The 144,179-nt window shown below is 39.2% G+C and overlaps 1 protein-coding gene across 1 annotated transcript; it reads right to left on the bottom strand.

The window, feature by feature from the left end:
* Positions 1-6,922: 6,922 nt before the first annotated feature.
* LRRN2 (leucine rich repeat neuronal 2) lies at positions 6,923-77,320 on the bottom strand. Its single transcript, XM_070748891.1, has 2 exons — positions 77,193-77,320; positions 6,923-10,440 (listed from the first exon to the last, which is right to left on the bottom strand). The coding sequence occupies exon 2, from the start codon at positions 10,195-10,197 to the stop codon at positions 8,047-8,049; it is 2,151 nt and encodes a 716-aa protein (XP_070604992.1). The 5' UTR covers positions 10,198-10,440; positions 77,193-77,320; the 3' UTR covers positions 6,923-8,046.
* Between the last annotated feature and the right edge of the window lie 66,859 nt (positions 77,321-144,179).

Genomic DNA, 144,179 nt, shown 5'->3' on the forward strand with positions numbered 1-144,179 from the left:
AGGAGATTCCTAGAGAGGCCCCATGGAGGCTTCTCCCTGCCTTTTCCGGTTACAGTTTCGGAGGCTCAGGTTTGTAAGTGGAAAATGGTTCTTGAGAAGAGGCAAAAAAATCTTGAACATCTTATCATAAGTAGAGGTGATCTTAGGTAGAGGTACCACTGTAATTTGATATCTCAAGATACAGTAGCCTTGTCAAAAACATGAACCCGTTTTCATAAACATCCTTGCACTTTCTAGTTCCACCCTTAATTTAAGATGCATGTTGGCATTTGTTTTTGCTGAAATGCCCATTCATTGTGTACCAAGTTCACTGAAGTCTGCAAAGATTTTTTTTTTAAAAAAACCAGGGTTATCACAGTGGTAGGCTGTAACCTGAAGGCCAGAACCGTATGTGACCCGAATCCTCTTTTTGTAAATATTGGAGACGTCCACCCCACACCATTAAAACTGTTAAAAATGAAGGCAGCTTTCTATTTTAGATGGTAAATGAAAACTGCGACATACATTCTAAAATAAGTAGACAGAGTTAAAAGAACTCTCAGTTGCTTCCTACAACTGCACACATGCACACACAAACCCCCCCCCCCTCATTGCAGCCTTTTGATGGTCTGCTCACTAGATGAGTGCATTCAGGAATTAAATTTGCCTTGAAGTAGGAAAAAAATGAAGTAGAAATCCTATTTCTTGATATAGAGATATAGGGACACAGGGCTAGGGATGCATGTTTCAAGATGTCTGGTAGTTTCTAGTATTATAACCTTTACTGACAAAAATGGAAAAGGTTTAACCTACCTATACATTTTGGATGTATTTGATCCATCAAATTGAAAGCCTACCTCTTGAGCTGAATTAATAATTTTGGACAAAGTTTGAGCAAAGCAATATAATTTTGGGCATCCAGTTCACCAAAACTGACAGTTGGGGAAGATAAGAGAAATAATGGTAACATCTTCAGATAATTCTTCGGAGAGGGGCGGCATACAAATCCAAATAATAAATAAATAAATAATTACTTAAGGTGGCTTGGAATAATGGAGACACCCAAGAAAGGGTTGAAGGTTCTCCCTATTACTGTACCATAGGTCAGTGATGGCGAACCTTTTTTTCCTCGGGTGCCAAAAGATCGTGTGTGTGCACTCCCATAATTCAATGCTTGGGGAGGGTGAAAAGAGCATTCCCCCCACCCAGAGGTCCTCTGGAGGTTGGAAACAGCCTGTTTCCCAACTTCTGGTGGACCCAGTAGGTTCATGTTTTGCCCTCTCCAGGCTCCAAAGGTTTCCCTGGAGCTGGGGGGGGGGAATAAAAACTCCCTCCTCCATCCCCCCGGAGGTTCTCTGGAAGCCAAAAATCAGCTGGTTGGCACACACATGCATGTTGGAACAGAGCTAGGGCAACAGCTCATGTGCCAGCATATATGGCTCCAAGTGCCATCTGTGGCACCCATGCCATAGGTTCGCCATCACTGCCATAGGTCAACACCTGTCCCTCCCTCCCTCTCTTCCTCCACCCCTCCCCTATCCTAAAGAATAGTTTCCTAATATTCTAATGCAGGGAAAGCAATTGTCTAAAAGTACTTTGCAGGCAACAATTTAACAAGAAAGATACCCACATCATAAGCAATCAGATGTATTTGTAGCAATTATTGTGTGGTTGCTACTCCTCAAAGCCACATATTTTGTGGCTGTTACTATTTTTTGCCTGTTTTGGCCTTTCTATGAGAAGGACTCTTATTTCAAGGCAGACTTACCTCCTAGGTTTGTCATCTATATTTTTGTCAGTGGATTGGAACAAAACTGTTGCTAGCACCGAACTTTATGTGCCATGATAAGTAATGAATTACTGATGATTATCTTGTTATGCTTTGGCTCAATACATGTTAATGTTTATGGAAAAAAGATATATCCATCTCTACAATACACACATGCATACAGATACACCTACCCAGAAGAGGTGGGTTCTTCCTGGTTTGGACTGGTTCGCCTGAACTGGTTCGCTGCTGGTAATGTCACAAAGACATTTATTTATTAATTTGACTTTTATGCCTCCCAATCCGAATGGGACATCACAGAACTGAATGGAACATCATACTGTCAGTGCCGGTTCATGGATGTCACCAATCTAAGTCCACAGAGAGGGGTGGCATACAAATCCAATAAATAAATAAACAATAAATAATTTTGGGGGGAATTTTTTTTCTGGGATTTTTTTCTTCTGTGCATGCGCAGAAGTCATGTTTCAGCACTGAGCATGCATTGCTGTCTTATCAGCTTTTGGTGGGACATGTTTGGGATTTTTTGGGCAATGTGTGCATGCATACCCATAATGCGCAGCCATGCAGCACGGGAGGAAGTGAATCCGCAACAAGGCAACCCACCCCTGCTACCCACACTTGCAATGATTGTCATACTATTTCTGACTTTTCAATAAGTCTTTAACTAGTGCAGATAGAAATGGACTGGGCCTGAGATACTGGATTGATCTTCATTTGTTCACAACGTTCATAACTTGTTGCATTTATATGTTCACTCTTACTATTCTGTCAGGGATGGTTAAATTGCTTAATTATACTTTCTACATGAATTCTTGTCTGTTTTGTTCCCTTCATCTCCTCTGCTATATTCTCAGTGTTCAACTTCTCACTGATGTATGTTTCAGAGCCTAATGTACCAATGAACTAAGAAGGGTATCAGGAAACCTGGAAAATCTGAGGCATGAAATAGATTTTTTTTTTTTAAATATTTGGGAAAGTTTTTTTAGAGAGATGCTCTAAGGCAGAGGTGTCAAACTGATGGCCTGTGGGCTAGATGCATCACATGCAGGCCATGCCCACCTCAGCTTTGCGAAGGGGAAAATCATCATGAAACCTCTTGTGATGCCAACATGATGCTGTGGGTTTGACACCCGTGCTCTAAGTCAGAGGTCTCCAACCTTGGCAACTTTACGACTTGTGGACTTCAATTCCCAGAATTCCTCAGCCAGCAAAGCTTTGCTGGCTGAGGAACTCTGGGAATTGAAGTCCACAAGTCTTAAAGTTGCCAAGGTTGGAGACCCCTGTTCTAAGGCATCTAATATTTTAAAACGGTGTTGCCAAAATTGGAAACTTTTAAGATGTGTAGACTTCAGCCGGTTGGGGAATTCTTGGAATTAAAGTCCCCGCATCATAAAAGTTGCCAAGTTTGAAAAACACTTCTGTAAGAGCCGGGGTGGCGCAGCAGGTAGGTAGAGTGCTGTACGGCAGGCCACTGAAGCTGACTGCAGATCTGAAGGTCAGCTGTTCAAATCTCATCACCGGCTCAAGGTTGACTCAGCCTTCCATCCTTCCGAGGTGGGTAAAATGAGGACCTGGATTGTGGGGGCAATATGCTGGCTCTGTTAAAAAGTGCTATTGCTAACCTGTTGTAAGCCGCCCTGAGTCTAAGGAGAAGGGCGACATAAAAATGGAATAAATAAATAAATAAAATAAATAAATAAATAAAATAAAATAAATAAATGTGTTTGCTCCAGTAGGCTCCAGAAGGTGATTGCTGAGGGAGATGGAGGCATAAAACGCCTTGGGAAAAGGATAAGGCTTAGTCATTGGAATAACAAACAGAAGCCCTTTCACGTTCCAAAAAGAAAAAAGAACACACATTGTTGTGGTTAGCTCTGGCCCAGCTCCTGCCCCAAGGACTGTGGATGTGGGGGAGACATCCACATGCTGCAGGCCTGTTTTGCCCCCGGTGGAATCTGAAGATGACCAAGAAGACATGAGTGACAGGGAGGAGGAGAGTGAGGCAGACAGCTCAGAAGGAGATCAATTATCTAGCTCCTCCTTGGATTCAGAACAAGAGTTAATGATACAGCCACGCATGCGTAGAGCGATGCATAGGCAACAACAACTGAGAGATTATTATCAAAGAAAATGAGGCCACCTGTGGTTGGGTGGGGCTGTGGTAATTAGTGAGACTGCTATAAATAGCAGCCCGTGGGTTTGGCCATTGTGGAGGATTATCTGATCGTTGTGTTTCGTGACTGCTTTACTGACTTTGACCTTTTGTGTGCTGATTTTTCCCCGCTTTGAAACTAAACCAGGGCAAAGTGTGTTTCACTTTGTGAAAGAAGAAGGACTGTGAATTGCCTCACAGCTGCAAGATAAGTATCACAAAACTGATAGGGGACTTGTACAAATTACCAGTTTGTTTGGAGACGAGTGCTCTTTGCTATACCAAAAGAGGGCTTGGTTTAAGTGAATTTTCATTATAAAGAACATTGTTTTGAATTTTCAAATGTGTGTGTGTCTGAAATTTGTACCTGTGAATTTTTGGGAGGAGTCTACCCGAGAGCCCGACAGAACAACACATATTTGTTGTATCCCATACCAAGTGTTTTTAAATACCACATATTGCAATGTTTTGCTCCCACTGGAAAGCTATGCAGTAAGGGCTACCCATAACCCTTGTTGGATAATACCATAGGATGACAAGAGGTTAAAGGAGGAAGAGTTTATATATGGGCAGGCAGAAATAACAAGGGTATTTTAATAGATTCAGCTTCAACACAGCTAGCTTGGGATTATTCTGTTTCCTGCATCTTATTAGCTCTGAAGAAAAGCAAAGTCTGTAGCGGCAGGGTCACTTCTAAGTGTCCCTGTGTTGCTTAAAGGGTAATAGAGTTACAGTCTTGGATGCACATTAAATGGAATGACAATCACACTGTTTCCCTCCCTAGCTCTACGTCTCAGGACAGTGTTTTAGAAATGCCTTCCTTAACACACTATACAAAGGAGGGTGGCAATCTCAGCATTCAAGTCAATATCATTGGTCACATACAAAACTCAGTCATTGGTCCACTGCCAAACTCAGAAGTCCTGTTGCTGCTGCTTCTCTTTAGCTGCACGCTCTTGAGTGTTGAGTAATGACAGGAATAATCAGTTTTGATTATCCTCTTCTTGTAGGTGTTGGTGAAAATTTGGCAGAAGGCAGGACCAAGTAACCAGTTGGTTGGTGGCTTGGATCCATGTGAAGGCTTGACTCCATAATGGAGCACAATCTGCAAATAGCTTGTGCTATTTGCATTCCTTTTGATGGGCATTTGCGGTTGAGTGCTTATTTGCTTGTAAACCCATTAATGTAAACGCAGACATTATTTCCCTTCTTGTTAATTCCCTTCAATCCATGGTGAGCATTCCAAAGGGGGAGGATGGGGGGGGGAAATGGCGTTGCCCCACAAAATTGACTTCTTTGCGAGTTGAATTCTGGAGTCCATCCTTGCTATGTGGATTCATTGCAGAAGATTAAGGAAGGACCCCTGGTGCTTTGAACATATTCAGGAAGGTTTTCTCAAACCTTTGTTGCCATCCTGGTGTTTTTGTTCTTTGGTATTTATCCTAAAAATTATAAGTATCAACACACAAGTTAGTGGCAACATATGTGGACTAGCAAAATCAATGGGCAGTAATGGTTCTGAGAATGCACCTGATTTGCCGGGAGCTCTGCAGCCTGACCAAAATATACTCTTACTGTTGTTTCAAAGGATCTCAAAAACCTGGCTCTTCTTCTAGGCCTTGGGTGAGCCTGAATAAAGGCCCTTTCCCATCTGCCTTCCCCCATCCAACCCCCGCCTGATCTTTGTCACTGTTGTTTCTTTTTCTTTAGTTTTTTTGTTGTGCTGAAATTTTCTATCAGTTCATAAGCTGTGCCTTTATTGGGTATCGGGTAGATACATCCATACACGTTTGTGTATGTGTAAAATTATATATAATTATACACACCTACTTTGTGTGTATGTGTGTGTATGTGTAATTATATATGGCATATTATAATAAAAATAATATATATTATCTATGAGTGCCATACCAAAAAATCTTGGGTGGCATTGATAAAATATGCAGATTGACAACATTTCCTTCTGTTAATTACAAAAGGTTTAGATCCACACATATACCAATACATTACAACATCCTAAGTTCTTGGGAAGAACTTGATATAAAGGCCAACACCAGATAAAGAATTGGAAGCTGTGATTTCACATTTTTGTGCTGCTGGTGCTGATAATGATAATGTTGGAGTTCCTGGACATCTGGTGGGCATACGGACCACAAGACTCAGGACTATTTGTTGGCTAAGCAACCAAGGGCCAGAAAGCAGGAAGAAAAGTTGTTTTCTCAAATACTTCTCACGTCAAATATACAAAGTCTGAAAACAAAATAATGATCTGTTATTAAAAATCAAATCTAGCAAAGACATTTTTTAAAAAACTGGAGTTACCTAGGTGTGAGATGTGTGGTTATATAAATGTATTTAATAAATAATAAATAAATACCTCTAACACCATTGCACAACAACATCTGCCTATCCTAAGTCTTTCAGAAAGACTTGACAGGCACATAAAAATATCAACCTAGTCTAAACATCTGCTAATTGTGCAATCAATCAGTAGTAATAACTGCTCCTCTTGCTGATGCTGAGCCCCTCTTTCTTACTGGAACTGACATAGAAGTTCTCTTTGTTAGGACTGAATGACTTTTCAAACAGGATTCTACTTGAGTTTCGGAACCCATTCTCCAAAAGATGACTGGAGAAAGAACAAAAACTATATTTGATTAAAATATAATTGAAATCAAAACGTTTCAATGTAACTAATGGGATTACTTTATTAGTTCTATTCTATTGTTCTATATGCACATTTAAGGATGCTTTCATCCATCGGATCAAAAGTAAGTTTAGTAATAATGTTCTGAAAGACTAAAAGAATCGCACACCACACTTTGCAGGGTGGAGGTACACAAGAGATTTTGTGTGTGTGTGCAAAAAGGCCACCCTATCCCAGATCACCCATCAGCAGAAGTCCCTTACACACCCTCCTTCCCTGCTGTCACCAATCATGGCTGGATTTGTGGGTTATCTAGGAAGAGCTTTGGGGAAAACACATAACTGCAGAAATGTTTTATTTGCAATTTTAATTGGCTTATCAGAGACAAAGAAATGATGACAAGAGTTAGAAAAGGGAATATTCACCCTCCCTCTTTTTCTCAACCACTCCGCCCGTGTCTTCTCCTGGGATGTTTTCAGCTACGCCGCATGGAAATCAGCCACTTTAAAACAAAGAGATTTTCATTCTTTGAAATCAATCTTACATCAACTATTATTCCCTCCCCTCCTTATCATTCTGCCCACCCTGTAGTTGAAGCGATGCTGACTTGGCATAAAGCCTTTTCCATATGGTAGATTGGCATATAAAGGGCCCCTTCCATCCCTCCCTTCCTCCCCATTTATATTTATATCTATACATATATATATTACAAAAAAAAAAATCTTCACCCCCTCTTCCGTTTGTTTTCAATCGTATTCACAAAAGTTTACAAAATCATATTGAAATTAAGTTCTTGAATGGAAATCCAGTCCATATTGGCTAATTTGACATTGTTAATTGATTCAAAGTTTCACGTCCCCCTCCCACACCCACCCCACCCTTCGATGGTAATTGTTTTTCCTGATTCTCAAGCCTGAGAAAGTTGCCTCTCTTCATATCACATGGGCTTCCTTGGGAAAGTACTGCAGGAGGCAAATGATTCAGGTCACAAGAGTCGCGTTGGATTTGGTCAAGGTTCTCTGCGGTGATACATATCCACATACAGAGAAAGGTATCCCCAAAGGAAAAGGCCTTTTTGTACTTCCAGGGGAGCAGACATGTGCTGAGCACAAAGTATATTGGCAACAGGACTGCCAGGAGTCATTAGCTGCCTGGAAGAGGCAGAGATGGTTTGGAACTTCAAGCTTAAATGCTTCCCAACTCGGGTTGTCTGCCTGTCTTTTCGGCAACTTTTCTTTCAGTAAAAATAGATTCTTTATCTTGGATTAAGAGATAATACGTTTGGCCAAGCCAACTCATGGTTTGGCTGGAAAAGGGACAACTTTTCCTACCCACCTTCCATATTCATGGTTTTCATACTTCAGTATTTTTCCCTTTTCATCTGTATTTGGTAATTTTTAAAGAAATTCACCAGATGTATGTATCCACCCTCCTTGCAGAGGAACAACAACAACAACAACAACAACCCTGCAGCCTTCATGAGTCCAACGATGTTGCTTGTACCTCCATGGCCAGGAGTGTCTCACCCTTTCTCCCTTGATCCCACTGTTTGATAAAAGTTGGATATACTACATGAACGGAAGATGAGGCTGTTTTCCATGGCATGCAGATTCCCTGGCTCCTAGACTGAAATTTGAAAGAACTCAAACCATAGTTGCCTATGAAGCTTATAGATATCACCAATACGCAGAGGAACAATACCATCAAGGCACCCTGCCTGCTTTCCAAGTATTGGTATTGAGCCTCTTTAGTCCTGGCATTGACACAGGCAACCTTGGTCTGCAAATTTGCAAATGCTATATGGAGACAGGCCCAATATTTTGTATCGTGGTGCAATCTTGTGATGTTATACATGTGGGTACCTGTTGGAATACGGGCTACATTTGTTAAATCCAAGCTAGGGTTGAAACTGGACCAAGTGAGATTAGATGAAATGGTGTTCAGATGAGGTTTCCATGAAACCAGGATATTGTATGTCTGGACTTCCTCAATGATCAGCTCTAGTATGTCTTCACTAAAGGGAAAAGAACTGTTGACGATTAGACTGATACTTCTGGTGTCAGCACCGATGAGATTTTGAGCCATACAAGTATAGAGGCCTGCCTCTTTTACTGTGGCCTTGCGAATCTCCAGTGTTCCCTCAGAGTCCACTTTGTACTTTCCATCTTCTGAGAATGGCAATAGCTTAAGACCTGATGGTGTGACCCAGTAGATCTCTGGTTCTGGTTCTGCTAAAGCCCTGCAATGAAGAGCGATGTCTTCTCCATCTACCACATCTAAACGAGAAGGAAAGCTTTTGTCAGAGATGAGGGGCAAGCATCTGTCAGTCATTTCTCTGAAGGGGACATCCCGTATATGTTTTCTTTTTAAGTCTGGAGGTTCAGCACATAATGTGGATTGAGGCTCAATGAAGCGTATATGGTTCTCAGTACTATTGACCCAGCGGATGACACAATCACAATGAAGGGGATTGCTGTGGATGCTTATCTCCTGCAGACTGGGGAGGGACTCTAGGGTTTGCTTATGCAAAGCACTTAGAGCATTGTTGTTGAGCATGAGAGTTTCCATCTGGGGGAGATGATGGAAAGCACTGGGATGGATATAGGACAGTTTAGGGTTGTTGGTCACGTCTAGTTTTGTTAGTTCAGGCAAGTTAATCAAGGCAAATTTGTCAATAGAAACCAGCTCTTCCATATTGTTGAGTCCCAATTCCTTGAGGTGTAGCATGTTTGTGAAGTCACTCTGCTTAATCCTGTGAAGTGGATTTTTGTTCAGATCCAAGAACTTAAGACCAGGAACTTGCTGTAGTGCTCGCTTGGGAACACTAATCAGGTTGTTATCATAGAAAGACAGACTCTCCAGATTTTTTAAGCCTACAAGAGCATAATCTGAAATCTCTCTCAGGTTCATTCCAGCCAGAACCAAACTTCTCAAGTTTGATAAAGCCCTGAAGTTCATATCCAGAATGGCATCTACTTTGTTGCCACCTATCATTAGGATCTCCAGACTGGGTAACACTTGGAACCAGCGATTGTCAATTGTCCTTAAGAAGTTGGAGTTGAGATGGAGTCGAAGGAGATTTCCAAGACCGAAGAAGGCTTGGGGAGAAATCCTGCGTATTTGATTGTGATTAAGATAAAGTTCCTGAAGGCTAGCCAGGTTTGAGAAGCTGTTATCGGGAAGTTCAGCCAGCTGGTTTTCTTCCAAGTGAAGACTCAGCAATTGAGGCATATTCTTCAAGCCAAAGTCCCAAATGTCTGAGAAACTGTTCTGTGATAAATCTAGCTCTGTCAGATTTTTCAGATAGTCCAGTTCACTCTGCTCGACCTTGACAATATTGTTGCTTTGCAAGAGAAGAATCTGTGTCCCCTCTGGCAATCTTTCAGGCACTGTGGAGATAAACAAATCATTGCAGTCAACTGTGGCGGATTCCCTGTACACAGACCTGGGGGTATACCATGGTCTGATCTGGCAGACACACTGCAATGGGCATTTGACCTTCCATGGCACGACAAGGATTGCAGTGGTGGTTGCCATACAGATGAGAAGCAAGTTCAATTGGAAGTGTCTCATTTTCAATGGGCAAGTACAACTTCCATTCAAAGGAAATGCTTTCACAGGGCACATCTGGAATTCAACATGAAGGCAAGTGGAAATAGCAACTCCCTTGCCACACTGACTCCTTCAAGAAACTCTGTGGTTAGTTCTTTGCTAAAGGTAAGAAGCTTCCTCAGCTGAAGAGTTCATAATGGAAATGTCCGTAGTAGTTCCTCTCTCTAATCAGAAGTTTGCCTTTTTCTCTTCCATAAATGATTCATCTCTTCTTTTGCTTGTATCGTTGGGTTTCTACCCCCTTCCTTACAGGTTTAACTGAAAGAGATTGGGAAAAGAGAACTTTATTAGACAAATGGAAATATACACGGAACAATACATGAAAATCAAAACTTATCACCACATTCTGGAGGTAGCATGAAGTTATAACATACATTTAGATTTAGGGTAGAGTTCCAAGTATGATCTTACTAAGGCATTGTAGAGTGATAGTGTTGTGGTTAGCTCTGCCCCAGCTCCTGCCCCAAGGACTGTGGATGTGGGGGAGACATCCACATGCTGCAGGCCTGTTTTTCCCCCGGTGGAATCTGATGATGAGGGCTCCTCTGACCAAGAAGACATGAGTGACAGGGAGGAGGAGAGTGGGGCAGACAGCTCAGAAGGAGATCAATTATCTAGCTCCTCCTTGGATTCAGAACAAGAGTTAATGATACAGCCACGCATGCGGAGAGCAATGCATAGGCAGCAACCACTGAGAGATTATTATCAAAGAAAATGAGGCCACCTGTGGTTGGGTGGGGCTGTGGTAATTAGTGAGGCTGCTATAAATATCAGCCTGTGGGTTTGGCCATTGTGGAGGATTATCTGATCGTTGTGTTTCGTGACTGCTTTACTGACTTTGACCTTTTGTGTGCTGATTTTTCCCTGCTTTGAAACTAAACCAGGGCAAAGTGTGTTTCACTTTGTGAAAGAAGAAGGACTGTGAATTGCTTCACAGCTGCAAGCTAAGTATCACAGAACTGATAAGGGACTTGTACAAATTACCAGTTTGTTCGGAGACCAGTGCTCCAAAAGAGGGCTTGGTTTAAGTGAATTTTCATTATAAAGAACATTGTTTTGAAGTTTCAAACGTGTGTGTGTCTGAAATTTGTACCTGTGAATTTTTGGGAGGATTCTACCAGAGAGCCCGACAGAACAGATAGTAACACTTCTCATGATCTTGATTCTATCCCTCTGTTAATGTAGTCTAGGATTGCGTTGAGTTTTTTGGCAGCTGCAGCACATTGCTGTCTCATAGATCCCTCTCACAGTTACTAATATTGAGCCAGATACCATTCCTGCTATACCTGGGCATTTGGTTTTTCTTGCCTTACTTTTTTCACCACTGGCAGATTCCTTTAATGACCACATGATTCACTTAAGAACTGCAGTGATTCATTAAACAACCATGGCAAAAATTCATAAAATCTGCCATGATTCACTTAACAACCACCTTATTTAGCAACAGAAACTCTGGTCCAAATTATGGCCATAAGTTGAGGGCCACCTGTATTTTAACAGCAGCTTAAGGACAGAAAGGGAAGAATAAATAGTATATCCTATACTGAAAAATATGGAGTTGTTAGTTGAAATTCAATTGTTGTCTTCAGATACACTTCCATAATTACTTTGAATCTCTTACTCTACTTTGGATACAGTTTCTGAGAAGAGACGGAAGAAGAAATGGCTGGAAAATTACTTCTTTCCTATCTGCTAACTGGCATTAGTAGCCTTCACAAGAGACACATTCCAAACACTCCAGGGTGTTTTTAGTTTTACTTGTGAATAAGCTCTAAGACTCATACAGGGATCTGTACTGTCCATTATTTTTTTAACATCTTCTCCTACTGGCAACTGTCCTTGAGGCAGAGAGTTGAACCTAGGAACAATTCCGGGAGGATCCACCCAATAGGAAAAGATCAAGTGACAGATGGGCCACTGGGTCAGCTCTATTATTAGTCAGGCTGAAAGAGCTGCATCCGATGTAGATGTTGAGTATGAATGTCAAGTAAGAAACAGCTGCCATTTCCACTTTGTGCTGCCTAAAGACAGCAATAAAAGGGGTCTATCACTTTCGGTTTGTTTGTTTTTTAGATTTTTATTTATTTATTTATTTATTTATTTTATTTTATTTATTTATTTATTTTGTCCAATACACAATAATACAATTTTATTTTTCATTTTTCCAGCTTACATATCAGTAAACATTTTAAACAGTACTGTGTCATATGTCTCATACAGTTATTTACATTTATTTCTATACATCTCTGTTCTAACCAATTATACCACTTATTCCACACCTCATAAAATTCTGTTTCCTCCTTGCCTTTCATTTCTAATGGGAGTTTATATATCTTGGCACATTTCCAATATCTTATATATAATCATTTCATTGCTTGGTATATTTTCAAGTTTCCAACACTGAGCATAAACAATTCTTGCTGCGATTACTATGTGAAAAATGGTATATTGGAGTTGTTTCTTCATTTTTTTAAAAAATTATTATTCCTAATAAGAATAGTTCAGGTTTAAATTCTATTTGTTCTCCTATTATCTCCTGTAGCCATCTCCTGATCTCTTCCTAATATTTCTTCGCTTTGGGGCACTGCCACCACATGTGATAAAAAGTTCTATCCTTACTTTTACATTGCCAGCAATCGGGTTTCATATTTGCATACATTTTGGCCAATCTCACCAGTGTTAAATGCCACCTATAAAACATTTTATGTTGATTTTCTTTGAATGCAGTCAATAATGTTAATTTACAGTTCTTTTTCCATATTTTTTCCCATTCCTCTAAACATGGTCTTTGTTCCATGCCCATGCAATCATCAAAACCTTTACAATTTCTTCTTCCATTTCTATTTCCAATAAGTATCTATGCACTTTTGTTATAAATTTTTCTTCATTCCCATCAGCATTGTATCTAACTGTTGTGGTATCCTTTGAATTCCATATTCTTCCATATCTTTTCTATATCTTGATTCCTATCTGCTGTAAGTATGACTACCAATCTATGATTATACCCTGTTCTTTTAGTTCTTGATTTGATTTAGGTTTTACCTGGCTATCTAATAATTCTTTACATCTTATAATCTTTTTAAAATCTTTTTTAAATCTACCATTGCCTCCATTGGCAAAACCCAGTTCGGTAATTTTGTACAATATTTCTTTTTAACCTTTCCCCATGTCTATCACTTTCTCTAAATCTAGTTTAAAATTCTCAGAACTAGTGGAGAAAGCTGTTGCATCGTGAGCAGTAAAATGTTAGTAAGTTCTTTACATGGAAATGGAAGAAGTGGAACCTCTATTTTGTCTTTTGCTTCAATCAGCAACATGTTTTTGTTTAACCCTGCTTTGCCAATCCCCAAAAGGATTTCCCATTCCTGGGAAAGATGAGCAAAGAATTCTGGAAGGATAGCAATAGTATATAATGACAGCAAGACCAACCAAGGCAGTAAGATAATTCCATCTGCCCAGCTGGAACAAGTAGGTATCTATGTTGGACAGCAGCAAAAGAAGAACTTGCTGGAGCTGGGTGATCATTTTAGTAACAAGGAACACTAGTAACAAAGAAAACCTCTCCTGTTGTGTAAGAGAAAGCAACGCTAAACTACTTTTGCATTTTACCAAGAAAACCACATGGATAGAAAATATAAAATGAACAACGATGTAATGCCACATGATGGGACCTTTGGGTCAGATGGCACTCAATGTACTACTGAGAAAAGGAGCTAAGGAGCTTTTGGAGTTCTAAATGAGGTTTATGATGCCGGAAGGCTAAAGCTAAAGGCTAAAGCTTCCAGCTGCTGAGGTTGCCATGCAGGAAATGAAAATCCAAAACTGCAAAGTTAGAATTACAGGGATCAGGGAACTTAAGAAGCATGAATACAGATAAGCTCAACACAGTGGAAGGTAAGTGAATCAGCCACACATTGATATCGTAGCAATCCTATGACATCTTCATTTGCTAACAAAGCCTTCCCATCATCAAAACAATATCTTTATATATTACCATCATTTAACAGGTTACCAGAAGTCAAATTGACTATACTGTAAGTGCAAGAAGGTAGAAGAGCTCAGTTATATTAGCAAAGATGTTGCCAGATGTGTTTGTGGAACAGATCACAAAATCATTGCTCTGAACTCCTGAACTTTATTGATAGAAAACCAGAAAAAGTGTGGAATGAAGTTAAAGACATTGTTAAGGATGATTGTGAAAAATAACTCCTGGAGGTCTAGAAATAGAAAAAGCAAACTTTTGCATCAGAATAAATAGTGGAAATTGTCAAGAGAATAAAAGTTAAAGTCAAGAAATATAAATATTTTAGGAAGGAAATTATCAAAGAATTTTACAGAGCTGTTAGAACAAGAAACAATGTTACAATGAGATCAATAAATACATTGATTGTGGAATCTGACTTTGAAAAACAAGGAAAGTCTTCCAAAAGATCTCCAAACCCAGAATGCTCCACTCTCATATTGATATGGTAAAAGCTGCCAATAAAGTAATTAATTTGAAGATAAATCAAAATTGAAAACACTTTTCTGAAATTCTATCCAATATGTATGTCAAATTCCAACATACTTTAGAAGATATTCCATATTTATAAGAAACTTTGGTAATAGAAAATGAGGTTAGATTAGTTGGAAAGATAAGAAACTGAAGAATACCTTTAGAAAAACAGCAAGCAAAAATAAATGAAGAACTAATAGTTCCAAAATATGTTAACAAAATGACTGTGTCTTCCGAAGAAAGCAATCTTAACAAGTATGCAAATTATTGTACAATATTCTTAATTTCATATTCAAGCAAATAAATTCATCCAAAACAGATTAGAGCCCTACAAGGAAAAAGAGATGTCAAATGTTCAACCTGGCTTTAGAAAAACTGAAGAATAAGAGACATTTTAATTACTTTTTTATTTTATTGTATTTATTTATATCCTGCCTTTGTTACTTTTACAAATAACTCAAAGTGGTAAACATATCCATCACACCTTCTTCCTACTGTTTTCTTCACAACAACAATTCTGTGAGTGGGTTGGCCTCAATTCTGAGGTGGGTGAGAGAAAGTGATTAAAAAAAAACATTCCAGTGTTTTCACTTGAATGACACACTCAGTCTATCACATCTTTAACACATGATGCAAAAACCTAGCTCTCTGGAGAAGTCTAAAATGCTGGGGAAAGTGAAGAAAAGAGTAAAATGGGACAACACTTGTATGATGACAATTATAGCAGCGATGAAGGGCCAGGTTGAGAACAGATCATCATGGAGAAAATCTAGGGTAGCAGTCACCAACTTGATGACAAATAATCATAATCAACCTCCCGTCCGCTCTAGGGTTAATACTGACCTTTATTTCTTTGCCCGAAGCACAGCTGATCAGCTCAGCTGTGTTGTGGGCTGAATTGTGATATTAAGCATGCACGAAAGCAAAATTGCCTGAGGGGATACATGTGCGCATGCAAAACGTTGTGATGTGAACTGGTGGCAAAGATAAGTGGTACCCACCCCTGTATCAAGCAAAGGATGCTTCTCTTACAAGCAAATAAATATATCAAAATGAGCTCTATACATAGAAACCAACACATCATGGACAAGCCTGGAAAGTCCTCTTGGATAACTAGTATACTGTGCAAAAATTATTCAGCACATAAACTGAAATAATTTCAATAAAAATAGTAATTTATGTTGTGATTTAATCTGTGTTGGATCGCTTTTATATCTCAAGGGAATGAAGAAATCTTTTTATTTATGTTTTTCCTTTGAAAGAAGAAAATATATTGTTTTCCAGTGTCTTGATAGATTTATGGCAGAGGGAAAAAAAAACTTCATCCAGAGTGGGAAAGAAAATTGAAGGTCCATCACAAAGGATGTGAAAATCAATATAGCAACCCCTTCCTTAATACAATTACTCTGGGAGATATAATAAAAAGCAAAGGCTGGCTAAAAGCCAAGGCATAAATGCATAGGATCAATTTTGGTGCACAGACCACAGCAAGATACTGGCATCTAATCTTTACTTAGATATCCTTTACAAAATGAGTGTTTAAAAAGAAAAAAAACAACTATGTTACCTTGGGAAACCATGCCCCTTATTCATTTAATTTTCCCAAATTGCATCGCAGGTGACAAATCACCGATCAGCAGTATAGAAAATCTAGGAGTCTGAAAGGAAGACTTGACATTGTTACTGTGCCCTGGTTCTCCTTTCCTCCTGAAGACCTCTTCAGCAGGAGACATTAGGCAATTTAACATAGGGGGCTCCAACCTTAGCAGCTTTAAGAGTTGTGGACTTCAAGTTCCAAAATTCCTCAGCCAGCAAAGCTTGAAGTCCACAACTCTAAAAGTTGCCAAGGTTGGAGATCCCTGATTTAGCATGCAGGAGAACCTCCTCCACCTCTTTGTCAAAGTATTTTTTAAGCTAGGCTCACAGGAAAGAAATCTTGGAGATGTAGTTGGGTTTGTAAAGTGAGAGAAAGAAGGGAAAACCATTTAAAGAAAAATGCTTGATAATGCTCAATATATGTAAATTAGTCTGAAAAAAAGTACTGTATGACCATTTTCACAGTATATTGTGAAGATTGAAGTGATTTATACTGCTTAGTGCTTTATGCACTAATTGCACTACAGTGTAAAATAGATGCATTTTGTTTAAGAGCTTTAAGCTGATTTGAGAAATTTAAAAAGCACACCTGGGTTTGTGGTTATCCTGTCAAGTTTTTTAAAAAAATAATTCTCCATCTCTCTCCCCCCCCCACATTATTTTCGTTGCATCAACATGATCTTTCTTTCCTTTCCGTTATCACTTCCTTTTCAGATGTGCTCACAGTAGGGGGTTGATATCGCATTAAAAAAGATGGCTAATGTATCACAGGCATTTTTAAAAGGCTCCTTCTCATCAAGGCTTACTCTGATTGTTTCATTTACCTACCAGTATGATGCTTTGGGAAAAAATTAGTATTATTGAAAGGGGAATCTCGGAAAAAAGTGAGCAGATTGTTGATAATGTACTGCTTTAAAAGGAACACTTTTGAGGAGAGAGAGAACATGTATGGAATGTTAGGTTGCATTAAAAATCAATGTGTAGCTAAACAGATATACTACCGTAATTTATTATTAATCTGCAATAGAGCAACTCCTCCAAGCATTTTCTTTAATAGCAACGGTTGCTAAAATGAAACTTGCCTTAAAATGTCGTATCAAAAATATTGATAAATGCGAAAGGTCCCAGCCATTACACCATAATTTAATTGTTCACTTTGTGGATGCTTCGGTTCTCTCTTTTTTTTTCAAAATTAGAATCGGGTATTATGTTGCACATAAGGAACAAGGCCAACTTGCTACCTGGGATTTTTAAAATCTATTTTCACATGCATGATTATGCTGACGTATGATGTGATGAACATTTTCTAGACACTGTATTTCTTAGGATTCACTTTTGTGCTTCAGACAAAACATGTCATACCACTGACCTCAATAGGAACTATTCTAAAGTAAATATATCTGAGATCAAAACATAATTTGAATGTATGTAGTTGGATTCAGTTCAAGGAGTTTGTTTGTGGAAAACATGGATAAAATAAACAATTCTTCCAATTTAATCTAAAGTTAATTTACTTGGGGTTTTTTTTTTGGTTATTTTGAGTGGTTTTTAAACACATGCTTTTAGGACTTTGATAAATAGAGGTCATGAAGCAAGGACCTTAAAAAGACAATTGTTTTCCTTTAGAAAAGTTAATTGAATAATTCTGTCTGAAGCTAAGTAAAGTGGAAGTTTTCCTAATGCCTCATAAATAGAATTTAATAGCGTTTCCTTGAGATGACTGCATCTCTTTATTTAATCATCCAGCTACTATGAGTCTTGGACCGTTGTATAAAAATCCAAATGCAACCACCAAGATGCTGTAAAAATTCAATCTACCTTCTTTGCAATGGCCTGGATATTCTTATGGTATAATCCTAAATAGTTGACTGAGTGAACAAAATGTTATAACTATAGCGAAATTGTGGGCAGGTAGAACTGGAGGAGCATGTTTGTGAAAAGTTAGAAATAAGGGCACACACACACACACACACATACAATTTATTTAGAAGAAAGCTGATATACTGATGGAAAGGCTGGCTGGGTCTGTTTTTACAATATTCCTTGATCTATTAAATACATTCATTTTCATTCAAAGAGAGGCACTTCATTTGCACTCCCATTTATTGTGAAAAAAACCTCTATCAAAAGCTTTGTTCATCCTATAATTTAACTAGAAGTGCAGTTCATTCCATCATAGTGGAGAAGGCCGTAATAAATTGCAAATCTATGTCTGTTCACTCGGCTGTTCTGGTGATATGGGCAAGCTGAATGCTTCTATTTTCCCCACTTTCTCGAGGCAATTTATCATTATGTTGGACTTGGACCACTCCTCTTCAATCAGAGAACAGTCTCTGTACTATAAATACTTGGCTATTTTACCACTACCTGAATTTAACTCTGCCCAACTTCTCCTCCTGAGAAGTCTACTGCTTATTTCGTTTCTGTTAGGCACAAATCTTAATCTGTCTTCTCTATTACTTTTCCAGACTAGTGGGGAGGATCATTGAAACATCTTAGAAGTCGAGCAAGAGTGAATGGCATCACTTGGTTGAAGAGGAGCAAATCACTTATGTCACAAAAATAAAAAAGGTAAAGGCTGTCCATTATTTCTTTAGTTCTTCCTTTTCTATTTTTTATGTCCCAAAGCCTATGTATATAAGATTATTATACCCACTTGGATATACATTTCTTGCATAAAGGAATCTTAGGAAAAGGCTCAGTGCTTTGCATTTTCTCCATTCTGCCTTAAATTTATTGTTTAAGCAGTTCCAGCAGGGGGAAGAAAACCCAGAAACCAGCAAGGCAGCTTCTATCTTGTTAGTGTGAAAAAAAGAAAAATACATGCTTGACTTTTGAGACAAAGAAATTCTGTCTAAAAGCCTTACAACGTACTAATACAATATTTTGATGTACCTGTCCCATCAAACCTTACCTTTCAATTTTACTACCTATTACTTTTTTGAATGACCATTCAGTGTAAATATAATGAACTACTATGTTTAGCATATCTGGGCTGCAAAAATCCAGACCATTAGTAGATGGGAGCCAAATTAAATCTTTCTATACTCTTCTATTACTAAATACAGTAATCCCTCACTACTTCACGGTTTATCTTTTGCGGATTCGCTACTTCACAGGTTTTCAAAGGGGGCTTAAAATCCATTAAATCCATTGAAAATTTTAAATCCATTAAATATTCATAAAATTCTTCTCCAGTGCTACTGTACTCTATTAAAGAAACTGGTAGGATATCACATGTAGTTCCAGCTGAGAAACATTATAGAATGGCTGTTTAATGCAAAGGGTGGGTTTAAAAGTCCAAATACTAGTTAAATACATAAAAAAAAATATTTCCTCGACTTCACGGAAATTAGTTTTTCACGGGTGGTAGGAAGGTAAAAGGAACCTGCCACTGGAAAAAACTCTTCTGGTGCATCATTTCAGTTATGAAACTGAGAAAGAAAAAAGAAGAAAAGCAGGTTCAAGGCATGGGCAGGTGATAGTCAAGAAACAGAAAAACAGCAAGGTAGGAATCCAGGCCAGGAAGCAAAACCTGCCCAATTGCCAAATGTCACTCTCACATGGCTGAAGGTTAGTTATAACAATAGGATTGAAACTTAGATATTGCTTTAGAGCAGTCTCTGAGTGGTTTATAGTGTCAGAATATTGCATATTGCAATCTGGGTCTTCATTTTACTGACCTCAAAAGAATGGAAGGTTAAGTCAACCTTGAGCCAGCCAGGATCGAACTCCTGGCTGTGGACTCTATTAGCTTGCAGTACTGCATTTAACCACTGCACTACCAGAGCTACTAATTATTTATTTATTTATTTATTAATCACATTTCTATGCCATCCTTCTGGGACTCAGGGCATCTCACAGTAAACAAATACAAAAACATGAAGAAATAGAATATTAAATACTCAGTACTAAAAATACATAAATTAAATTAAATTATATTCTAAATCCCTATATATTAATAAACTAATCACCTACATTCATATCATACTTCACACGTAGCCTGGGATAGATATTAAGATTTCAGTGGCACCAGGCTTGATGACAGAAATGCATTTTCAGAGCCTTACGGATGACTGGGAGGGTTGGGGCAGTACGAATCTCTGGGGGGAGTTGGTTCCAGAGGGCCGGGGCTGCCACAGAGAAGGCTCTTCCCCTAGGTCCATCAGATGGCATTGCCTGGCTGACAAAACCTATACAGGACCTGGAGAAGACCAACTCTGTGAGATCTAACCAGCCACTGGGATACATAGGGCAGAAGACGGTCCTGTAGGTTATGCTTTGGTATCAAGGCCTTCAGAATCAACAGAATCCAAAATGCTGCTGACAGTTCCTCCAATGAAACGCCACAGGTGTCCCTTTCTCACGCCTTTTCTTGTATCTCCTACAATTTCCAAATGCTTTGTCCCTTTAGGGATTGCATATATTGTATTATATCTATCATAATTAATGTTCTTTCTGTGCCAGCTCAGGAAGCTCAAACTACCCAAGGAGCTGCTGATACAGTTCTACAGAGGAATCATCTGCACCTCTATAACTGTCTGGTTTGGTGCTGCAACCCAACAGGACCAACACAGACTTCAGAGGATAATCAGAACTGCAGAAAAAACAATTGCTGCCAACCTGCCTTCCATTGAGGACCTATATACTGCACGAGTCAAAAAGAGGGCGGGGAAAATATTTACTGAACCCACCACATCCTGGACACAAATTGTTTCAACTCCTACCCTCAAAACGTCGCTACAGAGTACTGCACACCAAGACAACTAGACACAAGAACAGTTTTTTCTAAACGCCATCACTCTACTAAACAAATAATTCCCTCAACACTGTCAGACTTTCTACTAAATCTGCACTTCTATTCTACTAGTTTTTCTCATCATTCCTATCACCCATTTCCTCCCATGTTGACTGTATGACTGTAACTTGTTGCTTATATCCTAAGATTTTTATTAATATTGCTTCTTCATTGCTTATTTGATCCCTATGACAATCATTAAGTGTTGTACCACATGATTCTTGACAAATGTATATTTTATTTTATGTACGCTGAGAGCCTATCCACCAAGACAAATTCCTTGTGTGTCCAATCACACGGCCAATAAAATTCTATTCTATTCTATTCTATTATCTGATGAAGACAGCTTTAGCTCACGAAAGCTTCTGCCTTAATAACACTTACCAGCCAAAAAGGTGCTATAGGACTTATTTTGATTTTCTACTTCCCTCCTTCTAGAACACATGCAAGAAAATAAAAGGGAAGGAGGAGATCACTCTGACAGAAAACCTGTTCTGCTGGTGAACAAATAAATAAAGCAAATGCTTCTTTCGATTCTCCAAGAATGTCGAGGCCACAATGTTCTACATCATGCAACAGGTCAGCTTTAATTTGAAGAGTCTGTGAGAAAAGTATTTCAATACCTCTGCATGTAATGCTCAGTAATTGGTTAAAAATGGTGGCAGGAGGCTTGAAAACAGCACAGTCAGAAATACAAAGCTTATGCAGCTAGGCTTGGGAACTTTGCCATTTTAATTATTTCACTGTGCAACGAAGTAAAGTGGGCACAGCACTGTGAGAGAATCAATGGATCTGCTAAGGTCCCAACATTTGCCCAGGGATGCTGTGTGCAATGTGCTAGAACAAGGTCTACCCACAGACATGAATAATTTGCATATTTACCCAGCTGAAGAAAAAAAAAATCCAAGTTAAACTTTGTTACTATAATTTCAGGAACATGCATCAGGTCTCCTTAGGAAAAGGAAATTCTGGTGGTATATTTTATTGAATGTTGAGAAATAATAATAATAATAATAATAATAATAATAATAATAATAATAATAATAATAATAATAATAAATTAATAACAACAACAACAACAACAACAACAACAACAATAATAATAATCACCGCAGACTTGGGGCGGCCCAGAGTAGTTATTTCAGATTTAGAACAAAATTGTAAGAGAATTATTCTTCCTCTCTCCCAAAAAAGTTTGGCGGCTTTAAAAAGTGGGAAGAAAGATACAGTTTCATTTTCTTTAATCCTATTAACTTTTCTGACAGCTTGAGTATTGTGTTTACCATATGTGGAAATATGGCAAAAATATATCTCAAAATATTGGCAGAACCACTTCTCAAGATTACCAAAGTTTTATATTCTGAAAAAAACAATAAACCCAGACTAGAGAATGGAACGAGTCCACGGAGAGGGGCGGCATACAAATCCAATAAATAAAATAAATAAATAAAAATAAACGTTGAGGCTCTTGTTTACATATTTGAATATTTATATAAGATTTAAATAAATCTAGCCTGCATATGGTTTCAAATTTTACTTAACTGTCTAATACAGATACCGTAGTTGTGTTTGTTCATTGATGTGAAGACTATTGGATGTGCCCATAGTACACTAATGTTAGACATATCCCTATTTTACTGTCAGTGTATTAGCACTATCTCAGCAGTAATTTAATAAAACTATAAAGAGCCTGGCATGCCTATTCATTGTCAATTCTTTAGCTTTTCTATTTTTGTGCTTTAATTTTCTTATAAGATGCCCAGAAATTAGAAATTGAATGAATGAATAAATAAATGAAAGAACAAATGACTTTCCAGATATAATCTGGGCAATAGGTTTCCGATATTGGCAAAGGTTGACACTTTTGGTGAATCACTGGCAAAGGTATGATTTTAAAGGAGCTGATTTTATAACTTGTCAAAGGAACAATCAGAATTGTTATAAACATTAGCAAAGTAGGTACAGGTAAATTAGGCAATAGGACAGTAGGACAGGGATGGTAGGCACAATGGAGACAGAATTTACGATTCTGTATTTTTATTTTTTATACACTGTACATTGTTTGATGAAAGCCTAGACTAGTTAATTTATTGTGGGCTGTGTATTTATTGGATAGCTGCATTTCAGAAATTTAGTTTAATATTTATTGATAGTGATGCTTATTGATATTTTATTCCAATTGCTATTCTCCCCATGTATTGACTTCGAATTGTAATATTTTTATTGCTAGATAATTCTTTCTATAGTTTATTTCCTTAATTTCTGTACTATTGAATTAGTTTTAAGATATATTAACCAGTTTGCTATGACTTTTGGAAAGGAAAGGGCAAATTAAATATTACAATGACAAGGAAATATATGGATGGAATTTATATTAAAGATACTTTTTAATAAAATATGTATATGTGAATGAAGGAGTTTCTATTCCTTTAACATCACATTTGGCCATCATTTTCTGAAGTATATTGTAGCTTCATGGTACCTCTACTTACGAACTTAATTTGCTCCGTGACTAGATTCTTAAGTAGAAACGTTTGTAAGAAGAAGCCATTTTTCCCATAGGAATCAATGTAAAAGCAAATAATGTGTGCGATTGGGAAAACCACAGGGAGGGTGGAGGCCATGATTCCTCCCAGGAGATTCCTAGAGAGGCCTCACAAAGGCTTCTCCCCACCTTTTCTGGCCCTGTTTCCTCCCAGGAGATTCCTAGAGAGGCCCCACAGAGGCTTCTCTCTGCCTTTTCCAGTTACAGTTTCAGAGGTTTGTAAGTGGAAAATGTTTCTTGAGAAGAGGCAAAAAAATCTTGAACACTCGGTTCTTACCTAGAAAAGTCCGTAAGTAGAGACGTTCTTAGGTAGAGGTAACACTGTATATGAATAAAGGAGTTTCTATTCCTTTAACATCACAACATTTGGCCATCATTTTATGAATTATACAGTAGCTTCATGGTTTTAGTATATGATATTGTTCCATGCAACTACATTGAACAGGAATTGCAGGTCCAGGGAATTACCTGAACTATGTACCAATTCTCTCTGGAGAGAATAAACTTATTCAGAGATAAAGATGAAAAATCATCAAAACTTTGGGTGGTGGTATCTTACAATCTGCCTTCACTCAGGGTTGCCAGGCTGGGTTGTACGTCTTCCTTTGTAAGGCATAGTGGGGACCTTGGACTCAATCTCTTTCCAATACTGATTGGAATGGGCCCCAGAGAAAGGAAGAAACTCACCAAAACACCGGGCTTCCCATTGTTAATTCTGTGAACCAGTCCGGAAGGATACCAAGATTGATGGTATTGAATATTGCTGAAAGGTCAAGGAGGATCAGGATGGATGCACTATCCTCATATGAATACACTAAAGGTCATTGGAAAGCATGATCGATGCCATTTCAGCACTATTATCCGTAGACTTAATCACCTCCCAAGCTAGATTACTGTAAAATGCTCCACATGGCTGCTCTTGAAGATGATTCAGATGCTTCAGAAGGGCCAGAATGCAGTGGTGCAAGCAGTTTTGGATATTTCACAATATGACCATATCTTACAACTATTCCACAAACTGCAGTGGCTTCCATTGGGCTTGTGGATATAACCCAGAGTGCTATTTATCACCTATGGAGCCCCACATGATTTTGATAAGGCCACAATTAACAAACCACAATGGGAAAAATATTTATTATTTATTAATGTGATTTGTAGGTCATCCAACTCCTTATGGACTCTGAGCAGCTAAAATAGCTTGCTCATTTGGTTGAGTGAGCCATTTTTATTTATTTATTTATTTATTTATTTATTTATTTATTTATTTATTTATTTATTTATTTATTTATTTATTTATTTATTTATTTGATTTGTATGCCGCCCCTCTCCGAAGACTCGGGGCGGCTCACAACATGTAACAACAAATCATAATAAACTAACAATTTTAAAATGTTTAAAGATTTAAAAGACCCCATGTACTAACAGACATACACACACGCATACCATATATAAATTAAACATGCCCAGGGGGAGATGTTTCAATTCCCCCATGCCTGACGACAAAGGTGGGTTTTAAGGAGTTTACGGAAGGCAGGAAGAGTAGGGGCAATCCTAATCTCCGGGGGGAGTTGGTTCCAGAGGGCCGGTGCCGCCACAGAGAAGGCTCTTCCCCTGGGGCCCGCCAACCGACATTGTTTAGTTGACGGGACCCGGAGAAGGCCCACTCTGTGGGACCTAATCGGTCGCTGGGATTCGTGCGGCAGAAGGCGGTCTCGGAGATATTCTGGTCCAATGCCATGAAGGGCTTTAAAGGTCATAACCAACACTTTGAATTGTGACCGGAAATTGATCGGCAGCCAATGCAGACTGCGGAGTGATGGAGAAACATGGGCATACCTAGGTAAGCCCATGACTGATCTCGCAGCTGCATTCTGCACGATCTGAAGTTTCCGAACACTTTTCAAAGGTAGCCCCATGTAGAGAGCATTACAGTAGTCGAACCTCGAGGTGATGAGGGCATGAGTGACTGTGAGCAGTGAGTCCCGGTCCAGATAGGGCCGCAACTGGTGCACCAGGCGGACCTGGGCAAATGCCCCCCTCGCCACAGCTGAGAGATGTTTTTCTAATGTGAGCTGTGGATCGAGGAGGACGCCCAAGTTGCGGACCCTCTCTGAGGGGGTCAATAATTCCCCCCCCAGGGTAATGGACGGACAGATGGGATTGTCCTTGGGAGGCAAAACCCACAGCCACTCCGTCTTATCCGGGTTGAGCTTGAGTCTGTTGACACTCAAGACACTGCAGGTATGGCGGAAGCCATGGAGCTAGCCGTTCCAGGGGAAGGAGGAATCGCTGCTTAGTAGCGATCCCTTCTTCAGGCTCCATGAGCTTAACTCAAAGCACTGGTGATGAGTGTAATTCTGGCCCTGGGCTCAAGTTGTTGCTACTCAATGCCAGGTCGGTGGTAAATAAAGCTCTCCTCATCCAGGATCTGATCCTGGATGAGGAGGCCGACCTGGCTTGTGTGACCGAAACCTGGCTGGGCCCGGAGGGAGGAGTTCCTCTCTCTGAAATTTGCCCAGCTGGGTTTCGGGTATGGCACCAACCTCGACCCCAGGGAAGGGGGGGAGGAGTGGCTATTATAGCCAGGGAGAGTCTTGGCCTGCGTAGGCTCATTGCTCCAGAGGTTGCGGGTTGCGAGTCCCTCCTGGTGAAGTTGGACTTAGGGGTTCAGGTGGGCTTGTTACTCACGTACCTGCCTCCCAGCTGCGTGTCAACAGCCCTGCCTGTGCTGCTCGAGGAGGTGGCCGGGCTGGCGGTGGAGTTCCCCGGACTTATCGTCCTGGGGGACTTCAATCTGCCGTCGCTCGGCGGTTCCTCTGGACTGGCACAGGAGTTCATGGCCACCATGACAGCCATGGACCTGACTCAAGTAGTTCAGGGTCCGACTCACGAGGGTGGGCACGCACCCGATATGATATTCCTCTCTGAGCAACTGAGTAATGATCTGAGATTAAGGGGCTTAGAAGTGCTGCCTTTGTCGTGGTCAGATCATTTCCTACTGCGGCTTAACTTCCTGGCTCCAATCCTTCCCCGCAGGGAGGCGGAATCAATTAGGAGGTTCCGCCCCAGACGCCTGATGGATCCAGAAGGCTTCCAGATGGCGCTTGGGGTTATTCCAGATACACTTGTCCACAGTTCGGCAGAGTCTCTTGCTGAGGCCTGGAACAAGGCTGCAGGGGAGGCTCTTGACCGGATTGCGCCGTTGCGACCTCTCCGCGGCACTAGACCCCGTAGAGCTCCATGGTTCAACGAGGAGCTCCGGGTGTTGAAGCGCCAGAAGAGACGTCTGGAGAAGCGATGGAGGAAGAGTAAGTCCGAATCCGATCGAACACTTGTAAGAGCTCATATTAAGACTTACAAAGTGGCGCTCAAGGCGGCAAGATGCGCGTATCATGCCGCCTTGATTGCATCAGCGGAATCCCGCCCGGCCGCTCTGTTTAGGGTAACCCGCTCCCTTCTTAATCAGAGGGGAGTTGGGGAGCCCTTGCAGAGTAGTGCCGAGGATTTTAACACGTTTTTCGCTGATAAAATCGCCCGGATCCGAGCAGACCTCGACTCCAATTGTGAAACAGAGTCGACTGACAATGAGTCAGTCGAGGTGACTGGGGCTAAACGTCTTTGTCCATCTGTCTGGGAGGAGTTTGACTTGGTGACACCTGATGAAGTGGACAAGGCCATTGGAGCTGTGAGTTCCGCCACCTGTTTACTGGATCCGTGTCCCTCTTGGCTGGTTTCGGCCAGTCGAGGGGTGACACGGAGCTGGGTCCAGGAGATTGTCAATGCCTCCTTGGGGAGGGGGTCCTTTCCGCCACTTTATAAGGAGGCGGTTGTGCGCCCCCTCCTCAAGAAGCCTTCCCTGGACCCAGCCGTGCTTAATAACTACCGTCCAGTCTCCAACCTTCCCTTCATGGGGAAGGTTGTCGAGAAGGTGGTGGCACTTCAACTCCAGCGGTCCTTGGATGAAGCCGATTATCTAGGTCCTCAGCAGTCTGGATTCAGGCCCGGCTACAGCACGGAAACTGCTTTGGTCGCGTTGATGGATGATCTCTGGCGGGCCCGGGACAGGGGCTTGTCCTCTGTCCTGGTGCTCCTTGACCTCTCAGCGGCTTTCGATACCATCGACCATGGTATCCTTCTGCGCCGGCTGGAGGGGTTGGGAGTGGGAGGCACTGTTCTTCAGTGGTTCTCCTCCTACCTCTCCGGTCGGTCGCAGTCGGTGTTAGTGGGGGGTCAGAGGTCGACCCCGAGGTTTCTCCCTTGTGGGGTGCCTCAGGGGTCGGTCCTCTCCCCCCTGCTATTTAATATCTACATGAAACCGCTGGGTGAGATCATCCAAGGGCATGGGGTGAGGTATCATCAATATGCCGATGATACCCAGTTGTACATCTCCACCCCATGTCCAGTCAACGAAGCAGTGGAAGTGATGTGCCGGTGCCTGGAGGCTGTTGGGGCCTGGATGGGTGTCAACAAACTCAAACTCAACCCAGACAAGACGGAGTGGCTGTGGGTCTTGCCTCCCAAGGACAATTCTATCTGTCCGTCCATTACCCTGGGGGGGGAATTATTGACCCCCTCAGAGAGGGTCCGCAACTTGGGCGTCCTCCTCGATCAACAGCTCACATTAGAAAAACACCTTTCAGCTGTGGCGAGGGGGGCATTTGCCCAGGTTCGCCTGGTGCGCCAGTTGCAGCCCTATTTGGACCGGGAGTCATTGCTCACAGTCACTCATGCCCTCATCACCTCGAGGCTCAACTACTGTAACGCTCTCTACATGGGGCTACCTTTGAAAAGTGTTCGGAAACTTCAGATCGTGCAGAATGCAGCTGCGAGAGCAATTATGGGCTTCTCCAAGTATGCCCATATCACTCCAACACTCCGCAGTCTGCATTGGCTGCCGATCAGTTTCCGGTCACAATTCAAAGTGTTGGTTATGACCTATAAAGCCCTTCATGGCACCGGACCAGAATATCTTCGGGACCGCCTCCTGCCGCACGAATCCCAGCGACCGGTTAGGTCCCACAGAGTTGGCCTTCTCCGGGTCCCGTCGACTAAACAATGTCGTCTGGCGGGACCCAGGGGAAGAGCCTTCTCTGTGGGGGCCCTGACCCTCTGGAACCAGCTCCCCCCTGAGATTAGGATTGCCCCCACCCTCCCTGCCTTTCGTAAACTCCTTAAGACCCACCTTTGCCGTCAGGCATGGGGGAACTAAAACACCTCCCCCTTGCCCATGTTGTTTTGTTGATTGATTGACTGTGTGCCTGTTTTTTATATATACTGTTTTTTATGAGATTATTAATTTCAATTGGAATCTGGATGGGTGGGCATTGGATTTGGTATTGTGTACTGTACTGTTTTTTATTATTGTTGTGAGCCGCCCCGAGTTTGCGGAGAGGGGCGGCATATAAATCCAATAAACCTAAACCTAAACCTAAACCCATCCAGGCCCCAACAGCCTCCAGGCACCGGCACATCACTTCCGCCGCTTCGTTGACTTGGCATGGGGTGGAGATGTAGAGCTGGGTATCATCCGCATATTGATGATACCTCACCCCATGTCCTTGGATGATCTCGCCCAGCGGTTTCATGTAGATGTTGAATAGCAGGGGGGAGAGGACCGACCCCTGAGGCACCCCACAAGGGAGAAACCTAGGAGTCGACCTCTGACCCCCCACTAACACCGACTGCGACCGGCCAGAGAGGTAGGAGGAGAACCACTGAAGAACAGTGCCTCCCACCCCCAACCCCTCCAGCCGGCGCAGAAGGATACCATGGTCGATGGTATCGAAAGCCGCTGAGAGGTCAAGGAGCATCAGGACAGAGGATAAACCCCTGTCCCGGGCCCGCCAGAGATCATCCATCAACGCGACCAAAGCGGTTTCCATGCTGTAACCGGGCCTGAAACCCGACTGCTGGGGACCTAGATAATCGGCTTCTTCCAAGGACCGCTGGAGCTGGAGTGCCACCACCTTCTCGACAACCTTCCCCATAAAGGGAAGGTTGGAGACTGGACGATAGTTGTTAAGCACAGCTGGGTCCAGGGAAGGCTTCTTGAGGAGGGGGCGCACGAGCGCTTCTTTATAGAGTGATGGAAAAACTCCCCTCCCCAAGGAAGCGTTGGTAATCTCCTGGGCCCAGCTCCGCGTCACCTCCCTGCTGGCCGAAACCAACCAGGAGGGACACGGATCCAGTAAACAGGTGGCGGAACTCACAGCTCCAATGGCCTTGTCCACTTCATCAGGTGTCACCAGATCAAACTCTTCCCAGACAGGTGGACAAGTACGTGCCCCAGTCACCTCGACTGACTCATTGTCAGTCGACTCTGTTTTACAATTGGAGTCGAGATCGGCCCGGATCCGAGCGACTTTATCAGCGAAAAACGTGTTAAAATCCTCGGCACTACTCTGTAAGGGCTCCCCAACTCCCCCCTGGTTGAGAAGGGAGCGGGTCACCCTAAACAGAGCGGCCGGGTGGGATTCCGCTGATGCAATCAAGGCGGCATGGTACGCGCATCTTGCCGCCTTGAGCGCCACTTTGTAAGTCTTAATAAAAGCTCTTACAAGTGTTCGATCGGATTCAGACCTACTCTTCCTCCATCGCTTCTCTAGACGTCTCTTTTGGCGTTTCAACTCCCGGAGCTCCTCGTTGAACCATGGGGCTCTACGGGGTCTAGCGCCACGGAGAGGTCGCAAAGGCGCAATCCGGTCAAGAGCCCCCGCCGCAGCCCTGTTCCAGGCCTCCGCGAGAGACTCCGCCGAACTGTGGACGAGTGCCTCTGGAATAACCCCAAGCGCCGTCTGAAAGCCCTCTGGGTCCATCAGGCACCTGGGGCGGAACATCTTCATTGGTTCCGCCTCCCTGCGGGGGAGGATTGGAGCCAGGAAGTCAAGCCGTAGTAGAAAATGGTCTGACCATGACAAAGGCAACACTTCTAAGCCCCTTAGTCTCAGACCATTACTCAATTGCTCGGAAAGGAATACCATGTCAGGTGCGTGCCCTCCCTCGTGAGTCGGACCCTGAACTACTTGAGTCAGGTCCACGGCTGTCATGGTGGCCATGAACTCCTGTGCCAACCCAGAGGTTTCGCCGAGTGACGGCAGGTTGAAGTCCCCCAAGACAATGAGTCTGGGGAACTCTACCGCCAACCCGGCTACCTCCTCGAGTAGCACAGGCAGGGCTTTTGACACGCAGCTGGGAGGCAGGTACGTGAGAAATAAGCCCACCTGAACTCCTAAGTCCAACTTCATCAAGAGAGACTCGCAACCCGCAATTTCCGGAGCAATGAGTCTACGCAGGCAAAGGCTCTCCCTGGCTACAATAGCCACTCCTCCCCCCCTCCCCTGGGGTCGAGGTTGATGCCATATCTGAAACCCGGCTGGGCAAATTTCAGAGAGAGGAACACCTCCCTCCGGGCCCAGCCAGGTTTCAGTAATACATGCCAGGTCGGCCTCCTCATCCAGGATCAAATCCCGGATGAGGAGAGCTTTATTAACCACCGACCTGGCATTCAGCAGCAGCAACCTGAGCCCAGGGCCAGAGTTACACTCATCACCAGTACCCAAGATTGGGCTCACAGAGCCAGAACAGGGGACCGTTATTAAGCAACGGTCCCTCGTTCCCCTGGAACGGCTAACTCTGTGGCCCCTGCCATATCTGCCTCTCCCCAGCAACACAGGGATATTCTGACCCCCTGCCACCCCAGAGATCGGTGCCCCTTCCTCTCCTGTCTCCCGAGCGTCAGGTGGGCCAGACATATCATTCACACTACTATCGATACACTCATCCATACCATACCCCCCCCACCCCCACCCATCCAATCATACCGGTCATTCCATTCATAACCACAAGTATGTTTATCCCAGTCATCCATTACTTAGAGCCCCAATTACGTTAAAAAATCAATTAAATTAATAATAGTATAAAATGGCAGTTAACAGCAATTTAAACACTAAAAACATTAAAATATAAATATATAAAATATATGCTAGAATTTCAATTGTGGATTGTTAATTGTGGTCTTATTGATATTAGGTGGTATCCTTTCTCTTTCTACTTCAGGGATGTGATATATTATATAGAGTGGTAGACTTTTGGGGATGTATATCATTTAGACTATTTTGTTACTGTTGTGCCAAGGTGGCGCAGTGGTTAGAGTGCAGTACTGCAGGCTATTTCAGCTAACTGCTAGCTGCAGTTTGGGAGTTCAAATCGCACTGGCTCAAAGTTGACTCAGCCTTCCATCCTTCTGAAGTGGGTAAAACGAAGACCCAGATTGTTGGGAATAATATGCTGATGTAAAAGCACTATGAAGTGGCGTATACCTGTAAGTCTAAGTGCTATTGCTACTGGTTTTAATCTTCTGTAAGCTGCTCAGAGTCGCTATAATTAGATGGGTGATTAGAGACGTCATTTACATAAATAAATAAATAAATAAACAAATCTTGTTTTGTGTTTTATCATATGGAGGATTAGACTGTCAGTATAAATAATAGATTTATTTATTGTTTTATCCCTTTTTAAAATTCAAAAGCGCAACAGTTAAAGAGGGTGAGTCAACAGCTCGCTCCATAATTAATTGATTCTTTTTTCCCTTGTTCAGTCATGTTGATCTGCACAATTCAAAGGATTTTCTGGAGCAGCATGATGGGTTAAGACAATATAATCCATTGTTCAACCCAATTTGTTATGTAGTCAGATCACCGGACTTGGAAGCACTCATCTAAGTGTTTCTGTTAGGCGGAGAGGAAGAGGAAATGAAGGAGAAAAGTGGATTGAATGGGTTAGAAATTTGTGACCAGCTGAAGACCCTATTTCTGAACAGACTCTCCAAAAGAATACTGAAACAGAAAGCACAGTAAATTGGAATAATAACCAGCCCACTATTCAAAAACATTTATTTCTTTTCTATAGTCATGACTGAGGAAGCAAAAACTCTACCTCCTTAAGAAAGACGGTGGCTTTAGTTTTGAACTCATGGGCATGGTAAGCATTTAAAACTACTTGCACTTTATTCTCTCTCAAATTCTACAAGGTACCCCTGCCTGAAAGCAAGTAAGAGAGAATGTACAAATTGTAATAGTGGTTTATTAATTGGATTTGTATGCCGCCCCTCTCCGTGGACTTATTCTTGTTAGTTGCAAAGTTGCCTCTGACCCATTGCAAGCCCATGGACAATGTTCCTCCCGGCCTTCCTGTCTTCTACCATACCCTGAAGTCCATTTAAGTTCATGCCAACTGCTTCAGTGACTCCATCCAGCTTCCTCATTCTTTGTCATCCTGTTCTTCTTTTTCCCTCAATGTTTCCCAGCATTAAGTTCTTCTCCAGTGAGTCCTTCCTTCTCATTAGGTGGTCAAAGTATCTGAGTTTCATCTTCAGCATCTGGCCTTCTAAAGAGCAGTCAGGGTTGATCTCCTTTAGGACTGAATAGTGGTTGTTCAATACCAATAGTATAGGCTCCCTTTTGGCTCTTGCACAAATCAAACCATGCCTAGTAAGATACACATACAGCACTCCCAGCACACCTAACAGTTTCATATTGGATTTTGTTGCCAGACACATTCTTGCTTCTCTTTTTCCTGGTCACTTAGGTTTTGCTTTTGCTACTGCTGTAATATGGAATGAAGTGTACTTGGCTAGCTGGAGACCACTCTCTGGATATTACTTACAGGTGCATACCAAACTTCTCTGTATGGCTGTATCTATATTGGAAAAATCAGGATTTTCCAGGATGGGATTTTTAGGCAGAATTCTTCATCACAAATTGGGATTATCCTGGTCAATGCAAACATGAAAATTCTACCCAAATCAATCCACATTGCTTTCTATTTAGCTCTCTCTAGGAAGAGCCTAGGTTATCAGTTTAAGAGAAAAAGTGCCGGGATACCTCTAACCACTATGTAAACTGAGAATACATGCACTAAAACAAATTCCTTGTGTGTCCAATCACACTTGGCCAATAAAGAATTATATTCTATTTTATGCTTGAAGAGCATTCAGAAGCTACTGCTGGTGCAAAGTGCAGCAGCGAGGATAATTTTGGGCCCGCAAGAATGGCCTCTGTAACACCAGTTTGCTTACAGGCGCACTTCAAGGTGTTGGTGAACACCTTTAAAGCTCCTTCATGACATGTGTTGCACCCTTAGCAACAGCCAGTTGCTAATTTCCAATTGGTCGATTCAGGAAGCAGGAGTATCTCGAGCCCTGATTGGTTGTTGCACCTGACAACTACTATAAAAGAGTGTCAGGCAATTGCTGAGGCGTTATTTTTCTTGCTGTATGAGTTCTGTTGCTTTGCTGTGTTCCGAGTTGCTGCCATTACTATTCTAATAAAGAGTTGTTCCTGTTCTCCTGCTGCTCGTATTTAATAGCATGGGTCCAGGTTACTTAAAAGACCATCTCACCCCATTTGGATTGGCCCAGACCACTCGTGCCAGCAGAGAGGCATGCTGCAAGTCCTGTCAGCCTGATTATTCTGGCTGGTAGGATCCAGGATGAAGGCCTTCTCTGCTGTTGCTGTTGCTCCTGCCCTCTGGAACATCTTACCTTCCCAATGTGAGGTTGACCCAACCTCCCTATCATTTTATAAGGGCCTAAAGATGTGGCTTTGTCTTTCAGCTTGGGGCCCCAGTGGGGGAACAGCACAGTGGAGGTGGTTGATTGTCTAATAACAGATCCCACCTCTCCTGCATTCCACCCCTGACCTCCCTATCTGTCTTTGGTTTTAATGTTTTTATTTTTTTTATTTTTTAATGTTTTAGCTTATATGTAACTATAAGCCACCCAGAAGTTACCCTATGGTAAAATGGATGGCCAATACATTTATAAGTACATACAAACATACATACACACATACACCACACACACACATGCCCACATACATACATACATACAAGTACTAGGCTAATATATTATCTAGCACAATGGTCCACTAGAAAAGTTTGGTGGTCCACAGAAAAAATATCTGCATTTTTATATTGTACTAAATACTATTTATCCTTTTAAAAAAAATGTTAGTGGTCTGTGGGATTTAAAATTATGAATTTAGTGGTCCCTGAGATCTGAAAACTTGGTGATCCCTGATCTAGCATTCCCTTTGCAAATAGTATCAGGTCATTTGTTTCTAGGAAGTTTGCCAACAAACTTTGCGTGCAAAGTTATCTGACCCACTACAATGGATGGTTCTTCTCTTCATGAATTTGTCCACTTCTAAGATGTCTCAATCCTAATTACTTATTTCATGCAAACAGAACTTCACCCCTCAGACTCATATGGTTGCTTATCTGAAGAGGTAACTTGGGGAAAGAGTGGAGAAATGGGGTATTTTCCATTTACAGTTTTTTTCTTGCAATTAGTATTTTCCCAAACTGCCTTTTATCTTATAATGTTTTTTTTAAAGGAAAAGGCTATAAAAATCTGGTTCCAATTATAGAAATTACTAATAAAGAAGATTATATAAGCAAATAGCTTCAGTGGCCTGAAAAATACCAGGGACTATAAATAGATAGATTTGGGGGAGGGAGAGCTGAGTGAAAGATGTTGTAGCTTATCTCCCCCCCACCCCATAAGCTACAACATTTCAGTACTAAAAGAACAGAAGAAACCTCAGCTGACACTGATATCACATTATAGTTCATATTGCAATATGATGTAAATAACATCTAACCAATCCAGGGAAGTTTTCCATACCTGTTGGTCAATGAATACTTCGGCTTCAACCGCAACAACACATGCGCACACAATAGATTCAAACTCAATGTAAACCGCTCGAAACTCCACTGCAGAAAAATATGACTTCAGCAACAAAGTGGCCAATGCATGGAATGCATTACCTGACTCTTTGGTTTCTTCCCCAAACCCCAAAAACTTTAACCTTAGACTGTCTACAGTTGTCCTCCTAAGAGGTCTGTAAGGGGCTTACATAAGCAGACCATCACGCCTACCATCCCTGTCTTACTATCTTATTGTCTAAATTTACCTATACCTACTTGCTTTTGTTTATGTTTATACCATACCTATTATCTTGTACATGTTTCAACAAACAAACAAACAAACAAACAAACAAACAAACAAACAAACAAACAAACAAGCTAACTCTGAGGAGTTTCATTAATCAGGAGGCCTTTTACATGTCCCAACAAACATGTTGGAAAATGCAGCTTCCAGACAAAGGGTTCCTAGAATAGTCTTTCAAAAGACTAAGCACTTATTATGTTTCTGCCTTCAGCGTAGATTTTAAGAGTCCCCCAAAAGGTAAGATGGCTGCTAATGGAAAGCAGTGGAATCCAGAGTGCCTCTAAAATGCTATGAATTATGCAAGGATATCACACATTAAACTCTTACCGCTTTTTTCATGCTAATAGGTATGAAAATGAGCCTTTTTAATAGAATAAGTACTGGGGGAAAAAACAACCAAATATGAGGTAAATTGTACTAAAAAAAACCCTATACCATTTCCTTGACCACATTTTACCTCAGGTTATTCTGATGTATAACTATCATTTCTAGCATCACAAGGATATTAAAATAGTAAAGAATGTTATATGCATCATGTGTTGGAGGAAGGAGAAAGGCACGTGCCTGTATAGAAAACCCATTGAGACTTGTTTTTGCTTCTTGTTCAAACTTCACTGGGATGCTGATAATCTTTCAAGTTACAAAAATCTGTCCTACACAAACGAGAGCCCTGAGTCGGGCAGGATTATTTCCATTGCTAACATAAAACGGGGACAAGAGACATGTTGGTCGTCATTTATTAGTTCCGCAGTCTAGAATAGAGTCTGCCTCATTATTTCTTAATTAGAAGCCAATGAAGCCAGGAGATAGCATGCAAAGTCATTTACTTTTTATTGCGCCGCACCACAGACTGGCTTCAGGGAGAGGAATCAGGGAGCCCCATCTGAACAGGAAGAATCAGAGGAGGCATTTATGAGCCTGTTTTAATGCCTCAACCACTGGGATGTATTGCACCATGGAGGGGAAGAAAATAAACTGAAGAGAGGTAGTGTTCAGTTTGAAGTATTACAGAAGAACTGAGCATTCTTAACATTGATATGAGGGATTAGGAATATCAATCAGCTTCCTCCTCCTCCTCCTTATAGCTTTTCTAGCATGCTATGAAGGTGAATAAATATTCTTGTTTATCTGATTTCAGAACTTCAAAGTATTTAGCGCCACAGTTCATAGTTTTGATATGATTTGTCCGTCCTCTTATCTATCTATCTATCTATCTATCTATCTATCTATCTATCTATCTATCTATCTATCTATCTATCTATCTATCTATCTATCTATCTATCTATCTGATTTGTATGCCGCCCCTCTCCGAAGACTCGGGGCGCTTAACAACAATAAAGAAAACAATGTAACAAATCTAATATTAAAAAGTAATCTAAAAAACCCCCAATTTAAGAGACCAATCATACAAACAAGCACACCATGCATGTATAAATTTTATAAGCCTAGGGGGAAGGGGAAAAAAATTCAATTCCCCCATGCCTGATGACAGAGGTGGGTTTTAAGGAGCTTGTGAAAGGCAAGGAGGGTGGGGGCAACTCTGATATCTGGGGGGAGCTGGTTCCAGAGGGTCGGGGCCGCCACAGAGAAGGCACTTCTCCTGGGTCCCGCCAAATGAATATCCTATTCAGAGGTGGGTTGCTCCCAGTTGGGCCCAGTTCTAAGAACCGATATAGCCGGTGGTGAGAGGCTCCGCCCTCCAGCTCAGGATGCTTCTGTGCATGCACAGAAGTGTTGTGCACGCACACAAACCAATAGCAAAGGGTTGTAGAACCAACTACTGAACCTATGACTTCCTATCCCTGAAGAAAAGATCATGAAATATAAAAAAACCAAACTTCTAGCTCTTGCTTTCCTATAATTGATTATAAGGTTTTTTTTAATGTGATCATCAGCTAATTTCGTCCTAAAGCCATTGCAGATCATGTTTTTCATGAAGCAGCAGGTGAAGCTAGGCAAAATCACATTAGATACCTGCACAATTAGCACAGGAGCCTCTCAGGGCTGTGCGTACTCTCTACTTCTTTTCTCTCTATACACCAATGATTGAATCTCAAAATACTGAAGTTTGCAGTGATTGGTCTCATTCAAGACAACAATGAGTCTGCATACAAACGAGAGTTGAACAACTAGCCTTGTGGTGCAACCAGAGCAATCTTGAACTAAATACTGTACACTAAAAACCGTAATAATGGTGGTGGATTTTAGAAGAAAATCTCCAATACTACCACCTCTTACAATGTTAGATGACACAGCATCAACAGTAGAGTCCTTCAGGTTTCTAGGTTCTATCATGTCTCAAGACATAAAATTGGCAACTAACATCAAAAATACCATTAAAAAAGTACAGCAAAGAATGTTCTTTCTGCTCCAACTCAGAAAGCTCAAACTGCCCAAGGAGCTGCTGATGCACTTCTATAGAGGAATTACTGAGCCTGTCATCTGCATCTCTATAACTGTCTGGTTTGTCTCTGCAGCCAAACAAGACAGGCACAGATTTCAACAGATAATTAGAATTGCAGAAAAAACAATTATTACCAATCTGCCTTCCACTGAGTATATATATATCTACTGCAAAAAGAGGGCTGTGAAAATATCTGCAGACCCCTCACATCCTGGACATAAATTGTTTCAACTCCAACTCTCAAAACAAGGCTATAAAGCACTGCACACCAGAACAAGTAGATGAAAGGATAGCTTTTTCACAAATGCCATCACTTTGCTTAACAACTAATTCCCACAACACTGTCAAAACAATTTATTAAGACTGTATTACTATCATTCTTCTCATCCTTCCTAGTACCCATCTTATCCCACTTATGACTATAACTGTGTTGCTTGTATCTTTCAATTTATATTGCTTTTATTTGTTTCCTAGTACAATTTGATAGCTTATTAGTAACCTTGACTATCACTAAGTGATGCATCTTTTTATTCTTGATGAATGTACATTTTATTCTCCTTATGTACACTGAGAGCATGTATACCACAGATAAATTTCTTGTGTGTCCAATCACACTTGGCCAATAAAGAATTCCGCTCTGTTCTATTCTATTCGCACATCCTGAACTGGTAAAGTGGAGATTTTGTCTGGAGCCTCCTATAACTCAGATTACAGATTTCTGAATCCAGAACATGATTATGGGAGATCCATACTGTTCTGCCGGGCTCTTTGGTAGGAGCCTCCCGAAAATTCAAGGGTACAAATTTCAGACACACACACGTTCGAAAATTCAAAACAATGTTCTTTATCCCAAAATTCAAAATAAATTAAGCACTATTTTTGTATTGCAAAGAACACTCGTCCCAAAACAACCAGGTAGTCTGTACAATTAACCTTAAGCAGTCATTAAGTACTTAGCTAGCAGCTGTGAAGAAACTTCACACCCCTTCTTCTTCCAAGGAAGTGAGACACACACACACACACACATTGCTCTGCTTTGTTTTCAAATGCATGAAAAATCAACAAATAAAGTCCAGAAACCAGCAACACAGGATTCCTGATGAACTGCGATCAGATACTCTTCCACAACGGCCAAACCTACATGCTGCTATTTATAGCAGCAACCCTAATTACTGGAGCTTCAACCAAACACAGGCCGCTCTTATCTCCTGTAATATGTCCTTACTTGGTCTGTTCTACGCATAATTCTGTGCTTGCGTGGATCCAAAACGTCTTCATCCGAATCAATGGAAGATAAGGGAGATTGACTGTCTGGGCTGTGTGCCAAGCCCCCCTCTGCCAAGTCACTCCCACCTTCTTCTTCGTCCGAGGAAACTAAACTCTGAACTGACTCTGTCGGCAATGACACAGGCCTGTGACATGTTGAAGTTTCCCCTGCATCCACCTCCACATTCCCTGGGCCAGGAGCTGGGTCAGAGCCAACCACAACACATACCAAGAGAAAACGCAATATATTTTGGTGGGTGGGATCCAGGAGAAGAGCCTTCTCTGCCATGGCTCCTGTCCTTTGGAACATCATATTCCCTCCCCCCACCTCAGGAGATCTGCATAGACCAGTGGTTCCCAACCTGGGCCCCACACCCTATAGAGGGTTAATTTGATTTTTAACAGGGCAATTGGAATTTTATTTAAACCAAGTTAATGGCCTTTTAGGCTCCCTCCACATGAGTAGGAGTTCGCTTTATGAATAATAAGGATTATATGTCGGGGGGGGGGGGGTTTGCAAGATTTTAGAGATGGTTAGGTGAGGCATGGCCAAAAAAAGTTTGGGAACCACTGGGATAGACCCTTTTGACCCATAAGGGTCTGAAGACCTGGCTCTGCCAGCAGCCCTGAGACTCCAATAGCAGGGTTGTACTCTGGAGATTGTTGGTAGATTGAGAGAAGTCCCCACCTCTCCTCATGGATGGTCTTTGTGCTCCTTTATTTCCACCCCATCTGTTAATGGTAAATTTCAGTATAATTTTGCTTACTGTGATTTTCGTTTTATGTTTTAATGTTTCTGGTTTTAACTATGAATGCATGAAGTATGAATATTTATTATTAGGGATTTTATATTGTATTTTTATAATTGTATTTATTTTTGTCTTTTATTTCTATAAAGGGCCCCGAATCCACTTGGAGAAGGGCAGCCAATAATTAATTAATTAATATTTGTGAGCTGTCCTGAGCTGCCCTACAAGACAGGTAATACATAAATCAAATCAAATCAAACCAAACCAAACCAAATCAAATAATGTTATATATGTTTTATTTTTAATATTAGATTTGTTTCACTGTTATATTATTTCTATTATTGTTGTGAGCCTCCCTGAGTCTTCGGAGAGGGGCGGCATACAAATCTAAATAATAATAATAATAATAATAATAATAATAATAATAATAATAAATGAATTTACTTGTTTTATTTATTTATTGGATTTGTGAGCTGCCCAACTTCTCTCAAACTCTGGGTGGCGTAGAACAATAAAAAATATAAAACACTTTTAAAACCCCTTCTAATAAAAACATTCATACTGCTGGGCTGGAGCTAGAAACTGTTGGTCAATGGTGCCAGGCCTGCCGGGAAAGCCAGGTTTTCAGGGCTTTCCAGAAATCCAGGATGGTGAGGGTGGGGTGGGTCTCCGGAGGTAGTTGTTTCCAGAGAGCTGGAGCCACCACAGAGAAAGTCCCCCCACTGCTTGGCCGACGGGACCTGGAGAAGGCTGACCCTGTGGGCCCTAACCAGTCTCTGGGAAGTGTGAGGCAAAAGACGGTCCCGTAAATAGTCTAGTCCAAGGCCATGTAGAGCTTTATAGGTGATAACCAACACCATAACTTGTGTTCGTAGACTAATAGGCAGCCAGTGCAGTTCGCGGAGTATAGGAGGCACACCCATAACTACTCGCGCAGCTGCATTCTGGATTAAATGCAGTCTCCGAACGCTCTTTAAGAGTAGCTCCATGCAGAAGGCATTGCAGTAGTTGAGCCTTGAGGTGATAAATAAATATCAAAATGTTCAGAATCCTTTTAAAATAAACATATATAAAAACTAAAGTTGAAATATTCTGCTGTACAGTCATCCCCATCACCTAATGAAGCAAAACATGCAGTCAGATTGATGCTGAATTATTCTGGATTGCATCAGTTTAGAAGACTGTGTTTGAATATTTTCTGTGAATACAGAACAAACTATTATATTAAAAAACAGGGATCCCTCCAAGGTAAGCTAACAAGTAGCCCAGCAAGGTTAGGGCCAGCTCAGTCATCAAATAGAAATGGAGAATGATCAACTAAATTAATTCTTCATAATCAGTCATGAAAGCAACTCAGTATGGTCAACCAGGAGTGGGTTCCTCTTGGTTCAGACCAGTTTGTCTGAGCTGGTAGTGACTCACTGGTGACGTCTTGATTACATCACTGAACCAGATTGGCCGGTGCTAGTCCGAGAGTGTTGTCATTTTTAAAAAAAAAATAAAAAATAAATTTATTTTTCTTCTGACCATGTGCAGAAGCCACGTTTCCGGCACTATGCATGCAGTCACTATCTTGCTTTTGGCTTTCTTTTTAAAATTTTATTAAAATTTTATTTTTTTAATTTTATTTTTAATTCCACCCCCCTGAGCATGCATAGAAGCTGAGTTTCTGGCACTGTGCATAGGGTTGCCACCTTGTTTTTGGCTTTATTTTCTTCTTTTTCTTTAATTTTTTTTTTAAAAAAAATTCTTCTGAGCAGGGGCAGAAGCTGTGTTTCTGGTACTGTGCATATTTATTTATTTATTAGATTTGTATGCCACCCCTCTCCGTAGACTTGGGGCGGCTCACAACAATAACAAAGACAATGTAAGAACAAATCTAATAATTTAAAAAACACTAAAACCCCCATTATTAAAAGCAAGCATACACACAAACATACCATGTCTAAACTGCATAGGCCCGGGGGAGATGTCTCAGTTCCCCCATGCCTGACGGCAGAGATGGGTCTTAAGAACTTTACGAAAGGCAAGGAGGGTGGGGGCAACTCTGATCTCTGGGGGGAGCTGGTTCCAGAGGGTCGGGGCCGCCATAGAGAAGGCTCTTCTCCTGGGTCCCGCCAAATGACATTGTTTAGTCGATGGGACCCAGAGAAGGCCAACTCTGTGGGACCTAACCGGTTGCTGGGATTCGTGCGGCAGAAGGCGGTCCCAGAGATATTCTGGTCCAATGCCATGAAGGGCTTTATAGATCATAACCAACACTTTGAATTGTGACCGGAAATTGATTGGCAACCAATGCAGACTGCAGAGTGTTGGTGTAACATGGGCATACCTTGGGAAGCCCATGATTGCTCTCGCAGCTGCATTCTGCACGATCTGAAGTTTCCGAACACTTTTCAAAGGTAGCCCCATGTAGAGAGCATTACAGTAGTCGGACCTCGAGGTGATGAGGGCATGAGTGACTGTGAGCAGTGACTCCCGGTCCAGATAGGGCCGCAACTGGTGCACCAGGCGAACCTGGGCGAACGCCCCCCTCGCCACAGCTGAAAGGTGTTTCTCTAATGTGAGCTGTGGATCAAGGAGGACACCCAAGTTGCGGACCCTCTCTGAGGGGGTCAATAATTCCCCCCCCAGGGTTATGGACGGACAGATGGAATTGTCCCTGGGAGGCAGAACCCACAGCCACTCTGTCTTATCCGGGTTGAGTTTGAGTCTGATGACACCCATCCAGACCCCAACAGCCTCCAGGCACCGGCACATCACTTCCACTTCTTCGTTGACTGGACATGGGGTGGAGATGTATAACTGGGTTATCATCTTGAGGAAGTCAATCAGCAGTGAGGTAAGTTAAAACGGCTCTTTTGGGTCCCCAAAAGTGGCTGAAAAATGCATTTTCCTGTTTTGCAGCCATGAACCATTTTCTATCCTTGCACCCTTCTCCCCCCCCCCTTTTGGTTTTCCTTCCCTCCCTGAAAGCGAGGGGGAGGGAGGAACAAGGATCCGGGAGTGGGAAGGGAAGAGATTGGAAAGAATGAGAACGAGGAGGGCTTCCCGACTCAAGGAAAGCTTGGAGAATTCAGTGTGTGCCTTTTCCCTTGTCTGTTGCGGTGCTTTTATTTCCAAAGCGCCCCCCCCCCTCTTTCCCTAAAAACAGAGCTCTTGATCTGAAGCAGTGGTGTGAAACAAAGGCAAGATTTAAAGGAATCAAAGTTGAACTAGATTGTCAAGGTCAGTGAAAACCATACTAATATTCCAAACTAATGAGTCTTAATGCCTGGTTAAAATGGGTTTCCTTCCATTTGAAGAAGGAAAGCATAGCTCAGATTTTGTTGTTTAGGTATAAATTTTCTTAATGGAGAAATTGTACTTACAACCTATTAACAGAGATAGCTATCTGCCTGCAATCATGTGTATCTATTAGGAGTAAATTCCACCGAAAGAGAGTAGCCTTACTGCCAAGTAAACTTTTTAAAGTTTTACTTCTTCCCTTCCCTTAGGCTTTAAGTAGTTGAGAGATAGGGTATTGAACTGATTAGTATCAGGTGTATTATAGAGAGAAACAAAAACTTCCATAACAACAGATACTTTGTGCTCAGACCAGGTGTGTGTGACAGAAAGAGGGGGGGGGAGAGGGAGAGAGAAGGAGGGAGGGAGAGATATAGAGACAAGCAGAAAGAGGAAGGGAGAAAGAAAGAAAGAAAGAAAGAAAGAAAAAGGAAGGAAGGAAAGAAAGAAGGGAGAAAGAGACAGGAAAGAAAGAAAGAAAGAAAGAACAAGAGGGAGGGAGAGATATAGAGTCAGAAGCAGAAAGAGGAAGGGAGAAAGAAAGAAAGAAAGAAAGAAAGAAAGAAAAAGGAAGGAAGGAAAGAAAGAAGGGAGAAAGAGACAGGAAAGAAAGAAAGAAAGAAAGAAAGAAAGAACAAGAGACAAAGTATCTGTTGTTATGGAAGAGAGAAAGAAAAAGAAGGAGAAAAAAGAGAGGAGAGAGAGAGCGCACGTGTGAAAGAGGAAGGAAGCACCACAAATCCTGGCAGTAGATGTGGCTTCAGAAGACACTTTGAAAAAGCACAGCAATTTAGGGTCATTTCATAGATCATCTAGTTCTAGTCCAACCCCCTGCTGCAGCAGGAAACCTTACATTGTCTGGATTATTTTGATGTCTCTAACAGAAAAGAAAATTGCCAGAAAGAAGGTATTTACTAAGACAAGGCTGTCATGCAGAGGAAGGCAGAGATAGTCCTTGACTTATGACTACAATTGAGCTCTAAATTTTGGTTGCTAAGCAAGAGTGTTGTTAAGTGAGTTTCACCACATTTTACTCAATCCATAACATCTCCTGGCTCTAACAATCATGTGCAAACTAGCAAAGCACATCTGAAGGCATGTGTAATGTTCTAATGTACAGATATTATGGTTAAATGTGTGGCAGAAAGTGGACTTTGGGTATGTTTTTCCAAATGCAGTAAGTGAATTTTAATGTGTATAGTTTTAGAAAAGGTGTGTGTGTGTGTGTGTGTGTGTGTGTGTGTATAGTAGATAATGTATATTTTTGTGTGCCTGTGTAATATGTATGTACTCATAAGGCATATATACATAGGATTAAATAGTATATTTTGGATGTTCAGTAGTAGTAAATATAAACTTATTTAATAACAATAAGTTTATATATCCTATAATGATCATATATTCCAAAAGAACTACACATTTTGTAGAGATGGGAATTAATTGTATCATTCTATTTAAAAATTTCCCATGTATAAGGAACATTTATAGTTTTTTTTTTTTTTACTATTTCACAAATAAACATTAAAATTGCCATAGCCAGCGGTCTCAAGAAATATCTGCCTTTATAATAAGATGAAAAGAGGTGATCTGGAAAACCGTTCAAGGCTCTTCCAGGATGAAATAAACAAGCTATTTAGATCTGAGTATTGGCTCCTGATGCCATTAAAATCAATGGACAGATTACAATAGGAACTGGACAAAGCTCTTTCTTCTTGGCAGCGGTGTTCAGAAAGGATACCTTCTCATTAACTCCCATGTAGTACACACATTTGCTGCTGGTTGTCTGCAATCTGTTGCCACCTCTGTTCAGATTCCAGGTTTTAAGAGTTTTTTATTATGATTTTATTTTATTTTATTATGATTATCTTCTGTCCAAAGGCCTCAGCCTATGGCGCTGCATGCTGGAGTCTGCGAAGGAGAAAAAGCATTTGTGATGTGACTGGAAATTCAATGGCCGAGCCATGTGATTCCTGCCGGAGCTGTAACAGCCTGCTGTTTTTGTTGGTAATGAGCTACTGTCAGCTGAGATACCCGAGCTTCAGGCTGGGCCTGCTTCTGGTGACAATTGCTGAGATGCAGGCCTCGAATGCTTACGGTAAAGGGACAAGAGGGAAGGAGATTTTGGCTCACTAAAGTGGGTTTTGACTCATTATTCCCCAGCACACAGCTTGCAAACCACAGCAGCCCTCTTGTTTCTCTTCTTTCTCTACATCTCCTGTTCCCAACCCGTTACTGTTTCATTCTTCATTCTCCCTACATTTTCTGGGTTTTGATCTTTGATTCACCATGACTACCCAGACATTATCTGATGTCGGTGCTTCACGTCTGGTAGAAATGGCTGGATGGGCACATTTATTTATTAATTATTAGATTTCTATGCCGCCCTTCTCCTCAGACCCAGGGTGGCTCACAACAGAAATACATGCAAAACATATAAAAATCTAAGTCTAAAAACATTCTAAAAATCCTATTTTTAAAATCAGTCGCTCATATTCACTCACTCAATCAAACAAACAAACATAGAGTTCATTTGTTGTGGTTGGCTCTGGCCCAGCTCCTGCCCCAAGGACTGTGGATGTGGGGGAGACATCCACATGCTGCAGGCCTGTTTTGCCCCCGATGGAGTCTGCTGATGAAGGCTCCTCTGACCAAGAAGACATGAGTAAAGGGAAGGAGGAAAGTGTGGCAGACAGCTCAGAAGGAGATCAATTATCTAGCTCCTCCTTGGATTCGGAACAAGAGTTAATGATACAGCCATGCATGTGGAGAGCGATGCATAGACAACAATAACTGAGAGATTATTATCAAAGAAAATGAGGCCACCTGTGGTTGGGTGGGGCTGTGGTAATTAGTGAGGCTACTATAAATAGCAGCCTTTGGGTTTGGCCATTGTGGAGGATTATCTGATCGTTGTGTTTCATGCCTGCTTTGCTGACTTTGATCTTTGTGTGCTGATTTTTCCCCGCTTTGAAACTAAACCAGAGCAAAGTGTGTTTCACTTTGTGAAAGAATAAAGTCTGTGAATTGCCTCACAGCTGCAAGCTAAGTATCACAGAACTGATAAGGGACTTGTACAAATTACCAATTTGTTTGGAGACAAGTGCTCTTTGCTATACAAAGAGAGTGCTTTGTTTATTTGCATTTTTTGGTATAAAGAACATTGTTTTGAATTTTCAAACGTGTGTGTGTCTGAAATTGTATCTGTGCATTTTGGGGGGGATTCTACCAGAGAGCTAGACAGAACATCATTATTCGGCTGGGGTTAGGTGTTAGACTTAATGGCCCCAAACCTGTCATTAAGGTGAGGAGGATAGGGGCAGTACGAATCTCTAGGGGGAGTTGATTCCAGAGGGTTGGGGCCGCCACAAAGAAGGCTCTTCCCCTAGGTCCCGCCAGGTAACATTGTCTAGCTGATGGGACCTGGAGAAGGCCAACTCTGTGGGAACTGACTGGCTGCTGGGATACATGAGGCAGAAGTACGGTCCTGTAAGTATTTGTCTCTACTGTACAGTTACAGAATGATCGATCAGTAATGTCAAACACTGGAAGAAGCCATGTTGCTTGTATCACTTTCTGCAGCTCATCACTTGATGTTTGCTGAGAATGTGGTTGATGGTAATATCCAAACTTTGGAATGTTCTCACTCTAAGAGCCAAGTTTGTTGTCTTTTAGGTGCCTGTTATAAAAGCTCCATCTCTTCACCCTGGCTCTTTCCATTGATCCCATTTTGAATTCCATGCCTGATTCTGGGACCGGGGGGGGGGGCACTGTATTAGATACAGTAAAGGACAGGAAGAATCTTTAGGGCTCTGAAAGCTTAGCTTTACAAGGAAAGACTGGGGGAATAGGGTATTTTATTTTGGAAACAGATGACTGAGAGAAGATAAGGTACTTGAAAAGTGTTGCCATAAGGGGAAATCACACAGAAGGCCAAGACTGTTATGTTCAGCCTGCAGTACTTGATGTGGAACAATTGTCTTAGGCTATAAGAAGGAATTCAGCATTTGAATGTTAGGAAATCTCTGCTAACAGTAAAAGCAGTTAGCCTCCTTTACTGGGTATGTGCAAATATAAGCTGAACAGCCATTTATCAGGGATAATTTAATTTGGATTCCTGCCTGAATGTGGGTTGGTCCCAGTGCCCCTTTCTAGCTCATGATTTTATTTGTTTCCTACATATTATCTGCACATACAAAGGATTATATTCTCTTATTGAAACCATCCAGATGCATACATGTGCACGTACAATGATTTCACAAAATTGCTTTAATGACAAAAAATTACTTAGCCAAAGTATTCATCTCTGCTTCATGAAATAGGCTTAAAAGGAGGGATAACACATCAATTTAATCTCAGTATGTGCCATTGTATCTATGTTGAATTATAAATTTAGCCAGAATAATTTCTGTATCAGAAATATCAAAAGTTTTATTTATTATTATCATTATCAAAAATGAATGACTAAGCTATCCACATATTATTAATTTGCAATGGGTTAATTTTGTTAGTTCACTTGAAATTAAGGACCAAATTAAATTATTTGCCAACCTTATTTAGATATGCCTAGGTTCCAACAGGCTGATAGCCAGGTAATAAGATTAATTTGTTTATGGGGAAAAAACTATCTCTCTTTTTTTTTTTTTTTGCTGAAGGTAACATATTTGTATGGCCAGGCAGATACATTTACTTTGTTGAATGGGGACAATGAGCAAAGGGCACCCCAATAATCTGAAAATAGACAGCGATTCTTGAAGCTCATGTTCTAATCACCTTTGTTCAAAAGTGAAGGTTAGTAATGATGTGGAATGAGTGTGGAGAGGAAAAAGTTTTTGCTTTTCCACATAAAAGTAGCTTTTTTATCTGGGCCAATTACAGTAATAGTTTAGACTCTGCCAGTGAAATAGCACCAGAACAAAAGATGCCTTAAAAAGCTTTCTTGCGTTAATGTGTTTTGATACCATTTCTAAATTAAATGCAGCTGTGGCCCAGCAGACTCCATCTCCACCTTCACCTCTAAATGCCCAAAAGCAGATAAAACAACTAATCCTTCAGAGTAGTACCATTCCTTTGTGTGCAATGAAGCCTGCAAAATATCTTGGGATGATGCTCCCCTAGTTCATTTTTTAGGTATGTTTTTCTGCGACTTTTAAAATCCATAACCATTAAATTGGCTACTAAATCACAGATGCAAGTGAAGATAAAACCAAATCAGTGGTACCCACATTGTGGATTACCACTGAAAGCATTAACTTGCAACCTAAAATTTACTAATCTTGGAACCTTGTTAGCTCATCTGGGAAGGATATTACTCAAACAGAATACAGTGTTCCCTCGATTTTCGCGGGTTCGAACTTCGCGAAAAGTCTATACCACGGTTTTTCAAAAATATTAATTAAAAAATACTTCACAGGTTTTTTCCCTATACCACGGTTTTTCCCACCCGATGACGTCATATGTCATCACCAAACTTTTGTCTGCCATTAATAAATATTTTTTAAAATAAACTTTAATAAATAAACATGGTGAGTAATAATCTGAATGGTTGCTAAGGGAATGGAAAATTGCAATTTAGGGGTTTAAAGTATTAAGGGAAGGTTTGTGATACTGTTCATAGCCAAAAATAGTGTATTTACTTCTGCATCTCTACTTCGCGGAAATTCGACTTTCGCGGGCGGTCTCGGAACGCATTCCCTGCGAAAAGCAAGGGAACACTGTGTTACTACTATGAGTCCTTTTCTACAGATACCATTCCTGTCTTCTGTTAATGGATCCTCCCAGTAAAGGAACATCACAAGAAAGCTTATACCAAATGAGATTACTTATCTATTAGCTCAGTTTTTGTAACAGTTCACCAGGATATCAGACAGTATGAAATCCTAAGTATGGGAGCCAAAGACTGAATGCATCACCTTTTGCATACAAAGCATGTTCTGTACCACTGAGCTATGGTCATGTTGCAGTTTTGTGATTTATGGTACCTATGAAGATATAGCCCTCTTAATATGCAAATTAATGATGAGATGAATTGTTGTTATCTCCATTTTACAGCCAAGAAAATAAGATTAAGTTAGACATGCCTAATTTCATTTTCTGTGTTCATAACCAAGGGGCAATTCATTCTTTTCCATATATCTAATAGCAAAGAATAAAACCAAATGCAAAAATCTTCACACCGTTCTATAATAATAACAACCAGATTGGATAATAATTTCTTACTGTACTAATATTCTGGTAATGTCTGATAATTTCATTTTGTTTAATGCTTCTCCATCCCTCCATCCCAAATGCACTGGTTCCCATTTGTAGAAGATAGGACAATAACGCACAGAATACAAGCATTTTGGAATCAGGTTTTTGTTCACTAAACATTGCTAGGGACATGCATGGGACATAACAAAGACAGGCATATTTTCAATGCAATGTTAACTTAGTGGACTAGGCTGTGAGCTTTCAGACCCCAAATATTCCTACTGACATATGGGCAGCTGCATAATGTACCAGGGGCAGCAACCTGGCAGTAATACAAATGTGAGATGATGAGGGCATGAGTTGACCATTGCCAACACCTCATGTATCAGGAAAGATTGAAACTGGCACACCAGCTGAAGTTGGGCAAAAAGCTCTCCTGGCTCATCTTCTACTGTGGCTTCTAACAGTGCTGTAAATCCAGGAATTTCCTAAATTTCAGAGCAGCAGTTTCTGGTAGATTAAATCACATCAGAGATAAAGTTTATTCTATCTCCATTCAGTCAGTTTCTGTATCAAAAACCACTCCATCCTGTTTGAGTTAAAATCAATCTGATTTTAAAAACTGTCAAAGCTCAAAACACTTGTTTATTTATTTATTTCCTATTAAAAACACTTCCCTCCTGGACCTTATTTAACCCTTTAATATATTTAAATGTTTTGATCATGTCCCCCCTTTTCCTTCTGTCCTCCAGACTATACAGATTGAGTTCATTAAGTCTTTCCTGATACGTTTTATGCTTAAGACCTTCCACCAATCTTGTAGCCCGTCTTTTGACCCGTTCAATTTTGTCAATATCTTTTTGTAGGTGAGGTCTCCAGAACTGAACACAGTATTCCAAATGTGGTCTCACCAGAACTCTATATAGCGGGATCATAATCTCCCTCTTCCTGCTTGTTATACCTCTAGCTATGCAGCCAAGCATCCTACTTGCTTTCCCTACCGCCTGACTGCACTGTTCACCCATTTTGAGTAGAACCCACCTCTGTACAACAGGGTACCATTCAGAGTCCTCCCTTGTGGCATCCCACATTAGGCTGCTTAAGGATTTGGTGTCTCCAAATCCTGAAGTCATAGACTGGAAATATACAGTCAGGAAGAAATGGAATGGAACCACTCCAAATCTTAGTCTTTACACGTAAAAAAGAAAGATACCATTGTCAGTGGTATTCAGAGCAACGGAATAGGATTGTAGTCCCCAAATCAAAGGTCACTAATGAGAGCAACTAACACTATTCCTATCTTGAGCTTGAACTCTGACTGAAAGGAGTCCAGATAGTGCATTTCTTTCACAGTTCTTTGTATCTCACTACCTTCTCAGGAATTGATATTGGTGACTGGACAATTATTCTCTAGTTCTTAATGGCCATCCTGTTAAGGAAACAACTAAACAGGACAATGGCAACTCTGCCTTCCACAATGAAGATAGATATGCCTGTCAATATCAATGAAAAGGTGGCCCTGTTTTCACATCAAGTCAATAAGTAAAACACAGTATTTTGTTAGCTTGGGATACATTTCACTTTTTAGGGTTTGGAGTTTTTAAAGACATTTCTACCCTATAAGGTAATGTACATACTGTTTTTTTCCTGAAACATGTACACTATAATTATGTTTTAAAAAATGTTTTTATATTGAAAATGAGATTTCAAAATTCCAAATCAGCAGGCATGTTTTAATTCACCTGTATCTTTGGAAATCTGAACAAAGTGCTGCTATATAAAAATTAGATGAAATGTATTATTTTTAATTTACTTAAAATATTTTTAAATGATTTTAAATTCATGATAAAAACAAACACTGTAAATAACAGGTTTAGCCTGCTTTTTGTGGAATATGATTGCAAACTCCTAATCCACTGCTAAATCATATCAGTCTGAGTTGCAGATAAAGTTTTCCTGTCATAACAAGAAAAATGTCCTTGGCTCCATTTCTGTAAGTCTGGCTGCTAAGCTGAACTAATCAAGCTGTTATAAAAGGCACAGAACCAATACTGGTAAGGGAGACAGAGACAGAAAAACGACCACATTTCAAAATCAAAATTATTCTGTAGCCAAAGGTATCAGGGCAAGGGGCCAGAATAAGCAACATGGTGGAAGCCATGTCATGATCATTTTGCCAACTTCTCTGTTTTAACATCCACAGTCCACCCCATGTGGCAACAATCATAATTTTTTTGTCTCTGTGGATTATAAAAGAAGCCTTTCTGGGATTTTGCCTCTGAGCAAACTCTCTTATATTGTTTATTATACTTTACAGAATAAGTTTGATTTGGTTCTAATAATTTTCTGCATAAATGCATATATGGCTAAATTACAAAATGGTTTAGAACAAGGGCTCAAGAGCTGGGATGAATTATGTTGATGGATGGAAAAGCTAGGATCCTCTCTCTGAAATAGAAATAGTACTGCCAGGTCAACTGTTCCACAAAGCACGGGGTTTCAGATTTGTTGTTATGAAGGCTCTGTTTGTTACAATAGTCTCAGAATTATGATAAGGGTAAGAAGTTTGAGATTCCAATAAATTTTGCTTCTGCAGAAACCAGTATTATTACCCACATATTGGTTGAAGATTCAAAATCTAAAGAGCCCGAGTGGCTTTTCCTTAAAACATAATGCTTTATACAATGTACAAGTAGAGAACTTACAACAGTTCATTTAGTGTCTACTTGAAATTACAATGCAAAAGGTGATTTATGACAGTTTTTCATACTTATGACCATTGCAGCATCCCCATAGTTGTTTAAAATTTTATTTATTATCAGAGTTGGAAGGGTCCCTGCAGGTCATCTAGTACAACCCCCTGCCTGAGCAGGAGACCCTACACCACCCAAGACAGATGGCAGTCCAATCTCTTATACTACTACTACTACTACTAACAACAACAACAACAGCAAAAACAACAGAGTTGGAAGGGACCTTGGAGGTCTTCTAGTTCAACCCCCTGCTCAGGAAACAATACACTACTTCAGACAGATGGTTATCCAACATCTGCTTAACCAAGTTAAGTTACGTGACCAAAATTCAGATAGTTATGATGGTTCCAGTGTCCTGGGGTCATGTGATCACCTTTTACAACTTTCTGAAAGTCAATGGGAAGCCAGACTCATTTAACAAACACGACACTAACTTACTGTAATAACTTAAAAACTGTAGCGACTCACTAGGAAGAAAGGTTTTAAAATGGGGCAAAATTCCTTAACAACTGTTTCATTAGTCACAAAAATATTGGGCCCAATTGTTGAGTCAAGAGCAAGAGCATTTTGAAAGGAAACAAGTAGTTCCTTCTTATATAAATACTTGTGTTGAATATTGCTATTGTGTGCCAGGAATCAATGACTTCATGGATAGCCACATGATTGATGCCTCAGGGCTAGCCTCAGCTGGGATGCTTTACCAACAATCTATGTGATCTGTCTTTCTTGAGCTTGATCTTAAAAATAACATTTCCATCTATGCTGGGAGTTAATTTGGTCAAAGAAAACTTAAAAGACCTCTTCCATATTTGCTTATGGTAATTTTTATAGCCATTATTTGGGTCACTTTCACCATAAGGATTTTGTGACCTTAGAGAACCCAAATAAACAAATATAATGATCAACAACAGAGGTAACTTCGCATGTTCCATAAAGCTGCTAGAATTATATTAAATTTAAAATTGGAGAGCTGAAATTAGATCCTTTGGTATATTGCTTTTCCTTAAAAGCACAATACTGTATTGCACCATGAAACTGAAGAAAAGTTTGTTTTCTCTGAGCCATTTCCTTTCTAAATTGTCCTTCCTAGAATGGTAGGATAAAACAATAGTATCATATTTTATCTGCCCCCACAAGCCAGTATAATAATAATTTGGGACATATTTCCACTCTTAATCAGAACTGCAGAAAAAACAATTACTGCCATCCTGCCTTCCATTGAGGACCTGTATATTGCATGAGTCAAAAAAGAGGGAGGTGAAAATATTTACTGACCCCTCACATCCTGGACATAAATTATTTCAACTCCTACTCTCAAAATGCCGCTATAGAGCACTGCACACCAAGACGACTAGACATAAGAACATTTTTTTTCTGAACACCATCGCTCTGTAAACAAATAATTCCCTCTCCAGTATCAAACTATTCACTAAGGCTGCATTACTATTACTATCAGTCTTCTCATTTTTCCTATCACCCATCTCCTCCCACTTATGACTGTATGACTGTAAATTGTTGCTTGTATCCTTATGATTTATATTAATATTGATTGTTTCCCGATTGCTTATTTGTACTCTATGACAATCATTAAGTGTTGTACCTCATGATTCTTGACCAATGTATGTTTTCTTTTATTTACACTGAAAACATGTGCACCAATGACAAATTCCTTGTGTATCCAATCACACTTGGCCAATTAAGAATTCTAATCTAATCTAATTTCTAATCTAATATTTTTTTAAAAAAATTCCTCAGTACCTTGACACCTTCCCAAATATTTCTGCTGTTTTTCTCTAAAGACACTGGGAATATTTGGCATCATTTTTTAAGATTTAGAAGGTTTGGAAGACCTTGTAACAGATTACATATTGGCACCTTATATCGCCAGGAACGCTAGAGATTAGAGCTTTTATTTGAATGAAGGATTTTTCTTTGGATATAGCTTTTTTAAATACTCAGGACAAACATTCCATGTGATGTGAAACTATTTGTCTTCACTAAGAAAGGATACATATCAAGTGGGATATTTTTACTTCTACAATTCATTATAGATCATCTGGGACAAAACATACACTATAGGTAGTCCTTGATTTACAACAGTTCATTTAATGACTGTTTAACATTACAGTGCCACTTAAAAAGTGACTTATTTTCACACAACTATTGTGTGAAAGTGACGATCATTTTTTTCATACACTATTGCAGCATTCCCATGGGCATGTGATCAAAATCCAGATGCTTGGCAACTAGTTCATATTTATGGTGATTGTAGTGTCCCAAGGTCATGTGATTATTTTTTGTGACCTTCTGACAAGCAAAATCAATGGGGAAGCCAGATTGAATCACCAGCTGGGTTACTAACTTAACAACTGTTATAACAAGGAAAGTCATATAATGGGACAAAACTCACTAAACAAATGTCCCACTTAACAACATAAATTTTGAGCTCAATTGTGGTTGTAAATTGGGAACTATGTATATTCAATTTTTTTTAAAAAAAATCTTCATCTCATTAATTTATATTTGCAACAGGATTGAATAAAATTAATCCATCCTTTCACTGAGACACAAAGAAACACACCCACACCCACATTCCAGTATATCACAGATCCTTAAATATTTTCATTTTATGGGAAAGGGCATAAGAAATAAGTTTGTTGCTGATCTACTAAAAATCATTTCCACAGCAGATGCATTTTGGCTTTCTACACATGTCTGATTTAGGTAGTCGAAAGGAGCCGCTACTATATAATGATGGTCTGTAGAAAAAAACAACAGCAACACGGCTCATATTCTTATATGCAGCAGGGTACAAGCCAGATAGCAGCTATTATCTACAAACATATAAGACTCACAGAAGGAATAAAAATAGAGCAACCATGATGAGAGACCAGGGGGAATGGGGAGGGGAGGGGGGATGAGTAGGGATAAAGAAGTAGGAAAACAAGAAATTGAAAAAAGAGCAAGGGAGATAGTGGTTAAATGAAAAGAATCTGGAAACCTTTTTTTTTCCTAAATGGGGGGAATGCAACAAGAATGAGAATTGATGAGGTTCACAGAAAGGAAGAGTCCTTCCATCAGCAAGTTTGACAGATGAAGTTGGGAGATAAATCACCCACTGGAAGGAGCCTAGGTTTTCAGTTCCTGTACTGGCTGCTTCTTTCCTTCTGTCGTCTGCCTAATAGCCCAGCTTCAGGAGATAAATGGCTGCATCTGAGTCTCAGGCTACTTTCCCTTCCCCCAATTTTTTCATTTATAGCAAAAAGGGACTGAGAGTTTCCTGACTACAAAAGTGCTGGCTTTTGTAGCAACGTTATTCAGGCTAGATTGAAGGACAGCATTCAAATAAAACACCAGTGGTTTTAATGTCTCCTGAGCAATTTATCGGGAGCGTTATTATTTTAGGAAGGGTGAATTGGATGATTAAAGATAAAAGCATGATAAAAGATAAAAGGGGATTGTAAAGAAGAATAGAATAACAGAGTTGGAAGGGACCTTGGAGGTCTTCTAGTCCAACCCCCTCATTGGGCAGGAAACCTTACACCACTTCAGAAAAATGGTTATCTAGTCTCTTCTTAAAAACTTCCAGTGTTGGGGCATTTTACAACTTGTGGAGGCAAGAAGACATACTCATTGGGATAGAGCTAAGAACACACAGCTGCAAATGGCTGCAAATTGACTTAGTTCACATTCATCTGCCAATTGCCCTCACCGTGAATTTCATTTTACAGCTAAGATCTGCCTTGATGTGCCAATATAATTTTGGCTGCTGGACTGACAGGTATCATACAATATTGTAACAACCATGGTAGGCTGATTCTCACACTGTAGTTTTCCCACATGGGAAAAAATGTGCAATGATGATTCTGAATGATTTGGACTTAATGCCCAAGTGCTAAGGGATTGGGCGGCATAGAAGTGAGTGAGTAAGTAAGTAAGTAAGTAAGTAAGTAAGTAAGTAAGTAAGTAAGTAAGTAAGTAAATAAATAAATGTCAATCAATCAAACAAACAAATGCTCAATCACATGTGCAATAAATAGTTTACATAGAGCTATATTACCAGATATAATTTAAAAATAAAATATACAACTGTGACCCATTTGTTGCACACCACCCAAGATTTGCATGTTTACACAAGTATACTTCTGTCTGAGAAATATATTAAAAGCTTAGCTGCTTTCCTGATCTCCCTAACCGGTAACGATGTTGAAGCAATCATCTAGCTAGCTAGCTAGCTAGCTAACTATCCAGTGGTGGGATTCTGCCGGCTTAACAACCAATTTGGTGATTGTGAGATTTACATGCACAGGCACATTTCACGCGTGCATGCACCTAACGCATGCTGAGCAGGCACGCACATTTTAACAAAAACTTACCTTCTGCATTACTGTTGGGGAAACTTACAAATCTTACCTTCTGCATTACAACTGAGGCACAGCAATCTACTCTGCTGTGCAAATCAGCTGAGAAGATATAGGTCATCAAAGTGCGTGGGCAACCTCACCTCATTGTTGGAGCAAACTGGTTCACTCCAAAATGATCGTTGGAGCATCTAGTTCGCCCAAACTGATTCAAAATAGTAGAATTCCACATCTGCCTGCCTGCCTGCCTGCCTACCTATCTATCTTATCTATCTGTATATCTCATCTATTTTTTAGATCTTTGTTCTGTCAATCTGATAATTATGGAATTTCACGAGTTTCCCCCCCCCCCCTATTTCATGTTAATTAAGCATTCAAACATTTCAAACTGCCCTGTCTTCCAGGCATGCAAAATATTTATCCTATTGATTTAGCATTTCTATTTATGAGGAAATTGAGTCTGGGCTTAAGAATATAACTACTGAATTACACTATTGTAAAGTACTATTGAATTCTACATTATGTCTTCCACAGTCGCCAAATACTTCCAAGAACACCACGAGAAAACATAAACGTAGCCATTTTTCCTACTAGTACGATCTTCCTGCATCAAAACTATCCTTACTTTCATCATACTTTTGTTGTGGTTGGCTCTGGCCCAGTTCCTGCCCCAGGGAATGGGCAGGTGGATGCAGGGGAAAATTCAACATGTCACAGGCCTGTGTTATTGCCGACAGAATCAGTTCAGAGTTTAGTTTCCTTGGACGAAGAAGAAGGTGGGAGTGACTTGGCAGAGGAGGGCTTGGCACACAGCCAAGGCAGTCAATCTCCCTTATCTTCTGTTGATTCAGATGATGACGTTTTGGACCCATGCAAGCACAGAATTATGTGTAGAAGAGATCAAGTAGAACTTATTACAGGAAATAAGGGAGGCCACCTGTGTTTGGGTGGGGCTCCAGTAATTAGGGCTGCTGCTATAAATAGCAGCATGTGGGTTTGGCCGTTGTGGAAGAACATCTGATCGGAGTTCATCAGGAACCTTGTGTTGCTGGACTTTGTTGCTTTTTCACACCTTTGAGACCAAAGCAGAGCAACGGGTGTGTGTGTCTCACTTCGTTGGAAGAAGAAGGGATGTGAAGTTTCTTCACAGCTGCTAGCTAAGTACTTAATGACTGCTTAAGGGAAACTGTGTTTGAGAAGAGTGCTCTTTGCAATTCAAAAAGAGTGCTTTGTTTATTTTGAATTTTGTGATAAAGAACATTGTTTTGAATTTTCAAACATGTGTGTGTCCGAAATTTGTACCCTTGAATTTTCGGGGGAATCCTATCAGAGAGCCCAGCAGAACAACTTTATAGAGAGAAACTCCAATTAATTTCTTTTCTTTGAATTTATCAATGTGTTTTTTGGAACGACTCAATGTTTTTATGTAATAAAAGAATGATCCCAGCCTCTGTATCAATTAGTCCTGTATTATCACTGTAATATAAACTGCTTTTTAAACCATATGCCCAAAATTTGGGCCATTTTGATAGATCATTTCTAAAGTAGAATAACTTTTCTGAGGTATACAAATGTAGCGATATCATTTTCAGTCCAATATCATCATTTTGTATTTTATTAAAACCTCAAGCTTTGGATTTTGTTTTATTTTGTTTTGTTTTGATAACTCTTTAGTTAGTTCAGTTCAGAATTGGGAAGTTTTGTCCCAATGTGGTACTTCTGAATCTGAATGACATTTACCATTTTATCGTCAATTTACTTTGGATAATAGTTTGGATAGTTTTTGCAATTTGTTTAGGCTTTAATAATTCTCAATAATCTGGTGTTCTCTGTAAATTTGGTATTCCATTGCTTGCTACAAGTTCCACATGTTTTATGAATAAATTAAACATAGTTCATGCAAAATCAGATCTGTGGTATATCCGACTATTCCATTACTAACTTCTACTTATTTCTACTTACTGTTTCTTGTTCTTTAATTAGTTATTGATTGTTGTGATTCAGCCTGAGGCTGCTCAGGGACCAGCTGTGTCTCTGCTGGCTCCATGCCCGGAGGAGGATGACAGCGCAGAGGAGGGGGCTGAACAGTCGGACGGGGGAGAGGAAAATCAGGAATGGGATGAAGGAGAACAGCATGAGAGCCCCGGGGGGAGGGCTCTCCCCAGCCAGTAGCTTGGAGTCATTAGGTGATGATGCACAAGCTGTCATTGACATGAGACAGCGACATTCAGAGCAATGAAAGGAGCAGTTAAAGAGATATTTTCACCATTGAAGTAGAAACAGCTGGGTTTGGGTGTGGTACTCATCAGCAGGGTTTAAAAGGTGGCAAGCCCTTTAAGCCATGTGGAGTGTTATCAGCTTGGCATGGCGTTATCCTGTCTTGTTTCTCGGCGTCTCTGTTCCTGGCTTGTGGCCCAGCAGCTTTGGGAAGATCCGTGGGAGGTATAGGTCTGCTATCTACAGCTTTGGCTTGGCAGCAAGAATTCTGTATTGCTGCATGGATTTTTGGCCTTCGTGAATATATCTGAAGATACAGCATTTTCCTGTTTGTAAGGACATTTTCTGTTACCTGTGTTTTTCTTGGATTTTATAAAACTGCCTTTGCCTTTTACCAGTGTGTCTGGATTCTCTTTTTGGGTTGGTATTGGCTTCTGGAGTGGCCCAGACAGAACATTGATTGGCATAGAATGCTTGGAACAGTAATTCCATGCTAGATCTAAAAACTGTCCCTCCTCTGGCCTATATAGGATGAAGAAAGGTGGTCCTGCCAATTCAGTAAGAGCTCTGGTTCTTGGCATCATCTAGCTAGAGTAATGACAAAGGTGTCTTATAAAGAATGTATGGAACAGATAACATTCAGTTCTGCTAAGGAATTTTCCAGATGGAGCACTGCAAATTGGGCTTTCATTGGAAGAGACAGGTTGTGAGAAAGAACAACTCTTAAGGGCAGACTAGGTTCCCCACTCTGATTAGTAATAAAATATTACAAAATAACTGTACATATTATCTCCTAAATAGAAGATAACCCAACCCAAAATACTGTAGTTCACCTAAATACAACAAAGCTCAATTGCATTAAGACGGGGTGTCAAGCTCAAGGCCTGGGGGTGAGATCCAGCCTGCAAGGTGTTTAGGGCTGCCCTGGAAACAGCGAAGGACCAGGCCACGGTGCCTCTGCCAGCAAAAACAGAGCTCCGGAGGGGCGCACATGACCCTCCCAGGCCCCATTTTTGGCCCAGAAGGCTGCAGGAGGCCACTCATAGCAAAAAAAATGGAGCCCAGAGGGCATGCGTAATCCACCTGAGTTCTGTTTTCACTGGCAGAGAGCTGCAGGAGGCTGTTGCAGCTGAAAACAGAGATTGGAAGTCCATTTTCAGTGGTAGAGTGCTTGAGCTACCACAGGTGGCCCCCAACACGAGTGACGTTAAGCTGGCCACACCCAGCCTAGCCATGCCCATACAGTCCCTGAGGTCAATAATAACCCTGAGGTAGCCCTCAATGAAATCGAGTTTGACACCTCTGCACTAGGAGCTAAACTTTATGATGGATTTTATATGTATTTTCCTTCTTTTGTTTAATCAAGTAAAAACAAGCCAAAGGCTTGAATTTAGGTTTCTATTTTCATAGCTGTAATATTAAAAGGAACTATAACGATCATCTGGTCATGCTTGTATTTAACCCAGATTTTATCTAAAGGCATTTAATAAAGAAAAGTCTACTATTTCTGAATTAATATGTGCTACTTAATTGCTCATAACTAATCTTTTGTTTTTAATGTTTAGTCAACATCTTTTTTTCGTAATGTGAACCATCATTTGGTCCTCTTTTTCAGAGGAACATAAATTTGCTCCACATTTTATGTGAAAGCTGTTCAAATATTTGACAATCTGGAAAGCTTCCAAATAACTTCACTGGAATGGATGAATGCTGACATTGCTGTCAGTCTAAAAGGGTTGGCTTTTGTTTGGATAGTTTTGGCTGCAAAGCACTTTTTAAATGGTTACAATACATCAAGACTCACTAAGAAATACTTTGAGATCTGGGATAAATTGTACCACTGGTGGGAATTGAGGAGGACTATTGGGATTATGAATCAGTGACAAGTTAGAAATGTATATATTCGTATGTTAGTGAATAGGAAAAAATAGATTTAATATTGTACATAAAATTTATATGAATTGATATAGAGATTGTCAATACTACGTACTTCACCGGTTGGGTTTGCCAATACAGTGATACCTTGTCTTACAAACTTAATTGGTTCCAGGACAAGGTTCGTAAGGTGAAAAGTTCGTAAGACGAAACAATGTTTCCCATAGGAATCAATGTAAAAGCAAATAATGCGTGCAAATCCTTCAGGAAAATCCCAAACTTTAGAAGGGAGGCGAACAGAGGGCAGGGAGGAGCAGCTAAAGGGGGTGGGTGGAAGAAGCAAGGCTAGGCTAAAGGGTGAGTGGGAAGGAAGAAAGGCAAGGGGGGCGCCCCTCCCTTTTCTTTCTTCAAAAAACACCCTTTCAGTGCCTCTGCAAGCAAGCTGTTCTCCTACTTTTGTTAATGCAAACTCTTTCCCCCTCCAAGCCGCCCCTCCCTTTTCTTTCTTCAAAAGACACCCTTTCAGTGCCTTTGCAAGCACAGTTTTCCTACTTTTGTTAATGCAAACTCTTTCCCCCTCCAAGCCACCCCTCCCTTTTCTTTCTTCAAAAAGGAAAAAAAAAAGAAATCCCTTCATCCCAGCAGCAGTGGCTTGGGTTAGTAAGGTGAAAATAGTTTGGAAGAAGAGGCAAAAAAATCTTAAACACCGGGTTCGTATCTTGAAAAGTTCGTTAGAAGAGGCGTTCGTAAGACGAGGTACCACTATATATGAACTATCCAGCAATATATGTTTGGAGGAATTAGTATAATGTTACTTTAAGGGCTAGGGCTACAATTAGCCATAAAAGATAGTCAGATGTGTTGCTCTTTGTTGTTATTGCAGTTATTCTTGCTAATGCTTGCTATTGCTCTATTGCTCTTGTTATCTCCCTGATCTCATTCTCTGCTAGTTTTGTCTGTGACTATACTATAGACTTGCTGTGTGCTAAATATTGGTCTATGTCAGTGATGGCGAATCTATGGCACAGGGGCCACAGGTGGCATGCGGAGCCATATCTGCTGGCATGTGAGCAGTTGCCCTAGTTCAGCTCCAACGTGCATGTGTGTGCTGGCCGGCAGATTTTTGGCTCACACAGAGGCTCTGGGAGGGTGCTTTCGGCTTCCAGAGAGCCTCCGGGGGTATGGGGAAAGGCATTTTTACTTTCCCCTGGCTCCAGGAAAACCTTTGGAGCCTGGGGAGGGCAAAACACAAGCCTACTGGGCCCACCAGAAGTTGGGAAACAGACCATTTCCAGCCTCCAGAGGGCCTCCGGGGTGGGTGTGGGGAGCTGTTTTCACCCTCCCCAGGCATTGAATTATGGGTGTGAGCATTCATGCATGCGCAATAGCATGTAGGAAGGCTCTTTCGGCACCTGAGGAAACAAAGGTTCGCCATCAGTGATCTATGTATTATGTATGTAAGTAATACTTATGGTATTATATAGAACTATGCGTTCTGCAGGACAGGAATATTGTAGAATTATATATGGATATAGAACAGTGTGTTCTGAAGGAGAATATTATTGGTTAGCTGCTGTACGTATAGAACTGTTTATTCTGATATCTGGTTTGTATATGATTCTTGACTTGGATATGTATGTATTTGACTGTTTACTAATTACTTCATTGTATTCATTGTAAATAATATTTATACTCTACTTATTAGTCTGGGTTATTGGCTGAACAACCACCATTGCCACATATACTCTGTTTTAAGTTTAGGATTCTAACATTGGTTATAAGCCCAGTGTGGAATGCTAACAGATATAAAGAATTGTATTAACTTGATGGAAATGTTCAAACTGGAATGTTACATCATGTTCAATATTTTTCTCCTTTTAATTGTATTATATAAAAAAAACTTTTTTTAAAAAAGACTCATTTGATTGTGAGATATAATAAAATAAATAAAATAAATAAAATAAATAAAATAAATAAAATAAATAAAATAAATAAAATAAATAAAATAAATAAAATAAATAAAATAAATAAAATAAATAAAATAAATAAAATAAATAAAATAAATAAAATAAATAAAATAAATAAAATAAACAAAATAAACAAAATAAATAAAATAAAATAAAATAAATAAAATAAAATAAAATAAAATAAATAAAATATAAAGATCTACGGTGTTGCAATGGTCAGAATGCAGTATTGCAAATTGACTCTGCCCACTGCTAGGTGTTCAATCGTGACTGGCTCCAGGTAGACTCAGTCTTTCATCTTTCTGTAGTCGTTGAAATGAGGACTCAGATTGTTGGGAGATTATGCAAATACTTTAAACTGCTTATAGACTGCTGTAAAGCACGATAAAGCAGTATATAAGTCTAAGTGCTTTTGCAAAATAAAATAAAATAAAATAAATGTCATAAATTCATTTGAGATAGTACAAATGTAGGTATGACTATGAGTAGGAATATGCCACACCCTTGCAGGGCTTTATTTATTTTTTAATAAATAGGCAAGCAAATCTTTAATCCTAAGCCTAGGTATTTATGGTATTTTTCTTGGGCATAATAATTTAAATTATGAATTTAACCTACTGCATTATTCACCGAGTCCTGAAATATGTTTCTTGTAGCTTTATGTATTGAATTAAACTACTACACCATCTCTGCTAATATTCATGACTGCGTCTTTTGAGTGCCGCAAAAATCACTTCAGCAACTCTAATTTGTTTCCAATTTTAGTCTTCAATTTTTACAGAATCTTTTATCCTCCGGACCCCAACCCATACTGTGTTTTGCTTTTTTCTCTCCCCGATTCTTTTTCAGGCTGGATGAGTCAAGTGATAACAAGCTTTATTTCTCTCTCACCCTCTCAGATTGTTACTTCGGTGTTTGTTGATTTCTTTGTTGTGAAACTGCTTTGCCTCTTCTTCACACCATTCACAATTGTCTATTTGTCTGCTTCTCAGTCCTCCAATTTTCAATAACTTCAGTAAGTTGTACTTTATTATTTTTGACGAACTTTTCTTTTATGTACACTGAGAGCATATGCACCAAAGACAGATTCCTTGTGTGTCCAATCCCACTTGGCCAATAAAGAATTCTATTCTATTCTATTCACTATTCCCATCAATATTTTTTCTGAGCCTAGTGGTTTGTTCACAATTGAGCCTTTCTCTTTTTTGTTTCTTTGGGTGAAAGCAGTTTCCATTCACCTATCCATGAATATACACAGATACCCAGTAACAACTTCTCCAACTATTCATATAGAGAGGAAAACCCCCACCTTCTTTACTTCTGTTGAAGCTCTTTCTCTCAGCTGGATGACAGAATGCTGAAGAAAATAGAGAGCCTCCCACCATTTTTAGAATAACTGTGAACTGACATGACAGGAAAGAACTTGCCTTTCCAAATCATCAGAAGGAAGTGGAAAGAAGGTTGTCCATTTTCAGCTTTTTATTAGTCTTATAAAAATACTTGGGAAGAAAAAGTCCACATTGTCCAAACTTTAACGGGAGTGTCTTTCCATATTATTCTCACAGAGACTTGAGTACTGGATTTTCCAATGTTAAGGTGGCTGTGGAGATTTGTCCTAGGGCTTTGTGAATAGAATAGAATAGAATAGAATAGAATAGAATGGAGTGGAGTGGAGTGGAGAGGAATGGAATGGAACGGAGTGGAGAGGAATGGAATGGAACGGTGTGGAGAGGAATGGAATGGAATGGAATGGAGTGGAGTGGAGAGGAATGGAATGGAACGGTGTGGAGAGGAATGGAATGGAATGGAATGGAGTGGAGTGGAGAGGAATGGAATGGAACGGTGTGGAGAGGAATGGAATGGAATGAAATGGAACGGAGTGGAGAGGAATGGAATGAAATGGAATGGAGTGGAGAGGAATGGAGTGGAGCAGAGCAGAGCTGAAAGGGGCTTTGGAGGTCTACACTGATCCCCTGCTCAGGTACAAAACCCTATACCAGTGATGGTGAATCTTTTTTTGGTTCATGTGCCAAAAAGGTGGGGACGTGGGGGGTGGTTATGTGCCTGCTTGCCCACAACCATAATTCCACGTGAGCCCCTCATGCATGAATAATGACACCCCCCTCCTGCTACCAGCATATGATGGTATGCCTGTTTTTTGCTCTCCCCAAGCTTCAGAGCTTTTCTAGGAGCCCGGGGAGAGCAAAAATGGCCTCACCCACCCCATCCCCTCCCTGAGGCCCTCTGGAGGCCAGAAATGGCCCATTTGTAAACTTCTGGCCTCTGGAGAGCCTCAGTGGGGAGAAGGTTGTTTTCACCCTCCCCAGGCTCTGGGGAGTAAAAAAAAAAGAGAGGATGCAATACTCAATCTGAGTATTGCATTGGCAGTTCTGTGTTAGCAAAAACTTCAGAAGAGAAGGATTTAGGAGTAGTGATTTCTGACAGTCTCAAAATGGGTGAGCAGTGTGGTCGGGTAGTAGGAAAAGCAAGTAGGATGCTTGGCTGCATAGCTAGAGGTATAACAAGCAGGAAGAGGGAGATTTTGATCCCCTTATACAGAGCGCTGGTGAGACCACATTTGGAATACTGTGTTCAGTTCTGGAGACCTCACCTACAAAAAGATATTGACAAAATTGAACGGGTCCAAAGACGGGCTACAAGAATGGTGGAAGGTCTTAAGCATAAAACGTATCAGGAAAGACTTAATGAACTCAATCTGTATAGTCTGTAGGACAGAAGGAAAAGGGGGGACATGATCGAAACATTTAAATATGTCAAAGGGTTAAATAAGGTTCAGGAGGGAAGTGTTTTTAATAGGAAAGTGAACACAAGAACAAGGGGGCACAATCTGAAGTTAGTTGGGGGAAAGATCAAAAGCAACGTGAGAAAATATTATTTCACTGAAAGAGTAGTAGATCCTTGGAACAAACTTCCAGCAGATGTGGTTGGTAAATCCACAGTAACTGAATTTAAACATGCCTGGGATAAACATATATCCATTGTAAGATAAAATACAGGAAATAGTATAAGGGCAGACTAGATGGACCATGAGGTCTTTTTCTGCCGTTAGTTTTCTATGTTTCTATGTTTCTATGAGGAAATTCTGGTTCAACCAGAATTTGGCAAATGGAACAATTCCAATATCCACTGGACCTCCAGAGTTTGGGGAAGGCCATTTTCACCTTCCAGGCTCCTAGAAAGGCTCCGGAGCTTGGGTAGAGCAAAAAACGGATCCCCTATAGAGGCTGAAAACAGGCTGCATTCCGACTCCTAGTGGGCCCAGAAGACTCGAAAATCAACTGGCATGTGTGCTGTCCTGAGCTCACGTGCTCATCATATGGCTCTAAGTACCACTGGCATGCATGCCATAGGTTCACCATTATGGCCCTATATCATTTTAGACAAATAGTTGTCCAAATCATTCTTAACTGCCAGTGATGGAACACCCATAGCTTCTGGAGGCAAGTTGTTTCACTGATTAATTGTCAGGAAATTTCTTCTTAGTTTCAGGTGGCTTTTCTCCTTGATTAGTTTCCATTCACTATTTCTTGTTCTACAGGGGCTTTGGAGAATAGCTTGACTCCCTCTTCTTTGTGGCAACTCCTGAGATATTGGAACACTGCTATCATGTCACCCCTAGTCCTACTTTTTATCAGATTAGGCATGCCCAATTCCAGCAACCATTCTTATATGCCTCCGGTCTTCTAATCATCTTTGTTGCTCTTCTCTGTGCTCTTTCTAAAATCTCAACATCTTTTTTACATCATGGCAAGCAAAACTGGACGCAGTAGGAATGCGCGCATTCACCTGTAGAAGTGGCAACATAAATTGTCTATACTCTCGCAAGTCTCCATATCCAGTTGCTTCCAAGATGCTTACATATTTAACATGGAGATCTGAATAGAAACTGGAACTGTGAATGTTTGGTGCATTTAGATCTTCAAACTGCATTTAGATCTTCAAATCTTCTTACTAAAAATACAAGGTAATAAGAAGATGCTCCATAGATTAGATATGCCAAATGCTGAACTTGTGGGCATGGCAAACCTCTACAAAATTGGTTCATTTATACAAAAACTCAGCAACTCATGCAATAACATCTCCAGATTTTCAGGTTCTTTTGCACAAACCAGACTTCATAAGCCACAATTTTACTGGAGATGAAATGCACATTAAAATGAGCTGGAATAGCCTAATAGCCCTCTCATTTATATGTTTAAAAAATAATTTACAAACACTGGTGGCTTCTTTTCCTATAGTGTTAATGAGAAAAATATTTAGGATTTTAATGTCAGATGAAAACAAGAATGTTTTTCTTTTAATTGAGGCTATATTATAAAATAATCTTTTCTAATACAGCACCTTCCAGTTGTCTTGGAACTGCATTTATCTAACTGGAAATGTCTTGGAGTTGCAGTCCCAATGGATCTAGTGTATAGGTGTCGAACTTGCATCGTCACGGCAGCATCACCTGACATATCAGGACTTTCCCCCTCTTTGCTAAACCAGGCATGGGTGTGGCCAGCACATGACGCATCCAGCTTACAGGACAGGAATTTGACATCCCTGATCTAGAGGGTGATGGTTGCTATTCAAATCTGCAGAAGGTATATTAGAAACATAGAAGACTGATGGCAGAAAAAGACCTCATGATCCATCTAGCCTGCCCTTATACTATTTTCTGTATTTTATCTTAGGATGGATATATGTTTATCCCAGGCATGTTTAAATTCAGTTACTGTGGATTTATCTACCATGTCTGTTGGAAGTTTGTTCCAAGGATCTACTACTCTTTCAGTAAAATAATATTTTGTCATGTTGCTTTTGATCTTTCCCCCAACTAACTTCAGATTGTGTCCCCTTGTTCTTGTGTTCACTTTCCTATTAAAAACACTTCCCCCCTGGACCTTATTTAACCCTTTAACATATTTAAATGTTTCCATCATGTCCCCCCTTTTCCTTCTGTCCTCCAGACTATACAGATTGAGTTCATTAAGTCTTTCCTGCTCAGTTTTATGCTTAAGACCTTCCACCATTCTTGTAGCCCGTCTTTGGACCCGTTCAATTTTGTCAATATCTTTTTGTAGGTGAGGTCTCTAGAACTGAACACAGTATTCCAAATGTGGTCTCACCAGCGCTCTATATAAGGGGATCACAATCTCCCTCTTCCTGCTTGTTATACCTCTAAGCATCCATATTCTAAAGAGAGTGAACCAATATGTTATTTTAGGTGTTATTTTTTATCTATTTAATTGATATGGTACCCATCTTGCTACCATGCCCTTACTTTTAGAAAAAACGCAAGGTGAATAATATATCTAATATTCCTTCCTTCTTCTATTTTTCTCTGCGTGTGATTTGAACTGAGAAAGAGTGACTGGCTCCAAGTCCTGCAGCTGGTTTGCATGCCAAAGGTAGGACTAGAACTCACAGTCTCCTGGTTTTTAGCCTGGTGCCTTAATCATTTTGTTTAAATTAGATGCTTGACTTCTGACACTGTGCTGCAGAAAGTGAGACTAGATGAACAGCAGGAACAGCAGGAAATTCCTAATTCCCAGCATTAGCCTTCCTCAAATCTGATTTTAATGGTCTTGCAGTTTCTAGAATTCCTGACTAGCCTTAACCACATTGGTTGTGGCTCTGGGAGTGGGAAATGTTCTGGAGCAGGACTATTAAACTCCCAACCCATGTGCCAGGTGCGTAATACACTGGCTGTGCCCAGGCCCAGTTTAGCGAAGGGGGAAAAAAAAGTCCCGATACATCACGTGATGTTACCGTGCGGATGTGAATTTGATGCCCCTGTTCTAGAGGATGCTAGTGCTTATTATATAATAATGATGTCTACCCAATGTCACAGATATTTGGATATCTTTCCATAGAACTGCTTCGCAGTTTGCCGTTCTACAGAAAACGTTAAAAGATAAAAATAATTCCTTTTCGTAAACGAAGGCTCAGCCAACACTACCAACCTTTTTCAGGAATCTGACAGTACTGAAACATCTTTCTTTCCCAGTCTCCCTGTAAGATTCATTTAGTACAAGAATAACGATAGTCAAATTGGTAACTATATACTATCCTCTGTGTCACATTCATTGCATAACTTCTAATTAAGAAGCATATCTAACTCACAGATTTTTAAAATGACTTTTCATAGCAGTTTTCATTTGCTGAAGTCATCATCGCAGGCAAATCCAATTGGCATTGTAATTTCAGGAAATCACTTGGTGCCTTAGGATTACATAATGTCTGCCTGAATGGCAGGGAAAAGCCAAATGAGTGAAAATTGGTGCTAAGTAGCAAAAGTCAGGCAAATCAATGCACTTGTGTGCATTGACACAGTTCAAGCGAACTTCTGCTTCCTACACAGGAAAGAAAACTATGTATCTGCTTTGTCTGAAATTAAAAATTGAAGAATATGTTTGCAGCTTATTTTGCAGAACAATTGTGAGGTATCACCCAATAGCCTGGTTCACACATACATATGCAATTAGGCACATAAAAGAACATATGCAGATACCATATATCGGATGAATAGCACCTTGAATAGCACCATGTTTGGGTTAAATGTTAATAGGGGAAAAAAATTTCTATTCTAGCAGGGTTCTCGCCTGTAATTAATAAATCAGTACTTTGAGGCTAAGGACAGTATTGTGATAAAATAATTTCAAACTACTGACACCCCTCTTCCCACCCACCCCCTAAAATTATTCAGTAATAATTTGCAAAGTTTCTAGTTGAGTCACAGGTCAGCAAAACTAATTAATAAAGTTAATTATTAATTCTTGTGGTAAAGGTGTTTCTAATGCCTGACAGCAGAATTTTACTACTCTTAACATTTTTGCAATGGGAAAAGGAGAGTAAAATACTATCACTTCACTAATCTATTTAGATTCATAGTGTCAATTAAAGAACCCAGGGTATTTTCCTGATCTCTCCTTTGTTTAGGCATGATTTTATTAAATTTGATTCATAAAAGCTTCACCACACAAGTGCAATTTTGCAGAACATTGAGGAGATGGGAAGAATATTACTTTTGAAAATGCTGCCTAACTTGAAAGTTATCAGAGCTGGATTGTAAAAATATGAACAGCCACTGGATAGCAACAAAGAGATACTTTACTGCATCAGGTGATTGGCTTTTGGTAGCTGAGGGTATAACCATACCTGGTGCAGATGTTAAAGATTAAGAGGCTTGTCAAAAGTTGTCTTATTGTTTAAACTGTGATATGTTTATAAAGTATTTCATTGCATTTTCGGCTTGCTTTTACAAGGAACCTCCTTAGAAATGTAAAAGGATAGTGGAGGCATGTATAAACATCCACCCATCACATCAAGATAATTATGATGGTGTGAAAGATAAACCAAGTATAACTGAGTCTGTATTTAGAAAAAAAAATACTCAGAACAAATATTTTTTCATGATTTTTTTAAAAAAATAAAAATATTCATTACTTGGAAAGTTCTTTGAAAAATCAGATATACAAGGTGACATGATCTTTAATGAGTGGGTACTATATCTGGTTTTCTAAACTTAAAAAACCTATTAGATTACAACAAGAAGTGAGAGTTTTCTGCATCTGCTACACAGCATATTTATTTTTGTATTGCTTTTATTTTTAAAAAATCTATGTGTTACTTAAAGTCACTTAGTGAGATGTGCAGCCATAAAAATTAAATAAATAAAATCTGTGTGCTACCATTTGGGCATCTGACATTTTATAGCCCAGATGTAATACCCATCACCCCAAGGCATATTGGGGAAGTGAGGGGTGGGGGTGATTGCCCCTTCTTTTTCCTCATCTGTGCATTTGATCTGATGAATACATAGAGGTTTGGCAACTGCCATCTTCGCTAACACACCAATTCATTGTGGTGGCACAAGGGTTAGAACAAAATATGGCAGGCTAATTCTGCTGACTGCCAGCAATTTGATCTAGTTGATTCAGCTTTGGTTGGTATATTTGGGACCCAGATTGTTGGGGGCAATATGCTGACTCTATAAACTGCTTAGAGAGGACTCTAAAGCACTGTGAATAGGTATATAAGTCTAAGTATTATTGCTATTCCTCAAGATATCCTTCAGGTGCCATCTTCCAGCCTGTCTGACCTGTAGAATTTTGGAAGAAATTGTTGTGGTTAGCTCTGGCCCAGCTCCCAAGGACTGTGGATGTGGGGGAGACATCCACATGCTGCAGGCCTGTTTTGCCCCTGGTGGAATCTGCTGATGAAGGCTCCTCTGACCAAGAAGACATGAGTGACAGGGAGGAGGAGAGTGTGTCAGACAGCTCAGAAGGAGATCAATTATCTAGCTCCTCCTTGGATTCAGAACAAGAGTTAATGATACAGCCACGCATGCAGAGAGGGATGCATAGGCAACAACAACTGAGAGATTATTATAAAAGAAAATGAGGCCACCTGTGGTTGGGTGGGGCTGTGGTAATTAGTGAGGCTGCTATAAATAGCAGCCTGTGGGTTTGGCCATTGTGGAGGATTATCTGATCGTTGTGTTTCCTGACTGATTTACTGACTTTGACCTTTTGTGTGCTGATTTTCCCCCGCTTTGAAACTAAACCAGGGCAAAGTGTGTTTCACTTTGTGAAAGAAGAAGGACTGTGAATTGCCTCACAGCTGCAAGCTAAGTATCACAGAACTGATAAGGGACTTGTACAAATTACCAGTTTGTTTGGAGACCAGTGCTCTTTGCTATACAAAAAGAGAGCTTAGGTTAAGTGAATTTTCAGTATAAAGAACATTGTTTTGAATTTTCAAACGTGTGTGTGTCTGAAATTTGTACCTGTGAATTTTTGGGAGGAGTCTACCAGAGAGCCCGACAGAACAGAAATAATCCAATTCAGGTATATCAGGTCAGAGAATGTCAAACAACAGATTATTTTCAACTCACAATTGCTGCTAAGTCTACATCCATGGATTTTTTATTTTTTAAATGTTTTCATTTATTAATTTGACTTCTATGCTGCCCAATCCCTTGGGACTCAGCTAATATTCATTTGGAAGAAGAGGATGACCAAGATTGGGACTTTTTGCTATGCAAAAAGGAAGGCTGGCATTTTGCGATGGATGGCATGATGCCCTAGGAACAGATTTCCACACACGCTCACAAAAATCAGGATAATCGTAGAGTTGCACAGGACCTTGGAGGATTTCTAGTCCAATCCCTTGTCCAGTGCAGAATCCTCATAACCACCCTGGAAAAATGACTGTTTAATCTTTACTTGAAAACTTTCAGTAATGAAGCATCCATGATTGCAAGAGGCAGGCTATTCTACTATTTAATACTTCCCACAGTCAGGAAATGTCTCCTGATTTCAAGTTTGGATCTCCCTTTTTAAACCTTCCCTCCAGTTGTTCTTATCTTACTCTTGGAAGCTATAGGTAAGAAATCCATTCTCTCTGCCCAGTGACACCTCTTCATGTATTCAAAGTTTGCAATCATGACTCCCTATAGTCTCCTATTTTGTAGGCTTAACAAACCAAGTTCCTCTAACTGTCCTTTGTAGGATTTAGCCTCCAAGTCCCTTACTATCTTTGTTACTCTTCTCTGCACTTCTTCCAGTTCCCTAGAATCCTCCTTATGTTGTGTCATCCAGAACTGAACATAATATTCCGGGTGTGGGGTGACTAATACAGCGTTTAGCAGTACTATTGCTTCCCATGATCTTCATATTATATCTCTGTATTTGATGCAGTTTAAACCATATTGACTTTCTGGAAGATAGCATACTTCTGGCTCATACATAGTCTATTGGATAACCAGATCTTTCTCATAATATTTACTTTGAGCCAGGTACTACCTATCTTGTACCAGGGAATTTCTGACTAAGTAGAATTTTATATTTTTCCCCAGTGAACAATATCTGTTGGATAAATTTCAATATTCAAGATGATTAAGATCCTTTGGAATCCTTCTGAGGGGTTACTAATCATTCTGAGCTTTGTGCCATCTGTGAATTTTATAAGCATTCCTTCTAGTCCCTCATCTAAATCACATGCATTGCTAAAATCCCATTTTTTTAATATATTTTGGTTGTTCCTTGTAGAAACAAGACAAAAGCTAATAAATCATTAACTTCTTTGTAAAGTTTTCAAAACTCTTTGTTATATTACTATGTTGGCCAGAGCAATTCGTCAACCTTAAATTACACCAGTACGGGAAAATATACTTTAATCTTCCTTAGTTTTATAATAACAAACCTGGCAGTTAATAACAGAAACCGAGTCAATTTTTATGTCACATCAAATTAATGTAATACAGGAAATATGGACAATAAACCAACAGTAGAATTCATTGTGGAAGATTGTTTTATGATTGGTGACCAATTTACTTAGAACATTGCCAAAACAATTAATGAAGTTGACAATTTGTATAATTTTAGCATGCTGCCATTTTTGGGTTAAATTCACAATCAGTTCTAGATAACTTGCTGGAATACCTTTAAAAGAAATACATAATCTTTAATAGGTTGCTTATTATCTAGTGAACAATATGCTGATGACCTTTGCTTACTACCATAATTGCATTGTTTTGATTTGCTTTGTTTGAGTACATATGTACACTTTATGTGTGTTTCTCTTAGTGCCAATTAAGGTCTCCAGCTTTTATATCAACTAGTCCAGTGTTTTTCAACCAGTGTGCCGTGGCACACTAGTGTGCCGCGAGACATGGTCAGGTGTGCCGCGAAAAAGGAAGCTCAGGTTCCGGTCTTGCAACTTTTTGCTGAGAGAGAGAGTGAGAGAGAGAGAGAGAAAGCAAGAGAGAGAAAGAAAAGAGAGAAAGAGAAAGAAAGAGAGAAAGAAAGCAAGAGAGAGAGAGAGAGAGAGAGAAAGAAAGAGAGAAAGAGAGAAAGCAAGAGAGAAAGAAAAGAGAGAAAGAGAAAGCAAGAGTGAGAAAGAAAGCAAGAGAGAGAAAAAGAGAGAGAAAGGAAGCAAGAGAGAGAGAGGGAGAGAAAAGGAGAGGAAGGGAGAGAGAGAGGGGAGAAAGAAATGAGCAAAAAGGGGAGGAAAAAAGAGAAATGAGAAAATGATTGAGACAGAATGAGAGGAAAGAGAGAGAAACAAAGGAGAGAGAGAAGTGACTCTTGATTTAAAGCATACGATAAAAAGCACCCAAAGAATAAGAGAGAACCCCCCAGCCCTCACCTGTTTTTGGAAATGGTTCAAGAGTGTACACACACACACACACACACACACACACAAGGGTGGGGAGGAGACAGGGATGGAAAAAGAGAGGAGAGTGTCTTAGGGTGTCATTTTGTGTCATTTTGGTTGGTGGTATGCCCCAGGAATTTGTAAATGTAAAAAATGTGCCGCGACTCAAAAAAGGTTGAAAATCACTGAACTAGTCCAATGTGGTATATGACTTTACAGAAGCAAAAAGAAACAGAGGTACTAGATCCAGGATACAAAACTCCAGGCAACAATTCGATGGAAGCAGAAATCTACAGAAAATCCAAGTGGTTGATCAGATTTTTAAAGCTGGCTTAAAAAAATCTCCAGGGGAGATTATGCAAGGCTATCATTTTGTAAGATTTTATAAGACTAAAGGGAAGTAAACTGTAACCTAAATGGGCCTTTTGTTTTAAAAATAATAGCTGGTTCTCTATTTCTGCTTTTCTGTATGCATTTCTAATATGATGCCAGGTTTGGCTAAATTCCATGCCAGTCCTTGGAGACTTCTTGCTTCTTGACAGTTTCCAACCGAAAAGCTGCTCCATTGATGGAGCAGATGGCAAATAGACTGATTGGCGTAAGTACATTAAAGGAACTGTCAGCAGGAATAGGTCATAAAGAAGGAAAAATATAAGTTCAGCTCAGTTAACAAATTAAGGGAGAGTAATAAGAAGACAAGAGTATGGGCTTAAAAACTTTAGGCCATCTCATTTCCACGGAGCTTGACAACTTTAAGTGCAAAAGAGAGCAGCTTGCATTCCCTTCTCAAGAGATCAGGCAGCAGAAGGAATGAGTGGGAGGTCAGTCGTCCTAACCTGGGAACAGCTGTGCTGTGAATTGCTCTAAACTGGGATAGACTGAGGAAACAAGGCCCTCTTGAAACACATTGGCTTCATGGGAAAACATATTTTCCTCAACATCCTATCAGTTAAAGAGAAACAAATCTGTAGTAGGATAGGATACAAGAAATGAATATTGAATGGCCTTGTTAGGAGCCTGGGTGATTATTTTGCAATTTTTCAATATACATTTTTAGAAGGTGTGTATTCAATCATGTGATTTCTTTACCTAGTGTTGTGGTTAGCTTTGGCCCAGCTCCCAAGGACTGTGGATGTGGGGGAGACATCCACATGCTGCAGGTCTGTCCCCCACCCCCGTGGAATCTGCTGATGAAGGCTCCTCTGACCAAGAAGACATGAGTGACAGGGAGGAGGAGAGTGTGGCAGACAGTTCAGAAGGAGATCAATTATCTAGCTCATCCTTGGATTCGGAACAAGAGTTAATGATACAGCCACGCATGCGGAGAGCGATGCATAGGCAGCAACAAATGAGAGATTATTATCAAAGAAAATGAGGCCACCTGTGGTTGGGTGGGGCTGTGGTAATTAGTGAGGCTGCTATAAATAGCAGCCTGTGGGTTCGGCCATTGTGGAGGATTATCTGATCATTGTGTTTTGTGACTGCTTTACTGACTTTGACCTTTTGTGTGCTGCTTTTCCCCCGCTTTGAAACTAAACCAGAGCAAAGTGTGTTTCGCTTTGTGAAAGAAGAAAGACTGTGAATTGCCTCACAGCTGCAAGCTAAGTATCACAGAACTGATAAGGCACTTGTACAAATTGTTTGGAGACCAGTGCTCTTTGCTATACCAAAAGAGGGCTTAGTTTATGTGAATTTTCATTATAAAGAACATTGTTTTGAATTTTCAAACGTATGTGTGTCTGAAATTTGTACCTGTGAATTTTTGGGAGGAGTGTACCAGAGAGCCCGACAGAACACCTAGTAGTATAATTTATAAAAAGCACATGATTCCTTGCCAAATATGATGATACTGCTCCATGTAGGGCTCATACAACACTGTTAAGTCAATGGCCGGAATGGGCAGGTGATTGTTTAGGGAGGGCATAACAGATGGACCCTCCCAACTCACCTTCAAAGTGACTCCAAAGCAGGGGTGGGCTACTGCCCGGACAGGGGGGAACGCAGTAGGGTAGTGAAAATAGAGCTCCACCCCAGAGCACCCAATTTGCACTGAGAGATGTTGAAAGAAAATGCAGGGCGTCTTGCATAAGCCATGCCCACAATGTGGTAGTAAAAACTTTGGTAGCCCTTCACTGCTCCAAAGTGTTTTTCCCAACTCTAGTTCAAAGAACATTTTTTCTCTTGTTTTCTGCCTCAACCCAACTCTGTGTTATTTAATAACTAGGAGCTAAGCACTACATCCAGTTTAAGTCACACACTATACAAGTTTGTTGTGAGATAAAAAGTAGAAGTAGAAAACAATGGCTGCCACTCTGAGCTCTTTAAGAAAGACAACAATGATGCCAGAAAAAATAATGTTCTGCTATATCATAAAAACTAAGGGCAGTGAAGAAGATGAGAACTATAAACTTTATTAGAGGCAAGCAGCATAAAATATGGATGACAGAATTATTGATGAATTGATTTTCAAATCTGAGGTGACAATGAAGTGAACATTTTTAATGTGATTAACTACTCGTGTATTACTGACTGACTAATTAACTAACCAGAAGGAATATATGAATACTTTTAAAACCATATTTTCAGAAATTTTTGCTTGACTAAAATAAATTTTGAAAAGTCACAGAGACTACTTGATTCTTATTTAGAACATTACCTTTATCATATAGTATGTGCAATGCCAGTCAAGGTTTCAAATGTATTCCTGACATATTTATCATGTATTCTGTTTTTTTAGATGTTGGCTCAGAATTGTTTTTTTTAAATTTGCTATCAGTGCAAGAGAGGAGGGGACAGCCTTTTCACTAGCATGTGATGAGTGCATTCTTATTTTATTATTTATTAGATTTGTATGCCAACCCTGTCCAGAGACTTGGAGCGGAGTGTATCTAGGCTAGAAGTAGTAAACTGTGGCCCACCAGACACTATTCGACTCCATAATTCCATCAGCCTAAACTAGCATGGCTAACGGCTAAAGATGATGAGAAATGTACCGACACCCAGAGTCTACCCAATCTTGCTTTGAGTGCCATCAATAAATACCAGTGAATTTGGGTTTAACAAAGTTTAGAATAAGATGGAAATCCCAAAAGTGCTTTTCAAGAGGCCACTGGACTTGCTTTCTTCTTTTTACCAGAAAGTCCAGTTGCCTCTTGAAAAAGAACCTTTGGGAAAACCATGACTTAAATGACTGAGAATCTCCATAGAGAATAAGGTGGAAAAGTAATAGGAACATAACAAATTGTAATATTTTATACTGACAATTTTTTTCTAAAAAGAGTAGGAACAAATCTTTTGCTAATAAGAATTTTCAAGAGTCATTTTAGCATCTTACCATTGCTGGATTTAGCGTCCTTCAAATAATCAGGTGTCGACAGTCTGCAAATTGGAAATTGGCAAAAGACCACAGCAATCTTTTGTTCTAATGTGGAACTCTGTTGATTGTAGTCTTTAAAAAATAAACTGTGGATAATGAAAAAACAAAACCAAAGGATTTGGTTTTTATATGTGACACTATATGAAGCAGCCATACAATCTACCAAATTAATATTACCATTTTTCAACACCTGTATTATTTGTTTACAGAGTAATGCTGTGCATAATGCAGGATTGCCTTCATCAGCAAACTCAAGTTTTAGTTTATGTCTGAAATGGAATCAAAATTAAGCCACTGAGAAATAAAAGGGAGGTATTAATAAAGGGTTCTTGAAGTTTACAGAATTAAACAAAAATTATATGGAAAACTCTCAGCCTCTTTTCCTATGCTTCAATAGTCCAATGAGGACAAATACTGTACGACTATAAGGAGCAAAACTGTTTAGGTATGAACTATTTGCAGTATTTCTCAAAATAAAGCAACCATATTTCAAGAGATTGCTTTTAGAATGGAACTAAATATGCTGTCCGTTTTAAGTATTTCACTCTGAATATTAGGTGTCCCCTAGAAGGCTTCCAGAATTCATCATTGTTTCAAAAACAAAATATAAACACACATGTATACTGTTTGCCCGAAAGTAAGTCACCCCCGAAAGTAAGACAGGAGAGGTTTTGTAGAATTGCCTAATACAAGGCATCCCGGAAAGTAAGATGTAGGAGACATTTCATTTTGCAGCATTCCTGCACAGAACATATATAACATATATTTGAAGAAAGTATAATTGTTGTACCTGGAAATAGTGGTACGGAAGTAGTAAGAAATTCTTGATAGGATTCAGTGTTTGGTTATGCTGGTTTGTGATGACAACTACTGTACAGTATATAATAAATGTTCATTTTTTTTGTTCAGCAATAAATGTGAATTCTTCTTCATTGAAAAAAAAAATAAGACATCCCCTGAAAATAAGACGTAGCACAACTTTGGGAGCAAAAATTAATATAAGATGCTGTCTTATTTTTGGGAAAACAGGGTAAGTCCAACTGCTATTAGCTAACACCTGAAAGAATGGATGTTAGGCTTGAGCAATGGTTTTGATTTTATTCTAAAAAGATGGTCTAGAATGCTCAGAGTTACAGCAAATGTAGCAGCTGCTTGACACTTTTTAAAGACAAGGTTATAGTTTCCATTGAACATGTGGCCATTGCAAAGTGACAACCATACTTTTCCAGGGAAAGACATGACTCTTTATGACTTGGGAAGGAGAAGTGATAATGTTTTAATGGTCATGTTATCTCACACCTTGTCCAGTGCTGCTGAGGTTCTGTCTCACTGTCTGAAGACTTTGGGGGATCTAGATTGGGAGAAGAGATTCAGATCCTAGCACAATCCAGTGGCTTTGGATTTTGTAGCCACTGGATCCATCATTGATTCTGAAAGGTATTACCCATTCCCCAACAGTATCAATGCAGAACACTGGGATCTTCCTAGATGTAGGGCTCCTAAATAAAGGGTAGATGACAGCTACGGCTTTGAGGGGTTTTGCCTAGATCTTGTACACCAGTGTGTGCATTCTTGGATTGGGATACCCTACACACGTCACTCATGCCTTGGTCACCTCAGCTAGTTGTTTATAAGAGACAAAAAATTGCACGCACACACATGCTAAAAACATCAAGAGAAAAAGAGGTAATTGTAATGATTAGGATATCAGGCGATAGGGAAAGCAAGTAGGATGCTTGGCTGCATAGCTAGAGGTATAACAAGCAGGAAGAGGGAGATTGTGATCCTCTTATATAGAGCGCTGGTGAGACCACATTTGGAATACTGTGTTCAGTTCTGGAGACCTCACCTACAAAAAGATATTGACAAAATTGAACGGGTCCAAAGACGGGCTACAAGAATGGTGGAAGGTCTTAAGCATAAAACGTATCAGGAAAGACTTAATGAACTCAATCTGTATAGTCTGGAGGACAGAAGTAAAAGGGGGGACATGATCGAAACATTTAAATATGTTAAAGGGTTAAATAAGGTCCAGGGGGGAAGTGTTTTTAATAGGAAAGTGAACACAAGAACAAGGGGACACAATCTGAAGTTAGTTGGGGGAAAGATCAAAAGCAACATGAGAATATTATTTTACTGAAAGAGTAGTAGATCCTTGGAACAAACTTCCATCAGACGTGGTAGATAAATCCACAGTAACTGAATTTAAACATGCCTGGGATAAACATATATCCATCCTAAGATAAAATACAGAAAATAGTATAAGGGCAGACTAGATGGACCATGAGGTCTTTTTCTGCCGTCAGTTTTCTATGTTTCTATCTATTGCTCCCCACTCTTCCCATGTCATGCCATCCATTCAAAGGGTTGCAATTGGGACAAATGATTGCAAAAGTTATTCTGATTTGTGGATGAATCTGCTGATTGCTGAATCCCGTATTTTCCCTTTCATTCCCAACCATTACATTACAAGCATGTGGGATTTACTTGTTTGGCAAGTGCTAGCAGCTTTAACTTTCCTCCTTTTTGGTACACAGTGCAGCTGAGCTGTTGAGATCCTAAATTACATATTGGAGGCTGAGTTCAATGGAGAATTTTAAATTAGACAGTGGACAAATTATACATTCTGTTCATTGTCAAGTGAGATTAAGAAACAGCTTGTATTATCTCACTCTGCACTGGATTTGTGCTTTGCATTGAATTAGAGTTCAGACCTATTTTCTGCCCCAGGCTGGTACCTATGTATGGCCTCCCAGGGGTTTTAACATGGTTTTAAAACTTTATATCAATATTTTATTCTGCTCCTCTGTTATAGCAGTTAAGAAGTCTTTAGCCTTTAAGAGGTTGTTATGTTATAGCTCATGATTTGATCAATTTATGACATTCCTTTCCCAGCCTATTGTCATAATCCTCAATCTCATTTAGTTCTTCAGATTTTTAGATTTGTATCACATTGAATTCTGTGATACACATATACTTTTTACTTGTCTTCAATTGATTATGTTTCTTACCCCAAGAACAGGTTACAGGGTAGCTACAATCATTCAGTCAAAATCTCGATGCTAGGTGAATCTCACAGTGATAAAATAAGTCTTCTGCTGCAGCACATAATCTGCAGCACACAATATCATAACTCATAATGTCAGTGAGCAGGTGGCAGTTATGACTAGGAGAGACTTTATTTATTCATTCATTTTATTTATTTATTATTAGAGTTGAAAGGGACCTTGAAGGTCATCAGGTCCAACTCCCTGCTCAAGCAGGAAACCCTACACACCCCAGCCAGATGGCAGTCCAATTTCCAAAACTTCATGTTGCCTGCCAGTTGCATCCTTTTCTGGTTTGGGAGTCCCTGAGCTCAAACCTTAGTCATCTTATATTTGGACTATGCAATGTGCTCCAAATGGGGCTAGCCTTGAAGAGTATCTGGAAGTTTTAGTTGGTGCAGAGTGCAGTTGCGTGGGCAGTTCTTGGGGTCCTTAGGATGGCCCATTTGTATCACAGTTCCATGAGCTGCACTGGCTGCTACTTTGCTCCTGGGTCCAATTCAAGGTGTTGGTTATCACCTTTAGTCATTCATGGCATGGGTCCCAGCTATCTGAGAAACTGGCTTGCCCGTTGGGATTAGTTCACTCTATTCATGCTGGCAGAAGGGGCATCAGCCAAGGAATTTCAGCTGGCAGAATATAGGAAATAGGAAATCCTATTGGCTGTAGGATTTCCTGCTCAAGCAGGGGGTTGAACTTGATGACCTGTAAGGTCCCTTTCAACTCTAATAAGTAAGTAAGTAAGTAAGTAAGTAAGTAAGTAAGTAAGTAAGTAAGTAAGTAAGTAAGTAAGTAAGTAAGTAAGTAAGTAAGTAAACAAACAAACAAACAAACAAATAAACAAACAAATAAACAAATTTATGCTGTGGCTCCAATTCTCTTGCCCCTGAGTTCAGATCCATTCCCACCCTTTTGGCCTTCTGAAAGGCCTTGAAGACTTGGTTACACCAATTAGCCTTGGGTCCTAATGGGAGGTTTGGCATATTGGAGGTAGCTAATGGGGTAGAGAACACCCATCTACTTCCTGTGTGCACTTTGCTGCCTCCCTTTCCATACTGCTTTGTAAACAGAGTTGTAGAAGTTTATACACTTTGGATCTGTTTTGCAAAGGGGGTGGAATATAATTGGTGAAATAAATTTACCAGTATTCAACTGGGGAGGGACAATTAATGTGCATATGTTTTTATGCATTTTTCTTGTCTTGTTTAGTTTTGCTTTGTTCTTCTCTCCTTTTTTCTTTTGGAGTTTGTATTTTAATTTTGGGAATAAAATAAAAAAAATTGCAAGAGAGAGAGAGAGCAAGAGAGTGAGAATTATGTCAAAGGAGATGACAGATTGATCCTTTTTTCATAGCCAGCTTTGGAAAGCAAGCAACAACAACAATAACAAACAAACTCTATCACATTGTATAGATTCAGGAGGGATTTTTCCTTGACAAGGAAAATGATAGGGAGAGTTAATTTTCCTCCTTCCTTTGCATAATTGTCTTGATCAGGTTGCCATGAAGTAGGAAGCAATGCAGATTGTATGTATTATTTATGCTAGTTCTTCTAACTCCAATGGCTGTCAGAATATTTTGCATCAAATTGGGTAATATCTGCTCTAGCTTTTATCTCCACCACTTAAAAAGCAAAAGAAGGGGAAAAATGGAAATAGGGACATCTTTTATATTTGCAAAATATGTCTATATCTTAATTTGGTTATAACTCTAAAGCCTTACATGGCATGGGACCAGTTACTTAAAGAACCACCTCATCCACATCACATTGTCCCATTACACCTGATTAGGCTGAGAAGATACTTTATGGACTCTGTCATTTGAACAATTTTAACTGGCAAAATCCAGGAGGAGAATTTTCTTTGCCATTGGCCTTGCAAGAATTGGTCAGAACTGCATGAAGAACTGCATATTCTTTGGATGAAAGATTGGTCTGCAGCAGTGGTGAAATCCAATAAATTTTTACTACTGGCTTGGTGAATGTGGCAGGGAAAGGATACTGCAAAATCTCCATTCTCACTCCACTCTGGGGCCACAGGTGGTATTTGGGAGTTCTCTGAACTAGTCAAAATTTCCCCTACTAGTTCTCCAGAACTTGCTGGATTTCACCCCTGGTCTATAGTCACTCATTGCCAAGCAGTTTTAACATCCTGATGCAACAAAGTGAAACTGAGGATTGATTGACATCTGGCAAAACCTAACGGATAAGATCCAATAAAAGCAACTACAAAGCCAATTACCTGTTTACCAATAAACTTTCAAATTGCAACTTTTAAAGAGGGACAAAGCATTAGCACCTGATTCACTAGAGAGTTTTTGGACAACTGTAAGAGAGCAAAAACCAACTTGAATGCAGCTTGGACTGATTAAAAGCATTCAATTTCCTGATGCATAATTTGTTAAATAAGTGCCTAGAAATAGCAAGTTTTAATGTAGATAGTCCTCAATTTATGTCCCTAAAGGAACCTGCCCCTTAAAGTCATAAACTGTGATAGCTCTAAAATGGCTGATGTGACGACCCAATTTTATGATCTTTTTTTGCAGCAGTAGTTAAACTAACACTAAGGTTGTAAAATGACTGCCATGATTGTTGAGAAAACACCATCGTTATTAAGGAAACAAATTGTTCACCATGGGCCAATTTTGCCGAAAATCCCAGCATCATAAACTGTGGTTATAAAAACTGGGGAAACTGCAAATAACTGTAAATATGGACTGGTTCCTGAGTGCCCCAAATGCATTCATGTGACCAAAGGGAGGGATGTCCAGCTGTCAGAATTCAGAACCAAGTAATAAATACCCTTGGAGAGATCCATCATAACCTCAAACAATTGTTAAGAGAGAAAGAAACAAAAAACACTACACTTTGAACATATCTATTTGGCACAATGATGTTTTCAATGATGTTTTCTGGTTTCATCAGTTTATCACCTTTTGCAATCACTTCAGAAATAAGAAACTCATTCCATCCTTCCTCTTGGAATTTAAGAGTGTGCACTACTGGAAGGCAGATATTACGAGTTCAAATAGGGTGTTCTTTGAATTTGAAATGCACAAATTAATTTTGGCAATGGAATTGGAAATATGATTGAAAAAAACAGCCATGGAATTTCAAATCCTGCAGGGAATTTACCCCTTACATGTTCTGGATCAACTGTTCCATAACTGTGATTATCAAAGTCTCTTCTACCTAGTTGTTAATCTTGAATAAATCTTCTTAATGACTACCCTCTTGTTTAACATTAAAATATCTATGTAATGAAACTGCAGTTATATTGGATGAGTCATTTGTGGTTACTGCTGACAGAAGCATATGTTTGTGGCAATAATACCTTTGGCACCATGTTTGAAATAAAATATATCCTTCCTCACTTATCAGGAAAGGATTGATAAATTACACTTCTATAATACTGCAATGTTTTAGTTAACCAAATGGCTTAATTCTGTATGCTATTGCTCACTAGGAACTGTAGCGGAATGTATTGATCATAATTTAGCAGTAGAAAATACTACACTTATTTCTGATGTGTGAACCTTGCCTTCATATTTTTTATATGCGTCTCTTCCAAATGTATAATATTTAGAGAATAAAAATGGTTCACTGAATCAAAGAGGTAAATAGAGACAGGAAAAAAACAACAGTAAGGAGATATGCTTAGATGAGGCAAACAAATAATTTATATTCCTAGAAGATGCAAATATTCAAACTTGCAATCAGATCCAAATTATAAAATTTCTCAGTCTATCTTATATTAATAAGATGCCAAGATACATAAACAGTAGTTATCCATAATTTCTTTCCATCGTGCAATCTGAATTAAAAAAGCCTTCAGATATGCAAAACAGTTTTCCTCCATCTATGCTTAATTTATATTCCACATGAAAAATATAATGTGGCTGTTTTGATATATTCCAGTGGAAGCATAGAGGGATTTCTCATATAAAAGATTTGAACGGAACCCATAGGAATGTGAATAAGTTGAGTTAAACCTTTCAATTCAGGGTTGTAGCCAATTTCAAGTAAATTATTTCAGGACAGAAATCATGTTCAGATAAGATGTTTGCAAAGACATCCATTCTGTTCATTTAGAATTGGTCAACTAGGTATGCAGAGTTTTAAGCAAAATTAAAATCCAGGGAGTGTTCTTGACATGGGAATAGATAGTATATATATATATTAGGCATATTAAAAGCAAAGGCGTGCCAGGGAGGGAGGGAGGGAAAGAAGGAGAAGGAAGCTTTCTTTACGTGGTGCCCGTTGCCTGGCAACTTAGAAAAGAGAGAACACTTCCTTCCTCTTTGTTTCCTTTCCTCTCACAGTCAAAAGGACCATTCTCTAATGTGTGGGTAGTAGAAGCCGCCAATGCTGCATCACATAGTTTATTTTCCTGGACTATTCAGACCTGTATACTTATATGAATACTCCATCCCGTCCCGTCTTTCTGTAGATATGTATAAACCAGTTATTTTATTACAGTTTGGAAAATCTAATATATTCCATATATTTTCTTTAGGGTTAGGTTTTCAGTTCCTTGGCTCAAAAATTATTTTGATTCTGACATTTGAATAAATTTTATTTTAAAAATTAGCCTCTTGGTAGCACAATTTCTATATGTCGACAATTTGTGTCACTTATAAAGAAACGTTTTATTTCGGTTTTTTAAAAGCTGATATACACATGTGTGCATACGCGCACACAAAAATGTGAATTTATTTTATTAATTGGATTTCTATGTCGCCCCTCTCCGAAGACTCAAAGAATACTGCATTGTGGCAACATCAGTTCGATCTCGTTATTATTTATTTCAAAATAAGCCCAGGGGCCTTTGGGATTTACTTTCAGGTCAGCATACACTGGGTTTTAAAAGCTTGGGTCAATCTTTGTAGCAACAGAAGATATTAAATGGGGAACTAATCCATTTTATCCTTTTTAAGGGGTAAGCAAAGAAATGAATGTGGAAGAGGGGACTCCTTACTAAATTCTAAACTTTTATAAATAGGCATCATAAATACAAATAAATACTCCTCATCCTGATTCTCTAGTAAAGGGAATATGACTATTTTTAAAAAGCAGCATTTCTACAAACTTACTAAATATGGCAAAAGGAAAAACAAGTCTATAGAAACAGTTTGCCATTTCACACACTGTTGTAACATGGCAACCAAATCTCCCTCAGCTTTGTTAGCCGTCCTAATCTGTATGCTTTGCTACAGCTTCCAACCACTGGGTTAGTACCATGGCAACCCCATGATCTTTAAATACATGAGTTTCTGCTATGATCCCAAATTAAGACATCAGCAATGGTGTGTATGTGAAAGAGAGAGAGAGAGAGAGAGAGAGAGAGAGAGAGAGAGAGAGAGAGAGAGAGAGGGAGAGAGGGAGAGAGGGAGGGAGGGAGGGAGGGAGGGAGGGAGGGAGGGAGGGAGGGAGGGAGGGAGGGAGAGAGAGAGAGAGAGAGAGAGAGAGAGAGAGAGAGAGAGAGAGAGAGAGAGACATACATCTTGGTTATTTAAAAGCATTTTATCAAATTCCATTACTTTATGTATCCCTGCACCACCTAATTTTTTTTATTATTGTCTTTATTTTAACACATCTGTTCCAGTCAATATAAATTCTACTACTGCATTCTAAATTCACTGTTGGGATCCTGATCTTCCACTGTTGTTGGAGGAACAAAGGGAATATGTCATGTAAATCTCAAACCCCAGCTAAATCAGTTGACCTAAAGGTTGAATTCACCAGGATTTGTTTAAGTGTAATTCCCTGGATCAGTTGAGTTCACTTTGTTTTGTGAATATTTCCTGGAAAGTTAAATATTCTCTTTCCATTCATAAGTGAAATACTGTCTTTCAGAAAACTCCCACAAACATCCATCCCCCACAAAAAATGCACCCAAAGCAGAAACAAATCAGAGCCTCTCGGCACATTCAATATCTTCCCAGGGAAATTATACGGCTACAAATATACATGTGTATGGACATACTGAAGATTAACTTACAAAATCATTGTAAAAGTAGGATTCAAAGACAATTTATTTATTACTTATTTATTACTTAGATTTGTATGCCGCCCCTCTCCGAAGACTCGGGGCGGCTCACAACACGTGGAAACAAATCATAAATAATCTGACAATTTAAAAATATTAAAGATTTAAATGAGACCACATATACTAACAGACATACACACAAGCATACCATACATAAATTAAACATGCCCACGGGAAGATGTTTCAGTTCCCCCATGCCTGACGGCAAAGGTGGGTTTTAAGGAGTTTACGGAAGGCAGGAAGAGTAGGGGCAGTTCTAATCTCCGGGGGGAGTTGGTTCCAGAGGGCCGGTGCCGCCACAGAGAAGGCTCTTCCCCTGGGGCCCGCCAACCGACATTGTTTAGTTGACGGGACCCGGAGAAGGCCCACTCTGTGGGACCTAATCGGTCGCTGGGATTCGTGCGGCAGGAGGCGGTCTCGGAGATATTCTGGTCCAATGCCATGAAGGGCTTTAAAGGTCATAACCAACACTTTGAATTGTGACCGGAAACTGATTGGCAGCCAATGCAGACTGCGGAGTGATGGTGAAACATGGGCATCGTGCATTCTGCACGATCTGAAGTTTCCGAACACTTTTCAAAGGTAGCCCCATGTAGAGAGCATTACAGTAGTCGAACCTCGAGGTGATGAGGGCATCAGTGACTGTGAGCAATGAGTCCCGGTCCAGATAGGGCCGCAACTGGTGCACCAGGCGAACCTGGGCAAACGCCCCCCTCGCCACAGCTGAGAGATGTTTTTCTAATGTGAGCTGTGGATCGAGGAGGACGCCCAAGTTGTGGACCCTCTCTGAGGGGGTCAATAATTCTCCCCCCAGGGTGATGGACGGACAGATGGAGTTGTCCTTGGGAGGCAAAACCCACAGCCACTCCGTCTTATCCGGGTTGAGCTTGAGTCTGTTGACACCCATCCAGGCCCCAACAGCCTCCAGGCACCAGCACATCACTTCCACCGCTTCGTTGACTGGGCATGGGGTTTAATATCTCCCCTCCCCATGCATTCATCTCACTGTTTAACGTGTGTTCCATTAAACCTATTAGATTATTTCCATTTAGTGTGTGGTGAACAATATACAATTTTATAAAACTGTTGCTTCCCTACATAGGAAGTTATCATTGAATAAACACTTTATATTAGAGCCTTTCAGCTGATCTCCATGCTGTGCCTTAGGCAAAGGCTCTTCTATGACATGTGGACTTCAACTCCCAGAATTCCTGACCTAGCATGATTGGTCCAGGAATTCTGGGAGCTGAAGTCCACAAGTCATAGAAGAGTCAACATTACCTATCCTTGCCTTAGGCAAAGGTGGATTGGGCTCATAGATCTTTGGTAGTGGTTCTGTGGGATGAGAGAAGGCATATTTTAGATTATTTGTATTTTAAAAACTTTATACAAAATTCTTTAAAATAAAAATGGTTACCTGTATATTTTATTCTGAGCAACAATTTTTAAAAATGCTGGACTGGTCATTTGCAAACCACTGGGCAGATACTGAAGTCAGTATAGCTTGGCTTTTGACAATCATACACAGCTGTTTTTCAGTTGTTGATGAGTGCTGGTTTCCAAAGGCTAAAGCGATCGTCTGAATTTACTTGGAACTTCTCCAATTTTATTGGAACCATCCCCTAAGTGAATTTGCTAAAGGGCAAAGCCTTAATGAAGTTGCCATGGCAACTACATATTCCTAGCCAAGTCTCGGCTGCTTCTTTTATAATATCATAATATTGGACACTATATTTAAGTGAACCTCTAGCTGTTATGGATGCATTAAAATTAATTTAGAGTCACAATGGTTCTGACAATATTAATTGAAATATGGTCTGGCTGGTATGATTTCATTAATCAATAGACTAAACCAGTGTAACATATCTGACCCTTCTTTCCCCCTGCATCAATGCTGGTTCTGGTTGAGTTGAAGCTGAAGATGTTAAAAAAAACCATATTTCTTATAATTATGGGCACAAATTGCATTACATGGGAGGAGTGCCTTGGAGCTCTTTAATTGCCCTTCACTTCTCACCCCGACATGCATCACATCAAGGATTTTCTTGTTTGATGTATCACCAAAAATCTTTAGGGAAGGGGATTGGTTTGAATCTCTGTGAATGAAACGAAGATGCCTGAAAGTTCCCTTTCATTGCAACAAAATATTATCTACAAACCAAGCATTGTGACAGAATAGCAAAATTATTTTTACATACAATATATATACATATAATTTTTATTGAAGATTTTGAACAAGTTATCTGAAGGACCATCTCTCCCACTTGACCCATCAGAGTGGGGATGTAGGGTATATTATGGATCCTCTCTCTTAAAGAGATACAGGACATCTGGTGGGATCCAGGAGAGGGCCTTGTTTGTGGTGGTTCCTTCCTTTGGGAACATCCTCCCTGCAGAGATTAGACTGCTCCCCCAACCTGGACCCTCTTCTGAAAAACCCTAAGACCTGGTTTTCTCAACGAGCCTGGGGAACGCAGAGTGGGATAAAATCCATCAAGTGGCTTGTTTGGCTGATTGGTGTCACAGGGAGTGGAATGGGGAGGTGAGGAGGTTATTATTTTTATGATTGTATATTGGGTTTTTAGTTTTTTAAGCTGCCCAGAGTCACTGAAAATGAATGGGTGGCCATATACATTTTCTAAATAAATAAATGTAATAAAAAATAAAAGAAAGTAAATTCAAAAATAGAAATGAAAGTACAGAAAGTGTAAAAAGTGCAAAGAAAAAAGAGTGATGTAAAGAAAAGAAATATATAAAGAAGTCACTTTCAATCTTTATCACAATAGGAATGAACATGTTTAGTAGCTCCTCACCTCTATAAGGTTATTAAAAAATGAACATTCTTCCCATAACTTGTTAATTACAGGATCTATAAGCAAATCCAGCAACAAAAAAGTTATCAGAATTTCATAAAACCGCACTTTAATGTTGATCAAATAAATCAACTTTATATTCCTTCCTTTTACTTATGAAAATCTTAATCTTTAATTCATTCAAATATTGCTGTAGAATTTTACATTTTAAGTTCTTCTATGCAAAGACTTCTTTGAGGCTTTAACAAGCCTCTTTTCTACTTTCAGTTAAAAAAAAAATTAACCAGATCAATTGTCTTAATTTAATTTTTGTATTTCCTCTTTAATTTTCAAAACTTCAGACAGCTTCTTCTTTAAATCCAAGAAAGAATCCTTATACAATTACGGTAATTATTTTGGCCAGTCAGTTAAATGGTTTCTGTTTAGTAATCCACACTATTTTTTAAACCAATACTTCTAATTTTTTGCCTCAAGCAAGATTTGTTTCACACATGTCATTCCTTTATTAACATCCTTTTGATATTATCTACTCATACAATATTTTTGATATTGTAACTACTAATTTCTGACACCATTTTTAAAAGATCTACTTTAATATTATAGCTTTCTGCATTACATTATAAATTCCAATCCTAATAAAAACTAAAAGCAGGGTTGTTTCTTTTTGCCTGTCTTTTTTTAGTTTCCTCCAGTGTCCAATTAAAATAATAAAGTCTAACTTCCATTATGACTTAGTGTAGACAAAATAATTTTGTTCCCACCAAAAGCTGTTTATTTTATACAGTTCCAAAATCTTACAATAAACGTTTTAGTATTCTAAAGTTATCTAGACCTGTGATGGCGAACTTATGTCTCACGTGCACAAAGTACCACGCGGAGCCATGCACATTCCTCCTCTGGCTTTCTGACATGCATGCGTGCACGACAATCTCCTGGTCTTCCTGTGTGTGGCAGTACCAGAAACCAGAAGAGCTGGTCTTGTGTGAGCATGTCCGCTTGTCAGCTGATTGTCGCATGCACATGAGCACAAGTAACAGGAAGACTAGCTGGCTGGTGTGCATGTGCATGCTGGAAACTGGAAGTTCATTTTCGGGCATGCACATGTGCTTCATGCAGCTCCTCTTTCGGTTTGTGGCCCAGATGAGCAAGTGCATATGCCCCTTTTTCAGCACTTGGTGCCGAAAATGTTCGTCATCACTAGTCTAGACCAGTGTTTCCCAACCTTGGCAACTTGAAGATATTTGGACTTCAACTCCCAGAATTCCCCAGCCAGCGAATGAAGTTGAAGTCCAAATATCTTCAAGTTGCCAAGGTTGGGAAACACTGGTCTAGACCTTTAACTCATTTATAACTTCTTTAGTTCTAAATTTTACTTAGCTTTTTTGCCATTTATTTCAAATTCTTTTTTTAAGCTCTTAAAATCATAATTAATTTTGTTGTTTTAAAAAATGAAGAGAGAGGCTTTTCAAATGAAAGTATCAGAAGTGAGATTAGTGAATTTACTGTCCTTCAAAAGGCTTTTGCTGAATTTGCCAGCTTTGGCATGGCTTCCAAGACAAGCTCCAAGACAGGGGTGGATCATGTCCCACTGGGTGCTGTGCCCACCGATTCAGCAGCCACTGAATCAAACACTGACATCCTTTCAGGTCCCTCCTCAGTCAGTACTGATCTTTTCATAGTGGACAACAGTTCCAAGAGGCAGGGAAAACTCCCTTGGCCCGAGAATGCTGTAACCCATCAAAATAAGCACCTAATGCCAGCAAGCCTGGTGCCTAATTATTTACCATAGCTGTACAAAGAAAGCTTCAGCAATATAAACTTGGTGGAGGGAGGATTTAAACTGGGCAGAGACTGCCTTTCGTTGCTAGAAGTGACCTTGGTAACTGGCTTTGCGCTTTAGCCCTACATGGCATTGGACCAGAATACCTCCGGAACCACCTTCTACTGCACGAATCCCAGCGGTCGATAAGGTCCTACAGAGTTGGCCTTCTCTGGGTCCCGTCAACCAAACAATGTCATTTGGCGGGCCCCAGGGGAACAGCCTTCTCTGTGGCGGCCCCAGCCCTCTGGAATCAGCTCCCCCCGGAGATTAGAACGGCCCCCACCCTCCTTGTCTTTCGCAAATTACTCAAGACCCACCTATATCGCCAGGCATGGGGGAATTAAGACATCTCCACCAGGCTTTTACATTTTATGTTTGGTATGTATGTGCTGTATGGTTTTTAATTGTTGGGGTTTTTATATATCTTTTTATTATTAGATTTATTCTATTGCTATACTGTTTTTTATTACTGTTGTGAGCCGCCCCGAGTCTTTGGAGAGGGGCAGCATACAAATCTAATAAATAATAATAATAATAATAATAATAATAATAATAATAATAATAATAATAATAATTATTATTATTATTATTATTATTATTATTATTATTATTATTATGCATTCTTGTTCTCGAACTCTGTTTTCAACCTTGGTACACTCCTGTCTCTTCCCTTGGCACTTTTCAAGACATTGTGTTATATAACTGCACTGCTAAAAAAAAATAAAGGGAACACTCAAAGAATACATCCTAGATCTGAATGAATGAAATATTCTCATTGAATACTTTGTTCTGTACAAAGTTGAATGCACTGACAACACGTGAAATTTATTGTCAATCAGTGTTGCTTCCTAAGTGGACAGCTTGATTTCACAGAAGTTTGATTGACTTGGAGTTATATTGGGGAATTCTGGGAATTGCTAAGTTTGAAAAAAAAAACCCCCTGAACTAGAGCATATTATTTCTGCTCAGACAGAACTTGTAGCTCTGTTATTTTACCAGTAGTATCTGTGTGGAAATGAGAGAGAGGATTTTTCAACAGTGATTCTGCATTTATAGAATTCCCTCCCATTGGCTTAATCAGTAGAAACTTTTAAATGGGCTTTGGATGCATTTGTTTTTAATTGCTCTTAGATATTGAACTTTCAATTGATTAATGGTTTAGAATGTAGCAGATTTTTTAAAAAAATAGTTTCATTTTGAATGGAGGCTCTTTTGATTTACTGTTAATTAAACGTTTGTATTTTTATTTGAATAGCATCCAAATAAATCCTAATGTGAACTGAATATTGAAGTCTTTCTTATAATGATATGTTTGTGAATCTATGTTTCCCTGTAGAGATCACATAAAACTAACATTTGTATTGGTTAATCAAAAACATTTGACAGGAAAGAATACAACTCAGGATTTTTAAGTAATCCTAAAGAATACCCAATAAAGCAAATTTTCCATTTAAGTTAGATGGAAATAACAAAGTAATAATTAAATTATTTTCCATTATCTGTCTCTGATAGACACGGACCATATGTGGTCACTATGTTATGACAGGCTAAATGTTAATGCTATTGCTATTTCAATCCATTTCCTTTCTGTATTCCTGAAACAGGAATATAGAAATTTTCCATATTAGGGTACTTTGTAACTAAGAGACTCTAGTGCTTACTCAGTCTGCTATCCAAATATTATTAATAGGCTACTTCAAGGCATCTGTTGTTTTTTCCTAGGGCTGTTTAAACTAAATTCTGAAGGAAGGATAGCTTCATATTTCACAGCCTGACATTGCTGAGGTATGTTTGTATATACCTGTTTAGGAATTAATAAACTATCATGCAACAATAAATTTTGCCCTTTTAAGCTAAATAACAGATATCTCAATTTTTCAATCAGTGCTGACAGGAAATTGCATAATAAATTAAGACAACAAATAGAATCAATTATTCAGAGTATGGAACAGTGGGAATTGAGATGGTGTAAGAATTTGACAAGTATTTTTCTGTTTTTATTTGTGAAATAACAATGGGATATGATAATAGAAGTATATAGTCTATATTCAGAGGATTTCAAATTTATTTTCTAGTAGCTTTGGTCTTCTGCCTGTCTTCTGCCTCATATATTTTCTACTTAGCACTCTCAACCATGCAGTAAGCTTCTTGCAGAATCCACTACCATATTGTCCTGTCCCAGGCCAAGCACACAAACTATACAAAGAGGTGGTTTTGTTCTCTTTATGAAAAAAGGCTTGTGACTACATGCATTTGCAGTATAGAGAGAAGTTCCTGCCAAAGTTCATCAAGTTTGGCTCACAAGAGTTCCAAATCAAAGCAGCACACAAGGGAGAGTCCAAGAATTAGAGCTTGTAGCAGCTTCATCAGCCTCACCAGGTTCAAAGCCATAATTACAAGGTCCATGAGCCAAGGCCCAAGGAATGGGGGGTCAAAGAGCAGCTGCCATCATTGGGGCAGTGGCCCTGGCTTAGAAGGGTGAGATTCCTTCTATGTGAACAGTATAATAGAGCTCCTTGGCTCTACTTTTTTTGCAGACTGCTAAGCTCTTGTATTAGGTGTGGCAATTTTGCACCCTCTTGCATTGGGAGTAGTAATTTTTCACCCTCGTCTTCAGAGAGCAATGGCTGCTGTGTCTACTGTTTGTTGGCCTGCTCCATCTTCTCTGCAGCAGTTAATCTGGTACTGCTGGATCTGGCTATGGATTGCTGGTCCCACTCCTCTGACTTTGAAATTGAGGCATCCATGACTCATATTTGGTTACAATCAATCACTTAAACCTCTCAATTAGAACCAGATTGCCCGAAGCATTACGACCCGCTGGTGACATAATTTTGGCATCATGGATCCAGTTTTGTCTGTGCCGGTCCACGATCACCGCCATCTTTTTTTTCTGAATTTCTGTCCAATTTTCCTCCCCGTTCTGTGCTTTGAAAAAAGGCCTCCCACTCGCCCCTGGATTAATACTGACCTTTATTTCTTCACCCGAAGCACAGCTGATCAGCTCCTCAGCTGTGTTTTGGGCTGAATCCACCTTCTGAGCATGTGCAAAAGTGAAATCACATGAGGGGACACACACACCAGTGCAACAAGCTCATGTGTACAAAATGAACTAGTGGTGAAGGTAAGGGGAACCCACCCCTGTCTTAAACATGCCATTGTGATTGGATGTCAAAAGATATGTGCTGTGTAACATATTGAACACTTGCAATGGACTCCAGGTTGACAGGAAGGAAATGGGAATCAATATGCATGGGGCATGCCTTAAAATGATAGTGAGAGTAACTTTTTAGTACCAAAGAATCTTTATGCAAAGAAGGAGTTGCATCATTTTCTCTTTTTTAAGTACAAGTAATAGAAGGCAACAATGTTTATTTGCATAGCCATGAATTCAATAAGGAAAAAAAAATGTTTAGAAATGAAAGAAATCTAAGACCATTACATATGCTGCAACGTCCTACTGGTCAATGACTACTTCAGCTTCAACCGCAATAACACAAGAGCATGCAACAGATTCAAATTTAATACGAACCGCTCCAAACTTGACTGTAAAAAATATGATTTCAACAATTGAGTTATCGAAGCGTGGAACTCATTACCGGACTCAATTGTGTCAACCCCTAACCCTCAACATTTCTCCCTTAGACTCTCCACGATTGACCTCTCCAGGTTCCTAAGAGGGCAGTAAGGAGCGTACATAAGTGCACTGGTGTGCCTTTCGTCCACTGTCCAATTGTCTTTCCTCTCTTTCACCTATCATATATATTCTCTTCCTTTCATATATCCTCTCCTCTAAGTTCACTTTTACCCTTATATATATTACCACATGTCTATTTTCTTCCTATGTATTTGTGTATTGGACAAATGAATAAAATAAATAAATAAATAAATAAAAATATATGAATGTGTCTGTTTTTCTTGATAAGAATCCTAAAGACTTTTCTGTTCTAAAATCTTGAGCAAAAGCCATGGGAAAGGTTTAGAAAGGCTGACAAACCTGCAATGATATGATTATTAATAGAAAAAATGTGGAAAAAAATGATGGTTTTCTTTCCATTGGTGGGATTTTTGACATTGTCAAATACGCCTCTTTAAAGAAGAGAAAAAAAGAATCTTACTGCAGAAGATTGCATCACATTGTATTTTTGGAAGTTTTGCAAATGACTGAGCTCTAATAAAGGATACATCCAGGAATAGTTCAGCCCTACCACAAGATGCAAAAACTGCTTTTAGACATTGCCCTGATATCATGAAGCTTCAGTTGTTCTCATAAGTGAGAATATAACTAGCAAAACCTCGTAAATTGGAAGACAGCTTTGCTGAGAGGGAAAACGTCAGGTTACATCCATCTCTTTTCCCAAGGAAGAATGTAAAGACGGAAATTCAGAAACTTAGACGATTCTGACTTTGTGAGGGATTTCTCTGAGAGTGCTGCAAAGATGTCTCTGTGAATTGGCTCTAACAAATAGAGCATGGGTTCATGACTGATATTCCCTGATAGGGTACATGCCACTATGCTTTCAAAGAAAAGACGGATGTTTTGCTTTGACATGGTGTCAAGTGAAACACATCTTTAAAGCATCTTTATAAAACAATGCAATGCACTGTCCACTCTATAACAAAGAGAAATTTTCATATTGTTTCTAGGATCCCCCCCCCCCCCAAAAAAAAAAAAAATTGATAATGGGGTTTTTCTGAAGGGATTTGAGGATATTGCTTTGGGATGTTTTAATGTACTTGTAAGACTGCTGTTTTTATTATATTTATTATGGTGAACTTTCAAGAGTCTTCTATGACCACAGCATGAGATAAATAGATAAACAGAAGTAAATGGATATGAAGCATTTAGTCAATGTGAAAAATGGCTGTCTTGTGCAGGCCTACTACATATAGTCACAGGGGGAAAAATGAGACTTCTACTGTGGTTTGTTTCTCCACTGTACTTATTTTTATTATAAAAAAGTGTCCTGTGAATTGAATATTCTCTGATATTCTACCATTGGTTCTTACTATGGTGGAAGCAGATTTCTAGTATTTGCTAAACTAGAAATTAATCATTTATACTTATCTATAAATGATGGACTGTTAATCTGGGAAGGTGGATAGAATTCAATAAAGCACTAACTAGTTGTATAAGCAGAATTAACTAAATACGAATTAAGGAAACAATCTGATTATAGGGCAATGCATGATTGTAAGAATTATTTCAGAAGAATATATGATGGAGGGAATCAGAGTTTTAGATTAGTAGTTGAATGAGGGATTGCAATAAATGATTCTATGAGCAAAGGTTATTCTTCATAATTTTCATCGTTGCTGTTGGGTGGTTGGAGATAGTGAGAAATATCATGAAGTCTGCACTTCTATTTCTACTAGTTTTTTTCCTCAACATTCCTATCACCCATTTCCTCCCATTTAGGACTGTATGACTGTAACTTGTTGCTTGTATCCTAAGATTTTTTATTAATATTGATTTTCTTCACTGCTTATTTGACCCCATGACAATCATTAAGTGTTGTACCACATGATTCTTGGCAAATCTATATTTTCTTTTAAGTACACTGAGAGCATATGCACCAAGACAAATTCCTTGTGTGTCCAATCACACTTGGCCAATAAAGAATTCTATTCTATTCTATTCTATTCTATTCCATTCCATTCCATTCCATTCCATTCCATTCCATTCCATTCCATGAAGAAGAATCCCTTTTCCACAACCATGAAATTCCAGAATCTCTGAAGTGACCTGATTTACAGAAGCCTTTCTTCACAGATGCTGGATATTTTAATTCTTAAGTTGGCATCCCGTCATGGATGCTAAGTTGTCAACTCTGGCTGTGAAATGACATGACAGAGAAAGCATCCTGGTGACCTGATAATAGGTAAAGGACACTGTTTATGATAATGCCAGCAATAAAACCTAGAAATATTTGACAGCCTACTTTTTGCACACACAATAGATCAAAACCATCCAATAGGACTGTCAGGTGGTACAAAACCTTCCATAACTAAAAAAATAAAAAATAAATAGAAAATTGCAGATGTGCTAAAGCAAGAAGGCAAAAACCAGAAATTGCAGTACATTGTGTGATCTCTTTCTTGGCACTTGGGAAAAGCAAATAGTCATGGATCTAATAAGTAGCACAACCCCTTCTTTCCATAGAAGAGATATGGAGAACATTCATTCATTCATTCATTCATTCATTCATTCATTCATTTATTGGATTTGTATGCCACCCCTCTCCGTGGCCTCGAGGCGGCTAACAACAGTGACAAAAACAGAATATAAAAATCCAATACTAAAACAGCTAAACACTCTTGTTATAAAACCAATCATACATACAAACATACCATGCATAAATTGTAGAAGTCTAGGGGGAAAGATTATCTTAGTTCCCCCATGCCTGACGGCAGAGGTGGGTTTTGAGGAGCTTACGAAAGGCAAGGAGGGTGGGGGCTATTCTAATCTCTGGGGGGAGTTGGTTCCAGAGGGCCGGGGCCACCACAGAGAAGGCTCTTCCCCTGGGCCCGGCGAACCGACATTGTTTAGTTGATGGGACCTGGAGAATGCCCACTCTGTGGGACCTAATTGGTCGCTGGGATTCGTGCGGCAGGAGGCGGTCCCTGAGATAATCTGGCCTGGTGCCATGTAGGGCTTTATAGGTCATAACCAACACATATATATGAGGACAACCAACTAGGTCTAGCCCTTGATTTCCCAACTGAAGTCAGACAAGTTCTTTATTTATTTATTCACAATTTACATTATTTTCCCAATAATTTTCAGGCAAATACACAAGTATTTTTTCCCCCCATAAGCTCACATTTATGGAAAAGTCAGCTGATTCGCCAGATGACGAACTAGCAAATGCTCAAGGCTTAGTGCCATGTTCAACTAAAACACGGGTCTGAAACTTGCGATGTCACATTGTCATCATGTGACATATCATGAATTTTTCTCTCTTCGCTAAACCTGGTGTGGGTGTGACCAGGGTGTCATGCATCCAGCCCATGGGTCATGAGTTTAACACCCCTGAGCTATACTGTTAGTCCAATACCTGCCAATTAACTGAGGTTCCACAGAATCTCCTCCTTCCCCCAACCCAAAACAATTGCAATATAAGCAGTAATGGGCTGCTGTGCCCACAGGCAGGGGACACACACACAGTGGGAGTAGTAAGTTCATGCACTATTTATTGAATACTTAATAGTTTTTTAAATTGTCCTTCCTTCTCTAGTAACTTAGTATGATCCTTAATTACTTTTAAAATAGGAAATAATTAAATAGTATGTTTTTACCCATAAACACTTTAATCATTTTAATCATTATCTAGAATTGAACTTTTATAGCAATTAAAGAAAATTGAGCTACTTGCCTAATCTATTGTCATACTGAACCTTGTGGGTTCAGTACAAAACTTTAAAATGTTATTGCGCTCCTCAACAAATAATGCTGTCTATCATTTGTCATTTGGCTATTCAAATAATGTGACTTAATCAACTGAAAAAGAGTCCAAGTAACTATCTGAAAACTTATCTTGGTCGGTAAGCTACTCTCACCCAGTCACATGATTTTTAAGCTATCCCCGGTTATATGATTGTCAAGCCACTCCACTTGGTCACATGGCTGGCAAGCTACTCCTACCCAGTCACATGACCATCAAGCCACACCCACAAATAAGCCACACCCATAGGAAAAAGACAGGAAAAAGTTTGGCAGATCACTGATTTCCCAGGCTCCCTGTCCATATCCAAATATTGCACTGCTTGAGGAGATCAAATATCAGACAATCACAAAAGCTGAAGAATTTTCTTGGTTGAGAAGCAAAACATCTTCAGAGAAAAACCAGAAAGCCCAGTTGCCTCTTGAAAAAGCACCTTTGGGACAATCATGACCTGGATGACTGAGACTCTCCATAGAAGATAATTACAAGAATTTCTGGGGAGGGGGGGGGATTAAACATGCATTCCTTAAATGCAGTCATTCTTTGCGATTTCTAATGCCACCCTGCTCCCACAATTATGTGCTAAGCAATCTTTGCCTCCAGCTTTGGTTTACAATGCTGATCAACAAAATCCATATTTTATCCACTAAACCAGCCTCTGCTTGCCTCAAATAATTCTACATCTTACATCAGTTCCCCTGTTGGCTATTTTTCCACTCTTCTTTTATTCCCATTTTCTCTTCCGTTCAGCATGTACAACATTCAGAGGATGAAGTATGAACCAGAATTCTGATATGAGTGTTTATGCAAGAAAAGGGGGCTAGAAGCCAAAATACAATTGTGCAATTTGATCTTTCTACAAAGGCTCATGGGATTGACAGCACTGTATTGCAATTCCCCCTCTCCCAATACATATATCTTCTCTCTGACAACCAAGAAAAACAAACTTCTGCTCTACCTTGTAATCACTAAACTTTCAATTCATTTTAATAGGGAAAGAAGATAGATTCATTATTTATGGCCTAAACAGATTATTTGCAGGTAACGCACAATAAAGAACATATTTCTTTTGCCCTAGGGGAAAATTTTTCTATTTTCTCAGAAAAACTCCAGAGAAAATTATGTTTTATATCTAGCCAAAGGGTGGAAAGAAAGCTTACAAAATTTAATATTATATAAATTACATAGAACATAGAATAACAGAGTTGGAAGGAACCTTAGAGGTTATTTAGTCCAACTCCCCGCACAAGCAGGAGAATTTATACCATTTAAGATAGTGGCTGTCCAGTCCCTTCTTCAAAACCTCTAGCAATGTGGAACTCACAATTTTGGTGATTGATACAAAACCGGTTGAAATGAAAATAAGTCCCATTAAATGTGCATGGCTTAAGCTAAGTGTGGGTCACTTGACTAATTGTTTCCAAATTATTTAAATGCTTCTGCTTTTTCCAGCTCATAATAATGACCTTTCATCCCGCCTCTATTAGCTTCCTCTCTTTAGAAATGTTCCTACAGCACTACTTGTTCTTATAAGATTTGGAATACCCCAGCCAGGGTTTATCCCCTAGCAGGGAAAACCTGGTCTGATGTTGGTATGGGGAGGAAGAGGAGGAGAGTTTGAATTTTAGCAAACATTCAGACAGCAGGATAGAATAGGATAAGTTTATTTTTTATTTGTTTGCTTGTTTGTTTGTTTGTTTGATTGATTGATTTCTATGCCGTCCCTCTCTGAGGTCTCGGGGGGGGGGGATTCACAACATATAATAAACGCTATACAATCCAATTAATTAATTAAAAATCTAAAACTCCAAAAAAGCATTTAAAAATCCCAATCATTCTATACACTCAGCATTCTCTCAATACATTCATTGGCCAGGGGCAAGAATCTAATGGCATAAATGAGTCTTCAGACTCTTATGGAAGGCGAGGAGGGTGGGGTCAGTATGAATCTCCAGGGGGAACTGATTCCAGAGGGCCGGCCCCACCACAGAGAAGGCTCTTCCCCTAGGGCCTGCCAAACGACATTCATGCAGCAGAAGGCAGTCGCGGAGGTATTCTGGTCCTATGCCATGTAGGGCTTTATAGGTCATAACCAACACTTTGAATTGAGTCTGGAAACCAATTGGCAGCCAATGCAGACCGCGGAGTGTTGGAGAGATATAAACGTGTCTGGGCAAGCCCATGACTGCTTACGTGGCTGCATTTTGCATAATTTGTAGTTTCTGGACACTTTTCAAAGGTAGCCCCATGTAGAGAGCATTGCAGTAGTAGAACCTCGAAGTGATAAGGGCAGTAATGGGCAGCCAAAATTTTTACTGCCACACTGTGGGTGTGGCTTATTTTGTGGGTGTGGCTTGATGGTCATGTGACTGGGTAGGAGTGGCTTTCCAGCCATGTGACCAGGTGGGAGTGGCTTGAATGATCATCATCGTTCAAGTGAACTGTTAAGTCCTCAACTTACAACCTTACCAGTGTCGCTCTCTGGGGTGACTATTTGCTTCGTGTTTCCCGCACTCTCCTTCCTGGGTCAATCAGCTGTTGAGAAAAGATGGGGGAGGAAATGGGGCCCCTGTTGGTGCTGGTCTCCCTGCCGCTTTCCGAGGAGGAGGAGGAGGAGGAGGAGGAGGAGGGGAGGGTGGAATGGTCAACTGGAGCTGGGCACACAGCTTCATTTATGTTGTGAGCCACCCTGAGTCCTTGGAGAGTGACGGCATACAAATCCAATAAATAAATAAATAAATTTCCACTGGTGGAACTGTGATCCACCCTGTCCTGCCTGCTGCCCACCCCTGGATAAGGGCATGAGTGACCGTGAGCATGCTAGAGATGGCAGAACTGTCCTAGGCTTCAATCACTAGTCCCTCAGTCAGCAGTCATTCTTGTCACCTGCCTTGATTTACTGATGTTGATTTGAGCTTCAAGGACAATGAATGAATGCGGGTGCTATGTGTTAAAGGCTGGAATGGACAATAAAATATTTTGAGACAAAAACTGCAAGAAACCCACACTATTTTATTTTGTATAAGAACTCTTAAGCAGAGTGTGCAGTGAAAGAGTGAGCAGAAATCCCACACAGCATCCCATTGATCTTAATCTAGATGACAGTATATAATAACTATACCATTGAGTCTCCAAATTAAGCAGATAGTTATTATTATGACCTTTTAAATGCATAGATTGCCTCCCAGGGATGTGTTTTTAAGCTATCTAACTGCAGTGGAATGAATCCCGTTACATACAATACACTTCTTGCTTAGGCTAACTCAGGGGTCAAGTCTATCAGATGAAAATGAACTTCATTGACCCCTATAATGAAATTCATTCTATATGCTATGCTGTCTAGTAAGATGCTTAATATTTTAGTTGAAAATACCTCTAGGCTTTGCTTAATGAATTCATCATAGACTGTTCATCCAATGCCAATTAAAGCTACTTAACTGGATCACTATGAGAAAAATGTTGGAAAAATGTAAGAGTGTTTCTCTAAGACAGTGATGGCGAACCTATGGCATGGGTGCCACAGGTGGCATGCAGAGCCATATCTGCTGGCACCCGAGCTGTTGCCCTAGCTCAGCTCCAACATGCGTGTGTGTGCTGGCCAGCTGATTTTTGGCTCGCACAGAGGCTCTGGGAGGGCTTTTATGGCTTCAGAGAGTCTCCAGGGGGATGGGGGAGGGCGTATTTACCCTCCCCTGGTTCCAGGGAAGCCTTTGGAGCCTGGGGAGGAGAAAACATGAGCCTACTGGGTCCACCAGAAGTTGGGAAACAGGCCATTTCTGGCCTCCAGAGGGCGTCTAAGGGGTAGGGGAAGCTATTTTCACCCTCCTGTGGCATTGAATTGGGTGTATGGGCACTCGCGCATGCACGATAGTGCGCGCGCACATACACTTTAGGCACCTGAGAAAAAAAGGTTTGCCATCACTGCTCTAAGAAGTTATACATAACAAGAGTAAGAAGGGGCTTCTCAGCCTCCAACTGATTCACTTTATATTTTGAGATGTGTTGAGGCATTGATGGCTTAGAAAGTCAAGATTAAAAGGGAAGAATGAATCGCAGCTTCAACCGCAACAACACAACAGCACGGAACAGATTCAAACTTAATATTAATCGCTCCAAACTTGACTGTAAAAAATATGACTTTAGCAATCGAGTTGTCGAAGCGTGGAACTCATTACCGGACTTAGTAGTGTCAACCCCTAACCCCCAACATTTCTCCCTTAGACTATCACGATTGACCTCTCCAGGTTCTTAGTAAGGGGCATACATAAGTGCACTAGTGTGCCTTTCATCCCCTGTCCAATTGTCTCTCCTTATCTCATATATCATATATCTTTTCTTCCTTTCATATATCTTCTCCTCTATTTTTATATCTTTTCTTCTATCCTTTTCTTTATATATAAAAAAGAGCCGGGGTGGTGCAGCAGGTAGAGTGCTGTACTGCAGGCCACTGAAGCTGACTGTAGATCTGAAGGTTAGCGGTTCAAATCTCATCACCGGCTCAAGGTTGACTCAGCCTTCCATCCTTCCAAGGTGGGTAAAATGAGGACCCGGATTGTGGGGGTAATAGCCTGGCTCTGTTAAGAAGTGCTATTGCTAACATGTTGTAAGCCGCCCTGAGTCTAAGGAGAAGGGCGGCATAAAAATTGAATGAATGAATGAATGAATAAATAAATAATACTTCATGTCTATTCTCTTCAATATGTATTGTGTATTGGACAAAATAAATAAATAAATAAAAATAAATAAACTCAAGCAAAAATATTATAAAGATCTGCATATTCACAAAAATTAACGGTTGCAATAGAATTGGAAGAAATAATGGAATTAAAATTTGTTGCAGCTAGAGTTTGTTAAGAGATTGCAATATAGCTGGATCCAGGCTATATTGCAGGGGTTCCAACTTACTACAGCTGGTTTATTGCTGATTTATTGCTTGCCTTGTTATCGGACTGTAATCCATTGCTGCCTTGTTTATACAAGAAATCCCTTTGAATTCTAAAAGGGAGTTTTGCTTCTCTTTTATTGAGATAAAAAACTTTTACTGGACTTCTACTGAGTGTGTGTGTCTGTTTTGAACCAATTTCCTTTTCATCGGAGGCTTGTACTAGAAGTCGGGAGAACACGTGGAAGCAAAAAAACTACTGAAAATTACTGAAATCTCTTTCTCTCGCACGTCCTCTTGTGACATTCTGCTTCCTGCGCATGGCAGAAGTCAAATCTCACTCCGACAAGCTTGTGCTTGCTGGTCACCCTGAGCTGCGCATGCAACTCCATTTCCACTAGCAGTGCGCGCCCCCCCCATCCACTAGGAACCCAGTAATAGCAGACTCTCATTTTAAGGAGTTAGGTTCTCTGACAGGTAGATAGAAGTCTGCTGCTGTTAAAGAACCAGAAAATAGGATCCAGAGAGATAATAGGGCAAATAGACAGAAATCAACGGCTACTAATAGTTGCTAGTGCTGCTAGACAAAATCAATGAAGAAGGTCTTGATGGAATCCCCGTAGGTATCCAGGAAGCCATGCATCCTTTGCTCAGAGCTGCCTCAACACAGAGATTACAGTTAGCATTCTATATTGAAGAAACATTTACCTGCCACTAAACAGCAATGAATTCAACTTGAAACTTGATTTGCATTCAATAATTTCTCTTTTGAAAGTTTTCCGGAGCGACTGATATAACTGTGTAAAATAGTGCATTTATTTTATTTTATGTCAGTGGAAATTCTACTATTTTCATGTGGTAATGTAATTTTGGGGTTGCAAAACAATAAAATTGAATAGCCCTACATGCTTGTGCATTGTTGTGCTGGAAGAAGACTCGGCATCTAAAGCAGTAAAACGGAACAGAGAAAGAAGTGAACAATGTTTTTAAAGAGTACTTTATAAACAATTTTCAAAATGGCCTAGGAAGAAAAAAAAAGTGCCATCACAAATTGCCACTCTGTCAGAGGCATGATCTAATAGATGTTCAATGGTCCATACCAATACAATACACATGCTGCTTTGGAGAGTGGAAAGCATGACAATAAGTTTCCTTTCTTTTCTATGTCAAAATACTGTAGCATTAGACAAAATTATAGTTATGCTCAACAGATACACTAAATGCACTCAACATCTATCTAGCTGTTATATCTGCACTAAAGGAAAAAAAAAATCAAGCAAAAATAGAAAATGTCTTAACTTTTGGGCATGGAAATATTCTTCCAAATCCGTAACTCAACTCTTGAGTTTTACTGCAGTAAATGGGGGGATTTTAGAAGCCTGCCCCATTTCATAAGACTGAGAAAATAAAAATAAAAATAGGGAAATGCTAGTCAGTTCAGCCAATATAGGTGAGCAATGATTTCACTGTGCTTATGGCCAGCTTCCTGGATTTAGTTCCCAACTGCCTTTTTACCTTGAGTGCTTTCCAAACTCCTACTTTTGTGTTCATACAGGAAATCAATGAGTAAACAAGACTTGATTCTGAAGAATAAGAGGGAAAAAATACCATCATGAAAAAAGATGCTTACTCTCCCTCCTACAAATTTTGTTGTGTCCCTCCACACAAATAGGCTGTACCAATTTGAAGGTAGCTCTGAGTTTCTCTGCTCCCCAAATGCCGCAGTGATGAACTGAGGAAATTTCTTTCTGGCCCAGCTGTGTTGTAGTTGAAACTCCGGTGTACCTTGTGTTTCTTATTATTTATTCTTATTATTTATTAGATTTGTATGCCGCCCCTCTCTGAAGACTCGGGGCGGCTCACAACAGTAATACAAAAACAATATAACAGTGAGACAAATCTAATATTAAAATAAAACATATCTAAAACCCCAACAATTTAAAACCATATGGCACATACATACCAAACATAAAATATAAAAGCTTGGGGGAGGATGTCTCCGTTCCCCCATGCCTGGCGATAAAGGTGGGTCTTGAGTAATTTGCGAAAGACAAGGAGGGTGGGGGCGTTCTAATCTCTGGGAGGAGTTGATTCCAGAGGGCCGGGGCCGCCACAGAGAAGGCTCTTGCCCTGGGGCCCGCCAAACGACATTATTTGGTCGACGGGACCTTATCGGCCGCTGGGATTCGTACGGTAGAAGGCGGTTCCGGATGTATTATGGCCCAATGCCATGTAGGGCTTTAAAGGTCATTACCAACACTTTGAATTGTGACCGGAAACTGATCGGCAGCCAGTGCAGGCCACGGAGTGTTGCAGAAACGTGGGCGAATCTAGGGAGCCCCACTATGGCTCTCGTGGCCGCATTCTGCACGATCTGAAGTTTCCAAATACTTTTCTTATTGCAACACTTTGGGATTCCATGAAGCCCCTTGAAGTAGGATTTCCTGCATCATTCTACTTCTGAGAGCCTGGGCTTTGCGTGCCTGTCAGGTCTTTCAGGGGAATGACATGTCATGACTCCGCAGTCAGTGCTGCAGGTGTGAGCAAACACAGACAACACAAAGGAAGGATATGGTTGTGGGGATGCTAGTTTTGGAGTTTATCCCTCTTCTGTGGCTTGGGGATGAGAAATGTTTTTCAACCCTACGATTTGCAACGGCTGAGTAATGATAGTTTTACTTTCTATGGTCCTTATTACCAGAATTTCAAGTCAGCACTGCTGGAGATGATTGCAGGAGGCTTAAAGCTGTTTTCATGTTTGGAGGCATAGAGTGATAGAGAGAGAAAGAGAGAGAGAGACAGAGAGAGAGAAAGAGACAGAGACAGACAGACAGAGCGAGAGGGAGAGAGACAGAGACAGACAGAGAGACACAGAAAGAGAGAGAGAGTGTGTGTCAAAGAGCGAGAAAGAGAACAAAAGAAATTACTACATAAAGAAAAAAAGAAATTGGAAAAAGATATAGTGGCTAGAAAATAAAATGTCAGTAAACAATGAACTTAAATTATCATAAAATTTAAAAATGATTCTTCACTGATTAAATAATTAATTGAATATATAAAGCTAGACTCATATCAGCTTTAGAAATAATTTAAAATCACAACACTCAAAATATTAATATTTATATTCGTGTCATCACTACATTATTCCTAAAATAAATGAACTTGTAAAAAGAAAGAAACAAATAAACACTTATTTTTAAAATCATGTAAAACAATATTAAGTTCTAACTCTCATTTGCTGCTGATTACATCAAAATATTTATTAACTCTAAAACCGCTTTTGATTATTATATTTGTATCAAATATTTTCCTTTTAATAAACATACTCTTGGCTTTGTTGTCTGACATGTAATGCACAGAAAATACATTTTTGAAATGTAGTCCACCATTCGGTCAGAATTTAAGACATTTCTTGGCTGAGAAGCCAATTTGCCTTTTGAAAATGTACCTTTCGGACAACCATGATCTGGATGACTGAGAATTCCAGTCACCTATTTTTGAATTATTTGCTATAAGCAACTGAAACTTTTACTCTCTTATAGAATTTAAGAAAATAATTTCCAAGAAACCATTTTAAAAGTATTTAATGCCACAGCTCCAAGATTGAAGATGACCTCAACACTAAATAGGAAATGTTTTAGAGATACTGAATACCCTATTTCAGTGATGGCGAACCTATGGAACAGGTGCCACAGGTGGCACGTGGAGCCATATCTGCTGGCACGCGAGCTGTTACCCTAGCTCAGCTTCAATGTGCATGTGTGTACTAGCCAGCTGATTTTCACCTCACCCGGAGGCTCTGGGAGGGCATTTTTGGCTCTGGAGCCTGCAGATGGCGAAAAATGGGCCAACTGGGCCTACTAGAGTTGGGGTTATGGGATGTTTCAGGCCTCCAGAAGGCCTCCAGGAGAGGAGGCCAGGGGAAGCCATTTTCGCCGTCCCTAGGCATTGAATTACGGGTGTGGACACTCGCGCATTCGCGATAGCACACACACACACTTTCAGCACCCAAGGAAAAAAAGATTCGCCATCACTGCCCTATTTGTTTCCTATATGTATTTTATCTAGCTAGCTACATCGCCATAGAATAATATCTGTTGAAAGTCTGTTGACATAAGAGTTGTCTTCAAATCATTTTCTAATTATCTGTTTACTCCCATAAAGAGTGTAACACTGTGATTTCTGATAAGATCAGCACTCATGGGAAAGAGTTAAGATCTTGGAGAATGTGACTGTAGACTAGCATTATTTTAATAGTAGAGGCACAAAGAAATAACAAGTCATCGCATTTCTTAATTATTCTGACAATAAGTACACTACCATTTTTTTTCATAATAGTCAGATCTTTGCATATAATCACCATGTAAAGGAAACAATATGGGCACGTATCTCTCCTACACACAACTTTTAAAAATGGTTTTAAAGTTTTTAAAGGCTGAAAGAGTAAAAGAAGCAATTCATACTGAAACATTAGAAAAGTGATCAACAAAACATGAAATAAGTTAACATATTTAAATTTTTCATATTGGTCTACAAAAAGGTAGAGCTTTTTTTAAGAACAAGGGATTAAACATATGGATAAAAAGTTGAAAGGGCATAATTTCCCTTCCCTTCAGAAAGTGCCACACAGTTCCTCTGAAGTATAAATGGGAGGCTCAAAGAGTTCCACTGGGGATTGCAAGTGTTGTCTGTCACACTTGAAGCTGACAGATAAGGTTGCAACCCTGATGAGATTTATGGCCTCAGGTTGTTTCAGTGACAGAATAAATCACTGTTCTTGAATTGATAAGGGAAAGCTGCATACTGGAAGAAAATTAGAAGTTAACATTGATACTTATAGGACTTAATATTAGATGCTGCTCAGGACCTCAGAGAGGACAATGCCTGGTTATTCAGAATATGCAAATGAACCACAGATCAGGTACTCCCAGTTGTTGATTACACTGGAATAGTGTTTGTTTCTTGCTGAAGTTAATGTTCTTTCATTATATAATGTTTATCACACTCCACGATGTTTGCAAGTAGTAAAAAGGGAAATCTTTAAAATATAGTTCCAAAGAAAACTTTTATGAAATGATGTATCGTTGGTACTTGATCCCAGATAGATTAATGGAACTGTGTAAAAGGATTTCTAATAAGTGCTGAAAATGTACTAAAAATTCAGTTTTATCCTATGTGGTGGTCTTGCTAATATGTGAAAATATAGTAGAAAAACATAACAATGACAAGGCAAAATTATTTAAGGTACAAATATTAATGAAACCTGAAGATTTCCTTTTAGGTATGATGGAGAGGGGCGGCATACAAGTCTAACAAATTATTACTACTACTACTACTAGTACTACTACTACTATTATTATTATTATTATTATTATTATTATTATTATTATTATTATTATTATTATTGACAAGTCAATTGAAAAACAATTTGGAATGCTACTCCTTCACATGGCGATGGCTGTGAAGATTGTATTTACCAAACATCAGAAAGAAAAAAGACATACCAGTCAGTTTTGAAAGAAAATTTCTCCCATTTTTTCTTCCCAACTGTCACAGATTTCAACCTGGGAAATTGGGAGAAATTTTGTTGTTGTTGTTGTTGGAGCGGTAGAAATTTAGTTATAAGAACATTCCTTTCTCAAGGACATTTTTGCCTGCACCTGGCTGGGACCGCCTGGAGACTGTATCCAGTTGAATAAGAAGATTTGGTTGGACTGTGTGATGCAGTTGTGGGTGTGAGCAGTGAAGGGCTACCAAAATTTTTACTACCACACTTATGCATTTTCTTTCAATGTCTTTCAGTGCAAATCGGGTGCTCTGGGGTGGAGCTCCATTTTTGCTACCCCACTGCGTTTCTCCCCCCCACCGTCCGTCCGGCAGCAGCAAACCCCTGGGTATGGGGCAGGGCTGTGAATTTTCAAATGGATGAGGAATCCCTGGAAGCTTTCAGATTCGGGTTACTACAGATGTGCCAACATGATATCTCTAATAAATTAGGTCTTTGTGGAACTTCAAGACTTGGAGTTTTATTTAGTTGGAGATGTTTTCTGGAACCCTGTCATGCCAACTGTTGAATAATGGATTTTGAAATTGACTGAATTAGCAGAGATGGCAAAATTAACTGCTTTGATTAGGAATAATCTAGGCCCTCAACAGTCAGGATTCAGGCCCGGCTACAGCATGGTAACTGCTTTGGTCACGCTGATGGATGATCTCTGGCAGGCCTGGGACAGGGGCTTGTCCTCTGTCCTGGTGCTTCTTGACCTCTCAGCAGCTTTTGATATCATCAATCATGGTATCCTTCTGCGCCGGCTGGAGGGGTTGGGAGTGGGAGGCACTGTTCTTCAGTGGTTCTCCTCCTACCTCTCAGGTCTGTCGCAATCGGTGTTAGTGGGGGGTCAGAGGTCGATCTCTAGGTCTCTCCCTTGTGGGGTGCCTCAGGGGTCAGTCCTCTCCTCCCTGCTATTTAATATCTACATGAAACCGCTGGGTGAGATCATCCAAGGGCATGGGTTATACATCTCCACCCCATGTCCAGTCAGCGAAGCAGTGGAAATGATGTGCCGGTGCCTGGAGGCTGTTGGGGTCTGGATGGTGTCAACAAGCTCAAACTTAACCCCGACAAGACGGAGTGGCTGTGGGTTTTGCCTCCCAAGGACAATTCCATCTGTCCGTCCATTACCCTGGGGGGGAATTATTGCCCCCCTCAGAGAGGGTCCGCAACTTGGGCATCCTCCTCGATCCACAGTTAACAATGGAACATCATCTTTTGGCTATGGCAAGGAGGGAGTTTGCACAGGTTCGCCTGGTGCACCAGTTGTGGCCCTATTTGGACAGGGAGTCATTGCTCACAGTCGCTCATCCCCTCATCACCTCGAGGTTCGATTACTGCAACGCTCTCTACATGGGGCTACCTTCGAAACGTGTCCGGAAACTTCAGATCATGCAGAATGCGGCCGCGAGAGCTGTTGTGTGGTTATCTAGGTTCGCCCACGTCTCTCCAACACTCCGTGGCTTGCATTGGCTGCTGATCAGTTTCCGATCAAAATTCAAAGTAATGACCTATAAAGCCCTACATGGTAATGACCTATAAAGCCCTACATGGCATTGGACCAGAATACCTCAGGTACCGTCTTCTGCCGCATGAATCCCAGCGGCCGATAAGGTCCCCCAGAGTTGGCCTTCTCTGGGTCCCGTCAACTAAACAATGTTGTCTAGTGGGCCCCAGGGGAAGAGCTTTCTCTGTGGCAGCCCTGGCCCTCTGGAATCAACTCCCCCAGAGATTAGATCTGCCCCCACCCTCCTTGTCTTTTGTAAATTGTTTAAGACCCACCTATATCACCAGGCATGGGGGAATTGAGACACCTCCCCCAGGCTTACAGAGTTTTATGTATGGTATGCTTGTGTTGTATGGTTTTTAAAATGACGGGTTTTAGATACTTTCTTTTAATTATTAGATTTGTTACATTGTATATTTATTTTATTATTGTTGTGAGCCACCCCGAATCTATGGAGAAGGGTGGCATACAAATCTAATAAATTATTATTATTATTATTATTATTATTATTATTATTATTATTATTATTAATGGATAGACAGCTAATAAGAGATGTTCGACATGCTAAATGTAGTAGATGGTTAAATAAAAAGACGATTTCTTCTTTCTTCATACACACATACCTACATACTGTGTTTCCCCCAAAATAAGACCCAGTCATACTTTGGGGGGGTTCCAAAATAAGCACTAAGGCTTATTTTTGGGAGATGTCTTATTTTTCCCCATGTACAGGAGGCCCACTTCTTTTGTTTGCTCACAGCTGCAACAAGGAAGGAGGTTGTGCAATGTGCTAGTGATTGCCACCCCAAGGCAGGGAGGAGGGAGCTGCCCACCCACCCCACACCGGCTTACCTCAGGGCCATCCATGCCTTGACACCTGCATCACCACATGGCTTTGGGCTTGGAAGCCCCATCCAACAGGACTTTGCATGGCCACCAGCCCACTTCTTCTGCTTGCTCATGTCCGCAACAGAGCAGGCAAGCCAATGGGTGGGACGGAGTGGGTGGCTGGATGAAAGGCTCGTCTCGGCTTTCCCGTAGCCCGCACGTCACATCAGGGTAACCTGCCTCCCCCACCTCTGCCTCCATCTCCTGTTGGTGCTGCTGAACGAAAATGAGTCTCCTGTGGCCTTCTGGAAGCTCCAGCCCACATTTCTCAGATTTCACATGTCCCGCATGGTTTAGATCGCATCCCACCCCCCTGCCTCTGCCTCAACCTGCTGCTGGATAGGTAATCTGTGCAGGCTATGGTTGCTGCCAGATACTCTCAGCCCCCATGCCCTCACCTTTGGTACTGGCCATGCCCCCCTTCTGCTGATGACGATCTTAACTAGGGCTTATTTTTGGGTAGGGCTTATATTAGGATCAGGCTTATTTGCGGGGGGGGGGTAGGGCTTATTTGAAGGGAAACAGGATATATAGAGAGACCACTTTTTCCTTCTTTTTTGTACACTGTTTTTCTTTGCTGTTGTTAAGTTTGAGTATATGATTTTGTTTTGTTTCATGTTTGTTTGTTTTACTGTTTCATATTTTATTTACTACAATAAAGCATTTTTTTTAAAAAAAGAAGAGAACAATCCAGGCAAGGTCTTATCACTACCACAATATCAGTTCTACATCTGCATGATCCAATACTATTTTTTCTATTCACTAGCTGGGTTACAGCTGTACAACTGTCCAATTATAACTGTGATGTGAAAAAACATCATGAAAATACTATAAATCAGCATTTGTATGTGGATTCTTATACCACTAGCTGGAATTTGCCTGCTTTAAATTATTACTGAAAATAGATAATATATGAAGGTGAGTCTTTCTTTCTTTCTTTCTTTCTTTCTTTCTTTCTTTCTTTCTTTCTTTCCTTCCTCCTTCCTTCCCTCCTTCCTTCCTTCTCAAACTTCTTAGCTGCCTATCTGCCTCATGTATTTTACTTTCATTATGTTTTAAGGTTTTACATTTCTTCTAATATTGAAAATTCATATTTTGGAATTTTGGGAAGGCTTAGAGCAGTGGTTCTCAACCTTTCTAATGCTGCGACCCCTTCATACAGTTCCTCATGTTGTGGTGACCCCCAACCATAAGTCTAGGGCCAATTCTCCCAATAGAGCTTTAAGCTGATTGGCAGGAAGGTCAGAGGGACACCCCTACTGTAAACACCTGATTGGTCAGAATGTAAAAATATGTTCCAAGGCGCCAAAATAGAAGCTCTAGCTCCTAACACCAGGGGAAATATGTCTTTTCCTGTGGTCTTAGGTGACCCCTGGGAAACGGCCGTTCGACCCCTAAAAGGGTCCCAACCCCCAGATTGAGAACCACTGGCTTAGAGGAAGACAATGAAGTATTAACTAAGACAAAAAGACACCCTGTAACTATTCGTTAAAAAATTAAAGAAGTTGCCATGAAAACGATTCTGATCTCTTTTCAACAGCCTGTTTTAAATTGCTAATAGGCTTCTCTGCTGATAGCTCCATAAGCAAATATGTCCATGTTCAGAAAGCTATTCATCTCAGTGCCTGGTGTTTTATCAGTTCTCTCCTCATTTAAAAACTTCAAAAAATATTGGTCTGCTGTTCTTCACCATTTGTAAGAAGAAAGGCATTCCTAATCTTATTTGCAAATGGGCACAGAGAAACCTGAACAAAATCAAGCCTAGATATCAGGGATAGATATGCAAACTATACATAACAGTTTGCCCTATTCCTGCTCTTGTCATCATGCCAACCTTTTTTGACTTCTACTATGCAACTTTCACATGCATTACTTTTAAGGCCCGAAGAGGGAACATCACATACATGACCAGGAATCTAATATCTGCAAAGCAGTGAAATAGCGGTTTATCAGAATAATTGGAAGAATGAGATAATCTAATAAAGTTTAAAATGAAGCTGAGGTCAAAGAAAAAAAAATTCTGCCAGTTTCAAAATAAGATAGGAAATAATCCACCCATCTCCCTGGAGAAAAAGGTAGGTGAAGCAAAACAGGAATATGATTAAGGGAATCCTAGAAAGGTGAACACTATATGTATACAGAGAAGTATGGGGGAGAGCAAATATGTTAGGTAGCAATTTAAGACAATTGGATTATACTGCAAAGAAGTGTTTCAAAATATAGTACTTCAAAAGAAAACAAAGGTTTACAATCCTAGGTTTAGAAAGCTTAGAACTAGGTTGCCTTAAACACGGCTTAAGCATAGTCCATAAAAATCATCTGCTACAACATCCTTCCTGTCAATGACTAATTCAGCTTTTTAATAAATATATATATTTATTGATTTTTTTCAGTTTTTAAAAAAATACATAATCTTATTTACAGGTGAATCAACATCTTATATATACATTTTTATCTATATTGTCTTTTAATTGTCCTTGTACATCTTGACGTTTTATTCTGGTGATTATTTTGAGTTTCTTTTTTTAGTCCATAAATACCACTTTGTCCAGATTGCATAGTAGTCCGAATCTTTTTGATTATTTAGTTCCATGGTCAGTCTGCCCATCTCCGAGCACTCATATATTTTCTTGATACTTCAGCTTTAACCATAACAACACATGAGCACACAACAGATACAAACTTAAAGTAAACTGCTCCAAACTCAACTGCAGGAAATACGACTTTAGTAACCGAGTAGTTGATGCATGGAACTCACTACCAGATTCTGTAGTATCATCACCTAACCCCCAAAACTTTACCCTTAGACTATCTACTGTTGACCTTTCCCTATACCTAAGAGGTCTGTAAGGGGAGTGCATAAGTGCACCAGCGTGCCTACCGTCCCCTGTCCTAATGTTTCGTACTTGACAAAATAAATAAATAAAATAAAATAAAATTTTTTCCTGGCAACAAGGATTCCCCTCTCTAATGAAACAGGGATGAATACAAGAGAGGGAGTATGTTAGTTGTCACTAAACGGACTTAAAGTGAAAGAAGCTGACAAGTCAGCAGACCCTGGCCAGAAGATTTGGCAAGAGCAAAACAACTGGAGAAAACCAGAACTAACAACCAGCCTTGCTATGACTATCTAGAGCAGTGTTTCCCAACCTTGGCAACTTGAAGATATTTGGACTTCAACACCCAGAATTCCCCAGCCAGCGAATGCTGGCTGGGGAATTCTGGGAGTTGAAGTCCAGATATCTTCAAGTTGCCAAGGTTGGGAAACACTGATCTAGAGAACAAGGAGAAACCCAGGACAAACCAAGGATAGTTTGGGTTGCTCATACTGTGTCAGTGTTAAAGAGGTTTTCTATTAAACTGTTGATTAGTATTGGTAGTAAATCTGTATACTATTCATTACAAGAGACAGATTCTATTTTATTTGAGTATTCCAGGGGGGGAGTTTGAGATCAAGCCCCAAGTCTAGATTTATTTCAAATAAAGTGCTTATTAGCAAGGGAAAGTCTATTAGCCCTTGCTTTAAAAGAGGAGCAATAACACTGATTCAGGTTCTTCAACATTGATTATCTTGTTCTGTCTTTTACACCATAAGAATACTCTCTTCTTTATAGCTTTATAGCTAAACAGTATTAAAGATATCACCCACACAAACATTATTGATTTGCATAGAGAAAAATAATCAATTTCTATTTAATGTAATAAGTCTCTTTGTGCAGGGGTAGACAGCAAGTGAATGAGATCTATGCTCTGTTGGGTCTCCTGTCCCACCACAAATTGCTGACGGACATTTCTGAAACCAGATTAGACAGAATAGCTTGTACTATACAGTGCAGCCTCCTAAGCAGAGGATGACATCTAATAGAAGATTGTTCTCTGTTACTTCTTCAAGCCAAATAAGATAGAGCCTTTCTTGACCTTAGGAAGTAACTCTGAGTTTCAAAAGAGCAGAAGTATAGATGTCTAGAGGACAGAGGGGAAAGGGGGGGACATGATTGAAACATTTAAACACGTTAAAGGGTTAAATAAGGTTAAGGAGGGAAGTGTTTTTAATAGGAAAGTGAACACAAGAACAAAGAGGCACAATCTGAGGTTAGTTGGGGGAAAGATCAGAAGCAACGTGAGAAAATATTATTTTACTGAAAGAGTAGTAGATACTTGGAACAAACTTCCGGCAGACGTGGCTAGTAAATCCACAGTAACAGAATTTAAACATGCCTGGGATAAACATATATCCATCCTAAGATAAAATACAGGAAATAGTATAAGGGCAGACTAGATGGATTATGAGGTTTTTTTCTGCCATCAATCTTCTATGTTTCTATGTTTCTAAAAACGTATGCTAGACCAACAAATAATGTTGGGTTAACTGACCAGTCTTATGTATGGAATAGAAAAAGAAACCTCTGATGCGACTTGTCGGCCAGATAATATGCTGATTGCACATACAATGCTGTCCTTTCATGGGTTTGTCCTCCCTTTTAAGGCTGAACCTGTCCGCAGTCCTGAAAATAGAGAATTCAAAAGATGCTGCTTCCAGATATTTTTCTTTTCAGGGATCTAATTTTTTTTTATCATCCACCAATGAAAGTAGGGACAATTTGACTAATGTAGGAATTATGTGAACAGACCATCCCACCTGTGTTTTATGATTCCAATCACAACTTGACAAATGGCAACAGAACCACAAGTCCAGATATGCCAACATGACAGAAACTGTGCATTTTGGAAATGTTACTTTAGCATCAGACAAATCAATATCCACTGGGCTTTCTATTTCAATGCCAGAATTGGAACTTTATCAGAATAACCATGGCTTCTGAATCAGTTCATTTTGCTATTAAAAATAGAGAAGAGAATGTTGCTCTATTTTTTTCAATACATTCACCAGTTTGTGTATATGTGCATACACTGCACTGTGTTATCAAGATTCTCGGTTCATTCCCACAATTAAGACTCTGAGTGGGATATAATATTTAAAGATGTAATTATGAATTAAAAATTAAATTACATTGAATCATACCATGAATACATTTTGAGCTAATGTGAATCAAAAGCTGGCTGAAAACCAATTTAATAGAATTTCAAAACTATGCTCTGAGCATGTGAATCTCAAGAAGAAAAAATGGAGATTTATTGCAAGAGACAAAGGGAAGTCAATTTTGGCAACCAAAATGTGCTCTTTGCTTTTTGCCCTTACCAAAGTCAATTGTCTAGATTAAACAGCAATTACTTGTGAAATAAAGGAGGACATAAAATATTTTTTTTAAGAAAAAGCACAAAAGTAAATTTCTTAACTTCAGGATTCTTTCTTTACCTCATTCTCTTTTCATTTGTGACTGAAGAATGACTCTTCGATGGGAGCAATATCTGAACTGAAGCTATATTATGAAATCAACATGCCCATATTCTAATTTAAGAGCAACATAAAATGCTTCACAATGAGATTTGTGGTGCTTTCCAGAAACTGTCCCACATCACTGATTCTCAGCTGTCACCTGGGCAGAGCTGACTTCTATAGTTAATTAGGATTAAAGATGATATGTTACAGTATTTGGGGGAGGGAGAGAGATTGGAATGCTTCTTCATTCAAACAATGCAAGGGCTGTAACATTATATATATTGATGTGTGTGTGTGTGTGTGTGTATTATATTTTCCAATACATTCACCAGTTTGTGTATATGTGCATACACTGCACTGTGTTATATACCAGGGTGATCCGACATAAAAAAACATATAGCCCCTCCCTGGTACAGAGCTGGAAGGGATCAGATCTGGTGGCCTAGAGGTTAATTCTCTGCCTTACAAGGCAGAAGCTGCCAGATCAAATCCCAGTAAGGGTGTGGCTAGCTGATGAGGCCAGAACAAGGCAGAAATGGTGCCATCCTAGTCTCCCTTAATTTTAAAACCTCAGCAAAAAAAATAGGTGATACATATATATATATACATATACATATACATATACACACATACACACATACATACACACACACACACACACACACAGTGGTACCTCTACTTAAGAACGCCTCTATTTAAGAACTTTTCTAGATAAGAACCGGGTGTTCAAGATTTTTTGCCTCTACTTAAGAACCATTTTCTACTTAAGAACTGGAGGCCGGAAAAATTTCCCAGGAAATTTGAGAGTGGCAGGAAGGCCAGGCCAGTTTCCTACCATTCCCCCTTTAATCCCGGCCATCTGGGCTGCCAGATGAGTCTTTTTGTGGTGCTTAAGGAGGCTTGGGCAGTCCAGAGTGAACAAAGCATTTTCCTTTCTCTGGGCACTTGGACAGGGAATTAAACCCATGCCAGCGCACAGAGAAAAGAAATGCTCCCTTCACTCTGGGCAGCCGAGGAGTCACCAGAGCGAAGGAAAGGCGTCATCTACAAAGTGAGCGAGCGAGAGAACAGGGGAACCCTTCAGCATGGGAAGGAAGAGGCAGTAGGTAGCAGCAGCAGCCAGTTTATGGGAGGCAGTGTATGTGAGGCAGCCTCTGCCGGGTGTATTTGCTTCTACTTAAGAACCTGGTCACGGAACGAATTAAGTTCTTAAGTAGAGGTACCACTGTATGTATGTATATTGATAGATAGATAGATAGATAGATAGATAGATAGATAGATAGATAGATAGATAGATAGATAGATAGATAAAACCCCACAGAAGAGAAATGTTTACAAGCTACCATTTATTTCTATCTTGACCCAGTCAGTAATTGTAATGCCCAGGAGATCTTGGCTCATCTCAAAAAAGACCAAGTAAGATTGTTCCCACTAAGAGTTTGGATGAAAGTCTATCAGAAAATCCCAAGATTGTAGGCTACAATTGGAAATAAGAAAATACCCTGGAAAAATAGCAAACTACATGCATACTCTTGCCAAGAAAATGACATGGATAGACTCAGGTGGCTATCAGAATATATACTCAAGATAACTCAGAAGAGTTATTTATTTATTTACAAACCTGACTATTCATTGTGCTTAGAAACGTCTGATCCTGGGAATAATCCCAATGATTTTACTTTACAGAAACTTGTTTTAAAATGTGCTCTTACTAGAATGCATTTAATTGTATTTCTTATCTCTATTTTTTCCTTTTTCTTTCTCTGTTAGACACTCCCTTTCCCTCTCATTGTCCTAATTTGCTAATTGAGTTGGCATTCTTTATTGCTTTTCTCCTTTGTATTTGCAATTAACAAATTAATCGACTTTTATTATCAACCTTCACAATACTTTTTTCTTCTCTTCCTTTAAGAGTTTTCCTCTTTTTAAATTGACGTCTTTATCCATTTTGCTGTTTATTAGGGCTCATTAACTTCTTATTCCCCATCTTTTGCAGGAAATGGTAGGGTAGCTCTTCTATCTTTTTGACTGTAAAGTCTCTCTTTCAGTCTTCATATTTTCCACTTAATTTCTGAATTAATGTATTTAATTATATTAGGTTTGGCAGGTAATTAATAATTTAGGAGTCACTGAGGCTAAAAAAACCACTGATCCAAACTGAGATTTCAATGGCTATCATAAATGTCAGTTTTCGTTAATCATCATAATAATTAAATAGTTGTTCTACCATAATGATCCTAGCATTGAAAACTTTATTTTTTTTAATAAGGCTTGACTTACCCTATAACAGTAGTTCTCAACCTGTGGTTCTCAACCTGGCTAGTTGTGATGTCATCACAAGAGGTCCACAAAGGCTTAAAGAAATGTTATGATTTAAAACCTATTGAGGCAACAGTGATAGGAATTATGTCTAATCCATTTGTTGAATCTTAATCCATCCAATAAACTAAAGACTTCCACTGCATTTGTAAAAAAAAAAAAAAAAGGTCAATTACTCTGTTAGTCAATGACAATGCTTTATTCAAGATGATATTTTTCAAGCAATAGCAAGTTGTAATATTTGTGGATGTCCATATTCTTATGAGTTGGACATCTACTATGCAAAAATCAACTGCTGAATAATGGGAATAGATATTCCATATTCTTAACATGTTTGCTGAACACTTAAAAAGTAATTTCTGGCCCCTATTATTTGCCTCTACAGGTAATCCTTGTTTAGCAACTGCTTGTAATTAAAACAGTGATGCAAAAGTAACTTTATGACCAATCCTTGTATTCACAACCTTTATAAAGCAAAATAAGGTTACTACATAAGGACTACCTGTATAATTTTTAGGTTTCTTTTCATATAATCCCTCAGTAATTGTTGTATACTGCCCAAATTCAATTTGTGTGAAAGGTACTGCTATATAAATTTTATAAGGGAATAAAAAAATCAATAAACATAATTTATAGTTGTCTCATATGGTCCTGCAACCCAACAAGACTGACACAGATTTCAGAGGATAATTAGAACTGCAGAAAAAACAATTGCTACCAACCTGCCTTCCATTGAGGCCTGTATACTGCACGAGTCAAAAAGAGGGCTGTGAAAATATTTACAGACACCTCATATCCTGGACACAAACTGTTTCAGCTCCTACCCTCAAAACAGTGCTATAGAGCAGTGATTTTCAACCTTTTTTGAGCCGCGGCACATTTTTTACATTTACAAAATCCTGGGGCACACCACCAACCAAAATGACACAAAATGACACCCTAAGACACTCTCCTCTTTTTCCATCCCTGTCTCCTCCCCACCCTTGTGTGTGTGTATACACACTCTTGAACCATTTCCAAAAACAGGTTAGGGCTAGGGTTTTTTTCTCTTATTCTTTGGGTGCTTTTCATCATATGCTTTAAATCAAGTCACTTCTCTCCCTTTTGTTTCTCTCTTTCCTCTCATTCTGTCTCATTTTCTCATTTCTCTTTTTTCCTCCCCTTTTTGCTCATTTCTCTCTCTCTCTCTCTCCCTTCCTCTCCTTTTCTCTCTCTCTCTTGCTTTCTCTCTCTCTCTCTTGCTTTCTTTCTCTTTCTTTCTCTTTCTCTTTTCTTTCTCTCTTGCTTTCTCTCTCATTCTCTCTCTCTCTTGCTTTCTCTCTCTCCCTCTCCCCTTCCTCTCCTTTTCTCTCTTTCTTTCTTTCTTTCTCTCTCTTTCTTTCTCTCTTTCTCTTTTCTTTCTCTCTTGCTTTCTCTCTCTCTCTCTCTTGCTTTCTTTCTCTCTCTCTCTCTCACTCTCTTTCTCAGCAAAAAGTTGCGAGACCAGAACCTGAGCTTCCTTCTTCGCGGCACACCTGACCATGTCTCGGGGCACACTGGTTGAAAAACACTGCTATAGAGCACTGCACACCAGAACAACTAGACACAAGAACAGGGTTTTTTTTTCTGAACGCCATCACTCTGCTAAACAAATAATTCCCTCAACACTGTCAAACTATTTACTAAGGCTGCACTACTGTTAATCTCATCGCTCCTATCACCCATCTCTTCCACAAATGGTTGTATGACGGTAACTTTGTTATATATTTATATTGACTTTACAATTTATATTGACTGGTTCCTAACATGATTTGATTGCTTATTTGTACCTGGACTATCAAATTTGTGCTTTATGATTCTTGATGAACTTATTTTTTATGTACACTGAGAGCATATGCATCAAGACAAATTCCTTGTGTGTCCAATCACACTTGGCCAATAAAATTCTATTCTATTCTATTCTATTCTATTCTACTCTACTCTACTCCATTCCATTCTATTCTATTCTAATACTCCTTCCTCCATTTGTATAGGGATTATGAAATAGGGATTATCACACTGAGCATCCATGGCTAAATGTGGACTTGAATCAGAATTCAATGGTCAAAATTTAGCTCCTTAAATGATAGGTTTAAATGTTTTTCAAGAAGTGTTCACATTTTTTCCAAAGAATTCTCCAAAACTTCTCTTCTTGAAATGATTATTTTTCAGTCATTTATAACCATCTTCTTTTCTTATAGATAATTGTCAGTTAAGCTTCTATTCCAAATGATGGTTATAGCTTGTTCTAAATCTGTAGAGAAGTGTCTGTCATCTGCTTGCAGTCCTTCAGCAGTTTCTCCTTTAGTCTGGCTATATAGTGCCAATATTTCTGACATAAGTCAATTATATGATTTCAGTACTTAAAACAACTAGGCTGTTACCATCATTGTATTATCTAGTGTTGCTTCCTATTTTGGGGTCTTTTACCAGCAAAAAACTCCAACAACAGTTTGTTAATGGCATCAATAGGAAACTACTGAGGTCAACCTATCCTATAAGAAGAATTTCTCAGAAATATTAATACTTGACTAATGTAAATGACTGTATGTACAAGTGGCCAAGTTGTTTGAAAAGATTTGTTGGACTTTACTGTTCATTGTAAAGTTCTATTTGCTTTGTTGCTGTTGTACCCTTGCTCTGAACTTCCTCCCAATTTATTTTCAACGTTTTTACTTTTAATTCTGAAGATCTTGATGGTTTGGGATCCTGAGGATAATCAGAACTGCAGAAAAAAAATTGCTGCCAACCTGCCTTCCATTGAGGAGGACCTGTATATTGCACGAGTCAAAAAGAGGTCAGTGAAAATACGAACGCCTCACATCCTAGACATAAATTGCTTCAACTCCTACCCTCAAAAAGCCACTATAGAGCACTGCACACCAAGAGAACTAGACTCAAGAACACTTTTTCTCAAATGTCATCATTCTGCCAAACAAATAATTCCATCACCACTGTCAAACTATTCATAAAGCTGCATTACTATTACTATTAGCTTTTTCTCATCATTCCTATCACCCATCTCTTCCCACTTATGACTGCATGACTAACTTTTTTCTTTTATCTTTATGATTTATATTAATATTGTTTCCTGATTGTTTATTTGAACCCTATGACAACCATGAAGTGTTGTACCTCATGATTCTTGACAAATGTATCTTTTCTTTTATGTACAATGAGAGCATATGCACCAAAACAAATTCCTTGTGTGTCCAATTATACTTGGCCAATAAAGAATTCTATTCTATTCTATTTTATTCATTATAGAGCTCTTTATATTGCTGCGATTTTTTTCATTATATAACTAGTTATTTTACCACAGCTCAGTTCCTGGTTTACAATGCTGGTCCTTATTATCTAGGCTAAACAGGGAAAAGTGGATTAAAAAGGGAAAATACTAGAATGCTACTTTCTAAGCACCATACTAAAACCCTCTCATTGTATAAATTATATTTAGTTTTTAATTTATAGATATTTGAAATTGCCTATTTCTAGAGCAAACTTGAAAAGTAAAATAAAAAGATAAATAAATAAATAATAATCAAACAAGGTGGCCATTATGTCTCTTCATAACTGACAAAGCTGATTTGAAAATGTATATGTCTCCCAAGGGGCACAATTATAATGGAGTCCTTAAAGTTTGCAAAATACTCTGAAGGATTTCTGTGATCTCTGTCTTTATCCCCCCATTTGATTGCTTCTATAAATAAATGAATTAATTAGCTAAGCTAATATTTTCCTACTATCTAGAGGAGAAATAGGACAAGTGAATTTTAGAACATAAAAAAAAAAATCTAGGTTTGAGCCAGGGGCGGATTCCTCTTACCTGCTGCTTCCAGTGCGCTACATGCACATGAGGATTTTCATGTGCGAGCATGCATTATGCATATCCGCACATGCGCATCTCCAGTGTGATTTTACTTCCATGCATGCACAGAAAGTAAAAATGCCCCAAAATTTTACGAGGGGACACGTGTGCGTGTGAGATTTTGGCGATTTTTTGCTTTCTCACATGCGCGGAACCAAAAAATCACCGAAATATCTTTGCGTGCACGTGCCCTCACAATATTTTGCTTCTGCGCATGCGCAGGAAGCAAAAAAGACCAAAAATTAAAGAAAAAGGATGGTGGCACCCAAAGGACAGGCACCGGAGTCGTCGCACGCAAATTGTGCAATCTGGCGGCTGCTAGTGGTGCACAGTCACCTACCACACTGGTAGCAACCCAACACTGAAGCTGAATTTTTAAAACAGCCAACTTTCTTTACTCCTCTTCCTCAATTATATACTGTTTTAAACCCAGGACCATTACAGCTTATCTAGTCCTTTATAGAGCTGACTTGGTATCACAAATTTACAGAAATGCATTGACATAATTTGTGGAAATACTATTAATAATAATAAATTAATTATTATGGCTGTACAAAACATTTGAAAAGAAGTTCTGCAGTGCGCAGAAGCCCAACATATTTCTATTTAGTTTATTAATGTAATGCATATTTTGTCAAACTCATACTACAGCTAGAGGAACCATTCATGGTTGTGTCTATTTTTGGAAAAGACATGCCTGCTTTAATAATTCCAAGAGAAATGCTTCATTCATGTTTCAGTGGATTATAAATCTTTCATATATTTGCTGCAGGCCTGATTGTCATAAGAGTAGATATTCAGATTGTTAATCAGATAATTATGTCACTACATAGCAAAGAGCACTTGCAGATGGCTTGAAATGAACATACATATCAACATTCATATCCATATGTCCATATCAACATTCCCCAAGCAATCCCCTGATTATTCAGTAGTAGCACCATTACAAAAATATTCAATAGTTCATCTGAATGGTTTCTTAAAATGGAAAAGTTACTTTGGAGGTACCACTTACATAAGATAAAGGAGTCCCTTCAGATTTTACTCTGCTAGCCATTGCTAGCATGCGAAGGGTTCTCATCTGTTTCAAAGCCATTGAGCCAGTCTAAAGACATGCTTTCGAACTACTAGGTGGGCTGAGGACAGGATGATGGGATGGCACTCAGATCTTTTTAACCAATAAGCCTACCATCTTAACGTCTGAGCCAGCTCACCACCCACTACTTGTGTGTACTACATTACATTTGGGGAAATATCAAAGATGATAATATTATGGTTGGTCAAACTAACCAGTGCAGATGTTTACCCTGGTTTTGGCATTTTTATCCACATATCAAATCTTTTCCAAGGAACTGGGATAGCCAAATGCAGTTGTTTGATGGTTTAGAGGTATTACCACAGTTTGTAAGCTATTCCAAATAAAGCTGAATTTTGCAATTGACTGATAGTGATTTTGTCAATGCCGATGGTGCTCAAGTAGTGCTCCATTTATTTTGGGACTACACCCAAAGTGCTTAAAACAATTTTTGTTTTATTTTCCCACAGGCATTCTACTTCTATTTGCATTTGTATTTTGTGATTTGTCCAGTTCTTTCTCTTTATTACGTTGTCTCCAGATAGTGCTACATTCACTATTCAGACTTGTTTTTCTTATCAATTGTTGCTAGGTTTGAGGTATTGTTTGACAAATATTTGTCTCTTTGAATTCTAAAGTCCCAGAGCATTTTAACTTCTTCATTTTCTATTGCTTTGTCTATCTGGTCCCAGATGCTCTTGCTTGCAAGCAAATGGCATTTCTTTCAGATATTTCAATGCACCATTCTTGCTATTTTGTCATTCTATTATTTATAATCAGTCTGTGTGTTCTTATTGCAGGAGCATACTAGGTGGTCCGTTGTTTCTTGGGTGTCTTTGCAGACATGGCATTTGCTTATTTATTTTAATTTATTGTCTTCTGAAATATCAGAAACACTTTCACGTTGCTAATGCCATTAATACTGTGCATCTGCATTAAGAACATAACACAGCAAAATGTTGCCAGCTATCCAAATGGCTATCCATTTGCTATCCAAATGGTCCTCGGTGGCCGGCGTGGGTGCGGGCGCACTCCCGACATATGCATGTGTGCACCCTATGCGAGATTTGGCTTTTGCGCATGCACAGCAAGCCAAATCTCATGAGATTTTGGCTATTTTTGCTGATATTTTTGCTTCCACGCATGCGGAGAAGCAAAGAACCATGAAAAATTGATGAAATCTCTGAGCACAAGTGAGATTTCAGCTGATGATAATAATAATAATAATAATAATAATAATAATAATAATAATAATAATAATAATAATTATTATTATTATTATTATTATTATTATTAATTAGATTTGTATGCCGCCCCTCTCCGAGGATTCAGAGCGGCTATTTTCATATGCGAAAGCAAAAAAAAATTGGCAATTTTCACTGGAAATCTGTCGGTCATGCCATTCCTGGCTATTTCCGCTACCTGGACAGTGTCAGAACACGTGGGGGGAGGAGCCCATGACTGTTACCAGCTCAATCTTTGCAATTTGGTGCTCTCTCTATATATCATTTCTCATTGCCATAAGATATCCTGAGTACTCAGTTGTTAAGGCAATTGGATTTGTATGCCGCCCCTCTCCGTAGACTCCGTATGCTGCATATATTGGTGTAAACAACAGTAAAAGATGGAAACCCACCCTCTTGACTAATTAGCTCAGAAGAATTGAAACAAAAATGTAGTTCACTACAAAAATATCTGCAGAATCCACTCCTTGTATTAAGTATTGCTTTGGTCCAGGTCAGGTTCAGTCCAAAATCTTTATTACTTTGCCTTCTAATAAGATCTGCATTAAAAACATTGGTTTGGTCCAGGTCAGGTTTAGTTCAAAATCTTTATTACTCTGTCTTCTAATAAGATAAGAATGTTAAATACCTTAGGCTATTATTCACACATTTTACATGCTACTTGGAAGCTATCCTAAATGTCAGACTACACTTTTATCTACAATTGTATGAAAAGAATTTGCACAGCTATAAAATACAAGTCTTGGTTGGATGAAAGTCCTTCCAACACAAATATGATCCAACAATCATACCATTAGTATGACATATTATTATTTTTTTATTTTTTTATGGAAAAATGTCATTTTCTTTCAACCAGTTGCTGCCCCAAATGCCACTAAAAATGTATAGTACTGTATCGAACTATCCTTTTTTCTGCTTAATCTCTAAAGAACTTCCCTCAAGTAATAGTCTTGCTTACTAATAGTCAAGGTTGAAAAATACAGAATACAGTGAAACAGAGTTTTCCTGAATAATTGCCTCCTCCAAAAACTGCATGTTTGTGAAGTAAATCCATCATTTCAAGTATTTATGGAACAGTGTTGTCATGTCGGGGATTATATTCCAATATATCTAGAAAGTACACTAGACTGGGAAAAGTTGTCCCCAAGGAGAAAAAGAAAATTAACATTTAATTGTCAATTATGTAACCATGTGTTTACGCTATTTTCTGGATTAGCATCCAGTTGAGAAAAATATTACTATGGAATTATTTGGAATGTAGCTTTTTTACGTAGACTGTTTTCTTTTTCACCTCCCACAATGTAATATATGAAGATTTCCCTTACAAAATTGGTTCCACCTACACAAACCGAAGGAAAGTTCCTGTTTGCTTGAAGTTTTCTCACACATTCCCACCTCCAAAGAAAACCAACTTAATGATGCCCTTTTTAAAGCAATTTAGTGCTTCATAATACATTCCAAGACATTTTTTTTACAAAGTTGATGTTTCATTCTCTTCAGGCTACCAACTGCATGTTTCTATGGAAACAAACACATTTTCAATTATCAAACTCTTGTCATATGGACTGTTCCTGAATGCTGAGTCACACATGGCAGTATATTAAAAGATGATAGTAAAAATGGAATAAATTCTAAGAGAGCTTAGGAAAAAGAATTTCATTCATAAAAGCAGAATTTTCTACACAAAGCTCTTTAACTTATCAGATCAAACACCTACTCCAGAACATTGCGGACTATTGTGCTTCCAGCTTTGAAGATTTACCCCTGGAAACTATTCAATTGCCCCAGAATTGAATAGTGCAATGCCTAATTCTTCATTTGATTGTGAAAGAGCGATAGGACTAAAATTTATATATTTTAAAAACAATCACTATTTTGTATCTCTTTTTTTTTGTTTATCTTTTGCAAGAGACATACTGGTGTATCTTTTTTATTATACATTGTCTCTTACCACTTGTTGTTGAAAATCATATTAAGAATTTTTAAATTGCAGGAGGTATAAAGACCAAAGCTCATTAAAAATATCTGGTAATCTAAGCATCATAACCTCAAATGAGAGCCAGAGAAATTGATAAAAAATCATTATTAGTAAGAAATTCAGAATATAATGCTGCTGATCAGGAAGAAAATTGTCTTTAGTCCCTTGCATTTGTGTGTAACATACCCATATACACATATATAATAAACATTTTTTTAACTTTTTCTAATATGTATATTTAATGAATGTAATTCTGATTAAAGCCAGATTATCTGAATTTTATTGTAGAATCAAAATAAAGACTCATATTTCAGGAGTCTAGGAATCTTGAACAAAATACATTTTCCAATACAATAAAATTCCCACTTACAATTTTAGTGAATGGTATATCAAGCTGTTCCAAATTTCTTTCCATTGTTACTGAAAATGCTATTGTTATTGAGTCAAAGTAGGGTAGTATTATTAGCAAATGCTTTGAGTCTTCTAATAACAAATTGTTCTCATGGCAACTTATATAAATGTGAATAAAATATAGAAATCCAATAAAAAATTAGAAAAGTAAGATCAGTTACTAGGAAACCTGGCATAGGACCTACTCAGTGTGGTACTTTAGCTACAGAACACCATCCCCAGCAATTTGTCAAATTAGAGTTATAGTTTCTCATATCACTCTGATTCTTGTTTATTTACTTGAATACTGAACTAATAGCTACCTTTTATATTAAAAATGTTAGAAATGTTATAGGGAAACAAATAAAATTACTTTTGATGCCACAGTTACTTATGTTGCTTATCTCTCTATGCAGTATCAAAATTGTTGGTTTTTCATTTTATAGAAGATTAAACTTTGCAACCCTTAGTTGGACATGAAAATATCTTCAGCATGACAACAATAATCTAGGATGACTAATCACTACTACAAATCCTGCAATAATTTTTTAATCAATCTATCTTTAACTTAATTAGCAATGTACAATATATTAGCATAAATCATAGCATCAAATTTTAATTACTTTAATCATGGTACAGTAAAGGAAACCTTATCTAAATTGTGTAGAACTCAATAAATGGACTACAGTACTTTTTAAATAGCTGCTTTGGTTTCAGAAGTTTTGGAAAGTTTTTGGAATGCTACTATTGTGGAGGGGGGAAAGCACAGTATTAAAAATAGCCTTTCCCTACTAGCAGTTAATTCTAATATTTTAATACAAACTTATGCACCCTATTATTTATTTATTCAGTTTAGATAATTTTTTTATTCTCTTTAGTACCAAAGACCCTAACAAATATATATATATAATTTTCACTGGTATAGGTGGAATGCATACATATATTTTAGTATGTGGACTTTGATAATGTGTAAATTAAAAATTCAGTAAAAATTGATACTAAAATAAAATTTCTTGGTTAATCAATATCTTAATTTAAACATATTTATTTTTCTTGCTTAAATAAAATATTGGAACATAATAAAAATGTATTGCCAGAATCAGTTATTTAACAAGAAAATAATCAACAACACAGATTATTTTAAGGGAGAGTTTCATTTAAAATAAATACAGTATAAGATGCACAGTTTTATTTGTGATTAATTGACTGTATGGAGCAAGTACTTTGGTAAAAAATAAATAACAATAGCAATTCAAAACACATTAAAATGGTGAAGGAGAAAATAGATCCTACTTACTATATTATAGAAATTGTCTTGGAGTTCAATAGGACTTATATTTATTTATTTATTTAATTATTAGATTTGTATAGGAATAGAATTATATAGAACAGTGTAGTTAATTGATTTAAGTAACCAGATATAAATTTGTACATCAGTATTAGCATACTACATCTAATGTTTGAATTGAAAAGCCTAAAAAGAAAGGTAGATAAATCAGCAATATCACTTTTTTTTTACTTTCTTCTGTTGATGATTTCATATAGTTCAAATTTAGAACATCAGATTTTTTTTTAAAAAGCCATAATAATCTGTCAGTATAAAATATTGTATATAATTTTATCCATCGATTCATCATCTGATTTGAATTTCAACAGAAAACAAGATTGCCCCTAGTTGTACATGACAGCATTTTAGATAATTGTGTGACTGCTATCAGATTTCCCCTCAATTCTCTCTGGAAACTAAACAAATCCAACTGTTTGCCAAAGGATTTAATTTACAAACCCTATAGTAGTTTGGTAGTTTAATGTGCAGCACTCAGAACTGGACAGAGTAAAATTAAATTGGAAAATTATTTAAACCTTGGACTCTCACCCCTGGCTCAACAAATCCACCAGATTTCCTAGCACATTCCCCTCAATCAGTTAAGAGATAGATGAGTGAGGCTGGCCTTAGCTGATGCATCCAATTAATAACTGTTCTGCCGGCGTGTTTCAGCTGCCCGTAATTACAGGTAATTAGTCCAGGAAGACACACACCACACGATAAAAGGAAAACTCAAAAGTTTTTATAAACAGAAAAACAGAAACAGCTCCCTTTTTAAATGTCAAAGGGATTTTCTGGTACACACAAGGCACAGGTTAAATGCAATCCAATTGCTCACCCAATAACTGGGAAATTGAGTCCAATTCTAAAGTCCAGAGAGTCCACACACAATCTTGAACAGCACAAAAACCACAATCTTGATGAAACAATGAATCAGATAAACTGCCACAAGGCTAAACCAGCACGCTGTTCTTTTTATCTGTAGCACTAATTACAGCAGCCCCACCCAACCACAGGTGGCCTCATTTTCTCTTGTAATAATCCTTCAGTTATTGTCTCCTATGCATCACTCTATGCATGCGTGGATGTGTCATTAATTCTCGTTCAGAATTCAAGGATGATACGGATGATTGATCTCCTCCTGGGCTGTCTGCCAAACTCCCCTCTTCCCTGTCACTCACGCTTCCTTGGTCAGAGGAGGCTTCGTCGGCAGATTCCATCGGGAGCAAAACAGGCCTGTGTCATGTAGATGTTTCCCCCACATCCACCTGCACATTCCTTGGGGCAGGAGCTGGGCCAGAGCTAACCACAACAAATAACTGTCAGCCTTACTTGTTTAAAAATTGTGATTCTACCACATATATATTTCCCAGTATTTGCAATACTTTATCTAGAATCCATAAGCATGTGCATTTTATTAATGATGATTTACATTTCTACCACAACAATACCTGCAACACATTATTTTTAATGAAAAATTTCCCAAATACTATAACTCTAGACAAAATAATGAAAACCAATAATCATTACAGTCACATGGGTGATGGAAGGAATTGAATTATAAGGGCATCATTTGGGAACTGATAAAATATTGCCCTCTCAAACAACAATATTCATTGAAGATGAACACTAAATAGTTATTTTAATTTATATGAGAAAAGAAAACAAAGCACTCTTAGATGAACCTTCATTAATATATGAAAACATAATCCAAACAGTATCTTTGTACATATGTCTGTAAAAAACAAAACAACTGAAAAAATAAAGTTAAATTTCATGCATCGGTACTCAGAATGAAAAATCTACTATAGAAATAGCAAACAAAGATAACACAGCCTGATACGATAGCAAATCAAATTGTACCAATGTCTGTAGATCCTTAATGTTAAACACGGGAGACCAAAAACAGCTGAATTAGACAGGGACAATGACTGCCCTTAACAAGTACTGACAATGCTGCTTCTTTCAGTTTATCAAATATTTATGCCTTTAAAAAGTCTCACATCAAAACCGTAGCCCTTTTGAATACAGTAATAGATGAGCCAACCAACTTTGTCAAGGGCAATTTGGGTGTAATGATTTCATCCGTAAAATACTTTCTTTCTCTGCAACTTCCTTAGCTACGTTTAGTTCCTAGTTCAGAGTAAGGCAGCATTTTAACAACTTAAATCCTTCCACCAATTCACTAACCGTTTTTTGACTATTTGCTCCCGAATGTTCTATGAGTAATTAATACTGGTTTTCTCCCACACCTCTTACTACTATTACAGGACTAAATAAAAGCGATGAAACGATGCAGTTAATATTCAGTACATAAAATCAAATAAAGTAAAGGTTGGTTTGCTGCATCTTAAACTGCTATGATTATGATGGTTGATAATAGCATCTGGAAAATTAGTTTTCGGAAATATCTCTGTGAGTCATGCTAACTCTATCATCCATTATTTAAATGCCAGTACATGCCTAGAGAAAGAGTTTGGCTTCTCAGTCATAATCCCTAAATTCTTTCCACTTGGGAGAAGACAATGTAGCTTTGATTTAGCTAATTTTGAGGAAGTGCAACACTATTTCTAATTGAACCCAAGGAAGTCAAGTATACAGCTGATTTGGGGGTGGAAGAATGCTGTATATAGTATATCTCTTTCTTTATAGTCAGTGTTATTTTGCTTGCAGATGGTTTTGAAGATTGTAAAATGAGTGAAAGTTGATGAAATTATGTAAATTAAAGCCAAATGCTTTAACTGGGAAATGATTAGTTATGCCAAGGCTTACTCAATGAATAGTTAAAGGTTTCCTTCCTGTATTCCTTCTTGCCTTGGGGTGAGAGTGATATTTGTTGAGGAGATGTCCATACCACAAAACTTCCACATCAGTGGCAGCCATCAATGCTAACTGAAGCTAGAAAATGGATCAACCTTCCATATAATTGAGGATTCAACCCTTCATGGAGCAAAAGCCCAAGGGAGTAAATGATTGAATGGTTTGCAATTGGCCTGCTGCAACTTGGCACTGCTGCAGTACATGACCTGCCCCTAATTTTCTGATTGAGACCCGATGCCTGAATCACAAACACATTTTTTTTTAAAAAACCAATCTTTATTTTATATATATAATTAACTATTCTATTAATTGGCTTTAAAATGTTTTATATATTGTATCTTTTTTATCAAAATGTTGTAAGCTGCCCTGAGTCCACGGAGAAGGGTGGCATATAAGTCATGTACATTATATATATATATATATATATATATATATATATATATATATATATATATATATATATACACATACATACACACTGTATATATATATACACACACACACACACACACAGTGTTCCCTCGATTTCCGCGGGAGATGCGTTCCGAGACCGCCCGCGAAAGTCGAATTTCGATGAAGTAGAGATACACCATTTTTGGCTTGGATAGTATCACAAGCCATCCCTTAACACTTTAAACCCCTAAATTACCATTTCCCATTCCCTTAACGACCATTTACTCACCATTATTACTGGTACTCACCATTGAATAAGACACTTAGTGATCCTGATATTTATAAACATAATTATTCATTAACAATAATTATTTCTTTTATTTATTTGCAAAAATTATTAGTTTGGTGATGACATATGATGTCATCGGGTGGGAAAAACCATGGTATAGGAAAAAAACCGCAAAGTATTTTTTTAATTAATATTTTTTGAAAAACCGTGGTATAGGCTATTCGCGAAGTTTGAACCTGCGAAAATCGAGGGAACACTGTATGTATGTATATATATAATGTGTGTGTGTGTGTGTATGTATGTATGTATGTATGTATGTATGTGTATGCATGTATGTGTATGTGTGTGTATCTCTATCTCTATCTCTATCTCTATCTATCTACCTACCTACCTACCTACCTGTTTTTGTAGATTTTCACAGGTACAGGTATGAAGGTCTTGGCATATTCGGGTTTCTTCCCGTGTAGGATTTCGAGATTTCTGGTGACGTTTCGACAAGGTCCCACTCGTCATCTTCAGGCTGGTGCTTCTGTCCTTGTTCATGTGTTCGCCCTAGAACAAGGACAGAAGCACCAGCCTGAAGATGACGAGTGAGACCTCACTGAAACGTCACCAGAAATCTCTACATTTCTACAGAAGAAGACTAAACTGTTATATTTTATGACTTTTTTCTTTAAAAGTTTTAAGTAAGGGGGGGGGATTATCTTACCTGCAAAATTCTAGATGGTCATTAGATAGCAGAAAATAATTCATGTTTTCTTTTAGTAGTTAGCTGAGTTTTAGATTAAAGAATATTAGCTTTTTGAGAATGTTGTTTGTTGGTTTCCCCCTCTAACTACATATGCAAGTAAGCAAGGTTATGTCAGAACAGGTCAGAAATGATTAAATTCCAGTACACTACATAAATATTTGGTTAACAGTGATTAAATTAAAAACTGATGATCAGGTAGCTATTAAATAATACATTTTGACTGATCAGTGGTGTTGGTGTTGTTGGGAAAACAATCATTTCAGTGTCAGCCAATGAAATAAATTAGTTGTCTTAAAATTTTCAAGCAAAGTAGTAAACTAAAAGAAAATTGAATAGACATTGCTGAAGCTAAATTACAAAATAATGCCAACACCATGTTGTACAATGATAAGAAAATAGAACAATAAGCTGGAAATAGTTTCCTATATTGTAAGTAGTCTTGAAAAACATTTTCATTATCTTTGCAATTTTGTTGTAGGAAGTAAATTAGGATAGCCATACTTTTCTGGGGACATTAATAAAAATGTTCTGTGGTTTCTGTAAATCCAGCTTTTATTATGAAAATAGTTGGATTTATTGTAAAAAAAAAACCCTTCAATCACAGAAAATGAACTTCAAAGAAATGAAATAGTTAACTACATTTCTGCTTGCAATAATCAGAGCTCTAAACTTCTTTCAGTTCCATGGAGGAAAATCCTTCCATTCTGTCACATATAATAACTTCAGCTGAGTATGGTTCATCTCCTCCTTTAATGTTTATTCCACTGTAAAATTTGCAACTAGAAAGGCACATAAGAACAATATACAGCCCAATTAAACAATATTTTTTTAAAAAAATCCTTAGGTCCCTTGATACTCTTTTTGACATATCTATACTGGTGGTGCAGTAGGTGCCACCAAAACTATCCAGAAGGTAGGAACAGATGACCTTGAGTACATTCAGTCTTTACAAATCTTACAGGATCTTTGCATCATCTGCATTTTTAAAAAACTAATAATACAATACTATGTATAGTTTGAAGACTTGATATCCATGTTGTTCTTTTCCATTTTTAAATGCAGTGGAAGAAAAGGCAATGCTAACTATTCTCTATCTCTTTTTTTTTTTTACTCATCAATCATTTTCTATACTTACTTTGCCCAGTACAATATCATTGTTCCATATAATGCCCTCCCGGTGGACTTACCCACCGGCTGGATTTGCAGTGGGGCCAGGGAACATGGCTCCTGGCGTAGCCGCCATCTTGGGAGCCAGGATCTCACCGGCCTATGACACTGCCGGGAGCGAGCCTGGGCAGCCCCTTATAATATGGGGCCCTCCTTTTCACCCCAGCAGCCGGAGAGGCAAACACCCACCTGCCCTCCGTATCTTCAGTGTGCCTCTTGGGGGGTCACCCTTAGGGGGCCGAATAGGAATTTTTGGCGGTCACTGCGTTTTAGCTGTGACCATTTTTTCGCCTATTCCACACTGCAGTGCAGGATGGATGGTTGGGGGGTGCTTTGCATTTAGTTTTGATTTGGTCAATTTGGCTTACCTTTGGTCACTAGGAAGGCAGGTAAGGGGTGGAAATTGGGAGGTGGTTAGCAACTGCGTGTTCTCCTTTGGGCATCTTTGCAGATTATTGGCAGACTTTCTCCAAGAGCTCATGGTATCATACACTGTCCTGAGAGATTGGGGAGAGGTTGCCGCTGGGTCTCATCCCACCCAATTGCCTGTCAGGAATTGGACAGCGAGACATGCGTGGCATGGCTTGGATCCAGGTGAGGGCGTGGTCCCCTTCACCTGGATCAGCAAGGAACTACGCCCATAGTTGCCCAGAAAGTTTTTGTGACATCATTTCCGCCCCAAAGTTCCTAGTTGACCTCTACAGGTCTCAGTTAAATGTTTGTTTAATTAAATAAAGTTATATTTATTTAATAAAGTGACCCAATTTAAATCCAGCTCTGAGTCCGTGTTCTCACTCCGCTTCTGGCACAATAGCTATGGTAGTAGCCAGAGAATCAAGCCAGTGAAAATATATGAGTAAATTTGAAACCATCTTTCTGTTGCCTCCTGCAGTCTCAGGAGATTTAAATATAGATTATTGACTTATTGAATGCAAACTAGTAATTCTTGTGAAATTCTTCATTGCCGATTCACAGCCTCTGTTATTGGCTATGTTCCTAAACATTTAATAGCATGTTACTGAAAGTGTAGTAGATGCTTGGAACAAACTTCCAGCAGACGTGGTTGGTAAATCCACAGTAACTGAATTTAAACATGCCTGGGATAAACATATATCCATCCTAAGGAAAATACAGGAAATAGTATAAGGGCAGACTAGATGGACCATGAGGTCTTTTTCTGCCATCAATCTTCTATGTTTCTATGTTTACCTACAGACTGAATTCACATAGTGGTTATGTTCATATAAATACAAAATAACCTGCTTTGTTGGGCTAACCTTGGTTGTGGTCAGTGTGGTTAATATACTGTGAACACCCCCCCTCAAAAAAAATAATAACCAAATGAGCTATGGTTAAGTGCATTATAGATCAGTATACATAATGCAAATATAGTCACTGTGATATACCAATTTGCTTATTTGTACTCATTCTTAATGACATAAGTTCCAATATAATATTATAATTGCTAGGCTTGTACTACATGCTTAATCATAACCAAATAAACCACATTGTGGCTTTATGCAATGTGTGAATCTATCATAGGTTCCCTTCCTCTCTACATTAAGTGCTATACCTCATGATTCTTGACATGATTCTTGTGTTATGTACACTGAGAGCATATGCACCAAAGACAAATTCCTTGTGTGTCCAAGCACACTTGCCCAATAGAGAATTCTGTTCTGTTCTGTTCTGTTCTATTCTATTCTATTCTATTCCATTCCATTCCATTCCATTCCATTCCATTCCATACAGATACATACACTATATGGAGCTGATGTGGTTCCTCTCTTTTCACAGGACAATCTTTAAAAAGGTTGTCTGAATTTGAAAGCTTTAAGATGAGATATGGTGGTTAGCCCACGGACATCCAGTGAACTTTATGGCTGAGAGAAGAATTAGGATAACTCAGGTTAAATTATAAAATTCCAGGTACTGCGCCAAATGGTGTCCTCATTAGATGCTCATATGGGCAATCGATTAAATGTAGGAGCATAACTAATAAAACCTGTCAGCCATTCATGTTAGCCACTCACCCATCCTATTTGTGTTCAGGTGAAATGGCACTTGGGTCTTTTATCTGACAACAAGAATCAAAATAAATCTGTGATTTATCCTAACTTCTATTAACTGGAACAAATCTTTGGGGTATCTAAGTTGAGATGAGTTATAATGGCATTAATTCCTTGGCCCCAGAAGGCTTTGTTTTATAGGGCAAACCATAAAATATGAGCTCATAGAGGCAGCGGCCATTTTCTAGTTCTAGAAACTCTCCTCATTCTCTTCTCAGCTGGCATGTATGACATTACTTAAATATGAAATACTCTGAATTAATTGGCAATCAATTAACCCTCTTTTTAAAAAATAAATGAAATAAAAACGATGAGAAATATTTGCCTACCGCACTTGGGACTTGCAGAGTCTGAAAACCTAATAACTTGAACTAAAGAGATAACTTTCTCATTTGGCTGGAATAGAGAATGGCATATTTCAATGGACACAAGGGAAAGAAATAACATCCAATTAACACGAAACATTTGCAATCACAGTGCAACTGGCACAGAGACTAAAATAAGCCCAACTATATGACCATTGTGATGATGTACTATTTGTAACTGGGGTCTACTATGAGCTCATCCTACTCATATTCCATCTGATGCTATATTTTAAGATTGGGCTCTCCTCAAGGCAATATTATTATGCAGCAAAGAAATAATAACTTGTCCCATCTTCTAAGAAAAATGCTCAAACTTTAGTATCTGCTCTGGTACACTGTGGTATTCACTGCATTTTTTTTTACGAGACATGCATTTTTACAGCACTATTGTACTACTAATTGTTTACATGACCATTATTTGTTAAAGAGATTCATTTCACTTCTATTATAAGCAGAGTTACGACAGAAAGAATGTCTCCCAATTTAATATGATATTATGTCACTAGCTAGCTACAGAACTCTCTAAGTCAGTGTTTCTCAAATATTTTCTGTTGCACCCTCCCTCCCCCCAGGAAGAAGTAAACATTTTGCGCCCCCCACAACTCTCCGCCGGGACAATTGTTCACAATATTCAGCATGTTTTCACTGAAAAAACTCAAGCGGTTTATCAGTGTGATTGCGGTGTAATGTGTTTAAGTGATGCCTTAATTTATTTGGCTTCATGCTGTCCACTGCCAACATTTTTAGACACAGTAAGCACACCGGTTTTTCCTCGTCTCCCACCGTAGTCACAGTGAAGCCAAGCGCTACATACACTTCGTCATATTTCCTCATCTTATCTTTCGGGAGACTTACGTTTGTCTCATTATCTCCATCTCTCTCTCCTCCTTTCTTTTCCTCTCTGTTAAATATTTTTCCATAGTGTCTCTTAAGAATTTGTTATATCCACTTCATATCTCTTATTCTGTGCTGTGTGCTGTTGTGCAACCCCCCCTACTCCCTGTGGCAATAAAAAAAAACTACTTCCCAGGGTCACACGTCCCCCTAGAATTGCTCTGTGCCCCCCAGGGCAGCCCGCCCCACTAATTGAGAAACACTGCTCTAAGCTCACCAAACATGCCAAGCTATGGTTTAATAGTGTATTGAATAAATCACTGCAGCTAAGTTTAAGGCCACAGCCATCAAGAGGATTATTAAATACTAGATGAAGACTAATATGGACCCTGCTGCTCTTTTCCTCCTCTTCCTTCTCCTCAGCCTTGTTGGCATTGACTTTTCCATCCAGTTAAGCCTCCCGTCTCCCAGGCGACTCCACTGGCAGCCATTCAGGCTCTGGGTCACTGCTGCTGATGCTCTCTCCTCCACCACCTCTGGACCCCTCTGCATCAGCAGAAAGGGTGTCGGAAAGGGAGGCTGCCTGGGAATTCCTTCTAACAGGCGTTCCATAAGACTTTGGAACAGTCCAGGGGTTATACTAACTCCAAACCAGAGCCACGTACATTTTATCCCACCCTTGTGCATGACAATGGTCTGTGTCTCCACAGTGGCACCATCTACTGGCTGCTGGTAGGTCTGCACAAGATCGAGTTTTGCAAAAATCTTTCCTGGGCCCAGGGAGTGCAGATGCTGGACCAAAGGAACTGAACATGTGCTCTGCTGAAGTGTCTTATTAAGCATGCACATATAGTCAGCGCAGAGGTGAATTGACCCATCTGGCTCGACCAGGGTCACTATAGGAGATTCCCAGCATGCATGTTGCTTTAGGATTCCTCCAGAATGGAGGACCTGACTGAAGCCTTTGTGCTTCAGTCTGAGAATGTAACAATCAATATTGCCAAACAGATTTATTTCATAAGATCCCTGCAAATATATCATGGTTATTAATATAGACAAAGCAGTCAGACTTGCAAGCTGATCCTAATTATTAACCATCTGTTGTATCTAACAGTATCCGACTAATACAGGCTATGATACAGAATAACCACAGATAGGTCAAGAGGAAGTACTATAGACTATGTATTCTGTTTTGTGTGGGTGTTTTTGGAAATACTTCAAAATATCAAAAGTATTTTCAAAGAAATATAATAAAAATAATATAAAATGAAACGAGCTCAAGATAACAGTGCAATGGTATATAGGTTCCCTGCAGAGGGAAAAAGCACTTATTGAGCAAAAAGATCATTTTAGAAAGAGTGAATTGTAACTCTCACCACTTCTTTGCTTTATATTCTCATTTTTCTTTAAGCGTTGCTTTTGTACACTGTTGCATGTATGAATATCATTAGCCCAAAACTTTCTTTACTTCAATTAGATAAATTGTCTTCCTTTCTAAAAATATTTGTCTAGGATTACAGCTGCAGAACATAATCTTAAACATAAACACTAAAAAGTGAGCCACACTGAATCACATTAAATTCTTTTTTTTGGTGAGTATGCTGAACGCTTCATCTTATCCTATGTAGAAATTACATATTGTCAGAATTCATTATCCTGATTCAATACCATGAGTTAAATATAAATGAAATATTAAGTACAAATAAAATATATGTAAATTCCCCAGAATCTCTTAGGTGAGATGGCTGATATACAAATCCCACTGCGCCATTGTTGCTACTTTGTCATGCCATTGTTTGGTATTCAGTCTGCAGTCTTCTTGCAGCAGGTAACTAAGTGGTCCACCAATTCTTCCTTTATTATTATGCTTGGTTGTACAGTTAGCCAGATGTTTAGATTTGATTAGCATTTTATCCAGCTATCAAGTCCTTCCCAAGGACGTGGGATAGGCAGATGTTGTTGTTTAATGGTGTTAAAGGTATCATTCCGTGATTTAAGCTGTTGCAAGTAACATTGTCTTTTGCAATTGATTGGTGATGGTTTTGTCAATGCTGATGGTTTTTCAACGGTGCTCCAGATGTTTTAGAATTGGACCCAAGATGCTTTTTATTAGCAGTACTATCTTTGCTTTCTTTTCAGAGGGAAGTCCTATTTTAATTGTTATATAAAATGTCCTGGGAGATTTTCTTTATATATATATAATTTTTTAAAATAAAAGTAAACTTTATTTTTAAACACACAAAATTAAACTCACACAGAAAAGGAGAAAAAAAACATTAAAATAAAAGTTGGACATTTTTGTGACGTGCCTGTAGTACAAATTTAATGGTGCTTATTTACTATTACATGAATTATATTTACATATATGCATCGAGTTTTAGCAAAGATCTTATTCTGGTATGTCTTTTGGTTTTCCTTTTGTGACCGATTCTCTGACATTTACTTCCCATATTATCTAATATTTATTAATTCTCTGATTTTACTTTTTTTCTTTTTTCCATCCAGTGATAGAACTTACTCCAACAGTTAATGTACTCTTGCTCATCTATATTTTTTATTTCTTTGGTGGGAGATTTTCTGGGAAAATGTGGGAGATTTTCATACTGAAAAGTGAATATACTAAAATTCACTTTCTTTGGGCTTTTGTTGCTAATGTAGCTTGGTTTGGTATGTTTTATTTTAATTTTTCCTTGGGTAAGACTTTGCATCCATCCTGAAACAAACTCACTCTCCCTTCCCCTACACACACACAAACACACACACTATTGTTTATCAGGGAGTTTGTACCTAGAAAATATAATGTATAAGCATAACAGTGAATATTGAAGCATCGCCAAGTTTGCAGAATCTTTTTGGCTGAATGGCAAAGAATGATGGGCCATGAAGTGCTTTGGTGAGCAATTAATTAGCTACAGATGAGTTTGAATGAAATATATCATCCTCTGCTTTGGAACAGAATATAGAGGTCATACATCCCAGAATGCAGGATTCTTATTAAAATCAAGCCTACAAACTATTTTGCATATTCATGTAGAACAAGATTCTGTCATATATTCCAATTCTTGGCTTGTTTTCAGAAGTCCCCAATGTATCCGGCTGTATTTAGCCCAAATTGCTATGCCGTAGCTGGATGTCCAATAGATATTACACTGACAAGTTAGTTGGTATTCAGTGTCTAACAAATGCCTTTTTCAATCTAAATTAAATTCTACACTGAAATGCAATTTAGCGTGAGACCATGAGTTCATTAGGAACCCTGGCTGAATCCAAAAGGTACTGAAGAGAGTGATAGGTGCACCAGCAAGTAGAGAGTAAGGCAAAGTTAAACAGGGGGAAAATCATCATATTATGGAGATGAAGATTAAGTGACAATATTTCCTCCCACCAACTGAAAAGAATGAGCAGACAAGCTTAACAAACTGTGACAAAATGGAGTGCACCGACACCAGCAGTCAATTCCTTTAAATAAAACTTTTATTGGAAATGATATTGGAAAACAAGCAAGGCACAATAGGAATTAATGGCAATTTTCCCTAGCCAGGCTTTTTGCCCAGAGTTTTCTGGTGAAAGGAAATCTTGCCATATAGGTTTCTAAAGGCAGAATCGTGTTACATAAAACAAATAAACCTAGGAGGGGGGGGATAAAGGGAGTGAGAAAGAACCATTTAGTGTTCATGAATCCAAATTAAAATCAGAAGTGAGATGACAATTACAATTTTTGACTAGCTAATTGTTTCCCTCAGAAGCTGACTATTCTGTGGATTTGGAAAATTAATTGTTCACAATTTTGGTAGATTGGTTTTGAATCCTGCTGAGAAAATTAAACTTCTTTGAGGTAAGAGTCTGTGACTGTGATCCACGCATTATAAGCTGGTACAACATAAAATGAATTAACATTCATAACAAGAGTCTGCAAGGAAAGAAATTTGTCTCTTTTTTAAACTACACTGGAAGCAAACTCCTGAAGTTCCATAAATATTAACAAAGATCAGTAACCTTTTCACACACAAACAAAATCATACAGTGCACAAACAAAGCACAATTCTATCTCTTCTACTAAGACTACTTTATTGTTAATCATTCCAGGTAAATGGAAGCAGTGGAAGTGATGTGCCTCAACCCGGATAAGACGGAGTGGCTGTGGGTTCTGCCTCCCAAGGACAATTCCATCTGTCCGTCCATTACCCTGGGGGGGGAAGTATTGACCCCCTCAGAGAGGGTCCGCAACTTGGGCGTCCTCCTCGATCCACAGCTCACATTAGAGAAACACCTTTCAGCTGTGGCGAGGGGGGCGTTTGCCCAGGTTCACCTGGTACACCAGTTGCAGCCCTATCTGGACCGGGAGTCATTGCTCACAGTCACTCATGCCCTCATCACCTCGAGGCTCGACTACTGTAACACTCTCTACATGGGGCTACCTTTGAAAAGTGTTTGGAAACTTCAGATTGTGCAGAATGCAGCTGCGAGAGCAATCATGGGCTTCTCTAAGTATGTCCAACACTCCGCAGTCTGCAATGGTTGCCGATCAGTTTCCGGTCACAATTCAAAGTGTTGGTTATGACCTATAAATCCCTTCATGACACCGGACCAGAATATCTCCGGGACCGCCTTCTGCCACACGAATCCCAGCGACTGGTTAGGTCCCACAGAGTTGGCCTTCTCCAGGTCCCGTCGACTAAACAATGTCGTGTGGCGGGACCCAGGGGAAGAGCCTTCTCTGTGGTGGCTCTGACCCTCTGGAACCAGCTCCGCCCTGAGATTAGGATTGCCCCACCCTCCTTGCCTTTCGTAAACTCCTCAAAACCCACCTCTGCCATCAGGCATGGGGGAATTGAAACATCTCCCCCTTGCCCATGTTGTTTCGGTGTATGATTGATTGTGTGCTTGTTTTTTATATATATTGGGGTTGCTTTTATGAATTTTTTAACCTAAAACTGTAATTAGATTGGTAAATATTAGTTTTGTCACTATGTACTGTTTTTGCCATTGTTGTGAGCCGCCCTGAGTCTGTGGAGAGGGGCGGCATATAAATCCAATAAATCTAATCTAATCTAATCTAAATGTGTCCATCTTCTTTATCTCACTAAAATGCATCATATAAAAATTTTGCTAAATCACATCTGTGGAGGTTAGTATTAATGGATCCATCTGGTAATAACCATGGCATATGGAAGATTATGTTTTATAGTATAAAAGATGTCTAATAAAAAGTATGAATGGATAAACATGTGAAAGAATAAAAATAATTTTGTGTGTCTATAAAGTTAAGAGATAGGAAAAGAATATTGAATAAATGAGAATGGTCTGATCTTAGGGCATTGAATTGATGAATACATACAAGGAAAGTGGATATCTAGGTTTAATTGTGAATAAAAAACTAAATTGAAAATCAGAGAGTATGTATTGATGTAAGCTGAAGATTTGAAATTAGGAATCCTTACGTTGCTGATAGTTGTGAAGTATAACAATGTAAAAACTAAATATGGGTTTATGAAACAAAAGGGCAATAACATGTATTAATCCAATAAAGCAGGGAAAAAAGAAACAGTTAATTGATATTAATTGTTGTGTGGAACAAGACAAGAGAGTACATAGAAAGTGCTGAGCCTTTCAGAGTGAATATTAATTGTGACTAATGAGAATTCACTAAGAGGGAAAACTATTTCAAAGATAAGGTTTAAACCTAAATCTAGTCATACATAGACACGGCAAAGACATTAATATAATTTTAAAAGGATGATCAGGGAATAAGAGAAAGATATGTGATGTCTCTTTGGTTGTTTAAAGTGTTTATGGCTATGTAAATAATGGTTTCAGTGATGTCAGAGGTATAGTGCTTGAGGGCATAAATATACATACAGTGGTACCTCTACCTAAGAACGCCTCTACTTAAGAACTTTTGTAGATAAGAACTGGGTGTTCAATATTTTTTTGCCTCTTCTTAAGAACCATTTTCTACTTAAGAACCTGAGCCTGGAAAAATTTCCCAGGAAATTTGAGAGCAGCACAAAGGCCCGCCCAGTTTCCTGCCATTCCCCCTTTAATCCCAACCATCTTGGGCTTTTCTGGGCTGCCAGAGGAGCCTTTCGGTGGTGCTTAAGAAGGCTTTGGCAGTCCAGAGTAAATGAAGCATTTTTCTTTCTCTGGGCGCTTGGAAAGGGAATAAACCTCTGCCAGTGCCCAGAGAAAAAAAACGCAGCCCAGAGCAAATAGGGTGCTTGGAGAGGGAATAAACCACTTCACTGTGGTGACTCCCTCACGCTGCCTCCCATATATCCAGTGGGAGGTTGCCTCCTGGAGCATCTGGACATGGAAAGACAAAAGAGGGCGCTTCGCCCCAGCTGGATCAACTCGGCTTCAGCCAAACTGAGGAGTCACCACAGTGAAGGAAAGGCGCCGGCTACAAAGCGAGCGAGTGAGAGGAGAGGGGAGCCCTTCAGCATGGGAAGGAAGAGGCAGCAGGTAGCTTCTTCTCTTCTTCCTCCTCCCACCCAAATTCCGAGCTTTTATTTCTTTCCTAATGGGTTTGCACACATTATTTGCTTTTACATTGATTCCTATGGGAAAAAATTATTTCTATTTACAAACTTTTCTACTTAAGAACCTGGTCACAGAATGAATTAAGTTCTTAAGTAGAGGTACCACTGTACTTCTCATATGCTATCATATCTATACCTATCATACCTATCACATCTCG

The sequence above is a fragment of the Erythrolamprus reginae genome, chromosome 3, assembly GCF_031021105.1.
Source record: "Erythrolamprus reginae isolate rEryReg1 chromosome 3, rEryReg1.hap1, whole genome shotgun sequence".
In the NCBI taxonomy this organism is placed as follows: domain Eukaryota; kingdom Metazoa; phylum Chordata; class Lepidosauria; order Squamata; family Dipsadidae; genus Erythrolamprus; species Erythrolamprus reginae.

Coding starts and splice junctions, on each gene's coding strand:
- LRRN2 (XM_070748891.1), bottom strand. CDS start 10,197: ATGTGCCCTGTGAAAGCATTTCCTTTGAATGGAAGTTGTACTTGCCCA.